The sequence below is a fragment of the Trichomycterus rosablanca genome, chromosome 19 (assembly GCF_030014385.1).
Source record: "Trichomycterus rosablanca isolate fTriRos1 chromosome 19, fTriRos1.hap1, whole genome shotgun sequence".
NCBI lineage: Eukaryota > Metazoa > Chordata > Actinopteri > Siluriformes > Trichomycteridae > Trichomycterus > Trichomycterus rosablanca.
Window position 1 is genome coordinate 21,160,478 of NC_086006.1, and position 124,515 is coordinate 21,284,992.

At 39.1% G+C, this 124,515-nt stretch overlaps 3 protein-coding genes and 2 long non-coding RNA genes across 5 annotated transcripts; 3 read left to right on the forward strand and 2 right to left on the reverse strand.

Moving 5' to 3' along the window:
- Positions 1-7,683: 7,683 nt before the first annotated feature.
- Positions 7,684-14,457, reverse strand: idh3g (isocitrate dehydrogenase (NAD(+)) 3 non-catalytic subunit gamma). Its single transcript, XM_063016068.1, has 13 exons — positions 14,418-14,457; positions 13,272-13,336; positions 13,084-13,181; positions 12,797-12,912; positions 12,330-12,390; positions 12,118-12,250; positions 11,682-11,815; positions 11,233-11,335; positions 10,941-11,087; positions 10,259-10,353; positions 9,347-9,407; positions 8,483-8,617; positions 7,684-8,236 (listed from the first exon to the last, which is right to left on the reverse strand). Exons 1-12 carry the CDS (start codon positions 14,455-14,457, stop codon positions 8,516-8,518), a joined length of 1,155 nt encoding a protein of 384 aa, XP_062872138.1. The 3' UTR covers positions 7,684-8,236; positions 8,483-8,515.
- Positions 14,458-19,039: 4,582 nt separating this feature from the next.
- fam3a (FAM3 metabolism regulating signaling molecule A) lies at positions 19,040-35,369 on the forward strand. The gene is made up of 10 exons (XM_063015136.1): positions 19,040-19,303; positions 21,981-22,044; positions 25,436-25,543; positions 30,308-30,331; positions 30,419-30,542; positions 32,415-32,473; positions 32,808-32,858; positions 32,974-33,058; positions 33,685-33,811; positions 34,445-35,369. The coding sequence occupies exons 2-10, from the start codon at positions 22,032-22,034 to the stop codon at positions 34,541-34,543; spliced, it is 690 nt and encodes a 229-aa protein (XP_062871206.1). The 5' UTR covers positions 19,040-19,303; positions 21,981-22,031; the 3' UTR covers positions 34,544-35,369.
- A 2,104-nt stretch (positions 35,370-37,473) lies between these two features.
- LOC134333446 (uncharacterized) lies at positions 37,474-37,908 on the forward strand. Its single transcript, XR_010015383.1, has 3 exons — positions 37,474-37,562; positions 37,678-37,736; positions 37,832-37,908. It is a non-coding gene; the product is annotated as an uncharacterized LOC134333446 (long non-coding RNA).
- Positions 37,909-46,649: 8,741 nt separating this feature from the next.
- On the reverse strand, positions 46,650-112,393 carry wnk3 (WNK lysine deficient protein kinase 3). The gene is made up of 25 exons (XM_063016069.1): positions 111,974-112,393; positions 89,495-90,458; positions 70,432-70,604; positions 69,738-69,958; positions 67,461-67,618; positions 66,291-66,379; positions 65,820-66,039; positions 65,036-65,372; positions 63,856-63,983; positions 63,419-63,631; positions 57,899-61,420; positions 57,649-57,686; positions 57,412-57,538; positions 57,214-57,330; positions 57,011-57,112; positions 56,579-56,777; positions 53,849-55,506; positions 53,416-53,693; positions 53,001-53,020; positions 50,590-50,741; positions 50,064-50,395; positions 48,949-49,160; positions 48,006-48,101; positions 47,741-47,922; positions 46,650-47,120 (listed from the first exon to the last, which is right to left on the reverse strand). Exons 2-25 carry the CDS (start codon positions 90,101-90,103, stop codon positions 46,809-46,811), a joined length of 9,495 nt encoding a protein of 3,164 aa, XP_062872139.1. The 5' UTR covers positions 90,104-90,458; positions 111,974-112,393; the 3' UTR covers positions 46,650-46,808.
- Positions 112,394-112,405: 12 nt separating this feature from the next.
- LOC134333099 (uncharacterized) lies at positions 112,406-114,095 on the forward strand. Its single transcript, XR_010015338.1, has 3 exons — positions 112,406-112,501; positions 113,623-113,723; positions 113,837-114,095. It is a non-coding gene; the product is annotated as an uncharacterized LOC134333099 (long non-coding RNA).
- The last annotated feature ends 10,420 nt before the right edge of the window (positions 114,096-124,515 follow it).

Below are 124,515 nucleotides of genomic sequence, written 5' to 3' on the forward strand. Positions count from 1 at the left end.
TTAGCCTCAAAAAACACCATCATTTATAAAGACGGGGTCTTGTTTACCTAGGTTTGATTTTTATTTCTGTTTCGTTTGTGAGTTTGGCACTGGTGTTTCCTGCCTTGCATCCAGTGTTTCCCACTTCCTTTTACACGTGTGAAGCCCTCAGGCACATCTTTATACCAGATAGTTGTGGATTAACCTATGCAGCGCCATCAATCTCCCTATATTCATCTATCACTTGTATTGGCACCTCAACCTAACAAATAGGACAAACCCCATTTCTAAAAGGTTGGGAAACTTTGTACAATGCAGTAAAACAAGAATTTGTAATTTGTCTCCATTGAATCATTTCAGTGGAGACCTGTGTTGTTCATTTTCAATAGGTGACAAAACTGGACTGCAGGCAGGCCAGTCAAGCGCACACACTTTGTGTGAAGCACAAACTTTTATGTATGGCTTTTTTTGCCTAATAGATTTTCAGGTTGCATTTCTTAAAGCTGACTGTGTTATGTGACAACAGTTTACTGAAGTACTCCTGAGCCTATGTGACTATATATATCACTGTAACATATGGTGCTATATGAGGACTTGGAGGTCAGGCACATTTAACAGTGGTTTCCAGTCTTGTTCTACATGCACCAAATTTCTCCTGATTCTCTGAATCTTTTCATAATCTTTGCAATGGTAGATGGTGAAAGACCTAAGTTATTTGCTAAATTACCTGTTTTTTTAACTAACTCTCATAAAGTTTGGCACAATGTGGTAAGCCATGACCCATCATTCATTGACTGAGCCTTTGATGGATCCTGATTTTATAACCAATCCTGATACTATTCCCTGTTACTAATTTACCTGCCTATTGTAGGTAACGTAATTATTTTGTGAACTTTTCAACATTATTTTGCCGTCATCTCAACTTTTTATTATATTATAGGCATCAAATATAAATAAAAATAATTTCTTTGTACTTTTGTCAGTAAAATAAAAATTCAAGAGAATTATCAAGATAATTAACATACTGTATAAGCGAATTAACAAAAATGGAGATTGTAATTGTTGTTGCATAAGCAAGAAGATGACTCACATCCCTTTGACATGGCAAGAGTGCCTGGCCAGGCTGATAGTACCCAAGACTCAAACTTAAGATTTGGTTCTCAGTGGTGAAGGTCTGGACTGCACTTGACTTCTGCTCTAACTCAATTATTAAAAGACGTGTTCACATACTTTTGGACATGTAGTGTATACCCTGACACTTTTCCACAGTTTACGTAGATCATAGCATTGTGTTCCTGTGGAAACTTTAAGGCAGCATTTTGACAGTAGTGTATATTATAGCACATCTAGCCACTCCTACATGGTGAGATAAAACCTGAAGTTGAAATTTCTATAACATCATGCAAGTAATTATTGATGAGTTTATTGATGAAATAAACAAGGTGTTTAGTCATGAATTCTGATCAAATTATAATCTAAAATGAGGAAGTAAGTAAAAATACACTTTTAAAACCACAGCCAATCATTATGGAGAAACTAAAAGCACTTTCAGAGTAAAATGAGGAAATATCAAGTTATAGTGCATTGTTTTCTTCATTCCTGTTTTTTCATTTACTTAAAATAACAGTACTGCTTAGTATTAAAACGACACTTTATATGAGGTGTAAAACATATACAACTGGGAATAAAGCTGTCTAAATAAAGCTGTAATGGAGCAAAGCGTTTTGCCATGTTTATGGCTCTAATATGGGTTTTATCAAAAGTATTACAGCATTTTGGCACACACACTCCCTTGTAAACATTTTCTTTAATTGCAACATTTCTTTTTATGGTTGGCCTGTAACAAAATATGCTGGTATTTATTTTTGATGCCGGATGGGAAGGATTAAATTAGAATGCAGTTTCCTAAAAAACAACTTTGTTAAATTACTTTTTAAATCCAGAGGGTGGACTAAACAATGATGCCACCACATAAAAAGATGACTTGATTTTGGAATGACTAAATAACAAAAACAAACATCTGCACAGATGAGTTCAATTAGGTTAAATACATGTTAACTGCATGAATCGGCCATAATTGTGATCCGACAATTAGCGTTTTAATATGTATGATTTCAGAGCAACATATGTCAACTAACATCCAAAGAGTATGTGCCTGAACTGCAGCCTTTATAAAAGCATTAACATGAAAAACTACAAATAATAACAGCAACTGGAAGCTCAATGATAGATGGCAGTTGCTAAAAGCCACAAAAATAATCATAGAATTAAAAAGTACATTAATAAAAAAGTCGCAATAGAAACAGAATGTTGTAAGCTTCACAAATAAAATCACAAGAATCTAACTTATGTAATAAAACCTGGACCCCAAAGCAACAAAAAAAGCAAAGCAGAAACATTTACCATTTTATGTTTAAAGGCAACCAAAACATGTCTTTATCCCACAATGCATGCTGCTAACTATTAATCATGGTGTGAGACCCATAAAATGTTTGTTAGCCATCCAGCTGAAATTGTTAGGTCCGATGTCATGTCTGTCTTTTATGGTTGTGTAAGAGCCAGAATCTATGAGGACATTTTACAGGATCAGGTGCATCCATAGCACAAACACTTTTGCAATTATGTTCCCATATTTCAGGATGATTAAAAAACCCTTTACCTAAAGCTAAAATTAGTTTTAAATTCTAAACGATATCTTACATAGGGTCAATTTAGCATCTAGAATCATTTTATCAAAATATCTGGCAACTAATAACACTAAGAATCTGTGTAACTTAAAGGTGCATTTAGTCAATGATGTCTGGTACAGACCAACAGAAGGACTTCAGTGGTTCAAATTGCAGATTAATGCTGGTTATGGGGTGAATGTAAAGGATTCTTTCAGATGTTTTCTGGAGTGAATGTCATGTTAGAGCTGTTTTGACAGCATATTAGGCGGGAATCTGAATGCTTTGCGTAAAAGTGCTTTGAAAAATGAGAATATACACTGATCAGCCATAACATTAAAACCTGGTGGACTAACATAACATTGGTGGACTATTCTCAGTCCAGCAGTGACAGTGAGGTGTTTAAAAACTCCATCAGCGCTGCTGTGTCTGATCCACTCATACCAGCACAACACACACTAACACACCACCACCATGTCAGTGTCACTGCAGTGCTGAGAATCATCCACCACCCAAATAATACCTGCTCTGTAGTGGTCCTGTGGGGGTCCTGACCATTGAAGAACAGCATGAAAGGGGGCTAACAAAGCATGCAGAGAAACAGATGGACTACAGTCAGTAATTGTAGAACTAAAAAAGTGCTCCTATATGGTAAGTGGAGCTGATAAAATGGACAGCGAGTGTAGAAACAAGGAGGTGGTTTTAATGTAATGACTGATGGGTGTGTATGTTTCATTATATCAGTCAGATAAATAAACTGATTTTAGTGACCCTTTTTCTATGGTGACATTCCAGTAAAATGAACCACAGCATAATCCTCACTGGAGGTGTTAAGCATTCAGTTCTCTACCATCCTTTTGCATCATACCATTCTTAAATGTCCTGGTAGGATGATCATTGTTTTATTGTTTTATGCAGTACACCTGTCTGGAGGTATTTGCACTTGGGTTTCTCCACTATTGTTTATCTCTATTTACCACTTACTCCCAACCACCACCACCACCCATTGCAATGTCAACCTTTGTCCTCAACACTCAACATCCAAGCTGGCCAAGGAGGACTGCAGACTAGCACACAGTTTCTCTAATATGTGCAAACCCCTTCAGCTCTTGTTTTTGTCACCAGGCAGAGACAGGCTTCAACGTAGTGCCATAACAACCAGTTGGCAGCAACAACAAGGCAGTTGTAGCCTAGCGGTTAAGGTACTGGACTAGTAAGCAGAAGGTCGCTGGTTCAAACCCCACCACTGCAAGGTTGCCACTGTTGGGCCCTTGAGCAAGGCCCTTAACCCTCAGTTGCTTAGACTGTAAGTCGCTTTGGATAAAAGTGTCTGCTAAATGCTGAAAATGTAAATGTAACAACCAGACAATAAAAACCGCTGTTGCAGCAGTAACATGGTGGTACCCCATCATCCCTGTCCTCCTGCAGACACTACAATTTTTATCTCAATCTGGCCACAGCAGCGTCATTCAAGCAGTTTGTTGTCTGTCAGTATAATGAGGGCATGGAGTACTCACAGGACAGGTTGTATTTGTTTAGAGGCTTGATTTTGAGGCCATTAATACCTTTTTTAGAATTTTCTGGCCAACCTTAATTATGATTTAATGCTGCTAAATAAAGCCAGGCTATTTTTTTGGTTTCTTCAGTGTCCATTCGGTCCAGAGCCCAAAGCAGAAAATGTTAATAAACAGTGATTACTGTGGTGTTAGAGGAGTGATTGTTGATTACTAATACATATATATGCTACAACTCATTTCCACTGACATGCCAAATCACAATCTTGGGGCTAATAACATATATCAGACTTGCAAATGAAATCTTTTCATGAAACAAGAGATCAATGTGTGTTGGCCAACAGTCTGCCTTGTAAAAACATTTAGGGGGTCTGGAAAAATTAAGGCGAAAGTAGTCATGGATGCTTCTCAGCTCAGTACTTCTCCATCACCAATATTCTCATTTTTTTTATAGTGTTCCTTGCCTTTTTTGAATTTCATTATTACATTACTAATACATTGGGTTTTGGTTGTCTAGTCAATGTCTGTTGGGTTCATCCTGTGTCTGCTTGGTTTCCCTTCAAACTCCCCAAAATATGCAGAAAGTGGATTTACTGTTCTAATAGTGTATTGCTCTCTGATGGATTGGGACTCTGGCCCAGCGTATCCAAGGTGCTGATGGACCCACAGCGATGCTGTTCAGGATGAAGTAGGTAAAGCGAAACAAATCCCAAAACATAAACTATGAACAGGCCAACAGTAACTTTAGTGTTTTCACCCAATCCCGAAGCATTAATCTGTTTTAGTGGTAGCACATGTTAGTAGGTAATTGTAGTAATTATGCGATGAAGTTTGATTTTGTCAGGCTTGGCCTGTGTGTGTGGAGTCATGCCATCCATAGCCCTCAAGAACAGCACAGCATTCATCAGACTTTCTTAATGGTCGCCTCCTGCTGAGCCATCCTGAGACAAACACTTTAGTCTTCTCGGTGGCTTTCATAAGCTGAAAATTGCAGGTCTGTTTAGCTTCTGTTTTTCAGCACATCCGCAACTTTTTAATTCTCGGCTGCATAGAGCTCAACTGGAATTTTAAGTCTTCCTGGGGCCCCAACCATCATTAGACCAGTGGATCTGAGGAAGAGCTTCAAAACCGCATTAACCTCCAAATAATCAGAAAAAAACAGGGATCTTCAGAGTGTAACAAGTGAAATGTTGTTAATGGTAAAATCAACTGGCATGTTTTCTCTGGCATTATATAGAGGGATTTCTCCAAAATAATTTAAACAGGCAGAGAAAATTAGTTTGGTCTTTTTTGTCTGCCAGAACATAGAAGCATAAGACATCAGAAATGTAGAAACAGTTTACCAATAATTCAAGTTAATTCTATGCAATAAAGCACTCAGACTACAAGCACCAAAAGCCACAGACTCAACAAACCGCTTTAGGTAATAACTAAAGTTAAAGAAATGTATGTGTAAACCTGTAAAATATCAGTATCAGATACAACAGAATCAGTATTTAGACATTTCTTTAAACCAAAGGTCACCAGCCTTTTTACCAGCTGAACCTTCTTACAAATAATGATCTGCCTTTAAATTTTAACTAGGGTAAGTTAAGTTAAGATTATTACACTTTATCTGTCACATGACAAAACCGTACATTCCACACCCCAAAATTTGGTAGAGGATTACTTCTACCAAGTGGTTACTTTTCATTGCGGCATGAATACCCCACAGCTTGAACTGAAATGTAGTAAGGCTGTGAGATGATTGCATTTCAAGCTGATTTGTATTAAATTCTGACACAAATTCAGCATTTCATTTAAGGTCAAGAGATGTGAAAACAATGTAATAGAGGTTTAGCTTTTTATTCTGGCATGTATCCTGCATGCTACTATGAAAAGCAATGGCGTGTGTTTTGCATTTTATATTTTTCCACTGTATTGATTGTATTTTAATTTGGCACTAATTCCAGCCCCTGTGCACAAAGCAAGGTCCATATAGACATGACTTAAGTTTGGCTTGGAACTCTAGTGAACTACACAAAGCCCTGACTTCAATCCCATTGACACACTTGGAGTTCCCCACCACCACGACCAAATATTATGTACATATTAAATCATAATAGATTTAAAATTAGTGAATAGTTCTGAATAGAACAGAATATCCAAAAGGATCCAAAGTAGAATTCTGTTATACAATGCCCGACTGGTTATTGCTATTCCCTTTTTAGTCTCATTGGCACATAGTTAAAACTTTCCTTAACTTCCTTACATCACTCTGTCTCCTGATGCTGTAGATTGCAAAGCGTTGTTGAAGGTTAATGACTTCCAGTCGCTCTGTTGTGTTGGCTCTTTCTCCGCTGTGCATCAGAGACCTTTGCAGACACAGCTCGAGTCAGTTTGACAGCTCTCCTTACATTTTTACTATCTGCCCCATTTCCAGCTCTTGGCTAGCCTTTGTGTCAGCGCTCAACTCATATAATTTCCTGTTAAACACACGTCATGAATGGGTGACGCTACTTTATGTAGACCTTAATATAATTTGAAATGTTTTAAGACATTCAGTCCTGGAGTCCCATCTAACCCACCCCTACTGTTCCCGTTTTTAACATTAAAAATGAACTAGGTATGGGCATTTTTGGTACGCGGGCTGTGGTGATGCTGGTTCAGTGTGGTGGGGGTGTTATAATCCATCGATGTGTCAACACTGGAAAACAATATTAAAAAGTGCTCACGTTCCTAGCTGTTCAAGTTGGGTTAGAAGTATTGGATGCATGTAAGACTCGCTGTTTATCCACTTACCAGAACAGCACACAGCTGGATTTAACTGTAGATTTATCAAAGCAGCCATCACTAAAGTAATCCACTTATCATGTTTACTCAACTTTGCTTTAGAACCATAATCAGGCACAAATACCGCATGGAGGGTCAGAGTGCTTCAACGCATGAGCTAAATGCAGCTGTTTCTTTTCTTCTTTTACTACAACAAAATACTACATGCATCTGCTTGTCATATTTACTTGCTCTTGATTAAAAATGAATGCTTCAATATGAAAAATGTGGGTGCTCAGGTGGCGCAGTGGTCCATTGTTGTAGCCCACTACTGATGAGATCCGGGTTCAAATCTCAGCGGTGCTATTGGCTGATTGGGCACTTAAACTGACAACATTGGCTATGTCGGAGGGGATGGTCGAAGCCTTGTGATGGACTGGCTCCCTGTCCAGTGGATTCATTTACATTTGTTGCATTTAGCAGATGCTTTTATCCAGGGCCAATTACATTTATGACTGAATACAGCTCAAACAATTTAGGTTTACAGGCCTTGCTCAGGAGTCCAACAGTGGCAACTTGGCAGTGCTTGCCCTCTGATTACTAGTCCAGTAACTTAACTACTGAGCTGTGGCTGGCCTACAAGTATTACTGCTTTATGTCCACTATCCTGACCAGGAAAAAGCAATTAATAAAAATAAAATATGAAGAATGTACTATACTTTTACACTGCAAAACTTTAAATACAAAATTCATTTACACACAAATCACTTTATTTATATTATATATAGTCAGAATTGATGCGAAAAAGAACCATAGTATACCAGTATAACCAATGCATCTGTATAACATTGAAAATGCAGCAAGATAAAATAGTTTGAACTGTGTATAAGGTGTATTTGTGCAAGACCACATAAAACTAAGTTACATTTCTTTTTTAACATAATATATTATGTGCTGTCACAACTCATATAATAACCCTTTAAAGAATGTCATATTTTGTTTTAAATGTAATCTCTAAACAAAAACTATTATTCCCACTCAATACTGGATTGTCTGGGGGACAGCTGTCAGAATACAAACACCATTGTAAACCCTGGAATGTTTTTAAGACCATTAACCCTAACCGTGTACAGAATCTATATAAATATAAACAGATACTGTAAACACTATAATGATATACAAGAAAGCAAGTGACCCAGAATGAAAATCAAACCAGACAGATTAAATACTGATGAATTAAATACAGAAGTTTTCCAGTAGAGCATGTGAAGAGAGGTCATCTCACTGTTTGTGTTAACACACTGGAGTGCTGATATCCACGAGAATCTGCAGAGTAACGGCAATCTGTTTAGTAAGACGTCTTGAATTAATGAGTCATATAATATCCGTGTGAATACACCCAAAACAACACATACACACGCAACAGCGTTTTTCTTTTAACTTCCTTAAGACTACACCTTTGTTTATTTTTATTCAAATTATTCCCATAAACACATTTCAAACCAGCTCTTCCACATTTACACACAGAATGCATGATGTGTGATAAATCATGTGATAAATGAACTGAAGTACCGTGTATAGCTGTAGTGGTGTTGGGTTATAGGATCAGAGCTCTTTAGTGAGAGGACCGGTGCTCTTGATGTTCCTCATGATGGACTGCACCACCTCAGAGGTAGTGCCCTGCCCCCCGATGTCCGCTGTGTGTAACTACAACACAAGAAGAAACAAAAACTCGTTTTTAACCATCAAAGAATCTATTAAATAATAAAATGATTGATGTGTAATTTTAATATGCACTCCTAATACCGCTTTTTAACTTTACTCTTTTAAAAAAATACCAGGATGTATTAATATTCATGAATATGCAGTTAAATAAGAGATTCCCTATGGCTTATTAGCTGTTAGACCTGCTATGTTAGCTTGCATTTGATACAGGTAAACATCAGCAATATTTTAGCATCTGAGTGGGTCATCACAGTAACCAACACTGCCAAAATAGCAGAGCTGAAACAGCTGAATGAATGATAAATAAACTATTTCTTTCAGCTTCTATTAGGCAACACTGCAGCGATTTTATTTGATACAGTTTTTATTCTTGACACAACCCTCCTATTTATCTGGGCTTGGGACTGGCACTAAAGGGGTGCCCTGATGGTCCCACCAATGACTAGCTTCATGTAACACCACGCACCTTTTGTATATTTGTGAGCCAGCCTTGAATTAAAGCCCAGAAGTCAGGCAATGCTGTTATCAGCAGTGTGACTCTTACCCCTACACCAAACAAGCTCACAAGGGCTACAACAACTAATTAACTAAACAAACAAAAAAATACTACAAATAGTTACTTATAGATATTATCGATTTAGTTTCTCAAAACAATATTATTATTTTTTTATTAGAAAGTAAGGTACTTTGTAGAACTTTGTAGAGCTTTACCTGAGTCTCGTTCATGGTGGTGAGAATAGCATTACGGACCATGCTGGCATACTCATGAAGTCTACAGGAGAAAAGAAAAACAACACTGATTCAAATTTCCATTCATTTAAAGTGACCTACAAGCAAAGTTTACATAAATACAAGTATGTTTACATACACAAAATTTTTTATCATCATCAGATGATCAGAGCAGGGATCCAATTTTTCTATTTACAGCAATATTTTGTTGCTGATATGTAGGCGGATTCCTTTACTCACGAAAAAAACCCTGCAAACTTGTCCTAATCCAGGGTTTTTCGAACCCTGGGTTGAGCCAAAAAAATGGGTCGCAGAGAAAATTAATAATAATTAACTAATCTTGTACGCAAACTCCCCCTTGTGGAGGCTGTATTACATCTTGTAAATCACAGTGAGACCAGATAGAGCCTTTTGAAATGCTCACTACATAGAATGGAATAAGCGGCACTCTAGTGGATGTGGTGCTGAACAGAAAGATATTTAAGATACATCCACAGACTGGAGCATGATTCCTAAAGTGCACAGTTTATCGTTAGCACAAAGGTATTCTATTAGCCAAGACAAGTTTGGTGCTAAAAGAAACTTACAGCTACCAGTTTAAATCATCCCATCCTTACATTAGACTCAGGTTAGAAACAAGTGTATTGTTAACAATGTTGTATAAGGGACAGATGGAAAGACTTAAACTAGTTTGATGCTAAAGCAGAAACTTTCCACACGTTCACAACACTTACCTTTGTGCTATTAAATAAAAACTAAATCAAGTGACACATGGCATTTAAGGGAAAAAACTTTGGATCCAAGTTATCTTGGCTGAGCTATTTCTCTCATAACTCCATGTGTAGCTACATAACAAAATAAACAAGATCAACTCGGCAGATTTGCTGAACTTACTTGATGTGATCCAGCATGAGGCAGCTGGCCAGTAGCATTGCAGTGGGGTTGGCAATGTTCCGGCCAGCAATGCTCTTCCCAGTGTTCCTAGTGGCCTGCCAGAACACGAAAACCCCAATCAATCACATCTGACAGTTTAAAAAGCAATAAACAGATTTTTGGCTGGTGAGTGTTTGCTGCTTGGATATCCCTGACAAAAAGTAAGAGTGGTATCTTTAAAAGATAGATACACCTTATGGCCAACAGTATGTGGGCACCCTTTCCAATGACTGATGCTATATATTTTAGCCACACCCACTGCAGAAAGGCATAAACAAACAATTATAATTCCAACTTGGTTCATAAACATGGTTTTAAAAAACTCCTAAAGCCTGCACAGAACCCAACCCCATTAAATCCCTTCGAGATGAATTAGAACCATTACATACACCAGCAGCAGCTTGAACAGTTCACAAGGCATGTCGGTTTAATTGATTTATTGAGGATGTAACTTAAGCTACTGTAGTATATCCACCTCAAGGTTCAGCATTTCCAGATATACCATGTTCACCATAATTACATGGTCAGTTTGACCATTCCATGTACGCCAAACTGCTGCTCACTGGATTTTGTGTTTTTACTTTATATAATTCTTTGTAAACTGTTGTGCATTCCAACAAGTCCTTAGCTAAATTCCACTTACTGTTTCAAAAACAGCATAATCCTTGCCATAATTGGCTCCAGGAACCAGACCAGGTCCTCCCACCAGCCCAGCGCACACGTTGCTGACCACGTTACCGTAAAGGTTAGGCATCACCATCACATCAAACTGGTGGGGCTTGGACACGAGCTGGAAGCCAAAGTAATACAACATAGCATCACAATAATGTCATTAATGTGGGATTAGTTTTGAATTATTATTGTCCTCTGGACAGACATTTGGCTCTAAAGGGCAAACTAGTAATTTATGATATGTTCATTAAGCGACCGCTGACCTGCATGGTAGTGTTGTCAACAATCATGCTGTCAAAGGCAATGTCGGGGTATCCAGCGGCCACCTCCTTACAGCACTGCAGGAAAAGACCATCGGCTAGTTTCCTGTTGGGAACACGGACAAAACAGATTAATCACAATTTGCAAATATGCTCATGCAAATTTGTCTGCATATTTTAGAATGCATCAGACTAGTGTCTAACTGCTGAGCGGCTGTGTAGTGTGCAATTCATTAGGATGATCTCAAGCAACTGTGACATGATGTGTGCACATTACAGTTACATTTTTTTAAAGCTGGGAAGTGCATGTTATTTTAAAAAGATAAGTGTAAAATGTTTAACTTAATTTTCAGCACAAACAACCCAACTGTTTTTTCTATGTGCACTAAAATGTTTTGGCAAAAACACAGTGAGTCATGATGTGGTTATGTAAAACACCCTTGATAACCTACATGATGTTGGCTTTGTGCACGGCTGTTACCCGGCGTCTGCCTTTCTCTCTTGCCAGCTTGAAGGCATAATCAGCAATACGCAGAGAGTTGTTGCGTGTAATGATCTTCAGGCTTTCTACCACACCGGGCACACTCTAAAACACACACATAAACAGAATTTATAATGTGGATGTACTGACAAATAACATAATACTGCTGATGTTACAACCGACTAGTAGTCTGTATGACCTAAAGTTGGGTTCCAACATGATTAAATCATTGGAAATGTATTTGCTTTAGCTGGGATGTGTTGTATTATTGTGGCGACAGTTTTGGGAAGGCCCTTCCATTTCTATCAGAGAGTTCAACACACACACAAATGTTGCACACTGTAACCTTAAAGGTAAAAGTAAATGGGGAAAAAATGAGAGCAATGATGAACAGATGACCTGTTTACCTCATGCTCCAGACTGCTGTACTCGCCCTCAGTGTTCTCTCTGATAATGATAATATCGATGTTCTGGTGGCGAGTCTGCACTCCTGGTAGGGACTGGCAGTGCATCACATTGGCATACAAGTCAAGACTGGTGCTGAAAAAAGAAAAAAAAATTTCAGAGGACTGTAGTTTTTGGAATTTTTTGGGAAATCTTATGAGTAAAGAAGACCTACCGGAGAAGATTGTTCCTTGACTTGTGTGAAGGTGGCAGTGTGTGGTTTGTCTCAATGTTCCCTACAAAAAACAGCCAGCCAAGTATTGATCATTCAGAATACTAACCAATTATTTTGCCAACATATTAAGAGGGACTGATTTCACTTTTATATGACCTACTTGTCCAAAGAGTAACAAAAACCATTTCAACTTGATCAGATGGCAAAAGGAAAAACTGGGTGCAAGGTGGGATTCAAGGGCTTCACTTACTTACATGTAGGGGCAATCTAGAGCAACCAGTAAAGCGAAACCAGAGTACTTGTGTGAAACAAAGTCCTCAGGCAGTGACCAGAGGTAAAGGATTAAACTCCAAAATCTCTGGAGCTGTGCAGCACCCAGGCAACCAGCTGTGCCAGCATCTATTTTGATAAGACTGTTAAAAATCTAATTTGTAATTAACACAGTGTTGCACTGGCACAAGTCTTACCCTTAAGAGCAACTCCATTACGATGAATGGCCATGATAGCATTGTTGATATCATCCTCAGTTGTCAGGGAAGAGTTGACGTTTACGACCTCAAAGTCCACAGGAACACAGCTGAACCTGGAATACAAGTATTACAAATATTTAAATAAAACATACTACTACTAGTCTGTGTGGAAAAAGTATTTGCTCCCTTTTTTTTTTTTACTTATGCAGCACAAGGAATCTGAAACCATTTAGTGTGATGTGCAAAAATAGAAAGAAAACAATCAGGATGGGGCAAATACTGACCTGAAAAGTTCCCTCACATGGTTCAGCAGCTCTGGGCCAATTCCATCCCCTGGAATCAGTGTAACGGTGTGTTTGCCACCATATCTGGCTGGCGGAGGCTGAAGACAAACATTATGCATGAAATTAGTACCTACCATGCTTTCAGTGGCAGTCATATGCAAAGAAATGATGAATTATGTGATACTTACTATTGGCTTCTTATAGATGAAATTAATGTAGGGAAGAAAGGATAGAAAAACAGAATTATTAATGACTGTACATTATATGTTGCATTAATTTGATACAAATAATAAACAAAGAAGAGTGATATTGTTGTGAAGCATGACAATTCTGCTCACGATACTATATTTATAACTATGCAAAGCCCAAAGCAGCAGTGACCAGAAAGGATCAATTCATCTGGTAAAACTGAAGAATCATAAGCACTAAAATTGACAAAGTTTTTAAGAAAGAATTACTGACTAGGGCTGTCGCGGTGAAAGAATTTCCCCTTGCGATATTCAGCCTGTCTTAATATCGCGGTATGCGATAATATCGCCATTTTTTTTTTGTTTTTGAAAATGACTTAATTTATCTGGATTTTAGAGCTATATAAACAAGCTTAATTGTTAGGCTATGATTCGGTATATTATTGCTTTATAATGACAAAGATGAGACAGCTTTAAGACCAATCAAATGTGTGTTTATTGTTAAATACAGAACAGAGCAGGGATGTGCGTCTTTTCTCTATTAAAAAAGGTTTAAATTAAGCTTCTAGCCTAGGCTAGATATACACTGTGAAACGAAAAAAAAGTGTTTAGGCTAAATATTTTAAACACACATCTAATCAAAATATGGTAAAAAAAAATAGAATAAAGAATAAAGTCTGTAAGAGTTTAAACCTGCGTTATCATGCGCGCTAGAAGAACCAACACGTTCATCTGATGTGGTTTAGAGAGGATCTGAGTGGGGTAGTGATGTTCCCGGCATTACCGATGTTACACTAATTCACACGTGTACTGATCCTGCATGCGACTTTACAGATCAAAGCAAATCTAGCCTGGTTGTCGCGTCACTATTAACCATCTATTTAGTAGGTATAATTAACATAACAATATAATATATAAAATAATACTACATTTTAAGTTATTATTCGTTTCAATACATTTTTATTCAACGAAAAAATACATTTAAATCATTTCAGCAAGCCAGCAAGAGAATATTTGCAGGCTGCAATGCCATATTAACCGTCATTAAGTGTTTTAGTTCGCCAAGGCTTTTTTAAGGTTTGAATATAGTCTAAATTACAAGTATTTTATTGAGTGTGAACTCAATTTGATCATTAATAAACTTGCCTGTAATTCCTGTTGCCATTAACCGTTTCCATCCAAACATTTCGCAAGTGTAATGCGCATTTATGAAATATCGGCAGAAAAAAAAGCGGAAAATGTTGCGTTTCCATCAACTACAGTTATGTGAAAAAACCTTTACATGACGTGAGAGACGTCGGGCAGAACGAGCAATGGCCCGTCTAATGTGGGCTCAAATCTCCGTGCCACGGCAACGTTCACCTCGCATCTGGGAACGTAAAACGCACTAAACAATTTTGGGAGCACATCGTGCAGAACCATTTTTCAAACGAGCTTTGGATCAAGAATTTCAGAATGTCAAAATCAGCCTTTGATGAGCTATGATCGGGTCATCTGTAGAGCCAAAAGTTTACAGTCACCGGCCACCCGTGCCAACTGAAAAGAGGATTGCTATTGCCTTATACAAGTAGTAGTGGGCGAGACGTTCGGCGTGAGCGTAACAACAGTTCACCATAGTGTATACGCTGTATGCCAAGCAATAACATCAAAACCAATTAAACATTACGTCGTATTACCAAATGCGCAGGAGGCAGAAGAAATAGCACAGCGTAATTACACAGCGCATCATATACCACAGGTGTACGCTGCACTGGATGGTACACACATTCCAATCCTCCCTCCAGCAGTCGGGTACAGGGGCTATGTACATAGAAGGGATGGCCATTGATTGTTTTGCAGGCACTTGTGGATGACCAGTTGTTGATTCGTGATGTATGTGTTGGCTTTCTCAGCAGCGCACATAACGCAGCAGTTATTAAAACATCACACCTTTTCAGGTACACTACACACGTTGACAGTGATTCAGTTTTAAAATATATATATATGCGTGTGTGTGTGACTTAGAGCTTGAAACGTCATCGTTTATTCGCAAAACCCGTTTCCATCCCCTTTTTTCGCATTTCGGCGATGCGATATTCTAACTTTTCCACCTCGTTCAAGCGTGAAAACTTTTTTTTGCGATATTTGGGTCGTTTTTCGAATTTTTTGCTTTTCCATCCAGGTGTTTTAATGCGCAGTTTTCAAAATTCGCAAAAAGTTGGTGGATGGAAAACCGTCTAGTGTTTCCATCTTAAAACACAAAGCCTGACACTCAGCAGCAACGCATGTGAACAGTTTGCAGGAAAATTACGCACTTAGCTCTTTTTCATTATGAATTTATTTAACATTTATTATGCCCGATTGTAAGCGAAAAACAAGATGGACCCTGCAACAACAACAAAAAAAAAAAAAACGTGAATATCACGGTGTGGCGGTTGCTTGGCATGCCCTGCGGTTGGCTGGTCTATACCGCGTTATTTCAAAATTGCGGTTAGCGCGACAGCCCTATTACTGACATTTGTCATTTTTATAAAAATAATTAAAAACACCAACTATAATGCACTAAACAGCCAATTGGTGACTTCAATTGTTCAAGCACATCCTTTGCAACCAGGTGTATAAAATGAATAATATAAAATAAATTATATTATTCCATCTTTGTGGCAACAGTTTAGGAAAGGCCCTTTGGTGTGAAGGAATTTCAGTGGGCTACACAGAACCCTGACAACCCCACTGAACACCTTCAAAATCAATTGGAACATTGTTAACAAGACATCCACAATCAAAATCTTGTGGAAAGCTTTTACAAAAAGCTTCATCTTTATAATAATGCCCAAAATTTTGGTATACAAGGCCCAACATGGTCAGATGTCCATATACTTTCAGATATATAGTGTACTTTGTAAGTATGCTGGTAATGATTGTAACAAACCTGCAAATTTCCTCATTTTGACAGCCCACCTATGCCTTGTCTATTAACGGAATACATACCACAGAAGCAATTTGTAGTAATTACATTTATAGTAACCATGGTTGTATGCAGGTGATGTTAGCATACATCTACAAGGACATTAGTCTGAGCCTTATTCAAAGGTTTTCAGGGACTTTTTTCATCTTTTAATAATTATCTAAAATCAGGTGTGGCTGGGTCATAACTGTGGAGTTAATTTAGTGACATTGAACTAAACTGAACTAGTTAAATGATCACACCTATTTTTGTCAGCTCTCAGAACCTCCCTGTTTTTAATGACACCGATTATAGTTCACTTATACTCTTAATACTTAATACTTAATACTCTTATACTCAGTGTAACATTTAACTCTTACAAAAAACAGTTCAAACTTACTGTGGCTGTAGATTTGTGCCTTTGAGCGGAGTGTGTCGCTCCCAAAAACTGTAAAATAGACATTCATTAAATTAATGTCATTATTAGTACGTATTAGATTTCTAACACGGTATTTTTAGTAAAAAAAAAAAAACATTTGTTTTCCACCTATATTCTGACATGTCCCGCCTTCTAATCTAGGGTTAACCAAAATACTGCGCTCTGATTGGTCAGATTGACACTTGGCCTGCAACAGCCGGGATTTGTCGGAATACAGGTAGAAAGAAACTTCCTAGTATGGATCGGGTTAGCATTGTGCAAATATTGTTTTGATTTTTTTTTTTAGTATAAAACAACATTCAATAATGTGTTTAACATTGTTATAATCAATGCATGCTTAAATGTCCATTAAAAACAAGCTAACTGTTGTACAAAACGCACGTTTTTGACAATGTGCCATGCGACAGCGAGAGATGACGTGAAAATATAAAAACCGTGTTTATCAAATGAATTAATCTATTGTATTGTTTTTAAGTTGTGGTAATAAGTAATGTTTTACCTTAACCGTGTTTTCCAGTCGAGGTTTAAGTACATTAGAGAACGACAGCACTGCTCTGAAGGAGGCCATATTGCTGGGAGTCAACATCAACTGATTTCCATCGGCTAAAAGAGTCTGCACCCAAACCTCTGTGTACACACTATGTTAGAGCACTATATAGGGTACCTAGTGTTGCATACTCCAATCTAGTGCACTTTTTTATTACTGTGAGATATGTAGGGCACACTCTACTAGGTGAAAACATTATAAAACAGTATAGCTACTTTGATTTATCGCTGTAGGAAGTTGCTATAATGTCATTAACACTCTTCTGTGTAATTACTAGTTGTGGTAGTAGTATTATCAAAGGCATAATATAAAAATAAAAGGTTTTGAACCTAATGAATACAATTTTGGGCTATTGTAAATAGGGGTTTAGGAACCATTGGTCTACTAAAATATATACACACATATAACTTGTACGTACACTATATGGCCAAATGTATGATTACACCCCACACAATTATTAAGTTCAGGCGTTTCAGCCCCACTCCTGACTAACGGTATAAACAGTTGTTTTTTTTTGTTTCAACATGAGGCCTATAAAGTCATGGTTTGACATTTAATAACCTTGAAATTAGTTGAAACATCAATAGCAGGCTCCAAGTGAAATACTTCTACGTATCAAACCGCTGACTGGGCATCTACACAGACGTGGCTATGTCTGAGGAGGGAATATGGCCGAAACCCTGCAATGGATTAGTGCAGTGTTTCCTGGACCCGCTGCAGCCCTGACTGGGATAAAGCAGCTGATAAAAACGAAATGAGCATGAGATCACTCTGTACACTGTAGTGCACATTTTTGTTTATTTGTTGAATTTTGTTTATTTGTTGTATTTTAAATTTTAACATATTACAAAATATATGTGCCAAAAGTTTGCACACGGCACATTTTTGTTTTTCGTTTTTATAATAGGTTCACTTTAAAACATAAATGTGCCTTCTAAAATACAGTTTGTTCTCACCCAGGGGTTAATCAGGGGTGTGCAAACTTATGGAATTTGTAACACTATATAATGTGTTTTTTAAAACAAGCTGTTGATTTGCATGAATACCTGCACATATGATGTAGGTAAATACATTTAATTGAACTTGCCATTTTAAATAATAATAATTAGTAGACGCAATTACAATTAACTTTTGGACTATACAGTGTGTTTTTGTTTAGTTTCATCTAGCACTATTTTATTATACATTATCGATTACAGCAAAATCTGTTGCAGAAAATAAGCAGGCATTAACACATTTTATTACCTAAAATTGACCCTCACTAACATATAACTTTTTAAATGAGGATTTATTTATAATCATAAAGGAATCTTATTGTATTATGAATAAATAAGTTTTAAAAAGTGTTTTGACTTCGAAATCCTTCAAAAAAAAAAAAAGAATCCAGTGTTTTTTGCTAACTGGCAATATTTAAATTTGTGGCCACAAGCTGAAGCAGCACAATTTATAAAGACATGTTGCCAGAACTGAATTTGTTGGTAATGTGGCCAACAACCAATGAAGTAGACACAATGTTGTGACCAACCTAAATGTAAGATATTTGCGAGGTTGTAAATAAGAGGATGTCATGAAATGTTGGTACTAACTTATTCAGAACCTAAATACAACGTTGTGTTCATGTATGTTTGCTGGAAAGAAACTATTTAATAAAGTTATCAAGAGAAAAAGACAGAATTCTAGTGTAATTGAATAATTGGTTTGCTAAATTACTTTTTTAGAGACTTTTAACCTAAAGTTCTGTGAAAACCACTTAGTAAAAATGCCCGTGTAGAGAAAAGCGATGAACCGCTGACGGTAATGTGGAGCCCTGACAGATTGTGTCACGTGGTTTCTCTACCACTCAAACCGGAACTAACGGCAGGCTATTTCAGTCGCGATGTTGTATTTCTGGTGTTTATTTGTTTCCTTCTCAGTACCTGATAGGGCACATTGTGTATTTAGCTCATGATCAGAAATTTGCTCTGTGTGAGTGGGATGGTGTAATCAGTAGCACAGTCGTTAGGAGAGGTTTAGATCATGTGTGCTGTGTCTGTTGTTGCTTTTGCATTGAGAAAATTGTCCGCATGCACTTAAGTTTCTTTCATGGAAACTTCCTGACCAGCTAATTCATTCCATCAACGGTAATGTAACACTTCATTTCTTGCTAGTGACATTTAACTAATGCTAAAGCGATTTTGTTTTTAGCGAGATACATTTGGTGTGGAAACGGGACGCATTCAGTTTCACTGATCTATGCATAATGTGACTCCGAGTGTGCAGTGTGTGTATGATGTGTAGATTGCATATTGTGTCTCTAGGTGTTGCCTTGTAACCACGGCAGCCGCTCTGCTCCAAAATCCACGGTCATGCAGATTCACTTTTACAGTATAAACACAGCTGGAGGATTTTAATCAGTTCCCATATAAAGTACTTTCTTAGTTTTTACATCTAGCAAAAATTTAGACCTGCTAAGACCAGTTTAGGAATCAGTGACATTTCGTAGCTCAGGTAAAAAGCAGTACAATTCTGACAAGCATGTTAATCAGCACATAATTTTATTATCAAATTTATGTTTAGTAAATCTTCATGTAAACGGCTTATTTGCGTACTACTTAAAAGTATTAATGCTTCTACCTTGCTACTTAAAACTGTACTTTTGTTTAACATTACAAACGTGTTACCACAAAGTTTTGGAGACTTTTGTACAAACTTAAGTTATTTGTGTTTATGAAACATGGTCCCACCAACATTCCACCTCACCCCACTCTCTAATAAAGAATATAATTTGTACAAATAACACATTTTATTGCCAACCCATCTCCTTATTAGAAATATGATATGATCACACCACATAGCATTTTGTAATGTATTAGATTTTTTTTTCTTCTTCACTTTTTTGGTTTTACCTGCTGGAGCAGCTGGAGCAGCTGGTTTGTTTAGATTCCTCTGGCTTTTAAACACGGAATTGTGTTACATCTGAAACACAGATTTGATTGATATTATCAGAAACCATATACCCTACTAGGTCATGAATCATTTCAGGAACAATTCTTCAGAATTATTTCAAACTTAAAGAAGGGTGAGGACATATATTTATATGCACTAATACACACACACACACACACACACACACACACACACACACACACACACACACACACACACACACACACACACACACACACACACACACACACACACACACACACTCTAACACTATATGGTCAAGTATTTGAACACCTGACCCTGAACTTGTTGGACATCCCATTTCAAAAACAAATGGTTGAACTACACTATAAATAGAATGAATTGATCTTTTCAGCTAGAACAACAGCCACTCTCTGAGAAGGCTTCTAACAAGACGTTGATGCTCCGCTTTATTCCAAAGCTGTTCAGTAGGACCAAGATCAGGACTCTGGAGTTTCTTTAAACCATGTCACTTTAGACCTTGCTTTGTGCACAGGGCCACAGTAATGCTGGAACAGGAAAGAACCTTCCCTACCTGTTAGTTGTTGTGGCTGAAATTAAAAAATTCAAAGGGATGTCACTTCATAATTTTGTCCATATAATGTAAATACACACACACACACACATTTGAATACAAACAGATTAATAATGTAAATAAAATACACTATAAAGCCAAAAATATGTGGACACTACACAATAAGTTTATTGGACATCTCTTTGCAATACCATGGGCATGTGGAGCAATGTGGAGTTGGCCTCTTTGCATATATCACAGCAGCCATTCTTCTGTGAAGGCTTTTCACAAAATGCTGTAATCTGTCTGGAAATATGTGCTCTTTTTGTCACAATAGCATCTGTAAGAAGGAATGGTCAGCAATCAGCGCTCCAGTCTATCTAAGTTGTTCTGTTCAACAGCGTTAACATCAGGGTTCTGTGTGGACCACTAGAATTCCTTCACACCAAACTTGTCAAAACATGTACAGGTTGTTCTAGGAACTACAAGTTATTATTCACAAGAAAGGCACACATTGCGAAATGTTACACTTTGAAAACAAAATGGCCTACTAAATATTTGACATGGCATAATTAAGTTCCCTGTATAAGTGTTTTACTTAGAGCTTGCTATTAACATTCCAGTTTTTCCGGGGGTGTTTAATGGGGTTGGGTCTGACTGGTGGGGTTGGGTCTGACCAGTGATCCCTGTTTTAAGTCTCTAGTTTTGCTGGTTTTGTCTTGGACAGTGTTTTCCAGAAGAGTATATATATCATATTTGTTCACCATTTTACTCTCTCTAAGCGTTCCACACACTTAAAACAGGTACTTAAGGCCAGTTTGTCCCTGTACTCGGTAATCATTATTCTGTTTGTCCTTGGCTGTGTGTAAGAGCGCACAAATCAGAGGTGTAAAAGTATAAAAGCTAATTTTTGTAAATGTAAATCTAAATTTTTAATTAGTTTTACAATCAGAATTACATTATTTCTGTTTTTCCCATAATGATGTCAAAATGTGATTAGTGTAATCACTAATCTTTCCTCATTACACGTAAACTTCAAATAAATAACATGAACAGAATTTAATGATGCATTTTGATAGAAGCTGTTTAACACTAAATATATATGATTAGATGAGTGATGTGCACAGGATTTGTTTTTAAATGTAGTCAAGTGTGAAATAAAACACTGAAGTGAAAATACTTTAAGTTCCTTTATACAATAACAAAGAGCTTTTGTTATTTGGTGCCTCGGGCACCTCTTAGGACGGGTAAACACATGTATTACTATGTCTAGAAACACATGCTAGTGTATGTATTTTGTATTCTGTATGTAATTTCTGTTTTCTTCTTTCAAACAGAAGACACATCAAAGTGACCATTTTGTGTTCAGCTTTTGCAGCGCATCAACCATGAGACTAACAGGTGTGTGTGTGTGTGTGTGTGTGTGTGTGTGTGTGTGTGTGTGTGTGTGTGTGTGTATTTATTGTTGTGTACACCGTATTTGAACCAAAAAAAATATAATCTGTATTTCTGCTGCCTACTTTAATTCTTCAGATCAGAAGTGTTTACAAAGCCTGGTCTTTTATTACACCTGCCCTGATGTTCTAATATTTACCCCTCTCTTACACACCCAGTGCAACCACATCAGACAGCTTCATGGAGAACCAGTCAGGGCAGGGATATTACTGAACCAGGATTGAGAAGCACTGGACTGTAAACTTAATCACAATATATGGTCAACACTTTGTTGCAGGGATTAACCTCGGTTTAGCACTGATGTTAGTCAATCCAGTCTGCTTGTAATATGTTCCAATTCATTCTAAAGTAGTTGGACAAATATAAGGTCAGGCCTTTGTCCAGGTCAGGCAGGTTCTTCCACACCAAATTCGGCTAACAATTTGTATTGAATCTAGGGTTAGGGTTAGTAATAGCAAAGAGTAGCGTTTGAATGCTTGACTGGAACCAAAGGCCCAAGCACAAATAATCAAACTCTACCCTGGATTATTATTTTTAATCTATCAAACATCATGTTAGGCACTGTAATAGCCAAGTGTATTGATCTCTTAACAATTTATTTGTATTATACTGTCAAAACGATTCAGTACTACAGTTAGTGCTAAAATTAACCAGAAATATGTGCCTCTTGACGAACCCAAATTTTACCCTTTTTTTTAGGAACATGGTTTCTGAGCAGCTTGCAGAACTACCACAATCACCAGTCACATACTACTCAGTAAAGTAGACCTGTTGTACTGAATTAGTTTAAATCATAAAAGCAAAATATTTTTACTCAAAAGCTCAGGTAAAGCACATATTATTAAACATAAAAGTATTTATTTGATGTATCCAACATGCATTTTACATTGTAAGAAAGCTGTCCTCTTGGTATCTCAATTAACCAGTTCAAATTTGACTGATAGGCAAGTTTATTCTAAATGTAATTAACTTTAAAGCCTACATCATAGTCAAACCACCTTAAAGTTATTACAAGGACATTACTCTCTGATCAAAGTAATTCCAAAAAAACTGTGAAAAAAGTCCCTAAAAAAGTATTTGGTTCCAGAGCCTATAACTAAGACTCTAGAACTCCACCGAACCAGAGTGCGAGCATTCATTTCTAAATCTAGAAATTTTTAATTTATAATTCATTTATAAATTAACCATGAAGCAGGCACAGATGGGGGCTGCCAGCTTAATGTGAAAGTGTGAAGCAGGAAATTCAAATTATTTGTGCACCTGTGCACACACTCTCACACAAAGGCTTAAACAAACAGCATAAACAGACAGTGACTGTCTGATGGCAATGCTATCAAAAAACTTTTACCTATTCTTTACCTGCTGTTATACACTGATCAGCCACAACATTAAAACCACCGCCTTGTTTCTACACTCGCTGTTCCTTTTATCAGCTCCACTTACTATATAGAAGCACTTTGTAGTTCTACAGTTGCTGACTGTAGTCCATCTATTTCTCTACATACCTTTTTAGCCTGCTTTCACCCTGTTCTTCAACAGGACCACCACAGAGTAGGTATTGTTTAGGTGGTGATTCATTCTCAGCACTAAAGTGACACTGACTACCTAGTTGGTTCACCTTGTAGATGTAAAGTTAGAGATGATCGCTCATCTATTGCTGCTGTTTGAGTTGGTCTTCTAGACCTTCATCAGTGGTCACAAGATGCTGCCCACAGGGCACTGTTTGCTAGATGTTTTTGGTTGGTGGACTATTCTCAGTGAGGTGTTTAAAAACTCCATCAGCGCTGCTGTGTCTGATCCACTCATACCAGCACAACACACACTAACACACCACCACCATGTCAGTGTCACTGCAGTGCTGAGAATGATTCACCACCCAAATAATACCTGCTCTGTAGTGGCCCTCTGGGGTTCCTGGCCATTGAAGAACAGCATGAAAGGGGGCTAAAAAAGCATGCAGAGAAACCGATGGACTGCAGTCAGTAATTGTAGCTACAAAGTGCTCCGATATGGTAAGTGGAGCTGATAAAATAGACAGTGAGAAACAAGGTTATGTTGTAATGTTATGGCTGATCAGTGTATACTAAAATGCTCAGAGGGGAAGTAGTAAGGATGTTTCCATTTCAATGTTCTAAGCTTTTCTGAAGGCCACGGTAATTAGAAGAAAATTTTAAATAGACATTTTACAAGCAGGTATCTAATATTAATACAAATTTACAGAATTCATTTTGGGTGGTGCCTGTTTCAGAAAGTATCATGGGTGATTTATGGGATGTAAATTTATAGTACCACACTGCATTGGGCTTTTATGCAAAACAGACCCGCCTTATGTCTGGTAGTGCTAATCATTTAGTGAGTGCTGGTCATTTTATAGTGTGTGGTAGTATTTATATCTTATAAAAAGCACTTTTTTATTTGTGAGCATTAATATAATTTGTGCACCAGTTTACTGCTAGTCTTTAAGTTTGTGTTAGTGTTTAAATAACTGCTGGTTTTTTAGCAAGTACTTGTTTGAGCCAGTGTTTTAGTGAGTGCATTTTAGGTCTTATATATTGTGGCTTCTAGAGAATGCTAGTCTGTTAGTGTTCATCTTTTTTTATTGTGAGTGTGTCTTGTACTGACTTTACTTTATTTATTAACTACTTGATTTTCAGTGAGCTTTTGTCTTTTTGTCACCCAACTTGAGCACTAGTGTCACTGAGCTTGTTAGACAGATCGCTATTGCTAACTCCTAATGGTTTATTTACGTGTAAATGTAAATTAATGCAAATAAAGGGTCTTTATTCTGACCTATTGATACATTTTAGCGACTAGAATTGCCTGTATAGCATTGCTCACATAGCATAGTATTAGCTAGGTCCCTCCACAACTTTATACTGAAACTAATGTTAACATAGATGTTAAATTAACATTCCACTAACGACAAAAGTTTTTTTTAACAACAAATGCAGGCGGTGCCGTATGTACGTCTGCAAAATTTAAAAGGTTAAACAAAAGAGTAAACAAAAGAGATCAAAGAGTAAAGAAAATACTAAAACCAACATTCTACCTGTTGAAGTTATGGTTACAATGTTTGATGGTTGTATGGTTGCTCGGTGGAACCAATCAACTGAGCACATAATGGACCATTCATCATGTAAGGAGCTGTAAATGCTGTAAAAATACTGCTCATCAACATGGATAACAATTTCAGTCAGTTAGTTGTGGTTTCATTAAAAATGACAAATGCGATTTGTTTTTTATATTTAAAACAATTTTAATGTAATTCAAATAATAAAACAGAGTTTCTGTATTAAGTGTATTCTCGTTTGTGCTGTCCTTCTCTAAAACCTTGTAGGACCACTGCGTGTTGTTGCTGTTGTACTCCTTGTGGGTTTGACTTGGCTTCTTGCAAGTTCTGTTATTGGAGGAGATGGAAGCTCTGTGTTGAACATGCTGTTTACTGGTAAGCATTGTGCAAGCATATATATATATATATATATATATATATATATATATACAGTGTATCACAAAAGTGAGTACACCCCTCACATTTCTGCAAATATTTCATTATATCTTTTCATGGGACAACACTATAGAAATAAAACTTGGATATAACTTAGAGTAGTCAGTGTACAACTTGTATAGCAGTGTAGATTTACTGTCTTCTTAAAATAACTCAACACACAGCCATTAATGTCTAAATAGCTGGCAACATAAGTGAGTACACCCCACAGTGAACATGTCCAAATTGTGCCCAAAGTGTCAATATTTTGTGTGACCACCATTATTATCCAGCACTGCCTTAACCCTCCTGGGCATGGAATTCACCAGAGCTGCACAGGTTGCTACTGGAATCCTCTTCCACTCCTCCATGATGACATCACGGAGCTGGTGGATGTTAGACACCTTGAACTCCTCCACCTTCCACTTGAGGATGCGCCACAGGTGCTCAATTGGGTTTAGTCCATCACCTTTACCTTCAGCTTCCTCAGCAAGGCAGTTGTCATCTTGGAGGTTGTGTTTGGGGTCGTTATCCTGTTGGAAAACTGCCATGAGGCCCAGTTTTCGAAGGGAGGGGATCATGCTCTGTTTCAGAATGTCACAGTACATGTTGGAATTCATGTTTCCCTCAATGAACTGCAGCTCCCCAGTGCCAGCAACACTCATGCAGCCCAAGACCATGATGCTACCACCACCATGCTTGACTGTAGGCAAGATACAGCTGTCTTGGTACTTCTCACCAGGGCGCCGCCACACATGCTGGACACCATCTGAGCCAAACAAGTTTATCTTGGTCTCGTCAGACCACAGGGCATTCCAGTAATCCATGTTCTTGGACTGCTTGTCTTCAGCAAATTGTTTGCTGCCTTTCTTGTGCGTCAGCTTCCTTCTGGGATGACGACCATGCAGACCGAGTTGATGCAGTGTGCGGCGTATGGTCTGAGCACTGACAGGCTGACCTCCCATGTCTTCAACCTCTGCAGCAATGCTGGCAGCACTCATGTGTCTATTTTTTAAAGCCAACCTCTGGATATGACGCCGAACACGTGGACTCAACTTCTTTGGTCGACCCTGGCGAAGCCTGTTCCGAGTGGAACCTGTCCTGGAAAACCGCTGTATGACCTTGGCCACCATGCTGTAGCTATATATACAGTGTATCACAAAAGTGAGTACACCCCTCACATTTCTGCAAATATTTTATTATATCTTTTCATGGGACAACACTATAGAAATAAAACTTGGATATAACTTAGAGTAGTCAGTGTACAACTTGTATAGCAGTGTAGATTTACTGTCTTCTGAAAATAACTCAACACACAGCCATTAATGTCTAAATGGCTGGCAACATAAGTGAGTACACCCCACAGTGAACATGTCCAAATTGTGCCCAAAGTGTCAATATTTTGTGTGACCACCATTATTATCCAGCACTGCCTTAACCCTCCTGGGCATGGAATTCACCAGAGCTGCACAGGTTGCTACTGGAATCCTCTTCCACTCCTCCATGATGACATCACGGAGCTGGTGGATGTTAGACACGTTGAACTCCTCCACCTTCCACTTGAGGATGCGCCACAGGTGCTCATTTGGGTTTAGTCCATCACCTTTACCTTCAGCTTCCTCAGCAAGGCAGTTGTCATCTTGGAGGTTGTGTTTGGGGTCGTTATCCTGTTGGAAAACTGCCATGAGGCCCAGTTTTCGAAGGGAGGGGATCATGCTCTGTTTCAGAATGTCACAGTACATGTTGGAATTCATGTTTCCCTCAATGAACTGCAGCTCCCCAGTGCCAGCAACACTCATGCAGCCCAAGACCATGATGCTACCACCACCATGCTTGACTGTAGGCAAGATACAGTTGTCTTGGTACTTCTCACCAGGGCGCCGCCACACATGCTGGACACCATCTGAGCCAAACAAGTTTATCTTGGTCTCGTCAGACCACAGGGCATTCCAGTAATCCATGTTCTTGGACTGCTTGTCTTCAGCAAACTGTTTGCGGGCTTTCTTGTGCGTCAGCTTCCTTCTGGGATGACGACCATGCAGACCGAGTTGATGCAGTGTGCTGCGTATGGTCTGAGCACTGACAGGCTGACCTCCCACGTCTTCAACCTCTGCAGCAATGCTGGCAGCACCTATGTGCCTATTTTTTAAAGCCAACCTCTGGATATGACGCCGAAAACGTGGACTCAACTTCTTTGGTCGACCCTGGCGAAGCCTGTTCCGAGTGGAACCTGTCCTGGAAAACCGCTGTATGACCTTGGCCACCATGCTGTAGCTCAGTTTCAGGGTGTTAGCAATCTTCTTATAGCCCAGGCCATCTTTGTGGAGAGCAACAATTCTATTTCTCACATCCTCAGAGAGTTCTTTGCCATGAGGTGCCATGTTGAATATCCAGTGGCCAGTATGAGAGAATTGTACCCAAAACACCAAATTTAACAGCCCTGCTCCCCATTTACACCTGGGACCTTGACACATGACACCAGGGAGGGACAATGACACATTTGGGCACAATTTGGACATGTTCACTGTGGGGTGTACTCACTTATGTTGCCAGCTATTTAGACATTAATGGCTGTGTGTTGAGTTATTTTCAGAAGACAGTAAATCTACACTGCTATACAAGTTGTACACTGACTACTCTAAGTTATATACAAGTTTCATGTCTATAGTGTTGTCCCATGAAAAGATATAATGAAATATTTGCAGAAATGTGAGGGGTGTACTCACTTTTGTGATACACTGTATATATATATATATTAGGGCTGTCAAACGATTAAATTTTTTAATCGCGATTAATCTCAGAATTTCATATAGTTAATCGCGATTAATCGCATTAAAAAAAATCTGTGTAAATGTTATAGAAAACAAGGATTTTTAAGTGAAATGTTACAATTAAAATGGTGAACACATTTTATGCTAAATGTACTTATGTTAAAAACTGCTGGGACAAGAGAAAACTGTAAGGGAGTTTTATTCACTCACATACTAGGCAGTAATACTATCCAATGGTTTGATGGACGTTTCTACACGAAGTGAGTGTGTTTTGACCCTTTGGGGCTTCCATAGTTCATGGACAACGTGCTTGACTCAGCTGTCCGGTATTCTTTACCGTAACAGAATAAGTTAATAAAGTGTTCTGCTCCCGACAACTTGTGAATATAGCGTGTATTTATTTCTTTATTATGCAAGTGCAGATGCTACGACGCTCTTTTACATTATGTTAACAAACCGCAAATGAAAAACGGTGACATGTCCGACATTAAAACGTTTGTTTTACCAGTCAAGTCTCAACATGAACTAGAATTTGCGTTAATGGCACTATTTATCTTAATCGCGTTAAATTGAGATTGCGTTAATGCGTTATTATCGCGTTAACTTCGACAGCCCTAATATATATATAAACGACAAAAAAACACAATTCGAATAAGTGGTAAGTGGTAAATGTGTTGCCCTTCAAAAGCCAGGTAATGGCCTTTTCACCTAAAAAACCCGTATTTACGATTAGTACAGTAATGAACAGTTCCAAAGAACTGGAACTGTGACAGCCTTGCCTGGGCGAGGATCCAAACTTGTTTTCTCCTCACACAAAGTGCAGAGAATGCTAAGTTTGCTTTAGTCTTATTTCACTTGTGGAATATTTGCCCATCCTGACCGGCTTCAAACAACCTTTTGTTGTGTGACTGCATTCTTTTAATACTACAAAGAATATTTGTATTCCATTGATGTCTGTCTGTCTGTCTGTCTGTCTGTCTGTCTGTCTGTCTGTCTGTCCGTCCGTCCGTCCGTCCGTCCGTCCGTCCGTCCGTCCGTCCATTTGTCTATCCATCTATGGAATTTTAATATGAAGACTACTCCAGGATAATCCGGGGATGATTATTTTAACCATGCTTTATTTAATTTGGAGGTGTGCTTGGGATTACTAAGGCTCAGTTTCTTTCTGTGCTTTCTGGTCAAGAGTAGCGTGTCTCTTATAGTCTGGCCATACAGTCCTCAGTTGTTTATGGTGTTCTTATGGTTGCCACTAGTACACTTTACCCAGCCTTTATCAGGTCATCCTGTAAGTCTTTTGCAGTAACACAGGGATGAGATTGCTAAGGCTTCTGGATGAAATTTTGGAACTTTCGTACGATATTTTAGTTTTCAAGGTCTTTGAAATCTTCTTATACCCATTCCTCTTTTGGTGCAATGAAATGAGCTATTTTGTTACAGGTCATTAGTTGTCACTATGGTTGCAACACACCTTGAACTATTAAATCTCTGGGTGGTGTTTATATAACATGTCACAGCTGATGCAAATGAAGAGTTGTTATTGAGTTCCCAGTGGTTTAATCTTTGAATCCCACTTTTGGTCATACAGAAGATCAGCAATATTATGTAGGGTTTAAATAATTATTAACAAAAAAATTCCTGCTTCTTTGAAAACTACATGATTTAGTTTGTTTGCTTATTTGCTGCATCATTTATCACTAAAGATCTCATTATAAGCAAAATCTAGCTCTGCAGAAAAGTTTTGAGTTGTTTTTTTTTTAGTTGCAGCTCTAGGTGATATTTTAGCACCCACTTCCTTCATAGGTATGTGTCTTTTTAACAGTAAGATATCTTACTTAAATTCATACTCATTTTCTGTTTCAAAGTTTTCTCTTTCAGCTTTTATCTCACTTATTTAGATATGTTTTACTCTATCTTGTTTTTTTACTTATTATTTGTGCCATTTTCTTATCCACAGGTGGAAAAGAGGATATCACTGAAGGTAGGAACATGAAGACCTTAAACTCTTTATTTTCATGGCTACATTTGATGTTAAATTACACTCTAAATTACCTTTTTTTTTTTTTAGAACCAAGACTACGCAAGTACAAGTGTGGCCTTTCAGCCCCATGTCCTCCCAAGCATCTTGCATTCCGCTTGGTTTCAGGAGCTGCAAATGTTATCGGTCCTAAGATCTGTCTGGAGGATATAATGTAAATCTATTTATATTTTTATCTTTTTCCTTTTAAAGTATGTTCTTCATCTTTCTAATTTCTGCTATCTCTATTAGGGATGCAGATTTTTTTTATTAGATAGCCGATGGCCATTAGTCAATGATTAAGCGTTAACCAATAAGCTTAGTAAGTCTTCTTGCATTAAAAACAGCAATGTAACAGAGTAGACATGGCAGTAATGTAGAACAGTAAGATGAACATAAACACCATGAGTAGATCCAGTTCAGTATTCAGAACATAAAGTTTATACAATCTGTACCAAATAGTCTATTAGACATGCTGAAAAACATGCTAATCAAAGAGTAAACATTTATCTAAAGCAACTTCCATTTGTGACTGAATACAGTTAGATCAATTGAGATTTAAGGGCCTTGTTTAGGGTCCACCTTATATGTACTAGTCCAAACCGCTGAGCTACTGCTGCACTAAAGATGTAGTCATTATATTAAAGCTTTTCCTGATAACATTATTGTAGATTTTTTAAGAGGATTATTTTCTTTGTCCATTATTTAATTTGTGATTTTAATGAGTAATAGTTTCTTTGTCTGTTAGTTAAATAATATAAGTGAGTAAGGAGGGGTTTTTTTTCTAATTAGAACTTCTGTACTCTTTGAATGAGTTTGTAAACAGAACTGGTGCATGCATACTAAGGGAGGGAAAGGGTGTGTTACATATCAGCAGTCTGAACTCTCTGTAGTGCATTGTGTGTGTGTGTGGAGATGTGAGATCAAATAAAACATCACTTTTCAACTTTAAAGGACCTGTCTAACCGAAAGCATTAATCAAACAATGACTTTTTTGTCAAATTCAGATAACCATCATTAACATTTCTAATCTAAGCTGTCTAAAAACAACAAGCAGTGACATAAGGTGTCACTGTCTTCTAAAATACACCTTGGACTAAATACAAATACAGTGGTACCTTGAAACTAAACGTCAATTGGTTTTGGGAGTGGCGTTGAGTTTAAAAGGCATTGAGTTTGAAGGTATTTTTTCTCATAAGGATGTTTGGGAAACCTGTTAATGCGTTCCATGGTCCCGTGAAACTGCGTATATTTTAGGCTAATGTAAAATAATGGGGTTTTAACACTAATACACTGAAAATAACACAAATATAATATAAAAACACTGAAATACAATTAAAAACAGTTAAAAATCAATCAAAAACACAATACCTGCACTTTACCTTTACTTATTTATTGTTTTCTTAATCTTCTTAATTAGTGGAAAGAACAAATAAGCAGTAATAATTAAGAGAGGTTTAGTGTTTCTATGTCATTCTTTTAATACATTGCATTATTTTTTTTAAATGATAAGCGTTTCAGACTGGAAAAGCTGATTCTCACAATTTCTCAGAACCCCGAGCTATAACACAAGTTTAAAAAAAGAAACAGGAGAAAAATCCAGCTGTTTTAGACTCTCGGAAAACCAGATTCTCACAATTTCTCAGAACCCTGAGCTGTAACACAAGTTTTAAAGTGAAACGGGAGAAAAATCCATCTGAACACATACATGTGGAGCTTTCAGAGTGAATTTTACGGTTATTCCACACATGCAGATTCGTCTTATGTTTGCATGACGTTTTACCGCACCGCTCAAGCCAAGCACTGAGCAAAGCAGCAGTCGCACACATGCTGAGTTTAAGGGTACAAATTTCTCGATGAGGTGGCATTGAGTTTCAAAGATTTTGAGTTTAGGGGATGTTGAGTTACAAGGTACCACTGTACTTAAATTCTCTATACTAAATACATATTCTGAGCAGCTATCTTACTGTCTAACCTTGATGTTTCTTAACATTGTTAAAAACTAGTATGCTACAGTAAATTCACATAAGTCATCTTGTTTTTTCAGGCTCATGAGCAGCATCAAGAACAATGTTGGCCGAGGATTGAATGTCGCTTTAGTAAATGGTAATTTTTACATTTTGTACATGACTACAGTTGCACTCCAAATTATACACCCAATTAAAGACCCATTGCAAAGTAGGTTTGCCAGTGTGTGCTGACATGAGGGATCCTATGCAGGGGATTGAATCATTCTGAGACTGCAGTAGGCATTAAAAGTGGCATTTGTGTTGATTTTAGAGAAAGCATGTGTTATATTGGTGGTTGAGCTGTTTTGATTGTTTTTGTTTGATTGGTTTCTGCAGTGGCATGAAAGTTTGATAATATAAAATCAAATTGTTATTGTGGTTAAACTAAATAACATTTATTGTGTATGATATTAACATTGTTTTCTTTTTAGGTGTTAGTGGAGAGGTTTTAGAAACAAAATTTTTTGACATGTGGGAAGGAGGTCAGTTTTTTTCTCCATAATACAGCATCTAAGCATCTATTGTATGTCATTCTATGTTATTCATAATCAGTGAAAACCTAAAACCTGATATGAGCATCTTTACTCTTCTTCACAGATGTGAATAATCTGCTCAAGTTTCTGCGACCTCTTCATGAAGGAACTCTGGTGTTTGTGGCATCATATGATGATCCGGCCACTAAGTATGAATCTACTGCACACATTTTAAACGTTTAATTAACTGGTCTTGTAATGGCCTTCATGATAAAGTGTATGCACAAAAGTATGTAGACACCCCTTCTTTTTATTCAGGTCAAAGGAAAGTCCATAAGGACATGATTTGGCCGGTACTTGGGTGGCACAGCAGTTTAATATACTAATCAGCTGGTGGTTCCACAGTAGTAGCTGGGTACTCAATAGACAAGCCTAATGGAGGGTTACCTTCTTGCCGCTGCAACAGCAGTCCCTACTGTCTGGTCAAGGCATCGGCACCAGTGAAGGAACAAGACCGGGAGTAACATGGTTTTCTGTAAATGAAGAGGCTGTCACTGGTTGGAAACTTGCACCTACCAATAGTTAGGCTGTTCAGCCATCCCACCTCCCATCAGACATAGGCAATCATATCTGTATAGATGTCCTTCTGGCCGATAGCACCCCTGAGACTCAAACTCCAGATCGCGGTGGGCTAGCGTGGCAACTCGAGTGCCCCAAAGCCTGTTATAACAGTGGTAATTTCATATGCCCTTGTTTTTGAAATAGAATGTCCATGTACATTTGTCCATATAATTTATTGTCTTGGAATTTATGGCTAATTGACTGTGACATGCAGGATGAATGACGAAACAAGGCGACTGTTTGAAGAACTGGGCAGCACAGCAATAAAAGAACTTGCATTCAGAGACAGCTGGGTGTTTGTGGGAGCCAAAGGAATAGAAAACAAAAGCCCATTTGAGCAGGTAGGAAAATTTACCTTAAATTATAATATTATAGAACATAGAACAATATTATTTTATTATATTTATTATTATATCTTATAACCAGCAGTTTGAGTGGTCATCTACACAATATCTTCCTGTAATAAGATAAGATAAGATAACACTTTATTGACCCCGAAGGAAATTGCAGTAATATTTGTTTAAGCATCTGTATGCTGTTTTTGGCTTTTTAATGCTGGTTCCAGTAAAAATGATTTAAACAATAAGCTTTGCAAATGTAATGCATTAAATTATTTAAACTGATTCTACACTCTTGACTTGATAAAATGGGGGTGTTTGCCCAAATTTTGTCTATGTGTTTTAATAACTGTAGTCATGTAGTGCAGGACATAAAACAATACAAAAAATTACTGACTAATAAGGGCACTTGTTATTTTCTGAGTACAAATGATCTAATAACTACTTGCTAAGCAATAGTTGCTAATAGCTGCATCCCAAAAGTGTCAACTAGGAATAAATAGAGATATAAAGAACAAACAGCTGTTTCATTTTATAAGTAATTTGTTTTTAAGGTTGACATGTTCAAGGTAAAGCCCCCATTTTTTCATAAACGTGTTTCTAACTTTAGCTCTCATTTTATTTTTTCCCCTTCAGCGGATGAAGAACATCAAAAGCAGTAATAAATATGAGGGTTGGCCTGAATCTTTGGAAATGGATGGCTGCATTCCCCTACGTGCTCCACTGGAAAGCTAATCCTTCTGAGATGTTGAATGTCGTCCAAAGAAATGCCTTAAGAAGCTCCACCAATGACCAAACAGTCTGAGTTACAGAGATTATGAACTCTTAAAATGACTTAACTTGCTTCCTTTTGACTAAAAACTTCCAGTTGTAAAAATGGCCACAAATTAACATGTGGTTGTGTCACTGAAGAAACAAAAGGTGGTTCATAGAACTGAAGAGTAAATATGTGAAATCAGTGATGTATGAAATCAAATGTTACAAATGTATAATTAACATCTCCATAACAAGAACCAGTGGTTATTGATGCGCATAGATAATAGATAACTTACTCTCACTGGTTACTCTCAAGGTTTGATGAGGAGAATCAAGGTTTGATGTGTTGTGCATTCTGTTCATTGTGGTTGTGAAAATAGTTGATGTACCATAGCCTTCCTGTCAGCTCCATCACTTTTGACCTTATTTATTAACAAGACGTTCCTTTCTGCAGAACTGCCACTCACTGGATGACCTTCTGTTTTCCCACATGGACCATTCTGTAAAGTCTGTTGTGTATAGAATTTCTAGATCATCAGCATGTACTGATGCACTTTCCAGCCCTTCTGAGACCAACAATCACACCACTTTTAAAGTCACCCTGGTCATGTTGTTTCTTTATTCTGAGTTTGATAAGAACTAAAGCTTTTTAACTTTGTCTGTTTGAGTTTTATGTACTGTGCTGCTGCCACATGATGGGTTAATTGGATAAATACATCAATGTGGAGATGTGCAGGTGTTTCTAATAAAGTGGCTGTCAAGTTTCATTCCTACCATTCTGAGAAATTTTAGCTTTTCACAGAAATTTTATTCTTTATATTGTCCTTTTTTCATTATGCAGCTCATTTTTGCATTTATTTACAGTGACACAAATGGCATGCCATGATTTATGACTGAGCAAAATACTAAATGATCAAGTCTATGTACCATGTACTGTGTTACATAACTGGGAGGTATTGTGTGAAAATATGGATTTTAGAACATTTTTATTTTATAGTTTACTGTAATTGTTTTTGACACAAAACTGCTGGTAACAGCTCGTTCAAATACCACTGCCTTGAGGGTTCATGCACAATAGATATGATCAGCATTTTGAATTGTTTTTATTATATCCTATTGAGTGAAAAAGTGTATGTCCTCTGTAGAACAAAAATGTGACAATAAAGTGTAAATGTGATATAATCTGGATCAAAAAGCCTTGTCCCAAAATAACTTCAGTGTTTAGCATAAAGTATTTAGAGACCAGACCATCCTTTCCCAAAACCATGGCCATTCATATATATTTAGCCCCACTCTCATGAACATACAAGAGCGTCCATTTTGAGGTGTGTTTGTGGGAATTTGTGTCTATTAAGTTTGTAAAGTCAGGTGCTGATGCTGGATATAAAGCACTGGCTCGCAATTAATTTTAAAATTTTTCCCAGAAGTGTTCAGTAAGGTTGAGGTTCTGTGCTCTGTGCAGGCTGCTGAAGTTGCTCCCCACCAAACTCCTTAAATCATGTAGTTCCAGACCTCACTGTGGGCATAGGAAGGGTCAGTAAAGGGCCTTTCCCAAACTGATGCCTTACCTAAAATCATAATTAGGAAGGGTGTACAGAAATAAGCACATGCAGGTTCTACAGCTTCAGTGGTAGGAAGAAACTAGAGCACCTGAAGTAAATTTACAAGGACACAGAAAGAGCATGTCAAATTCTTTACAGTTACCGATAGGAGGTGAGGACAAATCCCCAGGACCCTGTAGCTGTAAGACACTTTACTTGCAGCTCCACTTTTTCAACCATTCTAAAACATTTAGACGTGTCCCTCCAATATAATGTGATTATGACCTTGAGTTTGCTCATGCAATTTTATGGTCTAGTCATAAATAAGAAATAACAAAGCGTACTACTACTAAAAAATAACATGTGGCTGTCGCTGGCTATTTCTGCGGCTACTGCACATTAACTTCTTTACTTACTTACATTTTCTTGGATTCCAGCTAGATATAAAATCTCGTTTTCATAAACTTGTGTACTCACAACTGATAGCATGGGATACAAACACATATTTTACTGTATTTATGTGAAAAGGGAGTATATATGTGCACATCTAATCTCTTTAAGTTCGTTGTGGTATGTGTTTTAATGATATTTTGAATGATTTACTGTATTTACAAAAATGAACGCAGAAGCAAAATGCAGTACCTGATGTGACTTCACGGTACGTTAAACCGCGCATGCGCGACACTTAGCGCTGCTCGGGCGCTGACTTACTATGACGTAACACAGTTCTTGACAGCTGTTCCATAATTCAGGAGTTCAGTTTATCACATCTGTAACTACAGTGTATTACTCAGTGTGTTGTACCTGCAGAGCTCCACGTAGTTTAATACATTTAAACAGTTTAATTAATACACGATGCCTCGCTTAACTTGGTGTCGTATTTTTAAGCGGGTAAGACAAAAATACATATATTATTTAGATTATTAGACAGTAAAATGTGTATTAATTATTACATTTGTGTGTTTTCATGAGCAGAATAATAAAGTGTGCCCAGCGGAATGTGTTGAGGACACTGTCAGCACTACAGAAGAGTAAGAAACAATCCATAAACTGATAATACAGCTGTGTTAACACAATAATTAAATCAGTGTAAAGGTGAAATGATCAATTAGGAATATAAATCAAAACAACAGAATTAATCTACTCAGACATATATCATTCTAGACCCAGTACATGTTTATTAATAAAATATGAAATACTCTTACTCCTATGTACATTTCACATTGCAACAATGCATACTGTTTATTGCACCAATATATACTTTATACTACATACAACACCAGATTCTGAATATTACACAATGCACACGTTTACACCAAACTGTTTACATATAACACTGGTATAAACTGTTGTTTCTTTTTGCTAATAGGGAGCAAATAAAGAAGAAACTTGATCCCCCAAAGACCTCAGGCAGATGTCGGAAGTTCATCAGAACTCTTATGAAATGTTTTACTCGGGTAAATCATGATAAAGATGAAATTGAAAAATGAGTTTTTCTCAGCATAATGTTGCACCAATACAATAACTTTTTGTATATAAAATAAATTGTTGTGTGTTTGTGGTTTTTCTAAGCTGAAGAAGAAAATGTCAGGAGCAGGAAAAGAAAAAACATTGGCCAACAATACAGAAAGGTAAAGTGCTGTAGATGGAAACTAGCTGCATTTAGTTCAGTCATATAGTGCGGCTCACTTTCCCTAATCTGCTGTAGTGTAAATCCTGTGTCTAGGGTGGAGAAAGAGGATAAAGCCCAAAACGAAGAGGCTGAAACACCCACACCCAGTCTTTCCCTAACCAGACTGCAGCAGCTATGGAGCAGAGGGTAGGATTTACAACTGTGTCTACATGTGTGTAGTTTTATAGGTTGATACAGCATATGAACCCCAATCAGCGTTGTGTTTGTATCTACATGTTTATTGCAGGTTTACAAATTTCGGAAATAGCTGCTATGTGAATTCCAGTGTTCAGTGTTTGTTTAGTGCAGAGCAGTTCTGCACGCAGCTCCTGTGGCAAATAAAACAGGGGATACAGTATCCATCAAACAAGCTGAGCAGGTAGTAGCAGAACACATGTTACATGTTAAAACTCTTTGGGGACACAACAGACTAATATGCTAGTCCTATCAAGTAAGAATCTTAGCTGTGATATCAACCTGGCCAGGCATCCAACAGTAACGATTGGCAGCTGTGGTCTCATCTGGTCAGTCAATGTACCAGGTGCAAGACGTTTCTGCCCTGGTGGGTGTAAAGCTGCAGCATGCTTGTCAGAGGGGGCATGTGATAGTTCATGGCTCTCCTCTGTCAGGCCAGGGGTGGTTCAGCAGCAGAGGAAATTACAATTTATCACACAATGCTTTCCAATATTCACCATCTATGTGCAGGCACATTTGGCAAGCCAGCAGAGGCCACAATTGCAGCAGTAATGAAAAATCCCTTCAACCATTGCTGCTAAAAGATATAGCCAATAATGTCTGTGTAGGTCACCTACCGGTTAGAAATACAGCTGAGAATCGAACTCAGATCTCAGCAGTTGTGGACTAGTGCATTGGACCTGAGTTATTATTTATTTACCATAATTAGAAAATTATTTGGTTTGCTTCTCTGCAATCAGAGGGTAAAATCAGAGATGGTTACTGTTAAAGTGTGTCTTGTGCCTTTGCAGGTGTTTTGCTGGACTGTGGTTGATGAGAGAGAGCTCCAACTGGAATATTAAGGATGCTCTCATGTTGAGGTTGATTAATCAAGCTGCTCTCACCAATCCCGAATTCACACCAGACGACCAGAATGTGAGAAACCATTACACATCATACACAAGAAATACTTACAGTGCCTTAGAAAAGTATTCACTTCCAAATGCTTTTTCACATAATTTGCCAGGATCATTTTGATCAAGGGTGTGAATCAACTGATTTGGCAAGTTAATTTCTCAGATCAAAGCTACTATTAACATGAAATGTCTATGCAATAAATACTTAAAGGCACCTTCCTGTACTGGAAACTTCATGATATGTTGTACTGTTGTGTGTTGGTACATGCTGTACTCATATATGTAAAATCTTTGCATGTTTAGGATGCCCACCAGTTTATGTTCCACTGTCTGACACAAATAGAGCATGCAGTAAGCTGGGCAGGGAGCAGAGCCTCGGATTGCCCAGTTAAAGCAAATTTTAGCTTTCAGATCACAGGCATAATCACATGCAGAGGGTAAGAACCACTGACAAAATATTCTCACAGACTTTCATTTTTTTTTTAATCTATAGACTACAAATCTACTTATTGTGTGTGTGTGTGTGTGTGTGTGTGGGCATGTATGCAGGTGTAGAGCTGAGAAAAGAAGAACTGAGGACTACAATCACCTCTCTCTGGCTCTTTTAGAAAATGGATCAGTTAAAGATTGCCTTAAGTTCTTTTTTAGGGTAGGTGACCCACATAGACATGAAAGTTTCTACATGTACACAGTGGACAGGTTGCTAATGCATCACAGTACAAATGTATGTGTGTGTGTGTACTTATCTAGGACGAGGAAGAAATCAAATGCAGATGTGGGGTCTGTGACTGCACTTCTGCCAGCTGCAGGTGGACATTTTACACACTGCCCCGGTAAGCTTATACACTGTGTGTCTATCTGAGCTTTAACGCTAACAGTGAGCAGCACAAAAACAGCTGGTGAGTAATTATTACTCCCTCTTTCTCTCTGCAGGTATCTGGTCTTGCAGCTGAAGAGATTTAAGCTTTCGGCAAATTTTAAACTAAAGAAACAGCTCAACAGTGTCAAGATTGACCCAAACTTACAACTGAGACTGCCAACGCAAAGGTTACACACACAGACACTGTATCTCATATATTTTATTTTCATTAACCATTTCAACATGTAAAAGTTGTGGCAGGGCCAGTTCCATTGAGAAAAACTGGGCACAAGGCAGGAATATCCTGGACAAGGCACCAATCCATGTCAAGACATCAGTTACCCCCTAGACATAGCCAATCATGTCTGTGTAGAAGCCCGGCTGGCCAGTAGCACTGCTGGGATTTGAATCTGGATCTCATTAGTTGTAGACTAGTATAATAGAATACTGCACCATCCGAGCAAGCCTAGGTTTGAAAACTTAGGGTTTACCAAGACATTTTATGTGGGATTTGTCGTACATCACACAGTCTTTACTGTGCGATTGTGAGAATAGGTTTAACCTGTTAAATTACCGATTGATGGCTGCAAGAGTAAATGGTAAAGGTGCTCCAATAATGTTTTAGGTTTTAAGTATGAAAGGACTAATAGTTTCGTATTTTTATTATAGTACACGGGTCCAAGAAGAAGATAAAAACATGGATGAAGATGTTACACCACAAGGTGAGTCAGTTACGAAACACTGAATGAACCTCTGTTTGCTAGCTTGGCCACCAAAGTGGACAAAAGCTGGTATCATGTGATGTGTAAATGCATTATTGTTCAGTTACAATAGGGCTACAGTACCTAAGTGCAGGTTGCAAATCCATGTGTCACAAATAGTCCATGGACCAAAGGATGAGAACCCATGGATTACAGGTTAAAGGTTGTACACATTTTAATGTGCATCCACTGAAAACACACATTACAGCACTGCTTAATATCAGCTTATCAATAATTCTGTAAAGTATCACATTTAAAGATTCCAGGCTGTAGAGCAACTTATCTTAGCTACCATTACCTTTCTGTGTTTCATCCATCTTTGTGTAGAATACAGGAAAGCTGAGGAGAGAACAGACAGGCATGAAGTGGTGAGGCAGACAGAAAGAAATTAAAATATATAAGAGATATACTGTACAGTATATCTATAAGAGCTAGAATTTTAAAATCTGTGTAGAAAATAGGACAGAAGCAATCTTAGAAAATATAAACAGAAGGATGTACATTTGCAGGGTGTCTGTATTATATGTGTTGACTACTTTTTCTAGGACCAATATGCCAGTTATTCATTGATCAGTGTGCTGAATCATTATGGATCTACCATACACTCAGGTAACATCTCTCACACACTAGCACATGCAGTATGGACAAACAAGTGTGCTTAAACATATAGATTTGTTCAAATATTTATGTCATGGCTTTGTAATCTGTTTAACACATTAATTCTAATTCAGGCTGTTTCTATCTCCATCAGGACATTACACATGTGACTGCTTCAGCCAGACCGACCATCTCTGGCTGTCATACGATGATGATGAAGTCTCACTGACAACAGAGGAGTACATTCTTAACAAAAGGCAGAAAAGTGCTTATGTTTTAATCTATGAACTGCTGTGAGCACTTTACTGTTTTACAGATTCAGCACTGTACTGAAGATCAGAACAGATCCAAACAAGACATCAGAAAAGAGCTCTTCAGTTGGAAAATGGCATTTGGGATTAATTCCTAGTCTTTGTTCAGACCCCCACACTGGCCAGAGGAGGACTGGCTCCCCTAGTGACTCTTGGTTCCTTTCAAGGTTTCTTCCTTTATTGACTCAGAGGTAGTTTTTCCTTGCCACTGTCGCCCTAGGCTTGGTCACTAGGGGCTTGAGTCAGTGGGAGATGTCACCCTCATAAATCCTGTATGGTCTGAACACGTAACTCCAGTAACCAAAGAGACTAGGTTAAAAGTAATTGACTAAAGGGGCTAAGTTACACCAAATCTATAAAGGCAAGTCAGTTTACTTGACTGCCATCTCTGCAATGCCCCCAGACAGTTATTTAAAGTCGTGCCAGTCAGGACCAGGCACTGACCTATTTTAAAGGGGGGAATACACTGTCGAGTCATATTATTATGACCACTTACTACTTTCAACGGCTGCAGCACAAAGCTCATGTAGGAGGTCATGTTTCGTGAGCTGGCTTGGTGGGTATCCCTTGTTGCTGTAATGGGTAAAAGGAGCGATTTATCAGAGTTGCACAAAGGGGTAATTATTGGCTTTTGGGCCAAGGGTGGCAGTATTTCTGAAACTGAGCAGTTTGTGAACTGTTCATGTGCTGCTGTGGTAAAGTGTATCGTTAGTGGACAAATGGCCCCATTGCGAATAAGCAACGTGGAAACTGTGAAGCGCCACGTTCCATTCATGTGAGAGGTGAACATCGGCTACAAAGGTGGGCGAGGGCAGACCAACACGCTACAGTAAAGCAGCTCACCACCAAAATGAACCAGGGGGCTACCAGACGTGTGTCTAAAACAACAGTTCAGCAAACCCTAGTGCATATGGGGTCCTAAAGCAGATGAATGGTCTTTGCACCTCTGCTAACGAAGTTGCATCAGCAGAAAAGGCTTAAATTTTCCCGGCAGTATCAGAATTGGACCTCCAATAATTGGCAAAGGGTTGCCCTCTCTTAAACGGGTAGACGTTGGCGTGTCAGGTAAGAAAGATCAGAGAACAAACACCCTGCAACCATTGCTGGAAGAACACAAGCTGGTGGTGGCAGAGTTATGGTCAGGGGAATGTTTGCGTGGCATTTTCTGGGACCATGCACCCATGTGTTAGGCACTATCAACCGATTTGGGTATGAATCCATCATTGTGGATCAAGTACACCCATACATGCTGATCGTCTTCCCTGGGGCGGATGGGATCTTCCAGCAAGATAATGCGACAATGTCCAACATTGGTAGGAAGAGCATGATCAAGACTTCCAAGAACTACCCTGACCCCTAAATTTCCCAAAACCCAATTTAGCATCTGTGGGACCACCTCAATCGTCGTGTTCGCTGTATAGATTCTCCTCCACGCACCCTCCAGCAGCTGTGGGATGCACTGCAGTCAGCATGGCTCCAGATACATTTGACATTATTGAGTCACTCCCAGCCCGTCTAGCTGTACCTCCTGGATTGGAAGCTATTATGTGACTTGTGGACTTATCTCTTGGTAAAAGACCATCCAAAAAAAAAACTTTAATAAATTTGTTTTAACTTATATGTGTTTGTGTTTTTTTCTGATACTGTTAAAGAGAATTTTTTTCAGTCAATTAATAATAATAATAATAGTAATAATAATACATTTAATTTGTAACTGTCAGGAATCCAGCCTCTGTGTGCTCCTATAGAGCTCCTGAGCTCACAGAGCATGTGGACTGTTTGTGTGCCACGCCCTCCTCTCATTTTCAGTCTCCTGCCACGCCCCGTTCCTGATTGGTCCCTTTGATTAATTAGCTCCAGCTGCCCCACTATTTAAGAGGGGAGCTGGAAAACAGAGTTGGAGATTATTCCTGTGACTCGGTTTGCTTCATATGATTCTGCTACCTGTTTGGACTTTGTTTCTGAACTCTGTTCTGCCTTGCTCCTGTCCGTCTTATCTGGTCTGTTTGTTTGGTTTGTTCTGCTCATATCTAGTTTGTCCCTGTTCCTGTTAATCTTTGTTTGTTAGCCTTTGTTTAGTTCTGTCTCGTCTAGTGTTATTAGATTAGCTTAGGTTCATGTTTTGTGTTAGCATTTAGCTTAGGTCTTGTGTTCATTTGTCTTGTTTCATGTAATCTACCTTGTCTTTGTTATTAATAAATATATTTAGTTTTATTACATCTCTGCGTGTGTCAGCCCCTCTTGTCTGTCTTAGCCCATAAAACCGTTAGAGTAACGCACTTTACATTTGTTACAAATCTCAATTATGACTACAGTGCCAAACCAGAACCAGCCAAAAATATAATAAAAAAAATATAAAAGGCAAACTGTAGCCTAGTGGTTAAGGTACTGGATTAGTCATCAGAAGGTCGTTGTTCAGGCCCCACCACTGCCAGGTTGCTGCTGTTGGGCCCCTGAGCAAGGCCCTTAACCCTCGATTGCTCAGACTGTATACTGTCCATGTAATGTAAGTCGCTTTGGATAAAGGCATCTGCTAAATGCTGAAGATATATGGAAGTCTATTGCTGTGCTGTAGGGAGCTGTCAGTCAGAAGTTTGACATGTTCTTTCCCTGTCCTTCAGGTACACCCTCTCTAAATTGCCCTGTGATGAACTGGCGTTTTAAACAGTAATGTAGCACTGGCCCCCACTTTGAACCTGAGGCTAGTGAGAATAAATAAACGTTATGAATCTACAGACCTCTAGTGGCAAACATTAATATTATTAAAAGAAAAAGACTACCACTGATGTTTCACACCTTTTAATCTTATTAGTTACAAAACATAAATTAAATCAACAGCTGGATTAGTTCTTTTATAGTAGCTTAATCACCAGAAATAAAGGTTTAGTCTAAATCTTGATCAAACCACCTTTAATAATCAATGCTGAGTTATTTTAGTTTTTACCCTGGAAAAACCTCAAACAACTGATGACAAATAATTCTCTTATCAGTAAAATCGATCAGAACTTTAACTTCTCGTCTAAAAATTGCAAACATAAAGCAACTGAGGAAACTTCACAAACAGGTCTGAGGACCAGGACTAGAACCAGTCCCCTCACCAAATAAGTGCAGGATTTGCAACATCGATCAGTACATGATTTTACATTTTTACAAGCCCCATTCAAAATACAAAAATAATGCTTTCTTTTAGATTACATTTTGGTAATACTTCAGGATAAGAAAAGCAAGGGCATGTGGAGAACATGTTAGTGATTCGACAGCACAGAAACTCACTACCATTAATGATGTGGGATGTCTTACAGAAAATGAAAGTCCACCACAGATTTACTGAAAATGTAAGCATCGCACATCTCCGTACTCGTGTTCACAGTAACGTCCACGTAACACCCACAAGATCAAGCATTAACATGACTCAGTAACGTTACAAATTACATTTAGTCTCTGTTTTTAGCATCCTGTAGTCCTTACACACAAATCCATCTGAAAAATACAGAGCATCATTTTATACCCAAAACCTTCTGTACATTACACTGCAATCAAAACTAACAATCCTCTGTAAATGGTCAAAAGTTTTACATAACATTGTAGACACATAAAATGCTGGTCAGTTTAGTGTCTATGCACACATATACCCAGTTAAAGTATTTTACAAAACAGACTATGTGGCCAAAAGTATGTGACCTATTAAACAGCTTATTAATATGGAGTGTCACCTGCGTGTCCCTTGGAGCTATTATAACACAATTTTGCAGTGTATCCATGGTATCCAATCTCAGCAGTGCTTCAAGGCTGGCTGAGCATTAAACATATTGATCATATAGGGTTTCTCATCATAGAATGCCTTTATCTGTCATATTTACATATACAGATGTACAGTACAACGAAATTCTTTCTACGCTATATCCCAGCTTGATTGGAAGCCTGGGTCAGAGCACAGGGTCAGCCATTGTAGGGCTAAGGGCCTTGCTCAAGGGCCCAACAGTGGCTGCATGGCAGAGCTGAGATTCAAACTCTCAACCTTTCAGTTAATAGCCCAAAGCCCTACCCACTAGGCTGCCACTGTCCCTAAATTGCCCTATTGCTGCTTCAACAGAAACTGCTGTCTGGTCAAGGTGCCAGAAGGAGTAGTGGAGGATACGCTTAGAGCATAGTGTAATCAGTGGAAGTAGAAAATCCACTGCTGTCTGGCGTAAAGAAGTGGTTGCTGACTAATCTGCTGATGTTTACTAATCTGCTGGCTCCTCAGCCAGTGTGGGGATGGTGCAAGTGGCAGAGACATTTTAATAGGGAAATGACTAAATTCAGGGTTCTATGCCAGCACAGGAGTTTTTCAACACCAATCTTGCCAAACCTGGATGTTGTTATGCTTCATGTGAAAAAGTAGTCATGCTTGAACAGGAATTTTTATATCATTGGTTTTATACATCTTTTAAGAACTGGGGTGTCTACATAATTTTGGTCATATAGTGTACAAGCCGATATAACGAGTAGTTCTCTGACAACATAAAAAAGTGTCTTTTATTAGTTTTTTTTATTAAAAGATGTAAACACATCTGTAAACCAGTAAATCAGCTGGCCCATGATAGGCTGTAACAGTGGTCAGAAATCAGCCTAACAGGATGCACAATAATGTACGCAGTAATGTATAGTAATAAGAGGCCTATAGTATAGTAGAGCAGGCAGCAACTCCATTGTCAGGGGTCGCAAGTTGAGAACCCTTGCTGTAAACCGTTTCTGGAGGCTGACCTCAAATCTCATCGGGCTAAACACTAAACCTACTCTAAAAGGCGACATGTTATCAAAAAGGTTTCGTTCAAAATCATTCATATTTAATGTAGCCTTTATTATAGCCTTGATTTAAAAGGTGAAATGCACATATGAAAACAGGTTTTCTTAAGAATATAAGCCTTTAGGCTGGTCTGGCAACTGTTACTGCTTTACTTTTGTCTTGATCTGCAATACATTTTTGTGCTTTATTTATTTATAACCTTTTCTTTAACATCTGGTTAAACAATAAAACAACAGAGAATGAATTCAAATATTGGTTGCTAATTGCACTTAAAAAAAAATAAAAATAGTTCCTTTAACATAATTGTGGAAAAAAAAGGGAGAAAAAGAAGTCATAACCTCAAAATGTTCTTCTGGATATAGGGTTTGGGTTGGGTTCACCTGCATTAGACAAAATTACAAAGGAGAAAATGTCGACCCACTTGAGCACACACAAAATCCTCATTGTTTGCACACACTCGGGACTCTTTGTCCTAGTTCCTTATTTATTATTCACGACTGAATTTTCACATTGTCAAAATAAAACCCCTCCTCCTTTGTTCAGGCCTAAAGGGGAGGGTAGAGCAGCGGCACAAGTTTGACTTTGGCATCAAAGACCAGGACCAATGCAGAACCGGAGAAGCCTCATGCATTTGTAGAAGAACAGAACGAAGTTGTGGAGGTGGAGGCAATGCTGGTGGGCGTAGAGGAAGAAGGCAAGTGGGCAGACAGAGGATTGGGCACACTAGAGGTTACCCCGCTGGGCAGTGTGGGCTGAGGCAGACCATACTGTACAGACTGAAAGGCCTGAGCCTGCAGGTGAGGGTTCTGCTGCGATACAGGAGTGATGACGGTCTGGGTGTAGACTGGAGGGGTTGGGCCTCCTGTGCTGTTGATGGATGCTGTGGCACTCTGGAGATTTAAAGACGTGGTTGGGAACCAGGCTGGAGCTGAAGCCTAAGAAAGGAAAATGTTCATATTTAGAAATATGTAATGGTACTGGTGTGGCGAGGTAGTTAAACATGCTAGCCCACCACTGATGAGATGATTGGCTATGTCTAAGGAAAGGTGGGACGTACGGATTCCTCATTGCTGCTGCAAATGTGGCCTGTGCTTGCTGCTCAATGGCACTTGCACAGAGAGGGAAAATCCTAGAGATCAGTGAGTGACTCTCCATACGTGATACTGATCCCTGTGTGAACCCGCCTCCTGCCAGTGAAAAGAAGTGGCTGGGGCACCTAGGGATCAAACCCAGGACCTTCTTGCTGTGAGGCAACAGTGCTACCCACTTAGCCACCGTGCCGCCCAGATTGAGAGAAAAGGGGGACATGCATAAATAGAATAAAAAAGTATTAAACGAATTGTATCCTTATGGGATGAATTGGAATTTGGCTGTCATGCTGTGCACATCTATTTAAGACTATTGAAGGCTGTAATTCTGCAAAAAAGTGGCTCAACCACATACACAACAAGGTGGGTTAAATACTTTTGGTACACTTACACTAAACTGACAATACAAACTGACTAAATACATAAAGTTTTAAGTTAACTGTATAATTCCTGAGAAGGTGCATTACCTCTGTAGCCTGGTTCCACCCGCTTAATTCTTGCACTTGCTGAATCTGCTTGATCTGATTAAGAGACGGTTTGGGTAGAGCGGGCATGACAGCCTCTTTGGTCCAATCATCTACAAGTTTGTGCAGTTCGTCAGTGAAGGTGCATGTTCTGTTAGATGAACAGTGGACTGAGGGTGTGCACTCTGAAATAATGACAATAAGAAAACAATTGAATTTTATTTTGATATAAACAGAACAGAAAAGTTGATTTTTGTTGGGTGCATACCCGTCTTGCTTATAAGTGAAGCTTTTTTTTCTGAGTGGCAGTAAGAACGAGGTCTAGGTGGCTCCCCGGAGAAACTGCTGGATTGCTGGAGGGCACCTAAAAGTGTAAATGTAAACATTGTTGAGATAATAAGGAAAAATAAATATATAATTAAACAATTTTTACCACATTTTTCTCCCCTAATCTAGTAGTATCCAATTACCCCGATACTACCGATACAATCCTCCACTGCTGACTGAGGAGCTTCGCAACTGACACACGCCCCCTCCGACACGTGTGCAGTACCGACTGCATCTTTTCACCTGCACAAGGCGAGTTCAAAAGCGGATCAGCCTTGTGCACGGAGAGCCACACCCTGATCAGCATTATTCCTCGAGTTTGCACAGGCACCATCAAATCAGCCAGCAGAGGTCATAGTTTCATCAGTCGTAGTCCCACCCTGTGCAAACAGCCAGTTGTTGTTCATGTAGCCACCCAGCCCACTTGGACAGCAGAGCTGAGATTTGATACAATGTATTAATTTACATTTACATTTTCAGCATTTAGCAGACGCTTTTTTCCAAAGCGACTTACACAATGAGCGGAACATGATGAGCAATTGGGGGTTAAGGGCCTTGCTCAGGGACCCAACAGTGGCAACTTGGTGGTGGCGGGGCTTGAACCGGCAACCTTCTGTTTACTAGTCCAGTACCTTAACCACTGAGCTATCACTGACCCCCCTATTCAAAATCCCAGCTCTGGTGTGCTAGCGTATTTTACCGCTGCGCCACCTGAGCAGCACATTTTTAACATTTTAATAAAAAAGAGAACAAGTCAGTGTCAGGTTACTCCACATTTGACTTTGGGGTTTACACTTAACATGGTAAATTACTATTTAAACGTGCATAGACAAGTTTAGATCTGCTATATATAAACCATATGTTATGAAGAATGTTGACGGCACCTTGGTGTGAAACTCCATTGTTGTTTGTGTGGGAATGAGGACGAGGGCGGAGTTTAGTTTTGGAGGGTCGAGGTCTTCGTGGGGAGATGGCCAGTCCTGTTGCAGGGGACAGTGCGGGCTGACGGCGGTCTTTTAGACAGCGAAGCTGCCTGTAGAGTTCCTGTAGTTCTCTGTTCTGCTGCGCTTGCAGTGAAACCACCTCTTTGATGTGTCTATGGAAAAGATCAGAAAGGTTATACTAATAATGCACTGTTCTAAGCCGTGATGTTAGTGTTAGTAAAATTGTATTTAAGATACCAGGAGAAATATCATATTTAATGTTAATAATAAAATCTGATATAATATCAAATCTGTTTCACCCACAATATCTCTAAAATTGATAGAAGTCTGTGTAGGGAAAGGCTGGAAAACACTGTTGAATGTGTGTGACCTTTAAGCCCTCAGACCAGGCATTGCAGAAGAATTGTTAATTGTTGGCATATAGGCTTGGCAGTATTTTGGAAAGCCATTGTCACTTAACACAGTCTGCAGCTGCATCAACAAATACAACTTGACGACGTTTGGGCAGTGCAGAGGTCTAATGTGCCTGCCCACCTTAAAGTCGAATCACAAATGGTGCTATTGACCTGGTCAGGCATCCAACAGGCCCAACTGGCTTTGCCTGAGCATCTCAGAATGTTGAACATGTCAAACTTTTGGCAGGTAGGCTACAACAGAACCAGAATGCCACATAGTGGTTTGGTCCTGTCAGTCAAGAACAGGAATCTGAGGTTACAGTGGGCACTGGCTCACCTAATGCGGACAGTTATAGATAAAAACATTGTTTTTTATGGTCTGTTTCTTGATTTCTGGTGGAACACTGACATGGTAGGGTCAGAATCTGGCATAAAGTGCATGAATCCATGAACCCAACATGTGCAAACCTAAACCCTACAGTCTTAAAGAATGAAATCTAAGAATTGATTTTTGTAATAGTAATCTATATGAGAATGGTGAATTGAAATTGCAGATAGATGACAAACCATGCTTCGTGTCTAATGATTAATAACTGAATATTTAAACTACTAGTGAAGAGAAATAAATGATGGATAACTAAATTTATATAGTATCTTTACTTCTCTCTCAGCTGATGCAGTTCCTTCCTCAGCTCTTCATCTTCCACCTCGCTTTCATCATCACTGCTGCCTGCAGGAGACTGTGTGTGGCTACGTAGCGGGTGATGGGCCCCTGTCGATGTTGTCCTTTCCAACCTTTCTTCATGCTTTCCTTTTTTCTTTCGCCTGTCCTTCCCCAGGTCCGGAGAGACAGGAGAGCTGTCTGTCAGCTGCTCTTCCTTCTCCCTTGCCTTCGTGATAAGAAATCGTCCCACTGTTTTGGGAACGTTGTCCTGGCCTGATGCTGCCTCCACTGTAGGAGCTGCATCCTCAGGCTGGAGTACCGGTGTGACCTGTAAAAAAGAACAAGCATCTAGAAATCATTTACACTGCTTATAGACCTTTTTACAATTTAAAACAACCCCAACCCAAACTCACTACACATATTTTTGAGTATATAGTGTATAGAGTATATAGAGTACATAGTATACGATTATTGCAGCCCTCGGTTACATGTAAAAAAATAAGCAAAGACAAAAAGCTGGACCTGGAAACGTCCTGTTTGCAAACACGGCTGGGTTTTTAAAGGTGCCTCTTTCTCATCTCTCACTCCTTGACTGCTGGAACTGACATCTGTCCAGAGGTGAAACAGAACAAGAGATGAGGACAAGGCCAGATCAGAAAAATAAAAGGTAAATTCTGCCAAATAATCATGAGCACAAATATTTGTGTTAATTAGTATTGTGTTAATAATTACTAAATCTGTTTAGCATCTGTAAGAAACAAGCTAGTGCTAGTATGCATGCGCTTACAAACCGCATCACTCATTCATTTAACATTCAGTAAAAATGGCTGCATAATAGTTCATTGCTCATATACAGTGTTTTGCTTCATGAAAATTTACATCATGTGTAGATCATGACAAAATACTGGTTTTGGTGTGTAATGGTTATGAACATTCAAGATCTAAAATTTGTTGTCTTTGGAATGTGCATTGTGTTTAATACTGATAAAAAATGGAATCCTTGCAGCCAAAATAACATTTAAACATTTATGCACATGCACATGATAACATACATAGCATTTAAATATATGGACCATTGTCATGATTAACCATTTCATCAAATCTATTTCAAATAAACTCACTATAAATGATGCTCTATTAGTGGTGGTTATATGTTCAGACATGCAGGACATAAAAAAAAATCCAAAAGCCTACCCAGGCAGCAAAGAACAGGACATTGAAAACTTTGATAACACTTCGTAAGTGCAAGAAAATTATCCTACAAGTATGGAAACAAGTATTCAACTACTTTTGTTTTTGCTATTTGAAACAGATTTTGTTTCTGTATTTAAAAAGTATGTATTTTTAAACCTAAATGTTTTATGTATTAGTTGTTAACAATTACAGCTTAAGGTATCTACAGTAAAAAGAACAACAAATTGACTAAAAATCCTATTAAGAACATAGAAAGTCCAAACTTGCATCTTACAAAAACAATGTAAGAATGAAATGAAAAGCAACAACAACAAAAGAATCAGTCAAGTTATTTTGCCCTAATAAATATTTTTAATATGACCACTCTGTTTATGTTGTCGGGTGGCACAGTGGCTCACTGGGTAGCACTGTCGCCTCACAGCATGAAGGTCCTGGGTTTGATTCCCAAGAGGGCCGGTCCAGGTCCTTTCTGTGCGGAGTTTGCATGTTCTCCCTGTGTCTGCGTGGGTTTCCTCCGGGAGCTTCGGTTTCCTCCCACAGTCCAAAAACATGCAGTCAGGTTAATTGGAGATACAAAATTGCCCTATAGGTAAAATGGGTGTGTGTTTATGTGTGTGTGTGTGTCTGCCCTGTGATGGACTGGCGCCCCATCCAGGGTGTTACTGTGTGCCTTGCGCCCATTGAAAAGATGGGATAGGCTCCAGCATCCCCCCCCCCCCCCCCCCAATTGGATAAGGGGTTAAGAAAATGAATGAATGAATGTTTATGTTGTCTTGGATGCCCCAGTATTGTTTGCAGAAAAGCAGTCCCATATCATGATGCTCCCACACCCACAGTTTACATTTTTGGCATTTAGCAGACGCTTTTATCCAAAGCGACTAACAGTACTGTGACACTATATTGTCTAAGCAATTGAGGGTTAAGGGTCTTGCCCAAGGGCCCAACAGTGGCAACCTGGCAGTGGTGGGGTTTGAACCACGACCTTTCGATTACTAGTCCAGTACCTTAACCGCTAGGCTACAACTGCCTAGTTTACTTGGCTCAAGTGTCGTGTGTCGTAATACCCTACACATTTTTTCATAGTCAATACTTTTCTTCCAATAATTAGGTATATTTGCTTATGCTTATAAATACATTGTTTGTTCATACAAGCACATTTATGCACTAGAATTATTTTCAATAACATTAGTGACTGAATACTTGTTTCCTTCCAAACTGGTATTAGATGTCTAAACTACATGATTATTATTCATATATTGATGACTTGATGTACTTTATTTTTGAGATGTATATAAAACGTATAGCACATAAGGTGTTAAAGTGTTTTTGATGCAGTAGCAAGTGGAGTTGGTTTTGTACATAGTAATCAAATCCACAATTAATGATACAAAGATCTCACCTACTGTGCCACAATAAAACAGTTTGCACCTGCTGTTTTTTCCAGGCAAAACTTTAATAACACTGATTAATGCGGTGTGACACAAGCTTGAAATAAAACACAGGTGCAAAGTGTCTGGCAGATGAAAATTAACCAGTGTGCTGGTGTCGTGTTCAGCAAATGTGTTGAGATTCCAGGGAAAGCCAACTGTGCAGGCAGGTGAGGGGCGGGACAGGGTGGGCTGATGTTGGTTTACTTTTCTGAAAATATGACTGCGCGCTCGCATCCAGGTCTGGCTCCACCAACGGTTTTCCTCTCCTCTGCTACGTTTTCTCCTTTCCCTACACTCCACTGTTCTTACCCCTGGGTGACCCATGCAAACTAAGAAAAAGAAGCTACAACATAAAGTTAATGTACAGCAACTTAAAAGCAATGAATGATTAAAAAACAAGGATTCTGATGTTCTGACAAGAGCCCATGCCCTGGACAGTTTCAAGTTTTCCGTACTCATATAACAAAAGATAATGAGATGAAATGAGTTGGCAGCAGGGCAAGCTTGAAACTATACAGGGCTGTGGGTCCCCAGGACTGGAATAAGGGATATTTTATGTGGTTAAGGTAATGTAGTAGTGTCAGTACAGACTGAAACACACTGTAAATACAGCTATTAAGATTAATAATTTATTATTCATATGACAATTCCTTGCTTGCAAGGTAAGAGTCAGCTGTATTAGAATTTACACATTCATTTATAATTCTAGCCCACCCACACCCCTCACTCGCGCTCTGTGCAAACGCTACCTTGCTGGACTTTAGGCTTCTTGAACAAGCTGGCAGAGTGGCGCAGTTTGCACGCCCAGCTTTTGAATTTGCGAGTCCAGGATTTCTTGCTAACAGGATTTCTGATACTAGGACATGTCAGGTTTAGGCCAAAATATCCACCTCCTTCATTGTCCTGCTGCTGCTGTCCGGCTGCTGGTGTGAGGGGGTGCTGGGACGAGGATGGCCAAAGGACGTCTCCAGGGGAACTGCTGTCACAGAGGGAGGAGGTAGCCTGGGTACCACACAGGAAGTGAAGTGAAAAAAAGAAGACACGGAGATATGTCAGAGCTACTATAATAAAAGCACGTGCAGGTTATTGCATTATTAGTGACCCAGTGATTTGAAGAAGGCTTTTACTCAAAACATGTTGTTTCAGACCTGACTTACAAGAACTGTGGGTTCACCAAGTAGAGATGGGGGTCCTGGCACAGGCTCCTGTGAAGAAGACAAAAGGGAGCAAGGAGGGGAGGGGGAGGTGAAGGATGAGGCAGGTTGACACTCCACAGCAGTAGAGGAAGCCGGAGCAGGTTGAACGATGCCATCTTCTCTCGTTTTCTCCCCATCTTTGTCCGACGAGGTGGAGCAGGAGCGGGAAGTAGTTGAGGAGGTGGTGCTGGAAGAGGAGTGTGGGGAGGTGTCTGAGGAAGAGACAGAAGGGGGTGAGGGTGCAGATGGAGGCAGCGGGTGAGATTCGGATGACTCGTCCATTTGTGTTGAGGTGCAGGCGGTGCCTGAGGCAGAGAAAGCTAGGGTGGAATTATTGGCTCCACTGCCACTATGCTCCTGATACAGCAGAGTCCTCAACTTTTCATCTAGTGTCTTTATGCGGTTGTCAACAAACTCCATTTTTGGAGGGCCTTCGCTGTCTGACTCTGCCACTGAGGAAGGTTGGGCAGGTGATGGTGACAGCACATGTGCCAGGGCTGGTGCAGCTGTCTCGGAGAGTGGGAGAGGCACATCGGACAGTGGATGGAAAGAAGCAAAGTGACTGGAGGTGTCTTCCGTGACACTGGCCTCTCCAGTGGAGAGCTCCGACTCTGAATGCTGGAAAGACGGCTGCTTCTGCATGGGCAAGGTTGTAGGTTGAGTCGTCTGCTGTGGCACTGGCTGGGGTTGCATTTGCTCAGGAGCTATCTGCTGTGGAACCAGAGATTGAACTTGTGCTCTGTGAAATAACGGTTCCTGTGTTTGTAAGTTCTGCTCTGACAGAAGGGCCAACGAGGGCTGCACAGATTCCTGCTGCATTAACTGCTGCATGAGAACACCCTGCTGCTGTACCACTGAATGCATCTGCTCCAGATTACCTTGCTGTTGAAGAACAAGCGGCTGTAGGTGGACAGTCTGCTGGCCTATTGGTTGAGGAACAAGATCAGGATGTCCCTGTTGGTAAGCAATTGGTACTGAATTCTGGGCTTGAAAGGCCTGTGTGTTTTGCTCTTGCACTGAAGACAGGATTGTGTTGGCTAAGGTCTGAGGTGCTGTTGCGACTGGCTGAGCCTGCAGAATGGAGTGTGGCTCGGTGTGGTTTGAATGAAGATGGGCCTGTTGATACCCTTGCTGTTGGACAGTCGGATTAAACTGTTGTTGTTGCTGCTGAGTTTGATCAGTGTTTATAAACAAAGGCTGCGATGAATAGACTTCTGGGAGTTGTTGAGGTTGAATCTCTGGCCTCAGCATTGTTGGCGCCTGGGGTAACTGCTGCAGTAGCTGTATTTGGTCACTAGATGGAGGCTTCTGACTCTCGCTCATGGTGGGTACAGTGGTGGCGCCATCTACAGAGCCTAGGCCAAAATTGGAGCCCATACTAGAAGAACTGGGAACTTTTGCTTGAATAGCGGTTGAAGACTCTTTTTCAGCAACTGGCTGGGTGGGAATTTGTGTGTTTTGAGATGCTATAGGTGCTGTGGATATTTGGAGAGTTGTTGAGGTACAGCTGGTGGAGTCCAAAACAGAGACACCAACACCAGAGGTTGGGACAGAAAAGGGGGTCACTTCCTTGAGTCCAGGCAGGGTGTCTGACTGTTCTAAATCCTCATAGTCTGAAGCTGCAGTGAATATGGGGAGAGGGTCATTGTTAGTAAAAATACATTAAAGGGAAATGGATTGCTGCCCTGTCCAGGGTGTGTTACTGCATTGCACCCAGTTTTTCCAAATAAACCAGACCCACTGCTCAGCAAGTCAATAGAGTGCAAACAGTGCACACCCTGGATAGAGCACAGTCTATCATAAAGCTATTTAAAATAGATCAGGAGTTATAGATGATTATTAAATGAATTATAATCAGTGTGAATACTGTAAAGCTTAAACTAAACTGAAGGTAATTCAGTAAGTAGTGATACTTTTTAAAGTTGAATAAAAAACTTTGAATTAAGCAGAACTGGGGCTTAAGTGGCTTGAGTAAACTTGTTTAGTTTCTATTTTATAATTTATAAAAGTAAGTTAATACTTAGTAGTAATTTAGAAGTAGAAATTGTTGAGGATTAGGCAGAAATCACAGACAGATTTGCACCTCTCAAGGATTGATCGATTTTAAGCCAGTATTCACTTATGTGACGACCGTTTTTATCATCAAATCTGTGTGACAGCTAATGTTATTTTCTTAATGCTACTGCTAAGGGACCAAAAAACACATCTTTATTGCAATCATTGTTTGATGAAATTTCTATTGCAATTCAATTTCTTACATTGTCCTTCAAGTATAACATTCTTAATACTTCACCACACCCCCATAAATGAGTAGAAAATTTATGTAAACAAGGACAAGTGCACATTATGCACCTTAAAGCTATTTGTCAAGTATGCTAAACCTGAACTGAATAACAAGTGCTTATATTTATGGTGTTTATTAAAACAGCCCCAGAGTAGATGGCATGTCCTTCTGGAAGTTCAAATATGCGCTTTTGTTTACACAACTTTGATAAATCATGTGTTTTATATGTTTTCATTCCAAGTGGATGTAAGTAAACAAAGAACTTGAATACTTTTAGCCCCATTGAACTGTAATGTGTGGATAAAGCTAGATTAAATGTTTGGTATTGCAAGCCAGTCATGATTTTAGACTGGGACTCCAGCTGGCAAAAGATCTCTCTAAACATGCCCAGTGATGACAATGAGTACCTCTTTCAGTCTCTGGTGTTTTAAAATCTTGTTCCTCCCCTTCTGGCGGGGGAGTGGAGGCTCCTTTGCTGGTGTGCGAGTCACGATGACGAATAGTCTGATTGATAAAAAATCGCCAGCGACCCACTGGAGAAGACTGAGTAGCAGACTCAGCAGAACTTGATGGTGTGCTCACGGTAAGTTGCTCCATAGGTGCAGACTGAAAGAGGGATACAAGGATAAGAATTGTAAGCTAACAGAAAGGAAATCGAACAAAATTCTGACCTCCACTGAGGGAAAAAAGTTGTCACAAAGCTTTTGCCACCAAACAAAAAAAAGAAGAAGAAGAAATAAAAAGCAGATAAATAGACAAGACATTTGTGCCACTGCTGAACATGAATGTGTACTGACATAAATTTAGGGTGTACAGACATACCATTAAAAACGACATACCTGTGACTGGGTGCTGAGATTCTCCTGGGCATTCTTCACAATACTTTTCAGATCCTCCACAAATCTTTCTTTTTCTGATTCAAGGAGAAACTTTTCATCCACCTAAATATATACAATTAAATCAAGCAAGTCAGATATGTTTTTATTATTACTTTTCTTCATTACAGGGAAGGTCAAAGCCCTATGACAATTTTAATGCTTACCATGTAATCTGCTATCTCCTCTGGAACATCACCCTCAATATCAAACTTGAAGGTCACCATCTTGTTACTATGGGTTTCAAGCTGGCACTCTACCATGTTATCACCAGTGTTCGACACCTACAGTAATGTATAAACAGTCCTGTTATTTTTACACTCTTTTTATTTTAGCTGGTCGGCTGGACATAATCTGATGTTTACCTGCAGCATGCTCAGCTGAAAGTGAGTGGTTCTTTCAGGACGTTGATAGGAAGATCTTCTCTGAGTCTTCAGCTTCTCTAGTTTTCCATTTACTGACTGAGATTCTTCTCCATTGACTGGAACAGAGCTAAAAGCAAAAAGGTACAAACAAATCAAAACTACATATGCTTTACTCAGCTAATGGGAAATACATTCAAACCTATGCAATTTTAAAAATACACAGTAACTAGAACATACCCTAATACGGAATGGTTGCCAGATTGGTCTGGATTCTCCTATACATGTAGGCAAAAAGAAACAAACATACAGAAAACACCAAATGCCAATGAAAAAGGCAGTTTCCTAAAGAGTAAAACATATTAAAAAAATCTATATTTAACAACTAGAAATAGCGAGTTTGATTTGGTGAGTATATTTGATTTTGTTGATGTTAAGTGTTTTAAAAATCAAACAACCAGAACAAAACAGAGTTACATTAATTTTGTACCTGTGTACCGCTCATCAATGCAGGGTCACAGTCTGCCAGTGAGACCAGGGTAAGGTTAATGCCATTAGAACCAGAGGGCTGTAGAGTATTGATAGGAAGAGAGGCAGTGGGAGCGATGTCAGTTAGCCCAGGTTGTGTTTCAGTGGAGGCAGGAAGTTCTGAGGCTGAGGGAGGAAGTTGGAGGTCTGACAGGGTGGAAGATGTATGAAGGGAGGTATGAGATGGACTGGAGGCAATATGTGTTTGATGCAGTATACCTTGTGGATATGATGGCTGCACAAAAGTGACGGAGGGCTCTGTGTATGTCTGTGTGTGGAGATGGGCCTGTGTTTGGACAGGTGTCTGTGGGTGGATGTTTGTCTGTAAGTGAAGGGCTGTCTGGGAGTGAGAATTGGCAGGTACAACTACTTGAGTCAGATGTTGTTGAGAGGTTATTGGGTTTGTTACAACTTGACTATGAAGTGGGTCAGTCTGAACTTGTGTCTGATGTGGTTGGCTTGGTAGGACTTGTGAAGCAACCAAGGCTGCTTGTAGCGGAGATGGTTGCTGATTCAGGGCAGATGGTTGAGGTGGTAACGGTTGATTTACAGATGAAAAAACCTGGCTCTGAAGCGGTGGTTGGACTTGATGCTGCTGCATATTTTGAACTTGCTGTACTTGTTGGGGAATTTGAGGTTGTATGTGTGGTGTAGACTGCTCAAGAGTCTGCATGTTAACTATCTGTTGTGTCTGTACCTGGACTGGGATTTGAGCCTGGTTGGTCAACAAGGTGCCAGAAACTAGAGTGCCTGAGGAAGTAGTAATGCTACTTCCCACAGATACAGGGGATACCACCATTTGATGGTACTGCTGAGGTGGAAGCTGTAGCTGCTGTGTACCCTGTGTGAGATCTAACTGGATGCTTTTTTGACCAAGTTGTGAAGTTTGAGTATATGGAACTGTCAGCAAGGTAGATGGGGCTTGAGTTGACTGAGGTACCACTGAACCTTGACAAAGGACATGAGTTATAGGTTGAGTTGGCAGGACTTGAGTTGGGACAATCTGTCCCTGTAGGGGCAGTTGAGTCTGTGATTGAGCTAAAACAAAGGTCTGGGCTTTTACATGTGGTTGTGCTGAGGCCTGGCTCTGTACTGGAGCTTGGATTGCAGATGCCTGAGAAATTTGAAATTGTGTAGGATTAGGTTGTCCCAGGGTTGGAACTGTTGACTGTGGAATTGAGTGACCTTGGCTGTGTACAGGTATTTGACCATGGATTTGTGTAACAGTTTCACCATGACCTAAAGACTGAATTGTTGCTGTAGGTGGTGGAAGTTGTACAGAGGTTTGGACCTGACTTGGACTTTGCGAGCTGACCATTTGTGATATTGTTTGAACAACCATATTGTTAGAAGGTCTATCTTGGTGCTCAGAAGAAACCGTTTGTTGCTGAACTATTTGTTGTTGAGTGAAGCTTTGGTTAGCCTGACTGGACAGTTGCAGTACAGATAACTGCTGCTGTAGTTGCTGCTGATCTGGTGGTTTATTGTGCAGATCCTGTTGATTCAGTTGAAGAGTCTCTAGGGTGACAGTCTTCTGTTCTTCACTCTGATGCTGTCCAAGAGCTATCTGATGTCCAAACTGCTGCTGCTGTTGAAACAAAACTTGCTGTGGCAGAGTCTGCTTCTGGAGTAGAGTCTGCTGATGCTGTTGCACAGTCTCAAGAGTGACAGCTTCTTGTTGTACACTGTTGTATTGCACAGTAGGTGCTTGGTCAAAATGGTGCTGCTGCTGTAAAAACAATGTGTGATTTTGGAGCTGTGATTGTTCCTGTTGTTGCCTAAGTAGAGCTTGATGTTGCAGTTGAAGAGTTTCATATGTTATAACCTGCTGTTGTCCAAGAGGTACCAGATGGTTCAATTGTTGATGTGGTTGAAGCTGCTGTTGATCTTGCCATTGGTTGAGCAGAGTCTGCTGCTGTAACTCTCTCATTTGTGATTGTTGTTGTGTCTGTTGTTGTAGTATCATCTGCTGATGTTGATCACCCTCTGGTTTAAATGCTTGCTGCTCTGACTGATAATGAATTTGAGACTGGGTAACTTGAGATTTTGCCATGTCTTGCAATACAGGCAGCAGTTGTTCTGACTGTTGCTGTTGTTCGACTAACGGATGGTCAATTTGTTTTTGCTGTTGAAGCTGGGTGTGAAGCTGCTGTTGTTGCAATATGGCTTGGTTTTGCTGATGCACTAACTGCTGTTGCTCGAACTGCTGTTGTTTTAAAAGTGCATGTTGGTGGATTAGAGCCTGGTGTTCTAGCTGTTGTTGTGCTAATAGAACTGGCTGTTCCAATTGTTGCTGCTGTGCTAAAGGTTGCTGTTCAAAATTCTGTTTGTGGTGTAAATGGGCTTGTTGCTGCTCTAAATGTTGTTGTTGCTGCAGTAGTGCCTGTTGCTGTATTTGCTGCTGCAGCTGGAGAGTCTGTTGTTGTTCTACCTGCTTCTGCATTGCAGTATTTATCTGTTGTTGGTGAAGTATTTCCTGTTGTTGCATTAACAGTGCGGTCTGTTGGTCTAATTGTTGTTGCTGCAGTAAAGGTTGCTGTTCAAACTGTTGTTTGTGCTGTAAATTGGTTTGTTGCTGCTCGACCTGTTGCTGCTGCAGTAGAGCTTGTTGTTGTATTTGCTGCTGCTGTAGAGACTGTTGATGTTCCATCTGATGCTGCACTGCAGTATTTTGTTGCTGTTGCTGAAGAAGTATTTCTTGTTGCTTTATCTGCTGCTGTTGCTGTAAATAGACTTGTTGTTTTTTCTGTTGTTCCATTTGCTGTACAACAAGTACTGATTGGTGTGGCTGAGAGGTTGACTGCATTGCTATTAACTTTTGCGGTTCAACTTGATTGGGCATAAATATCTGCTGATGTTGTGATAACTGTTGCTGTGCTGATACATTCTGCTGGATTTGCTGTTGCTGGGATACCCCTACAGTTTGCTGTGTATATACCTGTTGGTGTAAGTCAGCAAGAGTCTGCTGTTGATACTGTGGAATATATGGCTGATGTGCTACATCTGGATGCAGCTGCTGCTCCTGCAAAAATACCTTTGCATGGTCTACCTGTTGGGTTGGTATTCCTGATAAAGCAGGAGGTTGATGCAGTAAAACACCTTGCTGTTGAATTTGCTCCATGTGTTGTTGTAATACAGCCGCATGTGATTGTGAATTTCCATATGTCTGTTGATGTGATTGGGGTGGTTGTTGTAAGAGTGCAGTCTGTGGATCTAACATTATCTGTTGTTGATGCTGAACTGCAATTTGTTGGGGCACGGTTTCAACTTGTTGCTGAGGTGCAGTGCTAGGCTGGGTCTGGGTCATCATTGTGTCCATTGATGATACAGCTGGTGGCCCAGGTAGGTTAGGAATGTGGGTCTGGGTTGACATGGGAGCTACACAAGGCTGTGTTTGTGTGAGAGAAGCATGAGAAGTGTGAACTGCCTCTCTTGGCTGTGAGTGTGACATTTGTGTCGCATCTGTGGGATATGGGGTGAGGGACTGCAGATATGAGTGAGCATGGTAATTAGTGAGTACAGCATGGAGTTAAGGGTAAAAGAAAGGATTGGGGAGACAAAGACAGTAAGATTAAGCATTAGTATAAGTCATTAATCATTCAAGGGTAACAGGGCAATGTGTACACTAGGAATCAGCACTTGCTATTAGGATTTTGCTCATTTAGGTTTAATCAATTTAAATACTTGTTGTTTCCTGTCAGGATCAGATTACACTCAGACTACAATCACTCGTATCAAGAACATTTAAACCACTATACTAAGTGATTGTATCAATTGCAAATATTAATACCTGTGTACTTTAAACTCAAAGACAATTTAACACAGAGCAACAAGCATTAAATAATTTAGCCAAGACAAGAGTGCACAAACAGATATAGAATTTGTATCAGATCATGTTACACATACAGTGGATTCAAAATTTTATCTGAACTTTTTGCTTATTTTATTGTGCTGTGGATTTGATTTGGTGAATAATCACCTATCAATCTACATTTTGGGGAAAAATGGATACCTAGACTAGAAGGGCCTTGGTCAAAAGGAGGTAAACACCAATAGATCACTTTAGAGTAGCTCCAAGTTCTGTGCAGAAGAATTCGATAGACTGCATGTAAAAGAACAAGGCAACTCATTGGGTAGACAGAAAGCACGCCTGGTAAAAAAAATAGGTACTAGTACCATCCCCAGCATGTTGCTATAGTGCTCATGTGTATGATTTGTGTAAATCCTATTTATTCAAATTATCCTCCAGGCCACCCAAGGAGAATGGGAAAGGGTTTCTTCCTGTATTTTAAGGGAGTTTTTCCTGCCACTGTCACCTTTTTTTGACGTTTTTGGTCTGTTGGTCCTGGATTCTGTAAAGTTGCTTTGAGAAAAGGTCTATTGTAAAAAGCACTATACAAATAAATTTGACTTGACTCAGTGTATAATACAGAGAGATAAATGCTGTGAAATATAGGAACATCATCCAGGGTGCACGCTACATCAGGCTGGGGTGACAGTTTATGTTTCAACAGGATACAGCCCAAACAAAAATGGAATGGCTTTAGGACAAGTCTCGAAATTTCCTTGATTAGCTGAACCAAAGCCTAGACCTAATCCCCAATGAACATTTGTTAAAAGACATAAAATGGCAATTAACAGACGCTTGCTATACAATCTGAGAGGTAATTAAGTGTAGATTAATAGGTAAAGATGGTAATTGGATCAATCCAAAAAGTACAAAAAGTCTGAATACTTTCTAAAACCACTGCATTTCCCCTATGAGAATGATGTGGATACTGATACTGATCATGCATGTTAACACAGGACACAAACAGGTCATGATACAAGCTGGAATCCCATTGACATTTCTTGCTTGCAAAGTCGTTATCCTCATATATGTAAATAGTCAAAAGTTTATATATGTTTTCTTCATATATGTGAAGTAAAAAATGTATATACATTTGTGAGCGACTTCACTTTGTGGCACAGCCCTTTAATTAATTGTTAGTGATAACTGCTGGCAAATTTGTGTCTATATAAAAATGATTTATTTGACTGCAAGCTGTGTGGTAAGATTGTACAGTCGGTCAGAAGTAATCCAAGAACTAAAAGCAGATGTGCCAAGGTTGATAAGAAAGAGATTGTGATTCTATGTAATTTTTAATGGTTGCGGTCAAAACTGTGCTATTTATATGGGCACAAAGAAGTCACCAGCTTTAATCAATCTTTATAACTAAAGATTAATAAGAAGGAGATAAAGTGGCATAAAGCATAAAGGACATTATAAAACTTTCTATATTACCAAATTCATAATTATTAAAAATAATAAGTTGCTGTGTGTATATTTTTGATCCAGCAACTAAACTTCTTATAGATACAAAGCAGTACAAAGAAGCGAAGCATGTTTACCAAAAATGTAGATGCTGTGTCCAGAGAAATTCATCAAAACAAACTATAAAGAGAATAGAGGGTAGAAGCTGGACACAAAGTAGTCAATCACCTGAGAATACTGCTGCAGTACACCAGCAATCTGTGCTCCAACTGGCTGAAGAAAGGGTTGTGCTACAGGAATATTAGGGACCCCACAAGCACTTTGGCCAGTGGACATGCCAGATGTCTGACCACTCTGACCAACAGGCATATTTGGATCCCCTCCACCTTGGCCAATAGGAATCATCTGGGGGTGGGATGCAACCCCTGAACTGTGCCTTACCTGGTTAATAAAAAATATAAGCTTATCCTTCAGGGCATGCGTTCATTCAACAGATCATGCATTCATTTAGCACAAGCCTTTTTGTGTTTCATATAAAAGTGTTGTAGCACACAAACACATGCAAAAATGCCCACACACACATGCGCACACACACATGCACACACACAAGACTCTTAAGCATGCAATTAGTGAATGATAGTGGTTTTTAGTAAGGAAGTACATACAGATGTTCCGGTGGCAAAATTGGTCTGAGCATTAGCAAATGTGTTTGCAGAGTCTCGTGCCAAGGAATGGGCTTGGCTCTGCACATTTGCAGTTGAGTCCTGACTGACTGAAGAAACGTTCTCTGCTTCTGCAAAATATAACAAGAGATATAAGCATCAGTGTGAAGCAGGGATAACAGACGAATAGCGGATGTTAAAATTCCCTTCAGTCCTCCAGTGATGAAAGCTTGCAATATGCTTCATTAGAAGTGCTCTGGAGAGGAACGCCGATATCCATTTTCTGAGAGCTTGGAGCTTTTATGGTTTATTAGAACAGTAAAAGGTTTTAGATGTTAATCAAAGATGGGTGAAGCTAATAACCAGCCAGCTGTAATAAGTGCACATTTATTAGTCAGTGCAAAATGTATTACATGCAGGATCAGTCTCAGAAATTCTCTGATTTTTTTTTGCAACTGTTTTAACTAGTGACTAAATATTTGGACAGATCGTGCTAGGGTAAAAATATACAAACCCTATCTCCGGAAATGTTGTGTATCATTTAGAGGTGTAGTCTTTGCAAACAGTGATGAGTACTTTTGTAGGCCAAACTCAATACAAGATTTTTTTACCATCTACTATACATAATGTTGTGAAACGATTTAGGGTATCCGGAGAAATCTTAGTTCATGTAGGGCAAGGCTGGAAGCCACTTTTTAATATGCCTGACCTCAGCCCTCAGGTGGCACTACATGAGAAATTGCTATGATACGCTATGATGATAAATATAGCTCCATGGATTTGAGAGTACTTCAGAAAACTACTGTCACCTAACACAGTCCACCCTGGCATCAAGAACTGCAAGGGGAAACTCTATTATCCAAAAAGAATGCCATACATCAACTATATGCAAGAGAGCTGCCAAGTTATTTGGTCCCAAGCTAATTTTAGATCAACAAAAAATGGAAATGTGCTGTGTCAAGGTTACAATCACAGCCATTTACAAATCTTAGTTAGTGAAGGATGAAAATGATTTCACTTCTGTTTTTAAATGCGACTTTTTCTAACCCACCCACCCTTCAAAAGTGGCCATACGACTATGTTTAAAAAAAAACAATTAAAAGCATAATGTACACAATAATTCAACCTGAACACCCTAAATCTCTTAGGATCATGAATGAATCATTTGGTCAGTATGTGTTACCTGTAAGGCCTACTGCATTGCTGCGCTGTATTTGTTCACAATTGTGTTGGTCCACTTCCAGCAAGTCCTCTCCCTCCCCTGGACCCCTAGTGGCCCCCACAGAGGGAGCAGTGGAGACAGCAGCAGCAGATCCAGTGGCAGCTCCAGGACCCAGAGAGGATGATAATGAAGAATATACAGAAGTGGAGGAGATAGAGACAACGGCAGAGAAATCCCGCCGCTCCTCCGGGCCTTGATGCTGTCGCCTTGCACGGGATTTTTTAATCTGATTTACTCTGTCTCGAATTGACTTTCCAACCACCTTTGCGTCGCTTTCGTGAAAAAACCCAGATTTTACCTAGAGATCACAAAAGAGAATGAACATTCATCACTGCGAAAATAATGAGTGGTGCATCTATGTTTGGCAGTAAATGTAGAAAACACATAAAGTCTTTAAACCCAACCCTACATGGAATGTAATACCCACTGTCACAGTAAACATTACTAAATACAATTTAACTTGGAGTGCCAGATTGCAACCATAGTACTATGGGTCTGTCGCTAGTTACTGCTTTATCCTGTACCCTAACATAAATCTTGCTATATAAAAAATCTCACAGTTTATGTTTAGCACATAAAACTAAGTAAAAAGCAGTCCAACTGGAATTTAATTCAAAATGTTGTGCCAGATTACGCTATGCCATTACTCTTAAACCTTCTGCATACATACTGTACCTACTGTTACACACAAATCTTACTCGGGCAATAAGAATGCTTTTAAATCTTTAAATCCTCTTAAACTTACCATCTCCAGCGCCACCTCCTCTGCACTATCATTCTCCAGGTCATAACTAAACTCAATGGCTTCGTTGTCCTTGTGTTTGCCCTTTAGCTTTTTGGGTTCATCCACCCAGATGCGCAGCGCCAGGCAATCCTGGAAGCCTGTGTCCTCCTCAGCCAATTCTACCCGTACACCAGTGTCCTCACCAAAGAACGCATGGTTGGGCAGGTCCTTAATAGAAAGTCTGTGTGGATGCAGGAAGAATGCAGAATGCATAAATATCAGAAGAGTACAAGGACATGCCTACTGCTAGGGCTGGGCAATATGGCTAAAATTTACATCTTCCATTTGTGTGTGTTCTTTTAATTACGGTGATACAAGATAATTATTACAATATTAATAGAGTTTAGGTTTTTGTATTTATAAAAATATTAAAATAAGCAGATTATAACAGATATATCTTAAATAATACATGCATTTTTCAGCTGTACTCACCGCTCTCCTCGGTTCTGTCTAATACAGCCCTCAATGATCTCCTTAATTTCTGGGTCATTGACTTTGTTAAAACTAGCAGGTTTAATCCCCTGCAAAGAGAAACATCGTTCCATCAAGAATTAATCTGTCATTCATATTTAACTGATTTGTTACTTTCCTGTCTTTATAGCACTTTAGCAAAGCTACTTAGATGATGTTGAACTATAACAGCAGCATTTAACATTTTATTAATCATATATTCAGACTCAGACATTTTACCATTATTACTACCATTTATTGGTTAATAAATGGTCATACTCACCTACTAATAACTACTGAAAACTGAAAGAAACTAAGAGCATTAATGAGCTGCTAATAAACTGTTCATGTTGCTGATGACTACCATAATTACCACAACTTAATGTTTGTACCTAGTACTTTATTAGGTGTTCAATAAGTTATAACAAATTTTACTGTATTGAGTTAAAACCATGGAACAGTATGTGAACAGTCAGTTCATGAATGAATATGTAGCTACAAACCATCTGTTTGCAGATTACACCTCTAAAGTTGCCAGATATTGTCTGTGCAGCTCTACAAATAAATGTGTTACTTTCACTGGTCTTTTCTCTTTCCTTCACAAGTACTTGCCCTTGATCCTGACATAACAGATCACATTTACTGGGTAAAACATGCTGTCATTAAACAGCAGCCTACTACTATACACTGACAAAGGTATAGTCAATTTGTAAGATCCCCCTCCCCCTAGAATGATATTGTTTATATTGCCATGTATTTATATTAAAGGATTTATAATATGCAAACTAATTTCAATATAAAATACAAATCAACATTTAAAAAAAAAAACTAAATTAATAATTTAATATCGTTTTCAGTTAAAGATGGGTCTGTACTGCAAGCTGGCTTGGCATTGTCTTGCTAGACAAACAAGGACGTCCCTAAAAATATGTCGGTTAGATGGGCAGCATATGCTGCTCCAAAATACGCATTTACCCTTCAGTGTTAATAGTTTCCTCACAGATGTGCAAGTTACCCATGAAACCCATACCATGCTTTTGAACTGAGTAACATTTAAATCAGGATGGTCCTTTTCCATTTTGCTTTTCCTCTTTTTATACTTAAACATGCTATAATTCAACCATTACCAAATAAAATAGAAAAGAACCTTACACTGGTGACTTTGCGGTAGATCTGGGCAGCATTCTGACACTCAGAATATGGGTACTCAGATGTAGCCATCTCGAGCATGCACATGCCAAAAGCATAGATGTCCACAGATTCATCATAGTGTTCCTCATACATCTCTGGAGCCATAAACTCTGGGGTACCTGGGTAAATGAGCAACAGGGCTAGTGGTGAAAACAGTCATTAAATAGAATAAATCTTAATGCTAATGCACATCACATGATCCTTATGCCTAGGATTTGGTAAACATATTTTCTTGCACATGTGAGCAAATACATACTATGGAGTTAAGCTCTTAGTAATTTTATATTTATAATGATTATTACTAATGAGTAAAAAAATAAAGTAAATAATTCACTAAACTAAACATGATTTAAAAATGAAAATTATCAAACGGATAGTTCCGGTCCTAAAATTTGATTGGCTGAGCCGCGTTCGAAGCCGTTGTAAAATCCCCGATAAACGCAGACCTATGACCACCTCACATCATTCCATATTAATACGCCACTGAAAAGAAAAAGTTAATGTTATTTTCGCCCTCATGTTGCCTAGCAACACTGTTAATCAAACTACCTGGCATCGCGGAAGAATGCTTTATTGTAAGTTTATACACAATAAATACATTTATGAATTAAACATTGTTGTATTTATTGTATTTTATGTTGACCGCCGTTTTATAAAAGCAATAAGCCACTCGAGACCGTGCGTTACTGCTATGATTTTAGCACGGGAAAGAAGTTTTAGGCACTCCGCTTCGCGTCGTGCTAAAATCACAGTAATGCACGGCCTCTCGTGGCTTATTGCTTTAGTGATTGCCGTCAGAGAGCTTTTAGCTTTGGGTGGTTAATGTATAACCATTAATTATGGATTATTATTTTTAAGAGCATAGCATATATCAATTTATACCTTACCTAGTTTGTGGATTACTGATTCTGGGATCCCGCATTTTGTTTACACAACCCACAAATTTATCCATGATTTTTTACGCGACCCAGGCAAAACAATGCCTCTTACTCTCTCTATACAACGTGTAACATAAAGCCTCCACAAGGGGGCGTTCACGTACAAGTTTATTAAATGAATATTATTAGGGCTGTCGAAGTTAACGCGATAATAACGCATTAACGCGACCTCAATTTAACGCGATTAAAAAAATTTGTGCCATTAACGCAAATTCTAGTTCATGTTGACACTTGACTGGTAGAACAAACGTTTTAATGTCGGACTTGCCACCGTTTTTCATTTGCGGTTTGTTAACATAATGTAACCGATCGTGGTATGATGCACTTGCATAATAAAGAAATAAATACACGCTATATTCACAAGTTGTCGGGAGCAGAACACTTTATTACACTTAATTAACTTCTTCTTCTGTACCGAATACCGGAAAGCTGAGTCGAGCACGTTAGTTCATGAACTATGGAAGCCCCAAAGGGTCAAAACACACTCACTTCGTGTAGAAACGTCCATCAAACCATCGTCACGATACAACCACAGACAAGTCTGATACAATAACTATGCCTTATCCCACCTAAAGCACCGCTGATCTACAATGTTTGCTGATGGAGAAATTCTAACCTACAATCTGACATTTACTGCCTAGTATGTGAGTGAATAAACTCCCTTACAGTTTTCTCTTGTCCCAGCAGTTTTTAACATAAGTACATTTAGCATAAAATGTGTTCACCATTTTAATTGTAACATTTCACTTAAAAATCCTTGTTTTCTATAACATTTACACAGATTTTTTTTAATGCGATTAATCGCGATTAACTATATGAAATTCTGAGATTAATCGCGATTAAAAATTTTAATCGTTTGACAGCCCTAAATATTATTCTTCTCTCTCCAACCACCCAGGGTTCAATAACTTAGGAGGTATTAAAAACCCTGGTGTAGTGTACACCAGACCTTAATAACACATAAATAATACTTCCAGCCAAGTTTTAAATAAACTATTTTAATTTAATAAATTTAAATTCATTTTTAAATTAAGAAAGTGCTGATAAAAGTCCAACCTGCTTCCTACACACATTATAGTGATTTATTAGTCAGTGTTTTCTTTTAAATTTGTACCATTACTGGACCACCCGGAACATTTTGCTCTAAACTCAATAAGTATTGACATCTCTGTGTGCATGCAAGCTGAAATCAATAATGCATATCTGAGGTCAGTGGTCAACAATGAGCAACAAGGGAGAGCTGAAAAAGCCTAAGGGTTTATTCCATCAACAGCAACAGTGGTAGCAAATGTGAACGTACCAATCACACTTTTGGCAAAGGAAGTCCTCATAAGTGTGGCCAGGCCAAGATCTCCAATCTTCACCGACCCTGTGGGGCCTGTGATAAAGATGTTGTCACACTTAAGGTCACGATGTACGATAGGTGGCGTCCGTGTGTGCAAGAAATGCAGGCCCTTTAGAATCTGTCTGCACCAGCTGCGCAACACTTTTGGCTTCATCACCTTAAAGCGCTTGAGGTATCTGTGGAGTATATATTCACCAACCAGATCAGCCATTTATGATGGTTAACATCCTGACAATGCCTGACATAAAGAGCATTATACATAAAGCAGGGCTATCGCAGCAGTCTATTACTCTAGCCCACTACCTCTGAGATCTGAGTTCGAATCTTAGTAGTGCTATTGATGATTGCCTATGTCTGGGGGTGGCCAAGGTCCTGTAATGTAACATTCTAACTAACAGCTGTGCCACCAATGTACTTTTCACATGCATGATAAAATAGCAAGATGTATAAGTGTAATATAAAGCTAAGCTATGAAGAGCAGCAGTAAGTGAACGGTGATGTCAAACATATCACCATAGAAACTAAACTCAAGCAGAAGAGGCTCTCCAATCTGTCACTGTGGCCTCAGAAATATAAATAACCCAATGCTCTGATTTACCAAGCAGGGGATAAGTAGCAAAAAAAGAAAGAAAGGCGAGTAAGCACTGACGTTTTAAGCGTTCCTGAAGTCATGAGCTCTGTGACTAGAACGATGCACTTCTTCCCTCGGAGAGTCGACTCCCAGGAGTCGTAAAAGCGCACAATGTTGGGGTGCTGCAAACCTTTCAGCATCTCAGCCTCCTCTTTAAAACGTTGCTGCTCAGCTTTGGTCAACTTCCGGTCCTGAAACACAGACAGCCAGAAATTTAAAATAAAAAACAAAACCTCAGACTGGACCAAAAAGCATGCCATAAAATCAAATGCTTATACGTAAAAGAAAAAGAGAAAGTGTTTTGTATTTTCTTTAATAGGTATAATCATGCCCTAACTGGCTATAGGCTAACAGCATTAAGCTTAACCCCTGTTTTAGTTAACATGGTGGGTAGTATTGTTGCTCCACAGCAAAAAGGTAATGGGTTTGATTCCCAGGTGGAACGGTCTGGGTTTTTTCCATGTCTGTGTGTTCTCCTCTGGAAGCTCTGGTTTCCTCCCACAGTCCAAAGACATGTAGATTAAGTAAAGTGGAGATACAAAATTGCCCATGATGGTGGTGACATAAAATTTAAACTGATTAATAACATGTAACTACCTGCCCTGTCATGAATGTAACCAAAGTTTAAAACATGACATTAAAATCCTAATAAACTATAATAAAGTATAAATTATGGTTTTGTTTTAACGTAACTAATAATGATGTGATAATGTAAATGTTGAAATAAAGCTGACAGCAGGTGAATTAGCTATTCTGACAGCCTGGGGAGTGCGAGTACAGAGAATTGCTGTGATGCTTTGCAGGGTAGCCTCTGCCTGATACTCTATATACTGAGTGCAGGAATCCTATAGTTATATTCAGGTTCTTTCTGACACTGGAATTCTACAAATTCTATAGTATGCTAACAAAGAAGGTTTTGATTTGACGTGAAAAGTCATTTTGCTGTAGAACAAACTAGACAATACGATTTTCTGTAGACATAACATACAAGTGTGTTTATAAAAAAAGACATGTATATTTGTGCCAGACTTGGCTATAACAAGTCACACCTGTATCTTTCAAAGCATGTATGGGCTGGTAAATAAGTTAAAATTTTAATCCCAGTTATTAAAAACTAATAATCATGTAATCTCATTATTGGTTAAAATAATAATAAATCCTGCTATTATTCAGTCATTTTTTAAAAATTGTTTAATGTTTCTTAAATGTTTTTTTAAATGTATTAACCAACATAATCAACATATTAACCAATTATCAATCATTAGTTGCAGCCCTACTAATATGTAATGTGTAATAGGGGCATATATAAACTCTGTATAACCTATATTTTAAATAATTACAGTAAAGTATCTATGTATCTATGTATCTATCTATCTATCTATCTATCTATCTGATAAGTATAAGATAAAATAAAGTATCTATCTATCTATCTATCTATCTATCTATCTATCTATCTATCTAATAGGTATAAGCTCAAATAAAGTATCTATCTATCTATCTATCTAATAAGTATAAGCTAAAATAAAGTATTTATCCATCTAATATATGAATCTCATCCTCATTTTATTGGACCTTAGTTCTGCTTTTGATACTGTTGACATATACATGACATACTTGTTGGTCGCCTGGAAAAGTGGGTGGGGTTACAGGGAGAGGCCCTGAATTGGTTCATATCTTATTTTAAGAATATAACCTTTTCAGTGAATATTAGCAGCTATTTCTCTTCTTCTGCTGATGTCTCTTGTGGTGTTCCACAAGGGTCCATACTAGGGCCCCTCCTTTTTTTCTCTCTATATGCTGCCATTGGGTCAAATAATTGGGAAGCACAATGTCGGCTTTCACCTGTATGCTGATGACATACAGCTTTATCTTCCCATTAGACCGAATGACAATGGCTCGTTAACATCTCTTAGCAGTTGTCTTGAGGATATAAAGAGGTGGATGGCTGACAATTTTCTTCAGCTGAATGAAAGCAAGTCAGAGGTTATCGTTTTTGGGGGTCCTCATCACATCAATAGTGTCTCCAATAACCTTGGTCACTTGTCTACTTGTGTCAAAACATCTGTGAGAAATCTTGGTGTTATCTTTGACTCTGACCTCCGATTTGATAAACAAATCAACTCTGTGGTAAGGAATAGCTTCTTCCAGCTCAGAAATATTGCGAAGATTAAGCCATTTCTCTGCTATTCTGACCTGGAAAAAGTTATTCATGCATTCATTTCTGCAAGAATTGACTACTGAAATTCTCTGTATATTGGGATTAGTCAGTCTCTGTTGCGGCGCTTGCAGGTAGTCCAGAATGCAGCAGCAAGGTTACTGACTAATACCAAGAAAAGAAACCATATTACACCAGTCCTTGCCTCACTACATTGGCTGCCTGTTCAGCACAGGATTCAGTTTAAAGTGCTTTTATTTGTTTTTAAAGCACTTAATGGTCAAGCCCCGGCTTATCTCAGTGGTATGCTTTCTCCCGCAAGCGCACAGCGATCTTTAAGATCAGCCACTCAGAACTTGTTGACTGTTCCTAGGGCTCGTTTGAAGCTAAAAGGTGATCGTGCATTTGCAGTTTATGCTCCGAGGCTATGGAACACTCTACCTCCTACTATTCGACAAGCACCTTCGGCCGCTGTTTTTAAATCACTCCTAAAAACATACCTTTATAAGCTGGCATTTGAACAGTGAGGAGCTGTGTTAATTTTAATTGTTTAGTCTATTTGTATCTGTTTTATTTTGTCTCTTACTCTGTATTTTTATTTGGTTCTTACTTTTTTAACATAATGTTGTGTTATGTATGCTTATTCGATGTACAGCACTTTGGTCAACGTAAGTTGTTTTAAGAGTGCTTTATAAATAAAATTTACTTACTTACTAATAGGTATAAGCTCAAATAAAGTATCTATCTATCTATCTATCTATTTATCTATCTATCTATCTATATATCTATCTATCTATCTATCTGATAAGTATAAGATAAAATAAAGTATCTATCTATCTAATAGGTATAAGCTCAAATAAAGTATCTATCTATCTATCTATCTATCTATCTAATAGGTATAAGCTCAAATAAAGTATCTATCTATCTATCTATCTATCTATCTATCTATCTATCTATCTATCTAATAGGTGTAAGCTCAAATAAAGTATCTATCTATCTATCTATCTATCTATCTATCTATCTATCTAATAGGTGTAAGCTCAAATAAAGTATCTATCTATCTATCTATTAAGTATAAGCTAAAATAAAGTATTTATCTATCTAATAAGTATAAATTAAAATATACACAATTTAAACAGCAAGCATACATTTAATTAAGTTATATGTTATGTTTTTTTTTTTTTTATAAATATTTTAGCATTTAGTAGGCTAAATAGTAGGTTATTCATATTTACAAGAGCTTTATCAGCACTAGTATGTTCTTATCAAGCCTGTTGAGAAAACATTTTAATTTGGTGATGTAAAATGATTTAGATAAATTAAGAACCATGTTTATGGCTGCATTCTGTATGAACTGAATATCCTCTGAGGACAGAAATGACTGAATGCTGGTGATGTAGAGTTACAAAAATTACAACACTACTTTGAGTTTAGATAAATAACAGGGCTTTGGTTCCATGGATTGGCAGGTGAAGTTGTGTTCCCTTTTAAAAATGTGCTGAGTGTGAAATGCTAAACTCTGCGTCCCTTTCTTTTACTCTGATAGAATGCAACCAGTCCAAAAATGCTAGGTTATGCTGGACACCTGCTAACCAACCGACTAGGCTGTTCAGGAATTTGGCGCTAGGTGTGTTAGAATTATTTGGAAGTGCATGTCTACTGAAACCATGTTTGTACTTGTGATTACTGTGTAATCCTTCACCAATATTGTTTCAATACTGATACTGGCCAGCAGATGGTGTAAGAAAATGCAGTTGATAAATGGCTAACACCCCCTACCTACAGAGCTAGTTCAGAGCATAAAACATGCCACAGAACTTTCTGTAATTCAGTTCAGCTGTTTTTTTTTTTTAATTATTATTATTTTTTAGCCAGAAAATAAATCCCCAGTGAGGAGTGAGGACAGCTGAATTGGGTGTATACATGTGTATAAAGGTGTGAGATACATGCTAATGAACATGAATAATAAATATCGGGTAATTCATTCATTGTCTGTTTTACCACCACTTTATCCTAATCAGGATTACGGTGGGTACAAGTGAAAGGTAGGAAACTCCCCAGACAGGTCACCAGTCCATCACAGGGCAAAGAAACACACACATATTCACATCTAGGGCAATCTAAGTAGCTTTGATTGATGTCTTCAGAATCTCTTGGAGAAAACCCACACAGACACTGGAAGAACATGCTTTACACAGAAAGGACACGGGCCGCTCCACCGGGGAATCAAACCCATGTGTTGTGAGTGCCACCCACCGAGCCACCATGCTGCCCTTAATATGGGTTAATAGTTCATTACAAAATACAATGAACAATGTATTTTTGTTTAAAAAATGGTCCAAAAAAATAAACAAATCACAGATTCTTGTTTATTCCATTTCATAAAATGTCCAAACTTTACAAGAAATGTGGTTTGTAGGTAAATTGAAATGTCTTTTCCATCCAGCTCTTAAAATTCCTTATTTATTTGTTGACTTGATGCCTTGTTTTGTAAAAATGTAAAAGTGTCTTAATATGGATAGAAAAAGCTGTTCTTTTCCTAAAAGCCATAACTTGCACTTTCGAGTACAGCGCAATTGATGCAAAATATTCAAACATCTCTGTCATCACACTTCATTATGTCTTTATTTGGGCTTTTGTTTTTTTCTTTTATAGTAGAGGTTTAGAATATACTTTCACTTTCTGATCAAATATGGTTTATATGTTGCACCAATGCAAAGTATGCTTACACTTACTACTCTTACTTTCACTTTGTGCTACCACCCTTAGGTAATTATTGTTTTGATTGTGTCTTTTTTATTAACAGGTAAAATTACATTTATTTTTATTTTTAACATAAGGTTTTTGTTAACATACACCACATGGCTAAAAAGGTATGTGGACACTAGGTCTAATGTCTACTGAGATGTACTTAAAAGTGTTTAATTATTTCCATGTTTCAAAGGAAGTCAACAGAAGTCATAGCAACCGTAAAAAAAATAAAAATAATAATATATAGTGGTTTATACACTTATCACAGTGTCCCATATTATGTTAAACCTGAAACAGAAAGTTCGCCAAGTTCACAAACCAAACACCTGGCACAACACCTGGCTAAAACACCTGGCACAAGGTGGCAATACACTCTAAAGCAAGAGTCACCAACATGGTGCCCGCGGGCACCTGGTCACCCACAGGGTCCATGTGAGACGCCCGCAGGGCATGTTCAAAAAATAGCACTAGCCCCCATGGAACATGTTTAAATATATCTGTGTTTCCTACCATGGGAATAATTATTATCATTGTTAATAATTATTGTGAGGAATCATTAACATTAACATTTGATCAGTCTCTTCACATGGGAATATGTATTGTTATTATTAAGGTGAACCTGTGAAACTTTAAGTTATTCAGGAAGTTTGTATCAAACAAGTAGCCCTTCATATTCTTCATATTACTCAGTACCCTTGAAGTAGCTCTGAGTTGGTGACCCCTGCTCTAAAGGAACACAAGTGAATGCAACATTATAAATCCTGTTAATGTTTTAGACTCAGTTACATCAAATTCTCCAGTAGAGAAAATATCTCAATGCGTTAGCACAGTGAGTAGTTTCAAACCATGAATAATGAAAATGAAAAGCAGTAGAGTGGAACACAGCATCTGTTACATGCGTTACGCTCATTTGACAGATTTAGCTATAAAACACAGATCACAATTAATTCTTTGTGGTCACTTGACCCTGTTTAACCTTTTCTACCACTGCCGTTGGTTTAGTCTGACCTGCATTGGTCAGAGGAGTGAAGAGGTTATAAAAACAAAGACCAAGACAAAGCCGTCTAAAATAACACTACTAAACACTACTAACACACTTTACACCCCTGTACTGTATTAAATTTAATAAAATGGAATGATGATGTGGGTATGCCTAAACTATGTGGTCTTTAAATGTATAAAATAGGTCAATTTTGCAGTGTCATATGATCGATCACCTGGTGTCATGAGGATTCTCTTTCTGTTTATCTAAGTATAATAGATGTATCTTAATCTCTTAGAGATAGTTGATGGTACCAATCAATTTTGTTTTGAAAAGTATTTAGCATGTAAAAGTCTCTTTCTCTACCTTGGGCTACCTTCACTCCTAAATCAAACAAACTAGTTATGGCTAGATAACTAGTTTTTCCAACCAAAACCCTTACTGTGGTCCTTACACTTTGTGTTCAGTTGCTATAAGATAATGTATTGACTGTAATGCTGCAAATCAAAAGATAAAAAATATTGGGGGCACTTGAGTCATGGTGACCTGGGTTTAATTCTCAACATAGCAACCAACCCGTGTCAAGAGCTTTTTAGACATGATTGGATGTGTCTGCCAGTTTCTTCACTATTTGCCGTGATACATCCATCTTGACTTTGAGAAAGTCGAATAAACAGTCAGTGCTCTTCAGTGAAAATATTTTGCCATTCCTCTTTTCCCTAAGCTTCTCAGTTACCTAGAACTCTTAAATTAATCCTCACAGTCATGGCTAAAAATAAGGTCCACAAACTAGAACTCCTACTGTGTTCATTTCCTCCAACTAAACACAGACAAACAGAAACACATACACACACACACACACACACACACACACACACACACACACAGTTTGTTTACAGAATATCAGTTTACTTTCAGGTGTGGCAGTGTTCTAGAGTGGTTAGCATTGTGCATCGGTAATTGAATACTCAGCCAGTCATTTTAGGTGCATTCCAGTTCATAGCCTTAAAAAATAAATAATTAGGACAATATATTGACAAATGAATTACTGCATTAATGTATACAGTGCCTCTCTAGTACCACCCAGTTGTGAGGTTCCAACTACTACATGCATGTTGATACCACCAGTACCGGATCGGCATCATTGCTGACACCGGCAGCAAAAAGCAGTATCAGTATCAGCTATAAATGTAAGTTCTACCATGCACACAACCGTTTATATTTCCCCATCATAACATTCTCATGCTACTAGACTGTAGGACCAGGCCCGCTGCCTGGGCATCCACACACATACATGATTGGCTATGTCTAAGAGGTTTGGAAGGCCTAAGGCCTGCAATAGATAGCTCTGTCCAGGGCATTTTTGCCTTGAGTCCAGTGTTTCCCAGTGGAACCAGATTCAATGATCAGGATAAAGGGGTTGATAAAAATAAAATGGAAAAAAAAACATTTTAAAAAGGTGTTCTTATTACCGGTACTCTGACATTCGGGTTTGAATCAAAAGTTATGTTAGATATATCAGACCACACTTGAGGATCAGGTATTGTATCTGTATCTGAAGGAAAAATGTTTTGGTGAAGCCCTGTCTAAAATGTATTCAGAGTTTTCAGCAGTAATCTATTATACACACCACATGTAGCAGGTGAAAGAAATAGAATTAAAGTATGTGCATCCTAATTCATCTTTGATGCTGTTACCTGTCATGAGGCTAGTATTAAAGACCATAGTGGTAATGTGCCAGTCAGTAAAACGGCAACCAGTAGAGCCCTACTCCAACCGAGACTTTTCATCCTTAGTCTTGACACTCTGTTTTGCACGAAACGATTTGGAAGGCTAACCTTTAATTCAGTTATTGTACTTATGTTTAATGAACTAATCCTCACATCCTTTCTCATGCCATACACATCAGTAACCACATTTACTCCAGCAGCTTTCAGTGTAATTGTAGCAGCCAATAGTAACCAGTCATTAACTTTTACCACCTTTCCTGAGATTAATTTTATTGCTAAACACAGTCTGCTTTAATTGTATGTCTTGCATAAAGTAATGTTTATGTTTTCTGTCATTAAATGTTATCTGCAGCTCTGACACGAGTCACATTTAACTGACATTCAATTAAGTTCTTAACATTAAGAATCTCATTTTTAGAAGATCTGCTACAGTATAACAGAAGCAGAACCAGACCAAGACAACATTAAATGTCAGTATGAACTTTTTTAGGATTTTTTAAAACGTCTTCAACAAGCAAATGCAAGGATTTTTGGTATTCGTCCCTCATTTAAAAAAAGATTTTCAAATACATGAAGAAAAAGGCCTAAACACTACTAAAAGCCTCTGAACTTTGAAATACTTCTGCAATTCAAACTCTCTTGTGTGGTGCATTATGAAATGCAAAATACAGCAACAAAGGTCCAGTATGGTTACACAACTGAAAAAAACAGGCTTTTTTAAACTCAGTTGATCCCTAAACTATTATTTATTTGATTTATTTATTTATTAGGATTTTAACGTCATGTTTTACACTTTGGTTACCTTCATGACAGAAATGGTAGTTACTCTTTACACAAGATTCATCAGTTCACAAGTTTAATATCAAACACAGTCATGGACAATTTTGTATCTTCAATTCACCTCACTTGCATGTCTTTGGACTGTTGGAGGAAACCGGAGAGCCCGGAGAAAACCCACACAGACATGAGGAGAACATGCAAACTCCACACAGAAAGGACCCAGATGACTCCCATCTGGGGATCGAACCCAGGACCTTCTTGCTGTCCCTGTCCCATAGTTTTTAAAACATACTGCTGACATGTAAAGTGGAATTAACATACATTTTTATACATTTCACATTTTCCCCTATTGAAACTGCGATTTGTTGAATTATTGAATTATTATGGGGGAAGGGTGGCTGAGACCACGCACTAGATTGCCATCCTGTCTGTGGTGTGGTACTGCATTTCAAAAGTAATTCCACAGAAACTGGAATAAAGCAGGATAAAGCAGTGGTAAAACAAAATTAAAATGAAATTTTAAAAAAACTATGGAGTTTATTATTTTGATTTATTATTATTACTATTGCTGTTTTTGTTGTTTGCATGTGGTTCCCCAGTACACAGTTCACAAATTGTGTCTGTAGCTGGGATGGTTCCTTTTTTGTTTGGGTATTGTGAATCATTTATGTGTGTGTGAACAAATGTCTATTTCTTTGACAGTGTTTCTTTGTCTTATTCTGTCTTGTAATTGTCTTCTAGAACACAGTGCCCAAATGCCATGTTTCAAATAGCCCATAAACCCTGAGTGCACATTTGATGACACTACTGATGTGCACTTGTATGGTGTGCACTGGTGTGCAAGACTGTATTAGATTTTGGGGCAGCACCAGAAACCACACAAGACCAAACGTTTCACGCTGTGCATGAATCATAAGTTCTTGCTTATTGTCTGTTGTAACACAAACACAATTTTATTAATTATTAACAGGTGCAAAAATGCTAATCGTTTTAATGTCAGCAGCCAGCTGAGTCAGTTGATTAAAAATCTAATTGCCTGGACACACATTTTGCCTGTCTCTGGCCCCCGGCTCATAATTGGTCCTCCCCTGCATTAGATCATTACACACGCTTGTTTTTTATTGACTTAAAATTTTTATTAAAAAACGTCCTGTTTAAAGCCACTGAAAAAAGACAGGCTGTGTGCTTGCAAATCCTAGTGTTTTATATAATACATTATGGTACTATTTCTAATCTGTCCTAATCCGTATGGCCTTTTTTATTTCTATAGAAATGAATGCCCATTTTCCACTATGTAGTATTTATATATATGATTTTATTAAAGACATAAAAAACATAAAGAAAATAACAGGGCTGAAGAAAATTAGGCTTAAATTAAACTGAAAATCATCCTGTTGTTGCTACAGCTATTGTCCACAGTTACCGTGATGTATTTGTTCTCAGCGTCTGGTGGAGAATGGCTTCACAGACTCACCTTTAGAAAACTTTCACTAGTACCCTTGGACAATTGGAAATGGATAATAGCACATCAGGTATGTTACGGATAGTTCTGGATTTGGATGTGTAGTTTATTGTACTTCAGTGCAGGGTCCTGTCTCATCCAACTAAGAAATTAAATAGTTAACCAGTAAATTACTAATTATGCACTTTGTTTATAGATTTGACGGATAATGAATGGAAAGAATGGCTGTCTGGATAATCAGGAGAAAATGAGAAATAAAAAGCTATTCTATAAACTAATTAGAAGCAGACAGAAGTGAAACGAGGTTAAAGCAGGATGCAACTGAAAAAGTCAGTAAAGGAAACTCAAAAGACCTTTAAGTATCTACAGTATATAGCCATTATTGTTTAGACAACCCTTCAAATTGTTAGGTTCAGGTGTTTTGACCAAACCCATTGCTGTTTGATTTTATGAGGTTGATTTTACACTGATCAACCCTAACTACACTGTCCATTTTATCAGCTCCACTTACCGTATAGGAGCACATAGTAGTTCTACAATTACTGACTGTAGTCCATCTGTTTCTCTGCATGCTTTGTTAGCCTACTTTCATCCTGTTCTTCAATGGTCAGGACCCCACAGGACCACTACAGAGCAGGTATTATTTGGGTGGTGGATCATTCTCAGCACCGCGGTGACACTGACATGGTGGTGGTGTGTTAGTGTGTGTTGTGCTGGTATGAGTGGATCAGACACAGCAATGTTGATGGAGTTTTTAAACACCTCACTGTCACTGCTGGACTGAGAATAGTCCACCAACCAAAAACCTCCAGCCAACAGCGCCCCGTGGGCAGTGTGCTGTGACCACTGATGAAGGTCTAGAAGATGACCAACTCAAACAGCAGCAATAGATGAGCGATCGTCTCTGACTTTACATCTACAAGGTGGACCAACTAGGTAGGAGTGTCTAATAGAGTGGACAGAGAGTGGACACCGTATTTAAAAACCCCAGCAGCATTGCTGTGTCTGATCCACTCATACCATGTCAGTGTCACTGCAGTGCTGAGAATGATCCACCACCTAAATAATACCTGCTCTGTGGTGGTCCTGTGAGGGTCCTGACCATTAACGAACAGGGTGAAAGCAGGTTAAAAAAAGCATGTAGAGAAACAGATGGACTACAGTCAATAATTGTAGAACTACAAAGTGCTTCTATATGGTAAGTGGAGCTGATAAAATGGACAGTGAGTGTAGAAACAAGGAGGTGGTTTTAATGTTATCAGTGATTATGTCTGATCAGTGTAAAATCAACCTTATAAAATCGAACAGAAATCAAATCAATCAGTCAAAATGTTATATATCATGTACAATTTTTGGCTTCCTACTCCAGCATGACTGTGTCCCTATGCACAAAGCAAGGTCCATAAAAAGCCCTGACCTTTATCCTGCTGAACATCTCTGGCATAATTTGGAATGTTGACTGAACAGGGCTTCTTGTCCAACATCAGTGTCTGACCTTACAAATGCACTTTTGACTAAATGAACACAAATTCCCACAAATACACTCCAAAATTGTGTGGCCAGCTTTTCCAGAAAATTAGTGATTTCTATAGCTGCAGGATCAACTCCATGTCAATGATGCTGCATGCAGCTACTTACACTGAATGTGTTGTTTGCAGCTACATGGCCAAAAGTAAGTAAATACTCTTTCTTTTTAGTTTATTAAGTCACCACACTTACTAAAAAATGCAGTCTGTCAATGTAAGCATTCACAGCCTGGAGACAATGGGCACAATGCTGAAATACATCCTAAACAGGGCATCCATTCATCACATCACCCTTTCTGTCACTAGCTTAGACCTAAAAGTAATTTAAAGCAGTCAAGTCACCTACAGTTCTATCTTTGGTAAATGGAAGGAAAACAGATTACCAAGAGAATGTACAGAACACAGAAATAACATGGTACATTCCTTACAGAGAATTATCAGATTAAACCCAGATGTCTTTGGACCAGAAAGCATTGTACCACTGTGTCACCCAAAGCCACTGGCCACAAAGCAACCCAGACATGTTTGTACAGACAAAACTGGCCCTGTCTGGGAGAGGAAAAGCCAGATGTGGCAGTGACAACTACTGTCAGGTTAAGGCTAGAGCAATTCGGGAATCTGTCAGTGCTGCAAAGAACTGTCCCATGGTTTAAGCGTGTTAGAGGAGGTGTCTGCTTGCCTGGGCTCTCCTCAACCAATCTGAGGAGGTCAGATTAGTGCCATATGAAATTTAATTACATCTAGTTGGACAAAAAGGACAAAAAAAACCATGGGCAGAGCCCAAGTGGCAGAGCGGGATAATTCGCTAGCACACCAGCAGTGGGATTCTAAGTTCCTGAGTTCAGATCAGCTCTGCTACCAGTTGGCTGGACGCCCTCTAGCAGGCACAACTGGCAAGCGACTATAGCAGGCAAAATTGACCTCTAGTCTGCTGTGTGGACAAAGACCGGACTATAAAGTGGGGTTATCAACGCAGTGTAAAGACCTTAGTTGCCTGTACAGAAAGTGGAGGAAGCGCAGAGATCTGGGCGTGGCTCTCCATACGCAAAAAACGACCTTATGTGCAAATCCACCAAAGTATGGAAGAATAAGAAGGGATTGGCCCACGTGGTGCAGCGGAATACTCCGCTAGCACACCATCGCCGAAACTCGTCGTTGCCACCGGTTGGCTGGGCGCCATTTAGCGGGCAGAATTGACAGCAGTCTGCAGCAGACACGTTTCTGATAGGGAGGGATGACCAGACTATGGGGTGGGGTCTTCAAACCCTGTGTAAGGACCCTGATTAGCAGACAGAGGCACATGTGCAGAGCGCATAAGTGAAAAAGGGTTCCGCTAAGGGCTGCGCACGGGTCGGAGGAAGCGTGAGCAGCAATATACCCACCTCGACTGCAATCAGGGATCCCCCAGCAGCGGAAGACAAACGACTACGCTAAATTGGAAGAAAATGGGAGAAAATGCATAAATAAATAGAAAAAAAGGGATTGGGGGACTGCACACGCATCAGTGGGAGTGTGTGTCAGGCAAATATACATCCTACTTAAATGCCATCAGGGTCCCCAGCAGCGGATTGGCTATGCTAAATTGGGAGAAAATGGGAAAAAATGAATAAAAAATCCCAACAAAACAACAAAAACATTGTCAAAATGACTTGACAATAAGAATCTAACATTTTATCATTGTGTCAGGCCTGTGGGTATAAAATAAACAGCGATGGGTCCAGTGAGATGTTTGGCTAAGTTGAAGCAGCCAGGAGGCCTCTCAGCAAGAGTCGACTCAGCATCCTGACCGGAGAGCCAGAGGAAAACATGAGCTGTGCAGCTTAGCACACATTTCCTCCTCTAACATGATCCTGTATCTCCTCTTGCTCAGTAAACATCCAGGCTAATGGAATGCCCGGCTCCTTGGGGATCAGTAAGTTAATTGTGTGCACGCATAATCCTTTCATCATTGTATATATGTCTACAGGGGATCCTGAATGGAGGAGAAGGGATGAATGGTGCTTGCATTTTGATCCCATCCAATAATTACAAGTGAAACGTGAAGACCATGTGATATCAACCAAACACAGGCAGTTTTTACTCTGCATCTGCAGTAAACGTTTGTGTGTGTGTGTGTGTGTGTGTGTGTGTTTGTGTATTTCAATCCCATCCAATAATAATAAGTGTAACGTGAAGACCATGTGATATCAACCAAACACAGGCAGTTTTTACTCTGCATCTGCATTAAATGTGTAAGTGTGTGTGTGTGTGTGTGTGTGTGTGTGTGGGCGATCTAAATCCAGTTAAGCAGTTGAGAAATGTAAGACACCCTTTTACCAGGATTAGACGACTGTAATCAATGGCAAAACCGCTTAACAAGGTATACGCCAAATCTGACAAGGTTGTGCTGTACCCCCTCTTATTCCGGGTTTGTTTTGTTCTCTTTTCTGTAACAGATGCATTTAAAAATATCCAAAGGAACCGTCCTAAAATAATGCCTTTTAAGGTCACCATTTTTAGACAAATATAGCTGTAAGCAGTGTGCAGCTCTCCAAAATCAAGTGCTTGATCAAGAAATAAGCTACATGCAGGGCAGTTGTATCCTAGTGGTTAAGGTACTGGACTAGTAATCAAAAGGTCGCTGGTTCAAGCCCCAGCACTACCAAATTGCCACTGTTGGGCCCTTGAGCAAGGCCCTTAACCCTCAATTGCTTAGACTGTATATTGTCACAGTACTGTAAGTCACTTTAGATAAAAGCGTCTGCTAAATGCTGAAAATGTAAATGTAAAATAAGCTACATGCTCCTGTTTGGGTAGAGGTCTTAGGTGCCAATTCTGTAGCAAGGGATTTATTATCATGTGACAGCCTTTCTCAGACACGACCGATAACTACTTCTCCCACCCTCACCATTTCCAACCAAAATATAGAAGTGTGGAAACTTTTTGAAGTACCCTCATATTTTAACATGAGACCAATCCAAAATTAGGCTTTCCTGGACCTGCTCAAGACATACATTTGTTAAATGTAGATTTTACATTTAAATTGTCATTAGTTTGTATGTCTGATGTGTAAAATTGACTGTTACAGCCTAATTCCTGCAGCCTAATTGTTTAAAATATTTAACCCTCATTAGATCACTATAACAAAACAGTAATGAAATGAAACAAAGCCCAGATGTAAATTGACTGATTTTGAGTAAATTAATAATACTAATATTCTGCTTTTTAATATAAACACACTGCAACACAAAACACCTCAGACATTAACAGCCTTGCCTCAAAGATGCCAAATAAAGTTGAGTCAGACTGTGATTATCTAACAGATAGAGCAGATTGTATTGAACTTTTAAAAGCTTGTGTATTAAGTCAGCAGATTTGTCAATGTGTGCAACAGTGGGTTCAGTGATGGTGCTTACTCAGGGATATGCTATGATATAGTGCATTCATCTGTATTGTCCTGAGGTAACCTCAAAGCTCTGGGAAAAAGATAAGGCCCAGCTATGATTAGGACTCTTTCTGAAGCCAAAAAGAAAAGCTTGCTTTTTTTTGGTGCATTTTCTCTCCTTTTAAGTGCGTCATGCTTCCTCTCCACCAATGCCGATCCCCGCTCTGATTGAGGAGAACAAAGCTAACTCACGCCCACTCCGACACGTGGGCAGCAGCCGTATGAATTTTGTCACCTACACTTTGACGAGTGCAATGAGGATCAGCACTGTGTGTGGAGAGACACACCCTGACAGCACTCTTTTCCCGTCTCTGTGCAGGCGCCATCAATCAGCCTGCAGAGGTCGTAATTGCATTAGTTATGAGAGAGTCCCTATCTGGCTTAATATCCCACCCCTATCTGAACAACAGGCCAATTGTTGTTCATGTGGCTGCTCAGCCCAGCCGGCAGGCAGAGATGAGCCTTAATACGATGTATTCGAGATCCCAGCTCTGGTGTTCCAGTGTGTGTTTTTACCACTGCACCACCTGAGCGGTGAAAGGCTTGCTTTTAACGACACGGTGTATTCTTTAAAACACAATTTAATCAAAGCCGGTGTGTAATCAGACTGAAAAACATCATCTGATCACAAATAAAAATACTTCCTTGGCTGACTTCCTTGCATTATTTGCTATTTTATTGTACTATACCAGAGCCAAAATGTTACCCAATACACCTTTAAATGATATTTTCTCTTAAGCAAAAATTTTATGATCGTGAAAGGCCTTGTATATTTTCATATCTTGCAATATAACAAATACTATTTTACCATGGTATTTTCAGGGCATGTAATCATCCTCTTCACCCTCAAGCTACATAATCCTACTCTGTGTTCTTTAGTGTACAGGGTGTATATCTTATTTTTATATATTTATTGTGCATTTCTGATTACAGAATCAACTTAACTTCGTGTGGGCTGCAAGAAACAGCCTAAAGTGACTTAATCTGATTAAACTGACTTGAACCTACATTTCTTTCACACACTGTTACAAGTACTGTTAGTAATGTGTGCTTCCATCCATTATAACAGCATGTCTCAGGTGTGTGTATGTATTGGGAATGACTGAAATAGGCCACAAAGTTGGAATGTGCTGTCGCCTCACAGCAAAAGCCTGGATTTGATTTTCCTGCAAAGTGGCCAGGGTCCTTTCTGTGTAGAGTTTGCATGTTCTCCCAGTGTCAATGTGGGTTACATGTGGTCAGGCCAATTAAAGCTACTAAAAACTGTCCTGAGTGTGAAAGTGTTTGAACGTGTATTTGTGCCCTGTAATGGAATGGTGACCTATCTGGGGTGTTTCCTACCTTGCCAATGAATCTGACCCGCTGCGACCCTGAACAGGATAAAGCAGTGGTAAAACAGACAATGAATGAATAAATTTAATGAATAATTTTAAACACCTGTTAGGTGAAGTTAGCTGAGGCTAAAACACCAGAATGTATGACTGAGGGTGCATTCACATGAGAAGAGGCAAAACCTTTGTAGTGCAGTAAAACGTGCACCACGACACAAATATGTATGTATCCACCCTGAAAGTGTCCACATATCTGTGTTTAGCTGTATTTTCCTCCTGTTTCACTTTCAAACTTGTGTTACAGCTCGTGGTGCTGGGAATTTGTGAGAATCAGCTTTTCCGAGAGAGTCTAAAACCCTTATCATTAAAAAAAATAAAGCTTAACGTGATTTAATAAACTAAAAGAATGACACAGGAACACTAAACCTCTCTCAATTATTACTGCTCATATGTTCTCTCCACTATTTGAATTCCTCGGTTGTTGTTTTAATACAATAAGTCACGTTAAGCTTTGTTCGTTCTGCCTGAGTCGCTTGTATTGAGTCATATCAAACAGTTTGTCTCATTGGAGTCGCTTTGAAAAAGTCAGCGGCAAACTGTGTCAAAGTTCAATCAGGCGAGCGCCGTGCCAAGCGCAAAAATTATAAGCCTTAGGTAAGCGCAGCGGCAACCTAAGCAGCACCGCCACACTCCATAGGAAACAACAACACAGCCAGCACTAAAGCGGTTTTGCCATTTCTCATGAAAATGCTCCCTTATGAGGGGCATCCAGAAACTTTTAGCCCCTAATTGTAGGCTTGGTTTGTAAATATCTCAGTTGCTGATGGCAGTGAACTACCCCCTGACATGCCCTTCATAGTCACAAGAGGATTAGAATGACACATTACTACATTTTAATGGAATGAACACAATGCATTGACCATGTGTTTCTTGTGCGTCCATTTGTAAGCGTGCATATATTGACAGCGACTGTAGCTTCTGAACTCCGGTCTAGTTATGTAAGAAGACATATTGTTTGTCTTACCAGGAAATCCAGTGTATTGTGGGTCACAATGCATTCAACAGTGAAGCAGAGACAAACAACTCCATATGAAAGACAACAGCTCTACTGTCCGCCACATAATTTCTGCAGTTCACTGCACGCCGAGTGGGCACCACTCTGTTCTCCCACGGAGAGTTTCGATGCGTAAACTATAGAGCTATTCAGGAGGACTTCTGAAGCTCTTTTCTCTCAGCGTCTCAGAGCACCTGACTGTGGAAAAGTTTCAATCAGGAAAACAATGCTACAAGGGGCTAAGATTTCTTCAAAAGGTCCTAAACAAATCCCAAGAAACAGCATCCTGATTCAGGTTATCGGGACCAGAGCACTTAGGAGAGAACACATGATACAGCTTAGAATGCTTTCCAAAAATGACTGATTATAACACGGTTTAGCTCAAGGCTGCGCTATCATCTGTTTGAGTGATGACCATGAAAAAGTCCTTTCAGGATCTATTTAACCTGTACTGTAACAATGAGTCAGCATTTTTACAACACAAAAAACCTTAAGACTTCAAAAACAAAAGCAGCGCACATCTGACTCAGGCTGCAAGGCCTAATGGACCAACACTGTGTTCCCACTGGGGTCCTGCACATAATACACACATCTGATGAGGAGTTTGTTAAGTCATGTTTTATCTGTAGTGTCAATGATGTAACGTACTGGTGTTTGCGGTCCTGAAACAAATGCTACTATAGTAGCAGCTATTGAGATCCACAGAAACCCACAATGCATCGCAGGGCAACAAACACTCAACTAGTCACTTATTCACCTAGAAGCAACGTAATGTAAAGGGTAAAGGGTGCAATGCATCCTGGACTGCCCGGTTCATTCCGACTCCTTGTGACCGTATGGATAGTGTTTCCCCTGAACACCCTGTTCACAGTGGTTTCAATTGCAGATAATTATAATACTGGTTTTAATAAGGTGAATCTTTCACAACACACAGTGCATGAACCCTTCTGTGTATGGGCTATTTAGTCATAGGCCAGTCAGAATGCCCATGGTGACTCCTGTCTACCATTAAAAGCACCCACAGTGGTCACACAGGCATCGGACCTGAACAACGGAGCAGACTTACAGTACTGAGACAGTATATAGTCTAAGCAATTGAGGGTTAAGGGCCTTGCTCAAGGACCCAACAGTGGCAACCAGGCAGTGGTGGGGCTTGAACCGGCAACCTTTTGATTACTAGTCCAGTACCCTAATTACTAGGCTACAACTGCAAACAATGCACATGCCCAGCGATCATGGTGAAAACAAGACCCTTTGGACCAGTTAAGCTTTTTGAACTGCTCTGATGTCCAGGTCCAACGCCTGTGTGCCCACTGTGGGTGCTTTCGATGGTAGACAGGAGTCAGCACAGGCACTCAGACTGGCCTATGACTATATGGCCCATACACAGAAGTGTTCATGCACTGTGTGTTGTGAAAGATTCACCTCATTAAAACCAGTATTAAAATTACTTGCAATTGAAACCACTGCAGACAGGGTGTTTAGGCGAAATACTATCCATATGGTCACAAGGAGTTGTAACTGGGCAGTCCAGGTTGCAACGCACACATCAAGAGCTTTGTGGATTGGGTTTCCATGGTTAAGCAGCTGATCACACTATCTATTATCTATAAAGCAATTCCAAACACTAGCTAAAGCTGAGTAAAACAAGTAGTGTGAAAGTAGTGTGTAGGGAAGTATGTATTTCGGCTCAGGAACAGATTTTACACTGTTTAGTTGGGTATATCTGAAAAGCTTAAGCCAGGAAACAACATGCAGAATACAAATGAACTACAAGTACAAAATGTACAGCCACACATGCGAAGTTTTTTAAGACACCAGTACCTGTCAGAGTCTCTAGGATGCTACTGTGCTAATATGCCATAATTAAACCATCACTCACTCACCTGTAGTTCACACCAGGCCACTTCCACCCATGTCTCCGTATCCAGACCTTTGTAAACGGTCTTAAAAGCTCCTCTACCAAGTTCGATGTCAAATTTGAGAAAGCGTCCCCCAGGAGATGTAGCTACGGCCTTCATTTCTGCCTCCTCTTCCTGCTCAGACTCTCGCTCCCTGCCTTTTAGGGCAGTCGCTGATGGGACGCCTTTCCCTAGGTCTGGCGTGTCAGCATACGTCCCACCGACAGTTACCTGCTGAGTTCCGGCATTAAACACTGAGTCAGAGGTGTGAAGCTCCAGATGTGGGCTGCTGTGAAGGGCCTCTTCCTCCACCAGGTCGTCTTCTGTCTCACAGATCTCCACGCTTTTGCGGAAGAAGCGTTTGTTCTCGCGCTTCGGTTGGGACACTTTGCCACCTTCCACTGCTTTTCTTCCTTCTTCTGGTGGTCTCAATCCAGAGGCGGCTTCTTGTTCATTTCCTCTCTCCATGGTCTGCCTATCTGTTTTAGGAGCTACCTGGCTTCCTCTCCATTTCTTCTCATCCTCCCTCTCTCCATCAGGTTTCTCCCCGGAGGCCTCCTCTGTGCCAGTGGGATCTCCGGGGTCAGTCGCCATGGCAAATGACCTATCGTGCCCTGCTGCCACCGCCTCCACCTGTGCTCTGGCGCTTTGTCAGACCCCGTCTCTGTCAAACCTTGGTGGCCTTTTAAAACAGGACAAATTGAACTCCTTGTCTCTGTTCTGTCTTCTCTGGATGTTGTTCCGCTCACAAAGACATATGGAACAATTTCTGTATATTTAGACAGATGTCAGTTCAGAGTTTTTAAATAACGTCTATCCATCTCCGAGCCTCTGTGTTGTACCAATAGTCCGAGGCAGGGTCAGTAATAGAAAATCCAAAAACTGCAGCTCACTGGGGTCTTTCTCACCAATGATGTCTCAGAGTTTGAAGAGCATATTCAGGTGAATCCTAAAAAAAAGATGAAAGCATTAACAATAAGTGGGTTTTATGAGTAGCATCATATTCTGTTTTGTCACATTAGTGTCATATTTATCATATCATTATTATACAGTAAAACGTGACTTTCTTTATTTTATTAGGATTTTAACGTCATGTTTTACATACTTTGGTTCCATTCATGACAGGACAGGTAGTTACTGGTTACACAAGATTAATCAGTTCAAGTTTTAATGTCAAACACAGTCATGGAGAATTTTATATCTCCAATTCACCTCACTTGCATGTTTTTGGGATGTGGGAGGAAACCGGAGCTCCCGGAGGAAACCCACACAGACACAGAGAGAACATGCAAATACAGAAAGGACCCAGACCTAGGAATCAAACCCAGGGCCTATGAATCAAACCCAGGGCCTTCTTGCTGTAAGGCGACAGTGCTACACACAAACCGTGCCACCTGAAACTTGTTATGACGTTTGTTGAAGCATTTTATGTCCTGATAAAACTCTCTATAATCTTGTCGTTTACAATGATGGTCAGTTATCAGTTAAAATAAATAAGTAAAATGTGTTTCCCTAGTCGTGAACCATTAACCATGCAAACTGCAATAACAGATTAAGTATATTGTGAACGCAGGTTTAATTTACATTTGAAGCCATTTTACCCTTTACTCTAACAGAACAGTAGCGCACCCTCTTAGCATAAGTAAGAGGTAAGACGTCACTGCCCTTACAGCACCTGCAGCAGACAGCCTTTCACTTTCATTCTTTGAATCAAGACCTTTTGAGTTTTAAAACCTCGGCTCAGGAACCCATATAAACTTCCTTTTTGGCCCAATGTCTACCTTTCTCCCTTCTACCTTGCAAAGCAGTCTAATGTTGAATCCATTGGATGGCTGATCCTAATAACACAATTCTTGTGTGTCAGATGAATCTTTGTGACTTTCACAAATGAAACCAGTGACTTACCAAGTACTTCTGGTTTTTAAAAATAAAACAAAATAAAAAGAATCATTAAAGTGCTTTTACCTCCCTAAGGCAAAACCTTTTGTTTTAAAATTTCTAATACATTAGAATTTTCTTTTTTTAATCAAATGAGAATGGTCATGTTCTATCCTTGATTTAGGCAAATTGGGACATTATTCCCATAGTTCAAACAAGGCACAAAGCCGTTCATAGTGAAGAAGAAAGATGGTGGAAAGTGGAGTAAGACAAACATTAAAAATGTTATGATTATGTACAACCCTGAATAATGTTATGAGTAGCTTTGTATAGGATGACAGAATTAATTTTGTCTGATTTTACAATTGTTATAACTGTGGCGATATGATGTCATTCATCATGTGACGTTGGTAAGATGGTGGACATAGTACGTACGAGGTTGCGTGCATACTGCACACTTGTGTACTGAAAGAGCTTACTGCTTTATCGGCCGAGCAGTGCGCACTGTCTCCAATTTGTACATACTGTTTAAGAATGCGATTTCGGACACAGCCCAGCTCTATCAAGACATTAAGTAAAGCTTGGTTTAAAGAAAATCCAGTGGCCTACACAGAGCCCTGACCTCAGTACCACTGAACAGCTTTGGAATGAACTGGAACATCAACTAAGGTTTTTTTGACCAACATCAATGCCCAGCCATAAAAAAGTCTTGTGAGAAGCCTTGTGAGTGGCTGTTGTAATAGCTGAACCGATCACATGAAGGTCACTCTATTTTAATACTATTTGTTTTTGGAATGGAATGTCCAACAATCTCATTATCAGGGTCCAAATACTTTTTGCTACATAGTGTAGGTTAAATGCTTATTGTGTTCAAATGTTACAACACTGCAGCTATTCCAACAAGAACTCTTCACAGTGTGCGGCATGTAAAGTATAAGCTACTTAGCAGCACTAATCATGAGCTTTCACTTTTAAAGTCCTATGAGCCGTGACTGATGGTGTAAAGGCATAGGGTGCACTGTACAGAGATTTTCCAGTTTTCAAGAGTAGGTTGTACTCTGCTTCAAAAAACTCAAAATACAGAGACGGGAAGCTTTCATTTGTTACCAAACATTATTCATGGCTAAGTCAATGTGAGTCTTTATAACAGAACGTTATATATGCATATCTAAAATGTATTATTAAACTTCAGGTAGTGCAGGTCAGGTCCATTAGTTGATACAAAGGTAGATAATGTATGATCATTGACCATTTAAAATAAATGATGCCATAAGGGCCTTTAACATATTAATATTTCATAAACAAAGGATTGTAAAAGTGACCTGGAATAGAAGTTCCTCAATTTCCTTCGGGATCAATAAAGTATCTATCTATCTATCTCTATCTAAGTTATAGATCAGATAGAATCACTGGTGGAGGACATGCAGTATGATCATCTGCTGTAATTCAGTGTCACTTCTCATTCACATACAGAGAATCTGTTTTCTTACTCAGATTTATGTTGATCTCTTAAGTTTTTTGGACCTCATTTAAACACAACAAGACCTTTGTGCATTTGTGCTATGTACCATCCATCAGGCTAACCCTGACCTGTCTACCTTTCTTATTCTGCAGCAGTGGAATGCTGAAACAATTCTGATGGCTGATCTAATCACATATTTTTTCTTGTGTGTCAAATGGTATCATGTCAATGTCAGCCAAATTCATCTTGAAGGTGATCACAAAATAAGATCCATATTTGTGAATTAATAATAAATACAGATAATTTGAGTTTCAACCTGAGACAGAAGCGTATTGTTGGTTTTAATAGGGACTTAGATTAATACATTATAATGGGACATTCTGTAATGTTTGGGTCTTTGAGTTTCTTTTCTGCACCCATTTTGTGTTGTGATACTTGAACTGTGCTTGTTTTATCTCAGACTAATACAACTGGAAGCCATCCTCTACTTGCCCACTCAGAAAAAGTTAGTGGGATTTACTGGGCCAGTGAATGTATCGCATGTCATAATTGTAATAGTAGTTTAAAGGCAACCAAGTAACATCGTTATTATTGCATTTATGTTCATCAAATACTAACCTTACCAAGCCAGTAATAATAATATCCTATTTTTACTTAATTCCTAAAATCACAACAAATCTTTCATTACAGTTCATGTTCATGTTTTACCACTACTTTATGCTGGTAAGGGTAGCGGTGGGTCTGGTTTCCCTAGAATGACTGGGTGCAGTGCAGTAACACCCCAGACACGTTGCCAAACCATTACCACAAAAACTTCCCTTTAAGTTATAAGGCATAACGTATCCTCCTGCTACAACCTCTCCAACCTTGGTGCCTCTTCACCTCATGTCCAGTCCACATATTCTCTTCTAAACAAAAAATCTTCATCTGCAGAGTGCCACTGTTACTGTCCAACCGAGACAGTCACGCCTCTGTTCTCCACATTGACAGCATCTATGCTGACCCATGGGCAACCTCAGATGATTGCTCATCAAATACATGGGCTAATAATAGTAACCGATGCTCATACCTCGTCTCAAACTAGGGCCTAGTGTCCACTAAACTTTACAGTATAACACTGCAGGACTGTGCCTTTAAGCTTGATTTCCTAAAATAGAATGTTAAGCATGTTATGGCATGGTTTTTATATCCACAGGCAAAGTATTTTGTCATATTTTACACACACACACACACACACACACACACATATTTCTTCCACCCTATATCAATTTACTTATCAAAAAAGCCCTTATTTGAAAGCATTTACAGAAAACAAGCTGTCTGTAGCTCTGTCTGCACTGTACACCAAATGGAAGAAAATGTACCTAGAAGTCGTCGAAGGACATCTGTATAATAGTTTGCATGTTTATCATTGTCATCCTAAAACACAAAGCCTTGATTAAATTATACACTTTTATAGACAATATAAGAATAGCTGGAGCCCTTTTACACTAAAAATATGTGGTAATATTTAGTTATGTTCACTTGTCATTTAAGAGTTTGTTATTTTTTCCATATGCAGGACTAATACCGCAGTTTACCAGGGTGTGTTTAGGGCGGCACGGTGGCTCAGTGGGTAGCACTGTCGCCTCACAACAAGAAGGTCCTGGGTTTGATCCCCAGGTGGAGCGGTCCGGGTCCTTTCTGTGTGAAGTTTGCATGTTCTCCCCGTGACAGCGTGGTTTCCTCCCACAGTCCAAAGACATGCAAGTGATTTGAATTGTAGATGCTAAATTGTCTATGACTGTGTTTAACATTAAACTTGTAAACTGATAAACCCTGAGTTATGAGTAACTACCATTTCTGTCATGTAACCAAAGTGTAAAACATGATGGTAAAATCCTTATAAACAAACAAACAAACCATTTCTACATTTTTGAAGTGAAAAAACCCCCCAAAAAATCATGATAATAATTGTCAAGGCTGACAATTATGTTTTTAAAGCAGTTATTCACCATTCACCAAACACCATTTCACAGTTTTATTGTGCATTTTATATTGCATTAAACAACTCTGATGGTAAATTAACATAAAAACCACATATTATCAGACAGTGGTGATGGCTGGAAGTGATATCAGGCAAGAAAAAAAGCAGTTAGGCCTGCAGAACTCGTATATTACGTACAACAAGCAATTAAATCCATGTTACAGCAGCAGTCTGAACACAGATGTGGCCGGTTCTGGTATTAACTTTCGATTGTTCAAGTGACTCAACTTTATTCACGTCCTTATTGATTAGTTAATGGATTCATGGATTGTGGTCTGTGTTTAATGCCACGTCAGTTTTAACTCCAACAATCTTGCATACATCTATTCCAGTACTAAACTCACTTACATCAGCACTGCTCTACATACCTGTAAAATGTTTAAATAGAGGGCAGTTATAAACAGCACACAACATGATTCAGTACTGCAGGTATTCTTGTACACACCTGTCATGCTAACTCAAGCAAGCGATCAGGAAAGTCTGCATTTCTCAGCAAACATGCAGTTCTGTTGGTTCACATTATTATTTAGGTTCTATTTAAGTTCCAGTTTAATCTGATGACATTTGTCACTGTCACTAAAAAGCTGTCACTAGACAGTGAAAACTTCAGAGAGGTTTTGTCTCTGATTGGTGCTAGAAGGATTTAAACTAAAACTGATTGCTGTTTTAGAAAATAATGCTTTATAATGCTTTTACAATTGACATGAACCATGCAGAAGTAACTGCTTAAGATAACACTTAATTATTCATTCCAAAAAAGAAATTAGTGTTTCAACATATTATATGCACATGACATTAAAAATAGAATGTGTTTTAAAAGGAATATATTACAATAATAAAAATGAACTATATTTTATTTCTTTATTTATTAGAATTTTAACTTCATGTGTTACCAGTTCACCTCACATGCATGTCTTTGGAGAGTGGAAGGAAACACAGAAACAGGGAGAGCAGAGAAAAGACCCGCTGTGAGGCAACAGTGCTACCCACCAAGCCACCATGCCACCCCAAGAGAACCATATAGTATGTATGCATGTACATGTGACTACAAAAATACGACAGGGATTGCTGTACACTTTGGTTACATTCATGACAGAAATGGTAGTTACTCATTACACAATATTCATAAGTTCACAAGTATAATGGCAAACACATGTCTTTGGACTGTGGGAGGAAACCGGAGCTCCCGGAGGAAACCAAAATCCACACAGACAGGTTCTGGACCGCCCCACCTTGGGATCGAGCCCAGGACCTTCTTGCTGTGAGGCGACAGTGCTACCCACTGAGCCACCGTGCCGCCCCGACCTGCTTTTTAATGTTCATGAGCTTGCAATTTATTTGAATGACCTTGATAATAAAAACACACTATTGGATGTTTTTTCTTGCTGTTTGGTTAAGTGAAATTAAGCTTCGAACATTTTGCTCCCAGGTCTGTTCATAATATTATTTGGGTTTTATGGTGGAAAATAGCACATAATGTCCTCCTGCTTCAAGCTGCTTGACTCAGGCTGTGTACTAAGTACTGTGTCAGCATTAAAGCCATACTGTTGCTGATATTACTAATTTTACACACTATTTTGTGTCCTGGGTATTATTTGGAATGCAGTATAGCACAAGTTTTGTTTGTTTGTTTATTAGGATTTTAAGGTCATGTTTTTACACTAGTACAGTTACTCATTACACAAGATTTATCAGTTCACAAGGTTACATCGAACACAGTCTTGGACAATTTAGTGTCTCCAATTCATCTCACTTGCATGTCTTTGGACTGTGGGAGAAAACCCACCTGGGAATCGAACCCAGGACCTCCTTTATAGCACAAGTTACAGCACATGTATGGTTGTATATATTAGGGCTGGGTGATATATCAAGATTTTATAAAATATCGATATATTTTCATACGCGATATAAGATAAGACAATATCGCGTATATCGATATAGATGTTGCGTTCCAATTAGATCCGACAGTTCGTCTTTCTCTTCTCCCAGTTTGTCTCTGCACATGTTCACCTGCCCCGCCCCTCTCCCTCACTGAACACAACTCGCCCCTCCCCACCGCCTTCTTTCTGCCCTCAGAACACATTTCTGTAAGTAAAACTCCCATGACAGCATGGAGACGGTGGAGGAGCTGCTTAGTAAAAAGAATAATAATGGCTCAATTATTTGGAGATGGTTCGGATTCAAAGTGTCAGATGAACAGCAGAATAATGTATTCTGTAGAGAATGCCAAAAACAAGTCCAGACAAAAGGTTCCAGCTTCGTGTACCTTTGGTCATTCGTTTTTCACTTCAAATCCCAAAGTTGAAAAACAAGAAAACGAGTCGTTATTCGTTTCAAAAACCAATATTGGAAAACGGAAATACATGCAAGCGCATGCACGCGCTGACATGCATTTACTTCATATTTAAACAGTGTAAATCAAGCACAAGTGTTACAAACAGTAATAATAACGTAACGGTGCGTCTCCTGTTGTTCTGACTCTTGTGTTTGTATATGTGATGTGCATGTATAGATATTTGCTATATCTGTAAAAAACATTATGGGGAGTGATTTCTGTACTGGATGTTGTCGTGTTAGTTTATACTGGATGATCGCCCGACGTCCGAGACTCATTTATTTATTTTATCTTCTATTATAGTATTTCTTGTTCTTGGCCAATAAACAACCAAAAATTAATAAAATTGCATGAACTAACTTTGCAGTAAACAAGGAGCAAACAGCAATTGAAGGAACGTTCGTGAAGGAATATTGAGGGAACGTTCGTGGGGGAACGTTCGTGGGGGAACGTTCGTGGGGGAACGTTCGGGGAACGTTTGGGGGGAACATTGGGGGAACATTCGTGGGGGGAACGTTGGGGGAACGTTTGTGAAGGAACGTTGGGGGAACATTCGTGGGGGAACGTTCGTGGGGGAACGTTGAGGGAACTTTCGTGAAGGAACATTGAGGGAACGTTTGGGGGGGAACATTCGTGAGGGAACATTGGGGGAACGTTCGGGGGGAACGTTGGGGGAACATTCGTGAATGAACGTTGAGGAAATGTTGAGGGGGAACGCTGAGGGGAACGTTCGTGTGGAAACGTTGGGGGAACGTTCGTGGGGGAACGTCGGGGGAACGTTCGGGGGGAACGTTGGAGGAACGTTCGGGGGGAACGTTGAGGGAACGTTCGTGGGGGAACGTTCGGGGAACGTTCGGGGGGGAATGTTGGGGGAACGTTCGTGTGGAAACGTTGGGGGAATGTTTGTAAAGGAACGTTGGGGGAACATTCGTGTGGAAACGTTGGGAGAACGTTCGTGAAGGAACGTTGGGAGAACATTCGTGAAGGAACGTTGAGGGAACGTTCGGGGGAACGTTTGGGGGGAATGTTTGGGGGGAACGTTTGGGGGGAACGTTGAAGGAAAGTGAGGGGGGAACGTGAGGGGGGGAACGTTGAGGGAACGTTTGGTTTCAACAAATCACCCAACCATTCCCTTAACAATCCACCCAAATGTTCCCTCAACAATTCACCCAAACGTTCCCTTAACAATTCACCCAACCATTCCCAACAATCTAGCCAAAAATTCCCTCAACTGTTGAGAAAACGTTTGGGTGGATTTTTGTGAAAACGTTTGGGTGGATTTTTGTGAAAACATTTGGGTGGATTTTTGAAAAAATGTTTACATTACACGACAGGAGATGTATTTACTAGAAACAACTTTCTTTTTCTTAGAATAGCTCTTTTTTTTTTAAAGTAAAAATAGTTCTTGTGTGAAGCTTCCCCAGCATGAATTTTAATAAAAGTGCCTGTAAAAAATTTGGAACATGTAGCTTTGTCTCAGAAGTGTCTTTTTGTTATTACCTTACGGGATAAAAAAAATATCGAGATATATATCGTATATCGCCGTTCAGCGAAAAAATATTGAGATATTATTTTTGATCCATATCGCCCAGCCCTAGTATATATTCACTATACAGTAGATCCCAGAATGGAGAATACAGTACATGCACTGGATAACTTAATTACCAGGCTAAAGTCCAGCTGGCTTTAGAGGATTTTGTTAATACTGTAGCTGCCTTACTACAATGTAGATATTGTTAACTTGACCAATGGCCTCAGATAAATACAAGCATTATTTGGGTGAATAAAAATGCATTCCTTAGGTAAGAAGTATTGTATTTTAGTACCTAGGGCAAATATCAATTGTAATCATTTTTATTTTAATTATTTCATTTTCATGAATCTACTGGTTTGGCCAACCCCCCTTTCCCACTCTTTTCTTTCCTTACCCCTCAGCCAATCAAGTCTGTGTAGGCACCCAGCAAGCCCCCCAAGTTTCAAACCAGGATGTCAGCGCTGGTGTGCCACCCAAACAACTTATTATCAATTGCAAAAGATTATATTACTGCATTCCTAACCTAATTATGCCAGTAAATGCCTCTCTGCATTATTGTGCTAATGTAAGTAGGTTACAGTTATAGCATTCAGAATCACCACTTATCCTAATGTTGTGGTCATTCATCTCCACACAGATGTTTTATATAATTCCTGCTGTAAGAAACCTATTTTAGCTAATCTGTCTAGGAATTCTGTTAGATATTTGGGGATAAAATTAAGAGGCTAGAAGAAGTGTGCACAGGCGATTGTGTCTGAAAGGTCAGGTGGGAAAAAACACAGCACACGTGATGAAGAGAAGGAAGTTTGCGTTTTAACACGAGCTTATTTGCCTATGTCCTCAGGGCAAGGAGTTTCCATGAAAACCAGTGGACAGCACTATCACAGAACATCAAGCACATTCAGATAGACTCGACTGTAGCGCCTGGTCCTTTACTATCCAGCCCTAGTGGCAAAAGGCCTACTACGTGTCAATGCAGAAATAAATCATTAATAATAAGTCACAAAAACTTTGAGATTATTCAGTATAAGACTTTAAGGTGATGCAAACAGCATCCGCAAAGAGAAATGCTGGCCACAGGTTGGCAAACGCTTTACTGGATAGTTGCCAAATGCCCCCAAAGTACACACCAAGATTTCACACAACTAAAATTAATACCAGGGTTGCCATTTGGGAACAACCAATGATCTTGTAAAAGATCAAATCATTTGATGTAAGGACCACAAAACCTATATAGTCTATATAGTCCTAAATATAGTCTGCTGAGTCAAACTTGACCATATTACCCACATCTGGATTAATCTAAGTTTGGAAAAAACCCAGTGATGCCTTCAACACTGTGTCTGATGCTAGCCTTTAAATACACTGGAGGAACCATAATGATATGGGCAGACATAGGTGGAACCCATTCGATGCACTGACGTATAACAGCCAACAAATATGAGGGAATTTTGTATTGATTTTCAGTGGTTTCAGACAGCACAGGTTTAAAGTTAGCACTATATATACAAGGGCGGCACTGTGGCATGGTGGGTAGCACTGTCGCCTCACAGCAAGAAGGTCCTGGGTTCGATTCCCAGGTGGGGTGGTCCGGGTCCTTTCTGTGTGGAGTTTGCATGTTCTCCCCGTGTCTGCGTGGGTTTCCTCCAGGAGCTTCGGTTTCCTCCCACAGTCCAAAAACATGCAGTCAAGTTAATTGGAAACACTGAATTGCCCTGTAAGTGAATGGGTGTGTGTATGTGTGTCTGCCCTGTGATGGACTGGCGCCCCGTCTAGGGTGTTACTGTGTGCCTTCGCCCATTAAAAAGCCACGACCCTAATTGGATAAGTGGTTGAAAAAGTGAGTGAGTGAGTGAGTGACTATATATACACACTATATGGACAAATTTAATAGGACACCTACACATTACACATCCTAGTGTAAAGCCATAGGCATTAATAATAAGTTGTTCCCCCCTTTGCAGATATAACAGCTTCCACTATTCTGTAAAGGTTTTCTGAAGCTTTTTAAAGTGTGTCAGAATTTTTGCCCATTCATCTGGGGTAGCATTTGTGAGATCAGACACTGATTTTGGACAAAAAAGCCTGGCTCATAATGACCATTCTAGTTTATCCCAAAGATGGGGTTGAGGTCATGGTTCTGTGCAGGCCAGGCAAGTTCTTCCACACTAAACTCACCCAACCATGCCTGTATGGACACTGCTTTGTGCACTGGGGCACAGTCAAGTTGTTCCCACAAAGTTGGTAGCATATAATTGCACAAAGTGTCTTGGTATGCTGAAGCATTAAGATCTCCCTTCACTGGAACCAAGGAGCCTAGGCCAAACCCATGGAAAACAACCCAACAGCATTATCCCTCCCCTACCAAACTTTACAGTTGGCAAAATGCAGTCAGGCAGGTAAGGTTCACTGGGCGTTCGCCAAACCCAGACTAGTCAGTCAAGACTGCCAGATTAAGAATCTCAACTTGGTACTCCACAGAGCACATTTACACTGCTCCAGAGTGCAGTAGCACCATGCCTTACACCACTCCATCCGATGCTTGCCACTGTGCTTGGTGATGCTCGGCCATGGAAAACCATACCATGAGGCTCAGAGTGCACTGTTTCTGCACTGATGTTAATGCCAGAGTATGTTTGGAACTCAGTTATTGAGTCAGCAGAGCAATGGTGACTTTTATGCACTATGTGTCTCAGCACTGTAACTTTACGTGGTTGGCCACTGTGTGGCTGAGTTGCTGTGGTTCCTAAATGCTTCCAACTGTCAGTAATACCACTCACAGTGGAATATCTAGAAGGGAATAAAGTTCATAAATGGACATGAATGGTCCAACAGAAGCATCTTATTACACCACCAAACACCAATTCACTGAGCTCTTTAGAACAGCCCATTCCTTCACTGGATGAATAGGTTCTTGAATTTATTGTACACCTGTGGCAGTGGGACTGGATGAAACACTTGAATGAAGTAAGAGGTGCATTCTAATACTTTTGTCCATATAGTACATGTATGTATATGTATTAATGTACATATAGAATGTACTGGATGAATATTGATCAGTGGTAGCTTAGTGGTTAAGGTACTGGACTAGTAATCAGAAGGTTGCCAGTTTTCGCCCCACCACTGCCAAGTTGCCACTGCTGGGCCCTCAACCCTCAATTGCTCAAACTGTCAGTCATAATTATATGTTGCTTTGAATGCAGTCGCTGCAAATTTAAATATTATTTATTATTATTTTAAATATATTATTTAAGACGCTCAGGTGGCGCAGCGGTTAAACACGCTAGCACATCAGAGCCGGGATTTCGAATACATAGTATCGAATCTCAGCTCTGCCATCCGGCTGGGCTGGGCGGCAACATGAACAACGGTTGTGGGATGAGCCGGACCAGGGTTCCTCATGACTGGTTCAATTGCGACCTCTGATGCTGTGTGATTGATGCTGCCTGCGCAAAGTTGGCGAATAATGCTGATCAGGGTGTGGCTCTCTGTGCACAAGGCTGATACGCATATGAACTCACCTCGTGCAGGTGAAAAGAGCCAGTCGGTACTACACAAGTTAGTTTGTCAGTTGCGAAGCACCTTAATCAACAGTGGAGGGTTGTATCGGTAGAGGTGAAGTGTAACGCAGTTAGGGTAATTGGATACGACTAGATTGGGAAAAAATTGGGGGGAAAATTCGGAAAAAAAGAAACACATATATATATATATATACAGTGTATCACAAAAGTGAGTACACCCCTCACATTTCTGCAAATATTTCATTATATCTTTTCATGGGACAACACTATAGACATGAAACTTGGATATAACTTAGAGTAGTCAGTGTACAACTTGTATAGCAGTGTAGATTTACTGTCTTCTGAAAATAACTCAACACACAGCCATTAATGTCTAAATGGCTGGCAACATAAGTGAGTACACCCCACAGTGAACATGTCCAAATTGTGCCCAAAGTGTCAATATTTTGTGTGACCACCATTATTATCCAGCACTGCCTTAACCCTCCTGGGCATGGAATTCACCAGAGCTGCACAGGTTGCTACTGGAAACCTCTCCCACTCCTCCATGATGACATCACGGAGCTGGTGGATGTTAGACACCTTGAACTCCTCCACCTTCCACTTGAGGATGCGCCACAGGTGCTCAATTGGGTTTAGTCCATCACCTTTACCTTCAGCTTCCTCAGCAAGGCAGTTGTCATCTTGGAGGTTGTGTTTGGGGTCGTTATCGTGTTGGAAAACTGCCATGAGGCCCAGTTTTCGAAGGGAGGGGATTATGCTCTGTTTCAGAATGTCACAGTACATGTTGGAATTCATGTTTCCCTCAATGAACTGCAGCTCCCCAGTGCCAGCAACACTCATGCAGCCCAAGACCATGATGCTACCACCACCATGCTTGACTGTAGGCAAGATACAGTTGTCTTGGTACTTCTCACCAGGGCGCCGCCACACATGCTGGACACCATCTGAGCCAAACAAGTTTATCTTGGTCTCGTCAGACCACAGGGCATTCCAGTAATCCATGTTCTTGGACTGCTTGTCTTCAGCAAACTGTTTGCGGGCTTTCTTGTGCGTCAGCTTCCTTCTGGGATGACGACCATGCAGACCGAGTTGATGCAGTGTGCGGCGTATGGTCTGAGCACTGACAGGCTGACCTCCCACGTCTTCAACCTCTGCAGCAATGCTGGCAGCCCTCATGTGTCTATTTTTTAAAGCCAACCTCTGGATATGACGCCGAACACGTGGACTCAACTTCTTTGGTCGACCCTGGCGAAGCCTGTTCCGAGTGGAACCTGTCCTGGAAAACCGCTGTATGACCTTGGCCACCATGCTGTAGCTCAGTTTCAGGGTGTTAGCAATCTTCTTATAGCCCAGGCCATCTTTGTGGAGAGCAACAATTCTATTTCTCACATCCTCAGAGAGTTCTTTGCCATGAGGTGCCATGTTGAATATCCAGTGGCCAGTATGAGAGAATTGTACCCAAAACACCAAATTTAACAGCCCTGCTCCCCATTTACACCTGGGACCTTGACACATGACACCAGGGAGGGACAACGACACATTTGGGCACAATTTGGACATGTTCACTGTGGGGTGTACTCACTTATGTTGCCAGCTATTTAGACATTAATGGCTGTGTGTTGAGTTATTTTCAGAAGACAATAAATCTACACTGCTATACAAGCTGTACACTGACTACTCTAAGTTATATCCAAGTTTCATGTCTATAGTGTTGTCCCATGAAAAGATATAATGAAATATTTGCAGAAATGTGAGGGGTGTACTCACTTTTGTGATACACTGTATATATATATATATATATATATATATATATATATATATATATATATATATATATATATATATATATATATATATATATAAAATTTAAATAAATATATTAATTAAAAATATTCTTTACTATAATTTTAAATGTAATTATATTTATATCATCTTAAAATTGTTCATCTATCTTTGCAGTTATTTGCAAATATCACCTGAAGCACACCTGTTTGTGAATACATGCATGACTTAATGGAGCAGGACATGATTACTGTGACATTTACAGTCCTGCCTAACCCATCGGCAAAAACAAAAAGCAATTAAATGTACGATGTGTCTGCAATGTATTTAGCATTTGTTCTAACCAGTAACTCAGACCTGCACATCATGATTATGAAGCTGACAGTTCCAAATTTGCTTTAAAAACAGACGAGTTATCTCTGTAGAGCCGGTTCATCTTCTTGGCTGGTTCATGTCCTTTCTCTTATATGGACTTTCCCAGGCTCAGGAAAGTGTTCAGTGTGTGTCACATCATCTGTCTCACACATTCAGTGTCTGCTGCCCCCACAGAGTTCTAAACCCCCCAAAAACAACAAGCACTGCACATGGATGAGCCCTCCCTCCCACTTTTTTCATCCCTCAGTTCATTGGTATATACACATTAATCCCCAGGCCTGAGCGGGCTCCACTGCTTTACTGAGACACACAATGAGGGAGCCCGGGAGGGGATGAGGGGGTGTAAGAGGAGTAAAAGGGGTATATAAAACGTGCATATAAAAAGGATGGACAGGAAGAGACTGTGGGTGGAGAGAGGGGACAGCATGGTCCAGACACAGACAACTGGCTGGTTGGGGGAAGCAGGAGGAAAAATGTGTGTGTGTGTGTGTGTGTGTGTGTGTGAATGAGAACAAGAGGAGGTGAGGGGGTAGGTACTCACAAAAAGGAGATGTGGGGGATTTTTCCTCTGACAAAATAGGCAGCGGGGTATGTATGTAAATGAATAAAAGCAGTGACTGCTAGATTTCAGCCTCAACTATAACAGTCTAAACTTAAGCAGTAAGAAGTTAAAGTGAGAAAATGATGAAAGAAAAGATGATGATGACAGGGAATTACAACAATGGAGAATTAAACAAAAACTGACCTTGGAATCCATAAACAATAGTAAAACATTTAAAACAATTAATGTCTGAATTCTACCAACTTCTAACTAGAGTTGTACCTTTTTTTATTTTCATTTTTATGTCCTGATAGACTGTGGGGCCTTGGCCAACTTCCACCTCAGACACACCTGCCGTCTGTATTTAGATGCCCGACTGGTCGATAGCATTGCTGTGTATTTGGACCCTGCTTAAATATGGCTTAAAACACGGCAGCATTCTCAGCAGCAAACTCTTCCATCTAAAACCTTTAATACGTCAGTTTAAATGGACAATACATACTGATCAGCCATAACATTAAAACCACCTCCTTGTTTCTACACTCACTGTCCATTTTATCAGCTCCACTTACCATATAAAAGCACTTTGTAATTCTACAATTACTGACTGTAGTCCATCTGTTTCTCTACATACTTTTTAGCCTGCTTTCACCCTGTTCTTTAATGGTCAGAACTCCCTCAAGACCACCACAGAGCAGGTATTATTTAGGTGGTGGATCATTCTCAGCACTGCAGTGACACTGACATGGTGGTGTGTTAGTGTGTGTTGTGCTGGTATGAGTGGATCAGACACAGCAGTGCTGCTGGAGTTTTTAAATACCGTGTCCACTCACTGTCCACTCTATTACACACTCCTACCTAGTTGGTCCACCTTGTAGATGTAAAGTCAGAGATGATCGCTCATCTATTGCTGCTGTTTGAGTTGGTCATCTTCTAGACCTTCATCAGTGGTCGCAGAACGCTTCCCACGGGGTGCTGTTGGCTGGATATTTTTGGTTGGTGGACTATTCTCAGTTCAGCAGTGACAGTGAGGTGTTGAAGAACTCCGGAAGTGCGGCTGTGTCTTATCAACTCATACCAGCACAACACACACTTACACACCACCACCATGTCAGTGTCACTGCAGTGCTGAGAATGATCCACCACCCAAATAATACCTACTCTGTAGTGGTCCTGGGAGAGTCCTGACCATTGAAGAACAGCATGAAAGGGGGGTAACAAAGCATGCAGAGAAACAGACGGACTACAGTCAGTAATTGTAGAACTACAAAATGTTTCTATATGGTAAGTGGAGCTGATAAAATGGACAGTGAGTGTAGAAACAAGAAGGTGGTTTTAATGTTTTGGTTGATCGGTGTATTACCTGGCTTTTCCTGGCTGTGTGAGGAAAATTCTTGCAAAATAGAACCTGGAAGTAAACCTTTATATTATTGTTAATTTTTATTTAATTTCATTTTCATCAACTGCTTTATCCTAGTCATTGTCATGACTGGTCTGGTTTTAGCAGGAAACACTGAGCACAAACAGGAACACCCTGGACAGGGCGCCAATCCATCACAGGGCCTCGGCCATCCACCGAGGCCCACTCAGACACAGCCACCAGAGTGTCAATACGATTGTTATTATTGTTAATTTAACTGATGCACTGTGTATTTACCTAATGCTTTTTCACTTTGTGCTTAGATATTTTCATGAGTTTTTAGATGGAGTTGTAGATACTTCTAGTTATTTGTTTTATTTCCTTTTTTGCTCAAATGTATCAGAAGTCATCCTGTTTTTATCAAACACTAAAAATAAATTCTGCTTATCACAGCAGTTTGTTTCAGAAGGAAACAAGATATATTTAGCCAATCACATGTTTTTTTTCATACACAGTGCTGTCCATACCGAGCTTATTTATAGCAAATCCCAGACCCCGGTCCTGAAGAGGACAAGAGTACTACAGACCACACCCGACTCAAAAACTACACAACCAAACAAACCAAACTTAGGGCTGAAAACAAGCTGGGACTTTTATAGTTGAGTTGGTGCCATATTCTTGTTTCCTTATGATGTATCTGCTTCAGTTGACACTTGAGCCCTCGAGGTAATTATACTATGTCTAATTCATGTGAATTGCCATGCCAGTTTACCCAGAAATTCAACACTGGTTCTAAAATGTCCTGGTTCATCTGTAAAGTCCAAAACAGATGCAGCTTTTGGACTAAATCATGAAGTCTAATTCTAAAGCCATATTTCTAGTCTATAATTATAGTAAACGTGACATTATTGTAGCTGCTTATGCACCATTAATCTGGATGACGAAAAACACACAAAACACTTACTTTTGTTGCTGTTGTTAAATGAGCTTTAGGTGGATTATAACATTATGTACCAAGAAGCCACTTCATGTTTTTAAGTAAAATGCAGTATACACTGATCAGTCATAACATTAAAACCACCTCCTTGTTTCTACACTCACTAGCCTGCTTTCACCCTGTTCTTCAATAATCAGGACCCCCACAGGACCACCACAGAGCAGGTATTATTTAGGTGATGGATCACTCTCAGCACTGTAGTGACAATGACATGGTGGTGGTGTGTTAGTGTGTGTTGTGCTTGTATGAGTGAATCAGATGTAGCAGCGCTGCTGAAGTTTATAAATACCGTGTCCACTCACTGTCCACTCTTTTAGACACTCCTACCTAGTTGGTCCACCTTGTAGATGTAAAGTCAGAGACGATCGCTCATCTATTGCTGCTGTTTGAGTTAAAGTCATCTTCTAGACCTTCATCAGTGGTCACAGGACGCTGCCCACGGGGCACTGTTGGCTGGATATATTTTTGGTTGGTGGACTATTCTCAGTCCAGCAGTGACAGTGAGGTGTTTAAAAACTCCAGCAGCGCTGCTGTGTCTTATCCACTCATACCAGCACAACACACACGTACACACCACCACCATGTCAGTGTCACTGCAGTGCTGAGAATGACCCACCTCCTAAATAACACCTGCTTTGTGGTGGTCCTGTGGGGGTCCTGACCATTGAAGAACAGGGTGAAAGCAGGCTAAGAAAGCATGCAGAGAAACAGATGGACTACAGTCAGTAATTGTAGAACTACAAAGTGTTTGCTGATAAGCTGGTAAGTGGAGCTGATAAAAATGGACAGTAAGTGTAGAAACACGGAGGTGGTTTTAATGTTATGGCCAAACAACATCTACAAATAAAAGAAAACAGGTATCACTACTGTTCCCCCTCTTAGCGGGTGTCCTGCTCATATAACACCAAGAAAACAACATGCCATGCTGACGCAGGTAGAAAAACAACCTAAGAGTTCCAATGTTTGCAAAAATCTCTGTAAGTAGTCTCGGTATGTGTTCATTGTAAGAAAATCAATGTGAAATGTTAATCAAAGGTAAACACAGATAAATATACTGATAAAAACATGTTTACAAAAGAACGGCTGGTTTAAAAACAATTCTGGGACAATGTTCTGTAGGTGTGCGGAACCAAACCAAAAACACACAGTGTGCACAAAATAGACACTTTAAATCAATAATAAAACTTCATTTAAAACGTAAGTGAAGATGGCAGCATGGTGTGGGTTTGGTTTGCTGGAGTACTGGCCTGCAGACATCAAACCTTTAAATTAAGAACAAATTTATATACAGGCATTGGAGGGCGCAGCGGTCTGTCACCCTAGCTCACCACCACCATGAACCGGGTTTGAATTTCAGCAGAGCTATCAACCAGGTGTTTACACAAGAGATAATTGGCTGTGTCTCGGGGGGGGGGTACAACAAGACCCATTGTGACCCTGACTTATCATAAAGCAGTTGATGAAAATAAATAAATAATATATTATAGTGTTAATTGTTTCAGCTTTTTTCTCAGATATTATTCAGATATTAAAATAAAAACCTACACGTGTATGCAGATCCTACAGTATGGTCCTTCTAACATAACTTTGTTCTTAATGTAATATCTATGATGTTTTTTTGAAGATGGAAGGTCTTGTGTTTAGGGATAAAGGTTTTGAAATAAGCCACAAGATCTATACTTGACCCACACTTTCAGGCATGTCTCACAGAATGGAGACCACTGAACAGACCCAGGACCAAATAATTTTTCCCAGCTGGCTTGAGAAAGCTTGGGAATCCCACTACTACTAAAAGCTGCAACTGGTAATAGAGAGAGGGAAATTCAACCCACATATGCACACACACACAATTACATCCATGAGCAAAACTATTCAGCCCCTACGCAAACATACTAACATACACAATTACATATCTCAACAAAAATATTCAGACCCCATTTACATACACAGCATTCCATATCTTACCAAAAGTATTCAACTTCCCACATACTTTGTCACCACCAGTCATGACCCTGACTAGTTACTTGAGTAATTCATGCTGAAGTAGTGCTGGGAGGTATGACGGTACATTCAGTATATCGTCTTTGATTCCTCATACCGCCATACCATAGCATAGTTAATACAACAGCTGTAGGCTTCAGTAGGCAGCAAATGATACAATATTGTTTGCTGCTAAAAGCGCTATGGAGCGCTGTGCAGTGGAAAAAATAAACAAAAACAGATGGAGGATGAAGAGAGGAAGACCAAATATGCACCGGAAGAACCTGCCAGGAAAATGAGGCGTGTCGGCAGTTTAAAACAGACTAAAACAATATATACTGTATGGTTTGTCGAGCCACGGCTGTTGCAAACAACAACATTACAAATGCAGTAACAATCTACATATGCAAGGACACGATTCCTCTATAGACAGTCGAGAAAGAAGCTTTCAGAGCAATAATTAAAACAGTGGATTCCAGGTATGTCTTACGGGCCGAAAATACTTCAGGTCAGTTGCAAAACAACGTTATAAGCGAACTGGAAGAGGAGATGTGGTCAAGTTGTACAGTGGAGTTTGCAAACGTCGTTTTATTTGTTAAAGGGAGAGCTAAGGGTAATACTTTAATATTATTTTTGTCACATGGTGCGAGCTGAACCATCTACAGCTTAATGTGACAAAGACAAAAGAGCTGGTTGTGGACATGAGAAGAAAAAAGGCACCGGTGACCCCTGTGTCCATCAATGGGGTCAGTGTGGACACTGTTGAGGACTACAAATACCTGGGAGTGTACATAGACAATAAACTGGACTGGAGTAAAAACACGGAAACCCTCTACAGGAAGGGCCAAAGTCGTCTCTACTTTTTAAGACGGCTAAGGTCTTTCAACATCTGCAGGACTATGCTAAAGATCTTTTATGAGTCTGTGGTGGCGAGTGCTATCCTTTATGCAGTTGCATGCTGGGGCAGCAGGCTGAAGGTGGCAGATGCCAACAGACTGAACAAACTGATCCGTAAGGCCAGTGATGTGGTGGGTGTGGAGCTGGACTCGCTGACGACAGTGTCAGAGAGGAGGATGCTGTCTAAGCTGAAGTCCATTATGGACAATACCTCTCACCCGCTGTACAACACACTGGAAAGACGCAGAAGCACGTTCAGTCAAAGACTCATTCCACCCAAAAGCACCACGGAGCGCCACAGGAGGTCATTCCTACCTGTGGCCATCAAACTTTACAACTCCTCACTTAAGTAATAGACCTTACAATACGTGCAATATGATAGTTGTATCATAAATAGTGCAATATATGTCACCACTGCATCTGCCACTTTATTTTAAGAGCGTTTTAAGTGTATTTTAAGAGCGTTTTGCCACTTTATTTTAAGAGCATTTTTACTTTACTTTACTTTTTAATATATTCTTACCTTTTAATATTCTTAATACATATATACAATCTGAGCAACTGTAACATCTGAAATTTCCCCTCGGGGATCAATAAAGTATTCTGATTCTGATTCTGATTCTGATTAAATAAACAATAAAAATTGTATTTATTGCAACTGTTTCACACGTACAGATTCCATCATATATTGTGTCATATTGTGGGGCCAAGCAAAGCTTAAGCTTTTCAAATTTTCAAAACCTTCATTATATTCAAAACCTTCATTATATACATGGTGAGAATAAAACTTTTTATATTCTATGTACTTATGACAGTAAAATAAGCCCCGGACATATAAAAAAGTCCCAGTTATACAAAAAATAAAACATACCGTGATATAAAAATACCGTGATACAAATTTTTGATCATACCGCCCAGCCCTAATTTAAAGGCTTCACAAACCACCCTTAATTATAGATGTCCCTTTTCATGTTATCGATTTCTCTCTCATGAGCCACAGTAGATCTATAAAATACACAGTAGATCTATAAAATACACCACATTAAATGTGATTTAATTGATTGTTACTCAGTATGTGCATAAATCAATTAAATGCAGGCTGTCCACTCATATCTGACCATTCAAAACATTGTCTGCTTGCTTGGTATTTTGATCATGGATCCTGCTGAATCAGAAGTAATCACCTTACAAATAAATAAATTATTCCAGGTCGAAAATAAAGAAACAAACCCTAAAATCAACAGAAAATACATTCATTGACAACAGTGATGGATAGTAATGTTCACAAATACAGTAATACTGCTGCTGCTGCTGCTGCTGCTGCTACCAAAACAACACCAGCATTTAATAAAGTACCTAACAGCGGTGTGTTCTGGGTGTTTTAAAAGGAAGAATTATACAAAACGTTGAAGGAAGAACTAAACAAAAATGACGAATAAAATATAACCCCGTTAAACTAAATTAGGGTTTAAATGAGGATAAGACGGAAACAAATGAATTGCTGCCACCGTTTGCGATGCAGGCTATACTACCCAGTCGCGTACTATCACACTGCACAGTACGTGAGAATACAATGGCGCTGTATAATTCTGACATACTACTTAGTACGCTAGTATGTGTTTTTAACGTAACCGATATTTCAGCACCTTGTTAGGAAATAAGCACAACACAAGATGAACGGTTGTAGGCTGACATTAGTACACGTTTGTTTATCAAATGTATTCGCATTTAACACATTTTTGTAGATAATGTCTATGTTTTTGTTATACTTACCGGCGTGAGGCATCTTTCGTCGTCCAATCGGGTGGGAACAAAAGCGGACTGCTCAGCATTTATTCCTTAATAATTAGAAGGCTCGAAAAATGACAATAAATTGCATTAAAAATTATTAAATATCATTCTTACACAACAATATGTGTATTCCTTGGCTATAGGCGGTCGGCTCCTGGGTTTAGCGCAGGAGAGAATGGTAAATCCCAAAGAAACGAACAAACGCAGACACATTTACACATTGCCACACCAAAGCTGCTGCAGTTTTTCGTTTCCGACAGAAAACCCCCTGCAAAGGTTTATATTTTCCGTTCTACAGGTTTCACAAAGCGACCTGGGTCGCTGAGTTATTATAGTGTTATCGCGCACCGGCTGCCGTCTGCTCATGCCTCGCTGTGTAGCCGGTAGGGCCGGTGTTACGGAGAATTCAGTTCCCCCTGTTTCCCCATTAACGCGCATGTGCAAAAATCATGACGTTTTTTTCAGTCGCTTCGTTGAGCGTCGGTTTATTTGGAATATGTGTTTATAGCGGTATGTTCTTTTTACATTTCATGTTGTATGTTAGGTAGTTTGTGATTAAATACATACTTTAAAGTATTGAATGAACTACTGTCAGAGGTTTTATTGCTCCACCGCAAGTCAGAGGTTTTCACACTGCTGTCTTCAGCCTTGCTGTCAAACAACTAGAATTAACGTGTCAGATTTATTTGTAAATAAATCCTAATACAGGACATGCTCTTATTCACACACTAGTTTAAGGTTACTCATCTCAGCTGCACTACCATTTACTTTCAAAAATAGTTTCATTCATGGTGATCTCTCGTTCATTTAAACTTCACAAACTGCATCCATGTGATTTAAAATTAACAAACAGTATGTAGAACAAGTTTAACCTATAGATCAGTCCATTACACTAACAACACAGGGGGGGAACACATTTACCTGGAGACCATATGGTTCCCCACATGTATATTACTGTGTGATGATTCTTTTTTTTTTTATTGCAAACTACAGGCACACACACATTTTAAGAACAAAATATTTGTATTAGAAATTAGTGTTAAACTAAATTATGCATATATTACAATTATGCAAATATATAATAAAGAAATCCACCTCAATGCAAATTAAAACTTAAATACTTGAAAAACTAACATATTTATAGCTTAATAAAAATATATATATTTTAAACTAAATAAAATAAAATCTGACATGTGCAAATTTATTTGGGGATGGTGCCCTGGGATTGACTAGCATCACATCCATAGTGCACTCCTGCCGTACGTCCAGTTTCCCCAGGAACAGTTCTGGATCCTCCACGGCCATGACCAGGATAAAGCAGTTACTAAACAGAAATGAATGATTAATTTACTATCTACTTTATAAATAAACTAAAAGAGCAACATAAAATAAAATACAGCAACAAGCAAACTTTTTAGAAATAACATCCCAGTTAACCTTGGTCTAATCTTCAGTACATGCCGGACAATGAAGGTCTTCCTCTACTGGTGGGTTGCCAACACATGACTGGTGGTACCAAAGAAATAGTAATAATGCCTTAATTTTATTGGCTTTTTCATTGCACCATGCTATTATATATGTATGTCCTTGACTTTCCCTCTGGGATTAATAAAGTGATCTATCTATTATAGCCTGTGATGGATGTGACAGATGGTACCACCAGTCATGTGTTGGCAACCCACCAGTAGAGGAAGACCTTCATTGTCTGGCATGTACTGAAGATTAGACCAAGGTTAACTGGGATGTTATTTCTAAAAAGTTTGCTTGTTGCTGTATTTTATTTTATGTTGCTCTTTTAGTTTATTTATAAAGTAGATAGTAAATTAATCATTCATTTCTGTTTAGTAACTGCTTTATCCTGGTCATGGCCGTGGAGGATCCAGAACTGTTCCTGGGGAAACTGGACGTACGGCAGGAGTGCACTATGGATGTGATGCTAGTCAATCCCAGGGCACCATCCCAGATTTTATTTTATTTCGTTTAAAAATATATATATTTCTATTAAGCTATAAATATGTATTTAAGTTTTAATTTGCATTGAGGTGGATTTCTTTATTATATATTTGCATAATTGTAATATATGCATAATTTAGTTTAACACTAATTTCTAATACAGATATTTTGTTCTTAAAATGTGTGTGTGCCTGTAGTTTGCATTAAAAAAAAAAAGAATCATCACAGTGATATACATGTGGGGAACCATATTCTCCAGGTCTTCAGGTAAATGTGTTCCCCCCTGTGTTGTTAGTGTAATGGACTGATCTATAGGTTAAACTTGTTCTACATAATAACAACAGTTAAATACATCACCAGCATCACTGTAGTGTTTTATAATTACACACACAGTGATATACATGTGGGGAACCATTTTTTCCAGGTCTCCAGGTAAATGTGTTCCCCCCTGTGTTGTTAGTGTAATGGACTGATCTATAGGTTAAACTTGTTCTACATAATAACAACAGTTAAATACATCACCAGCATCACTGTAGTGTTTTATAATTACACACACAGTGATATACATGTGGGGAACCATATTCCCCAGGTCTCCAGGTAAATGTGTTAACCCCCTGTGTTGTTAGTGTAATGGATTGATCTATAGGTTAAACTTGTTCTACATAATAACAACAGTTAAATACATCACCAGCATCACTGTAGTGTTTTATAATTACACACACAGTGATATACATGTGGGGAACCATATTCCCCAGGTCTCCAGGTAAATGTGTTAACCCCCTGTGTTGTTAGTGTAATGGATTGATCTATAGGTTAAACTTGTTCTACATAATAACAACAGTGAAATACATCACCAGCATCACTGTAGTGTTTTATAATTACACACACAGTGATATACATGTGGGGAACCATATTCTCCAGGTAAATGTGTTCCCCCCTGTGTTGTTAGTGTAATGGATTGATCTATAGGTTAAACTTGTTCTACATAATAACAACAGTTAACATCACCAGCATCACTGTAGTGTTTTATAATTACACACACAGTAATATACATGTGGGGAACCATATTCCCCAGGTCTCCAGGTAAATGTGTTCCCCCCTGTGTTGTTAGTGTAATGGATTGATCTATAGGTTAAACTTGTTCTACATAATAACAACAGTTAACATCACCAGCATCACTGTAGTGTTTTATAATTACACACACAGTGATATACATGTGGGGAACCATATTCCCCAGGTCTCCAGGTAAATGTGTTCCCCCCTGTGTTGTTAGTGTAATGGATTGATCTATAGGTTAAACTTGTTCTACATAATAACAACAGTTAACATCACCAGCATCACTGTAGTGTTTTATAATTACACACACAGTGATATACATGTGGGGAACCATATTCCCCAGGTCTCCAGGTAAATGTGTTCCCCCCTGTGTTTTAGTATAATGGATTGATCTATAGGTTAAACTTGTTCTACATAATAACAACAGTTAACATCACCAGCATCACTGTAGTGTTTTATAATTACACACACAGTAATATACATGTGGGGAACCATATTCCCCAGGTCTCCAGGTAAATGTGTTCCCCCCTGTGTTGTTAGTATAATGGACTGATCTATAGGTTAAACTTGTTCTACATACTGTTTGTTAATTTTAAAATCACATGGATGCAGTTTGTGAAGTTTAAATGAACGAGAGAGATCACCATAAATGAAACTATTCTTGAAAGTAAATGGTAGTGCAGCTGAGATGAATAACCTTAAACTAGTGTGTGAATAAGAGCATGTCCTGTATTAGGATTTATTTACAAATAAATCTGACACGTTAATTCTAGTTGATTGACAGCAAGGCTGAAGACAGCAGTGTGAAAACCTCTGACTTGCGGTGGAGCAATAAAACCTCTGACAGTAGTTCACTCAATACTTTAAAGTATGTATTTAATCACAAACTACCTAACATACAACATGAAATGTGAAAAGAACATACCGCTATAAACACATATTCCAAATAAACCGACGCTCAACGAAGCGACTGAAAAAAACGTCATGATTTTTGCACATGCGCGTTAAAGGGGAAACAGGGGGAACTGAATTCTCCGTAACACCTGTTGTCGATTCATAAAGAGTCGATTCATTGGTTTAGGAATTAGAAGTTGAGAGTCGACTCTCAAGCTTTGAACTCGATTCAAACCAGTGAAGTGCTTACAGTGACATTTGGCCTCCAGTTGATATAAAATACAGCACGGCAGCATATTCTGTAACCACCGATTTTTCACTATTCATTTTACTTATCCTGGTCAGGGTCGCGGTCCGGTTCCACCCGGAAGCACTGGGCGCAAGACAGGAATATTGCAGGGCTTCAGGCGCATAGGTTTAAACGATTTAAGTAGGTGTATTGTTCGCCTGAGAAAACCACAGGTCTGGACTCATTCTGTTTGTCCATTCAGTCAGATTATAAACATGGTCCCAAGGGTCCTTTATTTCTTAACAATAAATAGGCAGATTGCTGTGCAAAGGACCCAACTGCCCTCAAAGATCAATAAATACCTTATCTATTCATCCACCCATTTATTCGTCCATTTACCCATTCATCCTTTCATTCACCACTTATTTTTTTGGAATTGATTATTTCCATAAAGTCACCTGGATCGTTTTATAAAATTGATTCTTTGATTCGACTCTTTAAATTCCAACACCAGGAATCTGAATCAGAATCGACTCCAAAGTTTCTGGAATCGAGCAACAATGGTAGTAGGTGCAGTAGGAAGGGAAGGTGGGGTGGGGGGGGGGGGTTGTAGATGCGCGTTCCCGACCGTAACCGCCTGCGCGGGGACGAGCTCTGTAAACAAGTCTGTGAGCTCAGCCGTTTGGGCATTAAAGGTATTTTCCATATGGCATCACAGATTAATTCTTTCGCATTGCAGCTACTGGTGGTTGAGTCACCAAATTAATAAATAATAAGCTTGTACCCTCAATGGAAGTATTACTATGTAGGAAATCTAACTACAACAGCGTTGTGTGAACACCCCTGTAAATTATTGAGTTAAGGTAACAGTGTTTTAGCCACACTCATTGATAACAGGTGTATAAAATTAATTATTTTCATTTCATTCTTTACCACCACTGTATCCTGGTCAGGGTTGTTTTATCTGGAATCGATGGGTGCAGTGTTAACACACCCTGGACAGGAAGCCAATCCATCTCTGGGCCTCGGCCAAGACATAGCTAATCATGTCTGTATGTAGACGACTGACTGGCTGATAGCACCACTGGGGAGGCAGTAATGGGCTGGCGTAATTTACCGTTGTGCCAACAGAGTACTTCAAAATCAATTATATAAAATGAATTATAACAACCTGTCTTTTCACAATGGATATGACCCTATGCACCATAAAGTCCATAAAGTCATGTTTTTTAGGAGCTCCAATGGCCTGCACAATTGGAATGTTTATTGCAAGCCAGGACTGTCCTTTATTTACACTACCACAGCCATGTTTGTTGTTATAATGTTCCTACTATAAAAGCTATATTTGTCACCCTTGTTTTGGTTGAAAATGTACAGAACTTGATTAATTTATCCAAAGAACATGGAGACGAGAATATGAGTGACATCACCAATAACAGCATTTAATCTCACACAACTGGTGTATTACCTTTCTATAAAGCCTTACATTACAAATCCAAAGCTCCATGAATGAATTTGTTTACAACTGATAGCTCAAAGAAATTGACTTGATTCAGTTTATTACCATGCCCAAATGTAGAGACGCGTCTGACATTATTCCAAAAAGGTTTTTTTTCTCAGTTTATCACAGACATGGGGGTATCAAGCGAACCCATTACTTACAAGTAGAGGCCAGGATCCAACCTGGCCTGAAGTTCTCTGTTTTGCATGCACTCCACCAGTAATAATAATAATAATTGAATGTTTTACCACCCTTTACTTGGGTCAGGGTCGTGATGAGTCCGGTATCTCTAGAATCACTGGGTGGAGTGAGTTAACACATTATCAAATACTCTTAATTGACCCAGTTGACCCAGGCAATTTGTGAGTGCCTGATGAAATGTGATGGTTTGGTGCCCTCTTCAGGGTGTAGTTTCATGTTGCAACTAATGTATTTGAATCAACTGATGATTCAATCCGGCTGCTCCCTCTAGGGGTTGCCACAGCGGATCATTTGTCCACATATTTGATTTAGCACATTTGTTTATGCCAGATGCCCTTCCTGACTCTGAATACTAAGAGGGCACTTATATGTGTCTCTCCAGTGACTAGATTCACGGTGTACCATGCACCATTTGTATTTGTGAGACCAGCACAGGATTCGAATCCTTGGAACCTAGGCATGTAACTCTTACCATGTATATAACAAATGTTTAAAACCAATTATGTTCAATTATATTATTCCAACATTGTGATAATACTTTAAAAGAGGCCATTTTCCATTTAAGCATAACTGTGACTTAAACAGTTTAAAGAATTTGGTGTGGAGCAACTCCAGTGTTTTGCACAGAGCCCTGACATCAACCCTACAAGCCTTTGGGACATATTAGAGCACAGACTGCAAGCCAGGCCAATATCACCGCTTGACCTCAAAAATACTTCTTTGAATGGGTACAAAATTTTAAGACGCACACCAGAATCTTGTGAAAAGCCTTACCAGAAAAGTGGAGGCTCTGGAAAATAGGTTTCCAACATCATTCAGAGCAGTGGTAGCTTAGTGGTTAAGATGCTGTAATCACAAGGTTGCTGGTTCAAGCCTCACCACCACCACTGTTGGGCCCCTGAGCAAGGTCCTTAACCATCAGTTGCTCAAACTCTATTCAGTCATAATTGTTAGTCGCTTTAGATAAAAGCATCTGCTAAGTGCTGAAAATGTAAAATGTAATAATAATGCCCATGATTACTTACAGTGTAAGTGCTTACTTAATATCAACCTTGAAGAAAAGTTGCAGTGGGTTGTGACAACTTCTTTTCACTAACCAACTTTGCTGTTCAGTCTAGAACATAATAATAAACATTAAGTACAGGAGAAATGTAGAATTAGTCTAGAATTTGGAAATGATTTGGCTTCTTTTAAAATGTTTTTCAGGTAGAACAAAAGCTGTAAAATGCGTAGGCAACTTTACATATGTAACATCATTCTGTATTTCTAATATTAGCTAAATTCCTATTAAACGTTTCTGTAAGAAATATAAGTAAAGGCCGCTCAGGTGGCGCAGCGGTAAAAACACACGCTGGAACCAGAGCTTGATCTCGAATACATCGTATCGAATCTCAGCTCTGCCTGCCGGCTAAGGCTGAGCGGCCACACGAACAACGATTGGCCTGTTGTTCACATATGGGCGGGACTAAGCCGGATAGGGTCTCTCTCTCATGACTGGTGCAATTTCGACCTCTGCTGGCTGATTGATGGCACCTGCACAGAGATGAGAAAAGAGTGCTCTCAGAGTGTCTCTTCGTACACAACGCTGAGCTGCACTGCACTCGTCAAAGTGTGGGTGATAAGATGCATACGGCATGCTGCCCACGTGTCAGAGGGGGCGTGGGTTAGCTTTGTTCTCCTCAATCAGAGCAGGGATCGGCATTGGTTGGAGAGGAAGCGTGAAGCAATCAGGCAATTGGACACGCTAAAAAGGGGAGAAAAAGAGGAGAAAATGCATAAAGAAAATAATTTAAAAAAAGAAATATAAGTAAACATATCACATTATGTTAACTTAAGGTAATAATAGCTAAGTTAGCTAAGCTAAATGCTAAAGCTATGTTTATGCTTTGTTGCCTTTGTTACAATAATGTATTTTTTAATAAATTGAACTTTAATTAATTAATTAACTTGGACTTTACCTTGACATTTTTGAAGACAGTGTGTATTACTCCATTACTTGCTTGATTTATACTAAATAACAAAAATACATAAAGTAACTTAAATAATTGCAAATATCTTTATGTGCTATACACAGTTTAAACAAAAAATCTCAACAGATTTTCTAATAAACCCAAAAGATGATAAATACACGAACAAACTATTTGAAAACAAATAATTAAATCCTTAAATTTTAAGATGCACACAGAGAAGATTAAAATGTTGATTCGGGGACAGTAGATGGCGCTGTAATAACAACTGTCCTCAATAGTGCATGTTGTTTTTATTCTGGCTTCCTATTGTGGTAAATTAATAGTAATATGGGTAAAAAGTGACCAAATGTTACAATCAGAGATGTTTTCTTACAAAACATGTGTTAAGCTTATTAGACACACAATGCACATGTACAAACCCAATTCCAAACAAGTTGGGAATGTAATGTTTGTTTGTTTGTTTATTAGGATTTTAACTGCATGTTTTACTCTTTGGTAACATTCATGACAGGAACGGTAGTTACTCATTGCACAAGATTCATCAGTTCACAAGGTTATATCAAACACAGCCATGGACAATTTAGTGTCTCCAATTCACCTCACTTGCAAGTCTTTGGACTGTGGGAGGAAACCCACGTGGACACGGGGAGAACATGCAAACTCCACACAGAAAGGACCCGGACCGCCCCACCTGGGGATCGAACCCAGGACCTTCTTGCTGTGAGGCGACAGTGCTACCCACTTAGCCACTATGCCGGGGAATGTAATGTGGTAAGGTGATGTAATAAAGTGATGTATTTAATGTTTTTGCATTACCAGCTTCATGATTTTTTGTAAATAAACACTATTTCCAAATTTGATGACTGCAACAAATTCCAAAAAGTTGTGAAGAGGGAAAATGTAAGACTGGGAAGATTGTGGAATGATGAAAAATACCACAATAAATCGCAACAGAGACCACAGACTGAGATCACAGTAAGCATGTGAATTGGTAACAGGTGAGGGTATCATGATTTGGTATAAAAGCAGGATCCACCATAGGCTCAGTCTTTGCCAACAAAGATTACTCACCACCTTGTGCCAAACAGAACATTTCTCAACGCAAGACTGCAAATAATACAGGTCACCATCCATTATACATAATATTGTATTCTGGAGAAATCTCAGTCTGTTTAGAGCAAGGCTGTAAATAACTGTTAAATGTTGATGATATTTCCACTTGCAATACTGCAGAAGAAACTGCAAGCAGTGTAAGTTACCAAACAATTTAAACAGTGCAAATAATAGGAAAGGTGATGTAACACAGTGGTAAACATAGTGGGTTGCAGGCATCAAATTCCAAAATATTATATTTACGAAACATAAAATGTAAAAACCCTAAAGAAAAATGTAAGTTTTTATTCATCCAAGATTTGATGTCTTTATTACAGTGTTTGATTTTGTGTAACTGTTGTGATCATTTTTTGAAAGTCCCAGGGATTTTACAGTGTATATAAAGTGAGAGCAATAGAAGCCGTATATCAGAACTTTGTGGGAAACCGTTTTGACTCTTTTAGGTTTTAAATGATTTTCATTGATGCCAGCAAATTGGTGATGATCAGTGTGAAATGCTGCAGTGAAATCCAATAGTCACTGTCAGCTGAGAGTTTTTTTACACTTAAACCTGCACTAATTCTGTACTTAAATGCTTCCTGAAACCAGACTAAAAACACTGCGTGTTATTTCTCCTTGTGGTTTATTGTCTGCACATGAAAAACAAAGGCTTTTTGAGCACATCTCTATTCTTTCTTCACTGTCTTTAGGGTTTTCTGCTTAAAGCGTGCCATCAGAGCCCAATTCTGCGAAAATAGAACATAACATAATTATGTTTAATCGTGAGTAGTTTGATGCAGCAAAGTCTTTGAGTGCAGATGTGAGTAACTGAGTGGTGCAAGCTCCACACAGTACAGTGGCCAGTTTGTTGAAATCAGCCATATTCCATCCAGGGTTCAGAAGTCAGCTTGGCCCTTGACAATGTGTCTATTGTGACAGATGGGTCTATATGAATCAATGGGGGGATTTAGATGTTGGACATGGCTGCGACACAATGATGCTCTTCAATGTGAACAAGAAAGCCATGCAGACCCTCTGCAAGCAGGGCTTCACTGTATTCTCGGCTGCAGAGAAATTCATGCTCCTTGCATCTCTGGAAGGCTTCTGTCTATGCCACACTGTTTCAGAATAGCGCAGCTGGCACCAACCGTAACCATTTCTCCACTATTTTATTATTTCTTAAGAATTATAGCAGTAAATGGTGTTTCAGTGTAATTTAGACTAAATGCATGTTGAAAAAATATATAGAAACCTTTTTCCAGAAAGCAGAGATTTGTAAACTGTCTTATACAGAATGTTTATTGACAACAACACAAAGAATAGATATTTAATGGTTTATCTCATTTACTCATTGATTGTAGACACGTCCCAAGTTTCCAATTAATTCTAATTCAAAGCCAGCAACATATTCCAAATGAAGACCCTAAACACTGTATACAGTAGACCCTTGACTTACGAATTGAATTGGTTCCGAAGTGCTGTTCTTAAGTGAAAATGTTCGTTAGTTAAACCTATTTTTCCCATAAGAAATAACGTAAATAGAATTAATTCGTGCCAGACCTCCCAAACCACCCCCTTACCTAACCTTTCTAATGTCTTAAAAGGTCTTTTTTTGTTATAAATACAAGTATACTTAAATCTTAAATTATAGAATAGACATTCCTGTAATAAACAATAATAAATAACAATACACAGTAGTACTGTACTGTACATAAAAAACACACATCACACTTCAGTACAGTACGTGTGCTGTACCATACACCATAATAAATTTCCTTCTTTTTTTATAAAATGTATCTACCAGAAACAACAATAACTCTCATTTCGTGAATTTTGGTTCATAATCCAAAATTAGTTTGTACGTTAAGTTGAAAAAGATCGTTCGTAACCCAAAATGTTTGTATGGTAAACAGTTTGTAACTCAAGGTTCTACTGTACTGTAAATAAAAGAAAAAAACTTTTTAAATTCTTTATTGTCCAACATTTAAGAGCAACATTTCTCCAATGCTAATTGCAATAAATATTGGGATTTTAGCAACTGTTTGTTTGTTTGTTTATTAGGATTTGAACATCATGTTTTACACTTTTGGTTACATTCATGACAGGAACGGTAGTTACTCATTACACAAGATTCATCACTTCACAAGTTTATATCAAACGCAGTCATGGACAATTTAATATCTCCAATTTACCTCACTTGCATGTTTTTGGACTGTGGGAGGAAACCGGAGCACCCGGAGTAAACCCACGCAGACACAGGGAGAACATGCAAACTCCACACAGAAAGGACCCGGACCGCCCCACCTGGGGATCAAACCCAGGACCTTCTTGCTGTGAGGCGACAGTGCTACCCACTTAGCCACCGTGCTGCCCTTTTAGCAACTCCAGTCTATAAAAGGTTCAGAGAGTCCAGAGCAGCTTTTTTTTTCTCAACCTTTTTGGAATTGGGGTTGTATATCAATCATTACTATTGCTTCAGGGTATAAACAAAGCCGCTATATTTCTATTTCTAATAACCCTTTGTTTTTCATGCTCACTGGGTATTTGTAATTATTAACGTGGGTTCCAAGAAATTGAACATTAAGCTTACACCTTGGGGGAAGGGGGGGGATTTATTATGTTTATACAACTCTTGGAGGCTATGGCATACATTACATGAGTAATTTATACTATACAAAAATGTCATTGCACAAAAATACAAAATTGATATTGACAGCCTTGTTTATTTATATTTATCAAATATTAATTGCTGCTCACTGCCAAATTCCCCCAGTCATTTATTAACATGGAGAAAACAGTAAAGAAATTAGACAAAAGTGACCTTTATAAATCAGGCAATGACTATATAACTGCTACAAAAAGTCCCTATTTGCTGTTTACACAGTCAGAAGTATAATAAATTTGCCTGGATGGGAATGCAAGTGTATTTGGCCCCCATGATTGGGAGGATTGTTAAACAAACAAAGACTTTTGCAGAAAATTGTAGCATTTATCTAATATCAGAACATGGAGATTCATGTATTGTTTCATGAAGTATATATTTGCTTTTTATGCTTTGGTAGGATGTTCTAAATTAATTAATATTACATCTGTTAAGGAAGTGTATTTTTAGCAGGACATTTACACCATGATCCAAGGTAGTTTTGTGATGATGTGCATTTATTAGTTTTTATATATATTATATATATATATATATATATATATATATATATATATATATATTATAGCATATATTATTTTGCATCTTTAATAGCAGGTGGGATAAAGTTTAGCCTATAAATATGTTGGAAGCATTGTTGCTAAAATGGTTAGCTGTTGATTAAGCTATTTGTTTTAAATCTTGCCCAGCAAACACTTAAAAGACGTTTTGGCACTGAGGATACCAAGCGATTTAGTGTTTCAGGTTTTATTTTGTCCCATTCTTCCTTCAAATGCATCTTAAGATGTGCAACAGTACGCTGTCATCATTGTCGCATTTTTTGTTTCAAAATTCTCCACACGTTGTCCATGGGGGACAGGTCGGGACTGCAGGCAGGCCAGTCCAGTACCTGTACCCTCTTCTTTCGCAGCCATGCCTTTGTAATGTGTGCAGCATGTGGTTTTGCGTTGTCTTGTTAGAAACAAATGC

Bases quoted from the DNA above. Each gene is read 5' to 3' on its own strand.
- fam3a (XM_063015136.1), top strand. The intron at 32,859-32,973 runs GTCAGTTTTTTT...TCTTCTTCACAG, and splicing joins TTTTGACATGTGGGAAGGAG to ATGTGAATAATCTGCTCAAG. The intron at 33,812-34,444 runs GTAGGAAAATTT...TTTCCCCTTCAG, and splicing joins ACAAAAGCCCATTTGAGCAG to CGGATGAAGAACATCAAAAG.
- wnk3 (XM_063016069.1), bottom strand. From the start codon at position 90,103: ATGGCGACTGACCCCGGAGATCCCACTGGCACAGAGGAGGCCTCCGGG. The intron at 53,021-53,415 runs AGGGGTGTGGGT...TCTTTTTCTTAG, and splicing joins GTTTGCACAGAGCGCGAGTG to TTTGCATGGGTCACCCAGGG. The intron at 50,742-53,000 runs GTAAGAACAGTG...ATTATTTGGCAG, and splicing joins TTTGCATGGGTCACCCAGGG to AATTTACCTTTTATTTTTCT.
- idh3g (XM_063016068.1), bottom strand. From the start codon at position 14,457: ATGTTTGGATGGAAACGGTTAATGGCAACAGGAATTACAG. The intron at 12,913-13,083 runs GTCAGTATTTGC...CTTGTATTCCAG, and splicing joins CATGTGAGGGAACTTTTCAG to GTTCAGCTGTGTTCCTGTGG. The intron at 11,816-12,117 runs GTAAACAGGTCA...TGTGTGTTTTAG, and splicing joins ACAGCAGTCTGGAGCATGAG to AGTGTGCCCGGTGTGGTAGA.